Raw genomic sequence first — 108,819 nt, 5'->3', positions numbered from 1 at the left:
GCCCCCAGGGAGCTGCATTAATATTAATCTTGATGAATAATTAAAGCCCAGAGATTTATGCGGGCCCCAGCCCGGGAGGGCGCGAAGCGGGGCAGTGTTTCGGTTGTGCAGCGTGCGAGTTTGGGCAGTTGGAGTTCTGTGAGGCTCCATACCGCAGACGTGGGAGCATGAGGGTGGGTGTGCTCGCCGGTGGCGGGTGATTTGGGGTTGAGCGTGAGCTGGAACAGAGATGTATCAGGGAGTGAGGGTGAGCATCAAGGCTGCTCCAGGGATTGGGGACGGAGGGGCATCGCGGGTCTCTGTGCTGCCACCTGCGCTTTGCCCAGCTTGGGGTGACTTGGGGCCACGAGGACTTGAGGGGAAACAATAGCTACTCCTTAGATTCTGGGCTCCTGCCATGGGCTGCCCAAGCCTTCCGGATGACCGGCGGGCTTCTTTTCTTATTTGGCTAATTTATGACCAGAGGCTAAGGGGCAGAATGGCAGAGGAGGGGACCGCTTCTCGAGATGGGGGCTGGGGATGGCGGTTAAAGGAGTCGCTTGAGGCTGCGGCGCCGTGATGTCAGCTCTAGACGAAAATAGAGAGGGATCGCCTGTAAATCCTCAGCTCCGGCGGGGCTAAACCTTGCAATCCCTCCCCGGCAGGCACCGAGCCAGGGCGCAGAGGCCTCCACCACCTCCCCTGGCACGCACACACCGGCACACGCGCGCACGCACGCACACACTCCCCCGCACAGACATTCACTGTTCTCCCCCCTGCCACCACTCTCGGTGCCCGCCACTCCGCACGCCAGCCTGCCCTGCAGCAAAGCACAGGTGGCAGCGGCGGCGGCGGCGGCGGGGGCGCAGCGTTGTTGCGCGAGCTCCTGTAGCCCCCGGGACAGCGCTGTCTTTGGGAAACCATTCTCCGAACCCTCCAAACACCCCAGCGCCCAGCCAAACGCTACTGCAACCTGCGGCGGGGAGCGCGGGAGGCGCGCAGTGGAGAGCTAGGACGTGGATTAGCGCCCGCAGGAGCCTCCAGCGCGCGTTGAGGCTCTAAAGGGCTTACCAGGGAGGGGGCTGGAAGGGCGGAGAGAGGCTCCCCCTTAAATACCGCTCCCCCGCACACACGAGCTCACCCCAGCGCCGGCTCACTCCCTCGCTAGCTGCTGCCGACTGTGCTGAAGAGGAGGGGGCGTTCCCCAGACCAAGGCATCCACTGAAGGGTGAGAGGGCCTTTATCCTGGAAGGGAAGTGGGAGCCGCTAGCGGGGTGGTGCCCCCCTATCAGGGTTGGGGACCGAGAGATATCAGCGCCGGGCCTCTGAGATGGTGGCTGAGCCGTGGCTTGGCTGTAGGTGGGATGATGGGGAGGGGGTTGATTTTCTTTCGTGGAGCTTGCTGCTTAATAACGCTTTGAGGAAGCAGGGGACAGAGGGTTGTTTTAATTAACAGGGATAAGTTATGATGGAGTGTGAAAAAGTAAGAAGAAAAAAATCTCTTGGGGTTACTTTTGAGATTTAAAAACAATGAGTGGTCGGCCTCCGTGTGAGCAGACACTGGCTGGACAGGCAGCGGACGAACGCCACTGGGGAGCGCCACAGGGGCTGGAAGGTGGGGACCTGCCGGAATGAATGAGCTGGACTGGGACCAGGGCGGGGTGAGGATCAGCGCGCGGCCTTGAACTCCAGATTTGCAGTCTCGGTGGAGGTGCTGGGACCCCTCGGATCACTCCTTGTCTCTGGATACCGGAATCTCCCTGGCCAGCTCTAAGGAAGAGTGGAAAGATTTGGGTGATTCCCAGGGAAGGCGGGAAAACCTGTGGTTTGGGGCAGAGCAGGAGTCCCCAGACTCTCTCCGGATCAATGTTGGTTATTCTATTCTGCCTGCAGCCCTGGAGTCTCCCCTTGTCTCCTGAGGCTACATGTGCCTGGAGGAAGCTTCCAGTGATAAATAAGGGCAGTTGTCTTTCCTGTGAGATAGATGGGGCTGCAAGGGACAGAAAGGCCTGTTAACTACACGTCAAAGGAAGGGTCTTGAATCTTTATCTCCCAGGAAACTTTTGAGGTTTGCTGGAGTCCAAGTGGGAATAAACAGACTAGTTGGGGAACTCAGCCCTTGGATTAATTAAAAAAAATGGTACCAGCCACTTGCAAGAGATCACTGATTCCATATTATGTAAAAAGAAAATATCAGGGGCTCCTTTGGACCCAAGTAGAAAAGACATTGGTGCTGGTCCTTTTCAGAGTTTCTGTAATAAATCTAACCAACTTGACAATCTTATTTTGGGCAATGGATCTCTGAGCAGAAGTGAAAAGCTGGTGTCTGAAGACAGATCTCTAGACTCCAATGAAGAGAAAATATTTCTAAAACTGTCAGTCGGTGTCCAGGGGAAGGAATTCACCCTTTTTCAGTCCTTTGGAGTTCTTCCAAAGGGGTCTGGCATCTTGCATGGCATGGCATTTTTTTCTTTCTTTTTTATCAAAAGGTTTAACAGCATGGATGATTTCTCCTTCTCCTTCTCCTCCTCCTCCTCCTCATTATTATTATTATTGTTGTCATCATCATCATCATTATTATTTTGCTAAAAAGATGCTTTGGAAAGACACCTGTGTACAAGAAGGGTGGATCTTGTGCTAAAACATTTTTCTAGAATTAAATATTAAGAGCCTGTATCATTCAACATCAGTGCCTCCCCATGTTTAATTTAAAAGGTTTTCATATTAGAAAAGCTGTGAAGGCATTTCTGGCTGCCTCCAGGGCCCCTCTAGACTTACCCCTGCTTCTAAAGGTGAGGTTGGAAAATACCTGGAATGATATTGGTAGTAGGTGGGTGATGGTAGTCTTCTGAATCCTGTTCTCTTCTGGTTTTGATGGCCAGATAGAAGAGATAGAGGTTAAGATAACAACAAAACTCCCCAAACTAAGGGTGATTATCTCACCTATGTCTTAAATGAGAGCTGTCAAATGATTGTACATTAAATATAGAGAAGAAGAGATTTTTAGCCTTAAAAATGATATATAACAAATGTTATCTTTATGTGTTGTATATATTTAAGAAAAGATTCGCTAAAAGTACTTGTATGTAAGAAGTGAAAGAATTGAAATAAAAACGGAAAGGCTGGGAAACAAATGTAGAAAGATCTATGATCCATTGTTATTTAAGAGCAGTAACTGATGGGCAGGAGACATTCTCAAAGTCTTTCTGCTTTACTCTAGGAGCATTTCCTGAGTCCTTCATGTTAGAACATATACCCTAGGATCTCTGGGAGTGGGGGAGGGGGACACAGACATAAACAGACTGGGAGCTGGCTTATAGAAGGTTGGTTCCAGCAGAGAACTTTCAGTACTAAATTGTTCATGAGGAGTGATGCAATTCTTTCCTCCTCCTGATACATTTGGTTAATGTATTTGTAAAGGAAAATTCAGGAAGAATCCCTGGGCTGGTCTCCTTTGTTAGCTTTTGCACCCTAACAATATTAAAGCTGTTTCCTTGAAACACACATTGCTGAGAAGGATGCGAAAATAGCGATATAATTATACGCTTTCAATGTATGTATTTTCAGTTCAACTCTAACCCGGAATGCCTAGGGAATGGGGCAATATGGTAAGCCGACGTTTCTGGTTAATGCTTAGGCGTTGATGTAGTTGCCATCAACAACATATGTTGATTACTAAATTTTAAAGATTTATTAGAACCAGTGACATCTAATGTTTGTCACTCCACTTTCAAAGATCATTCTTGTACATCATCGGGTTTGATTCCTCTAATAATTCTATGAAGTAGGTAGTCCAAAGAAAATAGAATAAAAGTATAAGGAATATAATGCTATCTTTCCAGGAAGATTCTAGGATGTGGCAGAGCTTTGGAGTTATCATCTGGAATATTATCTTAAAATGTTTTCCTTAAGGAGTGTGTAGGCATGGCTGTGCTTATTATTGGCTTTCTATCAAATCTTTGGCATGCATGTCCTGTGAGTTGACTTTTAGAATGTTCTTTTTATAACTTGCACTTGTCTTTTGGGGAACATCCTCACCACTGTCTGGTAATTCAAGTTTTCTGATTATTTGGAATTGAGATTTTTTTTAGCATCTAGTGTCTATAAAAACTAACAGTGACTCTTTGATGGCACTAAGAAGTACTTTCCTACATAGCATGGTCTAATTTGATAGTTTAACTTTTTTTTTCTCCCTGGGTCCCCTGTCATGGTTAGAATTACTGAGATGGCTTTTAGGTCCCTGACCCAAATTGCAAAGAGATTACAAGTAGTTGGTGGCAGACAGGCTCAAGTCCTTTATTGACTGGGTCACGGTGGAGTGTTCAGATGCTGAAGAGAAAGGCATTTTAGAAATACATTCTTAGGAGTGGGGGACAGCTAGGTCACTACATATATCAGAGACTCAACGCGATCTGTCTTCTGATCAGCTCCCAGGAGCCAAGGGGTCAGGGCGAAAGACAGTCAGTCACGAGGGCTTGGGTTTCAGTTTGACTCAGAGAGCGAGTGAAACAGAAAACTGCTGATAGCAAAGACCCTGGTGGAAGAGACCCCTGAATTTGTTATTTGGAGCAAAAGAAAACAAAATGTAACAGTTGCTTTCTCCCTTTTTCCTTGGGGAATGAAGTTGAGGTCAGCTGGGGGAAGAGCCCATGGAGTGGGCTTATTTCGGGGGTGAGTAGAGGACATGGGGCTTCAGTTCTAGCGGGTTTCCATATTGTATGTCTCAGGCTGCACTGCCATTTCATTTCTCATTTTAGAAATATAGAAATTGGTCTCCTTAGGTAAAACAGATATTAGTAGAGCTATAAGAAAGCCATTTCATGTTTACCAAGACAGTCTCATGTGAGCAATCGAAAGCTTAATTATCAAGAAATAATTTCTAAATCCAAATGAAACTTGCAAAGTGTAAACACCAGGTTATTAAAAACCAAAACACATGTCTGCACATTAATATCAATGGTTGCTTCTTTTCCTCTTTTATGCAACACAATTAGATGTCTTCCTTTTGGCTTTAGCTTTGAGGGATGTGTAAGACAAGGAGAAGTCCTCTAGAGATGACACTTTGGCTGCAAAAATAAGCAACATTTAACATCTAAGTGTGAGATTTCTGGGTCAGTATGCCATTAATCCTACAGTTCCAGAATTGCAAATCTCTTTCACAGTCTGAAGCTCAACACAGGTTGATTTCAATGAAAATTCCCTTCTGACATTTCCCTCATGGCTGTACCCATACAATGCCCACATGTCTGTTTTCCTCCTTTTACAGGAAAACTAAATTGTTCTCTATATCAAATTTTCTTCCCCAATGGACTGGCTTGCCTCTCAGAATGAACCAAATCTCCTCTTTATTTCAGTAACCTGCTATAATTATTTTAATCTAATAAAGCACTAATAATTTAAAATCCTCTAGCAATTGTAGACATCATTCTCAAGGTAAAATTTTAGTTTTGTTTGCATTTTAAGAACATGTCCTCAAAGTCTGGAAAAATAATTAACAAAAGCCAGACATCATCTTCCTTGCAATTTTTGCTTTCATGCCCTTAACAGCTTGTTGGGGGCAGACAGGATGCTTCATAGAAAGCGTTTTAGAATCCAGATTATGGCAAATCTCTTTATTTACCAGGATTGTAAGCTTGCTCTCCCCTCCCTCTGTCCTCCCCTCACCCTGCAATACTCCAAACGCCAAGTCCTTGGCATGAATTAATTAATTTAAAAATATTAATTAATTCTAATTTAAAAATATCTCATTGCTCCATCTCCATGTGCCCCATCATTGATTGGAGGCAGATGGCTGCATATTCACTAGTAGAATAGAAAAGAACTGGCATTGCATTATAAACCTGTCTGTTTGACTTTAAGTAATGGCAGAAAAGACAATGGATCAACAGTATTAATGGAGAACGAAGGGTAGACATTTAGTCTTTTAAAGAGAAGAACTCGTTTTCTTAATGCTCTCTGTGTGTGTGGGGGGGTGCGTTTTCAAGGTGTTTTTCAACAATGTTGATATTTACTCATTTTTTCTTTCATTTTTTTATTTAAAGTCTCACTTAGATGGGCAGCTGTGACTGGTGCCTGCTGATCCAGTGTCTGGTGTCTCGGTAACCTTGCCAGCTGCTGTGGATTATAGACTTGTTGAGCAAGAACTGTCCTTCGAAAATGGAAGGAAGGAAATGAATGCCATTTTGGCATATAGACTTGATCTGTGTCAATATGGTTCCTGTCTAGGATGGATGAAGGCAAATGTTAAAAACCTTGAATGAAGTCCATGGGGACAGAGATGGAGACATTGTTCCCATACTCCATTGTATATTACGGACTTCATTTAAATTGTGGAGAGTGCTCTCTTCTGTTACATTTGGCCAGGAGGGCCATCTGTCACTGGCTGTTTGCAATTTGGCATTTCCATCAGGTTCTACTGCTACTCCTAATTCTCAGTCACTGTGCTCTAGGGATCCCATTGCTAGAGACAGAGTTGGAAGCCGGGGGGGGGGGCACAGAAACATTCTTTTTTAAACATTTTAATTTAATTTATTTTTTTGGCTTTCAGAGGATTTTGAAATGTTCAGATTTTTTACTAACTTAAAAATATTTTACCTAAAAAGAAATTCTGATTCTGAATTTTCTTAAAAATTGAGACAATTGATGACCAAGAACCTGCCTTTTTGTCTTAGTACCATTTATTGAGTAATTACACAGCCCAGGATCTTTAAAAGTACACTGCATGCATTAATTTATTTAGTCCCAGAAACAGTGTGAAACACTAAGTGCTATTATTAGTCCCATTTACAGGAATAGAAACCAAGGCACAGACTGATTAAGTAGCTTACCCAAGATTTCACAGCCAGTGAGTGGCAAAGTCTGGCCTTTAATTCTGGATGCTGACTGTTGGGGTTATGCTTCTAACCACTGGCTGTGCCTTTTAGTTCCATGGGGCAGCATGTAGCTGAGGCTAAGGAATGGCTGTGTCTGGGGGCAGGGCACATACTTTCCAGGTTGGGCACTGTCATTGGGACCATTCCAGTTGTGTTATTTATTTAACCCACTATTTCTCCAAGGCAGATGTTCTGAGAGCTTGGATTCCATGCTTAGGGTATGCCACTGCCTGGTGGTTTTAGATTGAAGACTTATTCAAAACCCCATTTCTATGTAATGAAAGGTAATTCATTGCAACTGTTTCTTTGTATCCTTGTAACCACTTCTTGTTGTTTCCTTTATCTTTGCTGTGGGTTGTTCTTAATAGAGAGTTCTTTCATAATTATTGATTGTCAGGAAGCTAATAGCATTGTCTCATCTTGATGTAGTGTTTTTAAACAGGCCAGGGCCTGACCACATGGGCCAGTCTTTGGAATATTGACTTGTGGGTATGTGTTCTTGGTGGCATATGTGGCTGGGAATACAGCCACCCCTGGAACTTATGCTTTTGCAGTCTTCAAGTGCAGTTCTTTAGGGTTGTGATTTAACTTACCCATCCTTCTGAAACAGCTACTCCTTCTGGGAGTTGGGCTGATATTGTTTGTTTTGTAACAGATGCAAACAGTGATGACCTAAGGATACCTTTTGAATGGAGGAAGAAATCTTTCAGAGGCCATATTTGTCTATTGAAGAGTAGCACAGTTTGCTGACCACCCAACAGGGGGCAGTAAAGGTGGGCACTGGTGGTCTGACATTTTTAGGGAATCCCAGGTTCCACAGCATTTTTTTAAATAATTTTTTTTGTTTTTTCACCAAATATGTAATTTGGAAATAGTAAGATAATTGCAGTACATCAACAGTGTTCATTAATATCACCATGCACAGATATAAATAGGACCATTTATTTGAACTTATGCCAAGGATATGTGACAATACATATGTGACATCACTCAATTCTTGGAAAACTCCTAGGGGATATTATGCTCATTTTATAGATGGAGAGACTGAAACTTAGAGTCTATGTTTGATTTTGTGCCATCACTGGGTTCTTTACTTTTCTGTGCCATCTAATCCTGTGGTCCTTCATTCATATTGTGTAAATTTTGCAATTTATCCTCATTTCCTGAAACTCTCACAGACCTTTCTTTTATTTTTGTTGTCTTTGCTCCAGTGAGTGCCTCCAATCATTTTGATCAGAGAAGGCAAGGTAGCCTGTCCTTGGTGAGAAAAGGGTATGAGGAATTGAAGAGGTGACATATAAGATGGAAAGCAATGGCTACAGAAGGAAGTTAATCTTTGAACAGAGATGGGCCATTGAAAAGAAAATACCACCAAAGAGAAAATAGAAGAAAAGAAAAAAAGGTGGAGTAAATTTAGGCAGCTGAGAGGGATTGTCATCGCTCAGTTTGTTGACTTCAAATCAGAGAACTTCAGATGGAAGGGTCAGCTGTGCATGAAGGAGAACAAGGAAAAAGAGGACAGATAAAACAAGAGATGCATTCTTCTCTATTAGTGTCAGGGAAAACCCACTGTTACAGACCAACCTGTTTTTTTTGTTTTCACCTTGGTCTTGACTTAAAAGGACAGTTGGAATCTGACGGCCAGCTTCATTGAGAGAGTAGATGGAACTTAACATGAACTTGCACAGCTGGATATACCTGTGAAATGGATGGGCATTGACTGACAGCACTCACCTTCACACCCCAAAGGGACTGATGGTCCCCAGGGGATTGGTTTAGCTGTTATTTTTTTATACTTATATGCAACCCATATGGCCTAGAAAAAGTGTCAAAAATAAATATTGGTCTAATTTCTAAGAATGGATTAGAGAGTAATGCAATCATAGATGGAATCTATTTCCCCAGTGTCTTTCTGGAAATCAGAGTCATCAATCAGCACAGATTTGTAAAATCATTATGGAATTATAGCACTGAAAGAATCATTGTGTTTTAGATCATGATTAATTGCTAACATTTCAAATGAAGAGCTAATCGTTTGTAGGAGTTTATCCATCTGAGAACACTCAGATTTGGATCCTTTTTTGTAGACATTAATACATTGGGCTTGGGGCATTATGGCTGGTTGGTCCCAGGAAACTTGATTCTGAAATGGAGACTTGTGTGTATGAAGTATCTTGACAGTTTATGCACTCGGCATAAAGTGCTGCGAAGGAGGGAAGGAAGCAGTGGTGGACAGTCGCAGCAAAGGTCACAATCCACCCACAGTAGGACCTGGAGCAAGGATGGTTCTTCAGATGGTGCCTGGTAGAGGAAAAGTGTGTGGCCTTTCTACCCTTGTGTTTACCAGCCATTGGATGCAGCTCTGCTCAGTCAGGGACCATGGCCCAAGTGAGTATAAGGCAAGGATTTGGAGAGAGTGTTCTTAAGAGCTGTCACTTACTAACACTCCCAGCCATGAAGCCAGTGATTCTTTCTGTCATAAGTGTGGAGGTTTGTGGTTCTAGGCAGCCTACCACACCATCCACAGACTCCAAATTCAATGTTTGCAAGACAACAAAATAAGGAATACAGTTGCCTTCCATATGAATAGGAGGCCGCCACAAAGTTACCATCTGTAACAAGTACTATACCTTATGATTTAGAGGATACAAAATTTCAGTTAGATGGCCTATTGTACAACCAGGGATTATAGTTAATAATAACATGTTATATATTTGAACATGCTAGAGAGTACATTTTAAGTGTTGTTTACACACACACACACACACAGTATTCAAGGTAATAAATATATTAATTATCTTGATTTGGCTATTCCACTGTATACATATATTGAAACATTGTGTTGTATATCAAAAATACATAGTTCTATACATTAATAATAAATAAGGCTATACCTTAAAATAATGGTGTTGTATGAAAAAAATAAAAAGGGAAGTAAGATTCTTGTAGGCAAGAGGGGAAGAATTAGGGATTACCATCTTCCTCCAGTTTAGTTGTGACTCAAAGAGCAAATAAGGACAGGTGACAGAAGCCCTTCTTTCTGCTTCAGTCCTTCTGAGGATGCCTGGTCTAAAAGAGAAGATGGTTTTAACCTTAGTGAGTAAAGTCAACTCTTGATTTCTATCTGGTGTGGTGAAATTAATGGGAGGGGTCAGAAAGTCCAGGAGATAAATACGAGGAAATCAGACCATAGCTATTATTGATATTTCTGGTGTCCAAAGCACCTGTTTTTGTATTCCAGCTGTATTTATATTCCACTATTATTTTCTGTGGAGTCCTTACCTGGGAGGAATGTGGGCAATGACTGGATGGCCCTTTCTGGAATATCCATTGTATTGTTCTATGATTCGAGAAGTCAGGCATTCTGTCAGCCTCTGGCCAACGGCGCTCTCGCATGTTGACATTTCTCTGCTCTATTTCATTGGTAAATATTAAGGTATGTTCAGAGATGAAAGAACACTTTTGTACCTAATCCAAGGCCTTGTAGATCATACTTCTATACGTTCTTTCACCTCATTTTCTCTTGTCACTTTAGTCTGCTTTCTGAGACCAGGTCACTAGTTACCGTTGTTTGTGTTTTTATTAGCACAATATAATTCAAGAGGCTCAGGTAGAGAAATAGAAGATAAAGCAAGCCAACCAAAGTTTCATTAAAATTTCTTTTATTTCCTTTCTTTACCAGTTTTTAATAATTGAAATCTGTTATTGTTTTGGCAGATGAATATTGTGCTTATTTCCAGTATTTGTATAATGATATTACTGATTATTTTCAATTGTATTTAGAAAATACATTTTGCACGTAGAATATAACTGTCAGCCAACTAAAAAACTCTAAAGGATTTGTTATTCACTGGAAAAAAAATTGTTAACAAAAGTTTTAACCTTATGTCTTTTAGACCAGTGACTCTTCCCATAACACAAAACATGGCATTTTTAAAAATAAAAATATAAACCTATTACATTATGGAATGGCAGAAAGAAGTAAAAGACTGTCTCCTGCCATACGTAGTAGTGCACACTTGTAATTCCAGTGACTGTGGAAGTGGAGGTGGGAGGATTGCCACCTCAAGGTCAACTCTGACAACTAAGCAAGACCCTGTCTCAAAATAAAAAATAAAAACATAGGCTGGAAGTGTAAATCAGTGGTAGAATGTGCCTGAGTTCCATCCCCAGTATCACAGGTACCATGCACACACACAGTCTCCTACCAGATCCTCTTCTGAAATCCTGTTCTTGTTTTGTCTGCACTGTGAAACATTTTGCTATGCACATGTAAACATTGTAATCTCAATATGCAAATTGCATCTTCCAATAGACTACCCTAACAATTTGCCTTTCACTTAATGCTTTTATGTATATAAGCATGTGGCATAAATATGTGCATAAATATTTAAACATATATATTTTATATGTAGAACTTGTAACACCTAAAACATATATGTATGGGTATATTATAATTGATTCAAAGAGTTCGTGATTGACTTAATTAGTCCTTGATTTAAGTTATCACCGAGTCTTCATTATTATAATGATGTTGGGTAGAATATGGATGGAGAGGGGGTGGGGTGCATATGTTCCAAAGATAGCAGCAATAATTTAACTGCAAATTAGTGGTATGAACTAGAGACAGTGACCAACATGCATTACCACATATCAGGGGTATTAGAAGGACTCAGGGCCCAAGAGCATGTGGGGTGAGGAAGAGGGAGGGAGTAGCACCATCTCACAGGTTGCTGGCTCAAGTAAATAGGGGGTGAGGTGAGTGCAGAAAACTAATTCAGGAGCAAAATGGCACCTTTGAAGAAGAAAGAGATAATGGATTTGGTCCAGTAGGCTGGGTTGGGATTTTTGTGTATGTGGGATAGGAGGTGGAGATGTTCATGTGAGAGGCTGGAATGTTGGTAGAATGGCAGTTATAATTGTAGAAGTAAATGAGCTCACTCAGACAAATCATGAAGGCTGGAAGAAAGAACTGGGCTGAGGGAAGGTTCCAGGGGAGCTCTGTGGCCATGAAGATGAGCAGAGGGAGGTGAGTCAGGATGTGTAGCCTGCGGAGACATAAGGAGAAGAGTCAGAACAGAGCAGGTGTCCTGGAGTGGCTGCCAGTACCACATGATATAGAGAGAGTAAAAAATGTCCCTGTTGCAAAATGATCATTGGATTCATCAATTTTAAGGCAATTATTGGCCTTTCTCAGAGCAGGGTCAGCAAAACCGATGGCTTCTGTCACCATGTTGGTATAGATTCAGAAGTGGGTGGAGAGAAAATGAAAATAATTTTTTAAAAAAAAATTAATTTTATTGGTGCATTATAATTGTACATAAAAGTGGGATGCATTATGTCATATTTGTACATGTGCATGTAACCTACATTTCAACTGCCCTCCCCCCAAATCTGAGCCTTAGTGACGGATCCTTGTCTCTTCTGACTGAGCAAGGGATACCCACCCTCTACTCCAGGGAAGCTCCTTGGTCATGATGAAGTTGTGTTATTGAATGCCTTCTCTTGCTCTGATGCTTGGCCACAAGAAGCCCAGAATTCCTTCAGGGAGAAGTCAGTCTCAGCCTGGCCAAAGTGCCCTCTCACTGAGACGGGAGCTTGAGCTGGCCCTACCAACAGGAAACAGGACATTCAGAAATGAAGTAAGTCTTTTCCTCACTGGAAAAGTCCCTTGGGGAGTCCTTAGTTCCCAGAGTTGCATGTACTCGTAGAGACCAATGTCATGAGAAAGGCCATTTCTGTGGAATGTGCCCAACCTAGCAGAACCATCCAGAACTCCCTTGGCCAGGTCTATTCCCAGCAGCTGCCTTACCCATCATAATGTGTGTCACCCACACATTATGTTTGCTTTCTCCCCAATAGTTCCAGGCAGAGATTGAGAGGAAACTTTTGAGACCTTTTTGATTGGGGGAGTTCATCCACAGCTATGCCAGGATCTTCTCAAAATGACAGCCCTCAATGGTTTTTAGCAACTTCATGTCACCCTCACAGTCTTAAGGGTCTGCTACTCTTTATTAATAGTAAAGTATCAATTGATCACCATATTAATAATAATAACATAGTTATTAATTGTCTTAAGTTGGGATTCCTAGAAGCATAGTCTGAGGCAGGATTCCAGTTCAAATAATTTTTTTGAGAGTGTATTTTTTAGGAAGACTTGTGAAGGTATGGGGAATCCGTGCATGGAATGGAGAACATTGAGCAAGCAATCAGCTTTAGAAGAAGTCTGTGCATTTCTCCTCTCAAGGAAACAAAGCTTTTCTCTGAGCACCATTATCAGTCAGACATGGGCTACCAATGGGAGGGAAGAGCTGTTAGTGATTAACTGTCAACACAGCAGTTAAGGGAGGAGCGCTCCAGCCTGGAAAGGGGACCCAGGCCGAGCACCAATGGCATCTCCTGATGCTTCATCCCCTACGTGCCTTCCACGTGGCAGGCTCACTCTCATGTACCTCAGTCATTTGGTTATGACCACAACTCTGTAAGGTAGATGCTATCACTTTCCCTATTTTATTCATAAGGAAATTGAGACTCAAAGGGGGAAATGTGCACACCTAGAAAGAAGCTGGCTCAGAGGTCTTTCTAGATTCAATGCTTCCTGGGATTTGTTCTGTTTCCCCAAACAACCTGGTGAGTATAGTGCCGATGCTACCCATTCCTTATAGTGTATGGACCTCTGTGCCGAGTGCAACCCACTTTGATGTCTAATTTGAAGTCCAGTTACACATGACTTCAGGACACTCAAGGAGGACTGGTCTTGCTGGTCATGCCATAGGGTCATATATCACCTATACAATTGCCTTCCGGAATCATGAAACCCAGGGTTGGTAAAGACGTTGTCTCAAAGGAACCTGGAGTCTCTAGGTGCACCTGTAATAGTTGCCTCCACTAATTCAAGCAAATAGTTCTCTTCCCTAAACCTCTGAAAGTCAATGGGCCAAAGAGTGTAAATCTTGAATATCAACTCTCATCTACTGAGAGTGAGGAGGATTCTCAGTCACTCTCCAGGATGTCCAGGAAAGAATCTAAATTGATTATCATTGACTGCAAAGGAAGAAGGAAAGAGGAATGATTGACATTTGTCTTACATCTGCCATATTTCATGGTATCAGGATGGGCTGAGTCGTGCTGTTGGTGAATGATACAGAAATCTCAGTGACGGCGACAAGATAAGTTTATTATCGGCTCACACCATGGTTCCACTGCAGGTCTGTAGATGGTTCCACTCACTGTCGTTGTTCAGAGACTTTATGTGACAAACTAGCCACTCTCTTTTCTTTTAATGCCTCTTATTTTTTATTAGTATTTATTTTTTATTAGCAAAGAAAAATAATTTGAACTTGCTTATTTAGCCATTTGCATTTTTGTGTTTTGTTCTTCCATGTTTTGATTGGTGCATAATAATTGTATATAATGGTGGGATTTGTTGTTAACTATTCATAGAACATATAACATAATTTGTCCAATATCATTCCCCAGTATTTCCCTTTTCCCTCTTCTCCCTCCCTCCGTCCCTTGACTCTATTGCTCTCCCTTCAAATTTCATGAGATATCCCCCTCACTTTTCTTTTCCTTTTTCCTGTCTACCTTCCACATTTGAGAGAAAACATATGACACTTGACCTCAGAAGAGTTTGGCTTATTTTGCTTAACCTGATGTTCTTGAGTTTCATCCATTTTTCTATAAATGATATATCATTTTTCTTTATGATTGAATAAAACTCCACTGTGCATATATACCACATTTTCTTTAGCCATTCACTCATTGATGGGCACCTGGACTTGTTCCGTAGTTTGTCTATTTTGAATCATGCTACTATAAACATGGGTATGCATGTACCACTATAATGGTGGTTCCATGACCCATCTTTTGAGGAACCTCCATACTGATTTCCATAGAGGTTGTACTAATTTACAATCCCATCAAGAGTGGAGAAGTGTTCGTTTTTCTCCACAACCTCTCTAGCATTTATTTGTTTGTATTCCTGATGGCTGCCATTCTGATGGGTGTGAGATGAAATCTCAGGGTAGTTTTGATTTGCATGTTTCTAATTGCTAATGATGGTGAACATTTTTTCATATATTTGTTGACTATTTGTATTTCTTCTTTTGAAAAGTATCTGTTTATTTCAGTTGCCACCTATTAATTGGGTTAAAGTATTTTAGTTTTTATATATTCTAGATATTAATCCTCTGTCAGAAGAGTAGTTGGCAAAGATTTTTTTTCCCATTCTGGAGATTCTCTCTTCACATTCTTAATTATTTCCTTTGCTGGGCAGAAGCTTTTATATTTGATGCCATTCCATTTATTAACTCTTGACATAATTTCCTGAGCTTTGGGGATCCTATTGAGAGAGTTGTTTCCGGTGCCTGTGTGTTGGAGTATTGACCCTATGTTTTCTTCTAGGAGTTACATAATTTCTTATCTAATTCCTACGTCTTTGATTTGTTTTGAGTTGATTTTCATGCAGGGTGAGAAATAAGGGTCTAGTCTCATTGTCTACATACAGATAAACAGTTTTTCCAGCTCCATTTGTTAAAAAGGACACTTTCTCCAATGTATGTTTTTGACTCCTTTGTCGAGGACCAGGTGACTATCTCTGTGTGTTTGTCTCTGTGTCTTCTACTCTGTATCATTAGTTTATGTGTCTGTTTTTAGGCCAGCACCATGCAGTTTTTGTTACTATAGCTCTGTAGTATAATTTGAAGTCAGGTAATGTCTCTAGGGTTGCTTTTTTGACCAGTCACTATCTTAAGCAGGCTTTTGTTGCCACACCAGTAGGGAAAAGAGCTCTAGGGAGATCCTCACATGGAGGTTAAATGTCACCCCATCTCATAACCTATTGGCCCAAACTAGCCACGTACTCCCATCTGGCTCCAAGAGAGAATGAAATGTCATACCACCATATTTTCAGAACAGGAAGGGGAGGGGAGATCCAGAAACATTTGGTAAACAGCATAAATACATAACCCTGTTCCACTTCTCTGGTCACCTCATATTTGATACACTCTGTTCCTCACATACAAAATACACTCAGCTCTTTCTGAAGGGAGATACACAAAAGTCTCATCCAGTCATGGCATCAGGTTCAGAATCCAGGATCTCAGTGTGCTGTGCGGAAGTTCCTAGGTATTGTCCAGATATAGATCCCAATGACAGTGGAATCATACAGATGTTCTGCAGCTCTTCCCGTCCGCTCCATCCTAAGCCCACACACTGCCATTTGGAACAGAGATAGCTCAGGCCCTGCAGACACTCCCATCTGTAAATGGACCACTGGAAGACTTACAAGTCACCGTGTTCTTTTCTTTTCAGATGCGGGGAGTTCTCTTTACCCAGTTTGGACTTAAACTCCTGGGCTGAGCCATCCCTTTTCAGAAATCCTGATGGGCAGACATTAGAGGGCCCCTGCACTATAGATAAGGACATTTCCTTGATTAGATCCTGATCTGGCTCCTTGAGAGGGCTTCTCCAGTCCGTTCCCCACCACCCACCCCAGAGCCCTTCATTCTACTTTCTAGAAAGTCATTTTCCACCGTACCAACTTGCTGTTGCTCCTTTAGCAACACCCTCTATTTTCTGCTCACCAAAAGTTAGAGTTTAGGGTTTCTTTTAAGTCTTGAACAGGACTGAGGGTATAGCTCTGTGATCGAATTCTTGCCTAACATACTCAAGGTCCTGGGTTTGATCCCTGGAATTGGGTTCAGGGGTGGAAATCTGAACAGTTAAGAATTTCATAAATAAAGTCTGTGGTTTCCTTGATATTACATCTCTTAAAAATCTCTGCTAGTGATAGTCTAATGCCAGCAGCCTCATATTCCAACAGCCATCGCCTCAGCACTTCAGAAGCAAGCCCCTGTCTCATTACTGTGGGAACTTTGAGCCCAGGCTTATGGCAGAGAACCACATCCTTGCATTTGTTTTTCCTAAGCTATTTTTTAAATGAAAGAATAAACTGGATGCCACATGAATCCATGCAGGGGATTCAGCAATAGAGAGGATGATCAGGCCCTGGAATTGCTTTTGCCAATGAAGCTAAAGTGGTTTTATTGCAAGAAGCATCTATCTTATCTCGGGCTGTTTGAGATTGAGAAGCAGTAGCGTCTTCCAATTCTGTGTTTTTGCACTTGTAGAATCTCCTTTTCCCTCTAGAAGGTAATAGAAACATTGGAGATGAAAACTGTGCCTTTTGTCAGTGTCTCTGAGCAACTAAGAAGACAGAGCCGGCCTGGGACCTGTGATGAGCATTCAGCACCAATGAGCAATAAACCTTGTGTTCCAGGCCACCGGGAGGCTGCAGTTGTGTGAAGTGCAAACAATTGCCTGGCAAATTTATCTTCTGTGGGGACTTTTCAGCTTAGATGTTTCCTCCCTGGTCCAGCCTCATTTGAAAACAAAATAAAATGCTTCTTTTGTACCAGTAGCAAATGATGCCTATGAAAATGATATGTGTTTAATTGTCCCTACTGCAAATTGGTGCAACCACTATGGAAAGCAGTATGGAGATTCCTCAGAAAACATGGAATGGAACTACTGTTTGACCCAGCTCTCCCACTCCTCGGTTTTTTCCCAAAGGACTTAAAATCAGCATACTACAGTGACCAGCCACACCAAAGTTTATAGAGCTCAACTCACAATAGCTAAACTATGGGACCAACCTAAGTGCCCTTCAACAGATGAGTAGATAAAATATATACACAATGGAATATCACTCAGCCTTAAATAAGAATGAAATTATGGCATTTGAAGGTAAATGGATGGAGCTGGAGAATATCACGCTAAGTAAAATAAGCCAATCCTCAAAAACCAAAGGCTGAATATTTTTCTCTGATCTAGTTTCAAATTTTTGTTGCTTTCGTCTCTTCTTCCTTCCAATCTCTGATTTGTTTTATCTTTTAGTCAGTATCTCTTCATTGTCTTTATTTAGAGGCCTGCTTAAGGGCATGGAGGTGAAAGCAATAGTCAATGGCAAAGAGGATATGTTCACCTTCCTCTCTTCAGTGCGGAGTCCAAGAATAGCTATTTGATTTTAAAGAATGAATACGTCACAGAATCTCACTTAGTTTGAAAAATGTAGGCTAAACACCTCCTATAAAAAAAATCAAACTTTCTTCAATAAAAGACTCTTGAGTGTTGGAAACCATGTAGTTTTTCCTTTTAGAAAAAAACACAAGATGAGTGTGAGGCTTCAACCACCTCAGAAACCTTTGACTTTGTGCTTCCATTTTACCCAGAGAGACAACCACAGCTCGTCCCTCCCAGCCTCCCATTTCCCTTGAATTAGAGACTTCTGAGTCCATTTCCTTTTGCCTTTTAATTTTAGCCTTTTAATATTTTCCAATAAGTGCTTTCAACCGGGCAGAATACATGTCATGCTTTCCTCATTATTATTGGTCCATCAATAAATATACAAAAACCAGAGGAAGGATATGCTCTGAAAAATCCAAGTAGCAACAGCAATGATCATTGTACCAACATGAACAATGGGCCGGTCTTTGCTAAATCCACACCGAGGACTTACAACAAGACACACCTAGGACAAAAGCAAATGAACCTGTTATTCTTGTTCTTAAGGATATTTCATTCTTCCAGAGAAGTTGGATATTTCCTCTCTTCTACTGCTCTGCTGTGACATCATTGAGTGAATGTCAACACAAAACTGATTCTTGATGTTATGGGTTTCAATGCAAAACCTTTTGAGAGGTTCTGCTGGAAGAATACAAGTTGACAGGCTAGAACCTGCAAAATGTGGACTTGGAGGTGTCTTTTGCCTCATTTGATTTTTCACCCAGAGCTAATTTAAGGAAAGCCCTTAGGAGACATAAAAGATTGACAATTGCAGGGAAAATTATGCCTTAAGTTCTTGGGTTGCTTTGTGATATAGTTAAATAGTAGCCCCTTACTTTTGTAACAAGGGCCCAGTTTAATGACTTAGTCCAGGCCACCTGGCATGTCATTGGTAGGAATGACATGTGGTCAAATTATGCTTTCAGAGTCATGGCCATTATGTCAAATCATTTCCTACCCCACCTATTTGTTGGAAAATGTCTAGAATGGGCAGGAAATCATCTGTAGCTGTGAGACTTGACTCTCCAATGTGCCCCCAAAAGAATCTGGGGGACAGGTGGAGCCTGGCAGGGCCCTCTTAAAGCTGATCCCAGAGTGGCTTGTTAAAGAGCCTGAGGGAGCCTGTCTGGGTGTGTGGCAGAGCCAAGAAATCCTTTAGAAAAAAGGGGAATTTTTAATACTAGTGGAAATAACAACCCAGAGAAACCTTATGTCGATTTGCTTTCAACTTGAAAAGGAAAATAAAAAAAGAAAACCAGGCATCTGAACATGCAAGTAGCCAAAAACATTCACAGAAGGAGAGAAAGGAGTTTTCATTTTTAAGATTGTAGCCAGAGCAGAGGGAGAAGGTCAGAGCGGGTAGGAAGAGCAACGGTCGGGAAGGAGTGGAAAGTTTGCATCTGTCCTTTAAATACATCCTTCCTGTCAACTCTTTGTACAAACCAGTCCTCATTTTTATGTAGGGAATTTTTTTCCCTCTTCTTCTCCTATTTTTGACTTGAAAAACATTGCCTGTGAAGCACAGCAGTTCAGGCAATGAGCGACTTTTCTGGAAGCCTAAAAAAGGAGAACCCTTACTTGAGAGCATCAACCTTATCGGTTATGAGTAGCCCTTGGAAGTTCCAGGACCAATGGCACATACTGAATGATGAAGAAGTGCCCCAAAGGACTTGCCAAGTTTGAAAAACACAGGACAGAGGATAAAGCCATTATTCTCTTGTTTAGCCATAAACCTGCTTTTCTGGTGATAAGATTCCAGTCGTGGGAAACCCTATAAACTTTTGAGGGATTCCCCAGGAACTTAACTCATCCTAGTCAGAAAATGCATGGAGGGGCAGACAAACAAACATGCCATAAAATAGTGGAATAAGATCTATACCACATATCCCCCTCACCAACCTATGCCAATCAGTTGGCCACTGACGATACTTTTTCGTTTATAATCATGAGAGGTCAAAAGGCATTATGATATGTTTTTTTGGAAATCACCACTATGAAATGGGACCCCACAAATGGCAGATGATAAAATGGAATATGATTTCTTAAAGCCCTTCAAGGGTACAGAAAAGTGGCCATTAAAACCCAAAAGCGGCTGAAGCTCTTCTGCTCACAATTCTGACTCCAGAATCTGAGACAAAGCTTCTGAACAGCCCCAGAAATCAAACAGTGCTGCCTTCCTTGATCTGTGAGGTTTGGCTGAGGGATCCTGAGTGGGAGTCCAGGGACTCTGTGATGAGTTTAAGGAGGACCATTCTCAGACTATCCCAATGAGCTCTAGAGACCCAGGTGTTGCTGGTTTTAGAGACAGAAGGATCACAGCACAAAGGGTTAAAATGGAAGAAGTACAGATATTTATTATGTATCAGCTGAAACCCTTTTATGCCTCTGACAAAGTAACCTAAAAAAAATCATACTGATCAAAGGACCGCCAGGCTTTAATATTTCAAAAACACAGATAAATAGCTTACTACAGATAAATAGCTTCACCCTTTGGGTGTCTCCCAGAAGCATCTGAAAAATTTCCAGGGGGGTCTGTTTGTTAAAAGGGATGTATAACCAGTATACCCCAAACCCCTAACCTCACTGGAGAACAATGCCCAGGGAAGGGCTGCCGGAGGGACAATATGGGCCCATTCAGATTTTCTCCCAGGGACCAATCCCTCTTAACCCCTGGGAATGTCCTTAGCTGGTGACTGTTAGCTGGGAGATAGGGTATGGAGAAGGTTGGGAATCAGACACATGTATTTGTGGTCTTTGTTAGAAGCCATCTTTAGCACACCCCTGCAGGGTTGAAGGCCTCTAGCGGGGAACTGGAACTGTCAGATTCTTGTGGATTATTAACTGAGTCCTAATGTCAGAAAGCAATGCTGTTTTTATAAATTTTGAACCTGACTTTTAAAAACAAAACAAAACAACAACAACAAAAAAAAAAAACACAAAAAAACACAAAAAAGTAGAAAATTTTATGCTAAAAAAAGTCCCCAATAAAACAATCAGTAGCACATTGCATCTGTGAAGTGTCCCAGCTCCCTGTAATGGTTATATTTCAAACTGTGGTTTCTTTTCAAGTTAATGGTGTAGATGTTACACCCCCATCTTCATGTCCACATTCTGCAGGTTCTGTGTCTCATCGGCTGTCATAAATTGGTCTGGGGTCTCCGATGACTCCTTGTTCAACAAAAGCACCATTTTCTGAGACTTGCTGGCTTCCCCGTTGAGTCCACTTGGCTTTCTGTCATCCATGGTCCCATTGCCATTGTTGATCACCAGCTTTTTCTTCTGCCCAAACCTAATCATTTGTAAAAAACATCGAGAGAAAGGGTAAAATGAGCATGGGTTCCTGGCCTTTTGACTAAGATAAAGTGGAGACAGGGTCAAATGACTCAATCACCATCTTCATGACCATCATCACTGTTCAGTCATGACCATGACCATCATCACAGTTTATAATGACCTAAAAGCACTGAGCTTGATACCTTATCTACTTTATCTTATCAATTCTTAACAACCAGCATTTCTCAAAGTGAGGTCCCTGGACCAACAGCAAAAGCATCATTTTGGAACTTGTTAGAAATGGAAATTCTCAGTGAATCAGAGAACTCTAGGATTGGGGCCCAGGACCTGAGGTATAACAGTCTGTGGGGGCTTCTGATGCACAGAAGGATTCACATTGGAGAATCCATGATCACCACTCTGGGAAGCCAGTGCTATTATTATCATCCTGTCACAGAAAGAATTGGAGATCTGAATATTTAGTATTTTTCCCAAAATATTCAACAAGCGGTAAAAGAGTCAGGATTCAAACCCTGGTCGGTCTGACTCCCAAGATCTAATTCTTCTCCCACCACACCATGCAATGGGACACTGCAGCAGTTCCTGAAGACTCAGGTGAACCGTCAACATGACGATTGTAAATCACTCTGATTTGTGTATTCAAGAAAGTCGCACCACTTCCTCTCCCCATCAACATTTTGTTGGCTTTGTCAGTGTTATTACTGCTTGCACAGAGAAGAATAAAACAACATTGTTCTAGAAATAGAGGCCATATTTTTGATTTTCCTAACATTGGTTCACTCACGTATAACCCTGAGTAGAAGATAAATTATTCGCTGTTACTTTAAGGTTTCTTCATAACCTTACTTAAGACTCAAATGCAGAAGAAGGTTTTCTACAAATGAGCATGAGACTGTCCTGCTATTGTCATAGCGTTGCCTCACCCTCCCGGCCTGGTGCAGGGCTTCCTCTTTCCTGTAACATGATCACAGCTACACACAGAGCAGTTAGAAAATGGTGATTAACGGAAGCAAAGTTGCACAGTTTCACAACTACCAGGAGGGCGGGGAAGAGGAGAGAAGGACTAGCATTTGTTAAATACTTTCTGAACTCCAGACTCTTTGCAAATAATTATCCATGACCCTTATAATAGTCCCACAAAGCAGCAATCGTCCCCATTACACAGCAGTGGAAACTGGGGCCCAGAGAAGTTTAATAACTTTCTTGAGGTCACCTAAGGGATAAGACTGACAAAGTCAATATTCAGATCTAGACTTTTATGACCAAAAGCCCAGCCCTGCTTGGCTCTTATCAGTGCTGCCAACCATCTGTATATCTGGAAACAGTATGAAGTCGGAATTGTTCACTTTGCCGCTGGATATTTGAGTTATAGAGACAAAGCCTCTATTATTCATGATCACAGGCCATTCCCTGTAGGACTGCCAAGGCTATAAACTTTAATCTCTTGTTTGGGGAAATAGAAATTATACCTCCTCCACAGGAGGTGGATCTTATATCCTCTGGCATGAGGCTTGGTGAAGGGTGGAGGGAAAGATGCTTTAACTACGGAGCACATTTACGAGGACAGGAAATGTGGATAAAGCCCACAGAGTAGGGTGCATGGTCAAGAGCAGGGTTTGGGAGGCTGGGCTGTGAGACCATGCACCTGTGTGACCTGGGGCTATTCAACCTCTCTGAGCTTCAGTTTTGGGTACTTGTGAAATGAGGCAATTGAGAGTTATCAGCCTCACATGAGAATGGAGAGACCTTGACATAGATCCTGGTACTCAATAAAAGAGTCTATTATGGATATTATTTATTGCTTTTATGAACAATGTGGGTTGAGGACACTAAGCACTTAGACGGGTATCCGGAATACAGGAAGCGATCAAGAAGTGGCTGGCTGTAATTGCTGGCATAATGAGAGCCATGTGAAATGGACTAGACTGATTTCCTCTGGCTGCCTCCTCCTACCATGTTTTGTGTACTATTAAAAGGGTTTAAAGGGCTACAACTAGACTGCCACTTGCATGATTCTAAATTCTCAGGTGTTCTTTGGAGGAAAGTTGCCTAATTAAAGTAATTTCTATTTGCCTGCCGGTGGATGGGTGAGCAGGGAAATGAAGTGGCAAAGTGCTTTGTAAGCATAAAAACCAAAAATCTGTCTCTGCACGCAGTGGAGGGGACGAACGTTATTAATCTAAATGAAGCTGATATTGGAAGTAAATAACACTTGACCTTAGAACACAGGAATTCTACACTTGACCTCTGGCTGGCTCCTCTCCTCTTTGGATTTATATAACTCCACTATCTGTCTGAGCTCTTGGAGGAGGGTAAGATGATTCTTGTTAATAACTCAGTCCAATATTGAGTGATCTAGGTGCTTAATAAATAGTTTCAAAAGATAAGGGCTAAATTTTCCATTTTCCTTAGTTATAGGAATGAAGGAAGAACAGCAGCTGAAGAGACCTTAGGGATCATCCAGCTCAACTCCTTTTTATGTAAACTGGACACTGAGTCTAGAGGTCACGGGTATTGTCTAGAGTCACATTGCCAGAGTCACAGCTTAGACCTTATGACTCCCAAGGCTGGGGATCCTTGCTGACTTGTGTTTTGCCTTTGTCTTCTCTCATGGAAATGTCCCGCTGTGACCGAGCACAGTGACCACCAGATGAAGGGCTCACCAGGAGGGGGCAGGGCAGGCTGGATGGGCTTTAAAATCCAGGTAACAAACTTTTAGGACATGGTGGAATTTATCTCAAAAGAGTTCTTCGGCAACTAACTTAACTGATTCACATCTCTTCTACCTGAAAATCTTTAAAAGATATTTAGGAATTTATTTCGCGTTGTTTAAGAACTGTACTATCTAACACAGTAGCCACCAGTCACAGGTGGCTATGTAAGTGTCAACTGAATTTAAATGAAAATGAGTAAAGTTTAAAATTATTATTTTATTTTTGGGAGGTACTGAGGATTGAACTCAGGGGCACTCGACAGGGTCTCACTGAGTTGCTTAGCACCTGGCTTTTGCTGAGGCTGGCTTTGAACTCACGATCCTCCTGCCTCAGTCGCCTGAGCCACTGGGATTAAAATTCACTACTTTGGTGGAACTAGCCATGTTTTAAGTGCTCATGAGCCACAGGTGGCTAGTGGCTATGGACAAACAGTACAGATGCAGCACGTGTCCATCACTCAGAAAGTGTTATTGAACAGCACTGTTGTAGACAGCAGGATCCCAGCAAGCTAGACAGTGGAAACAGACCGGGAAGACATTTCTAAATCACAGAGATTTATGGAGGGGACCTACCAAGAAGAGGGTGGGTAACTGCCTTCTGGGTTCACAGAAAATATGATTATTCCCATAAGAGCAGAGACCTGCGGAGGTCTTTTCTGCACAATCAGCCTAGAAATGTCCTTAAATCCCTCCTGTCTTGGAAAGTCTTCTCTGACAATGTCCTCGGTCTTTTTCCCCTCTTCAGACACATTGGAAAAATTCTTTAAGGGAAAGATGCCTGCAGGCTGCTTCTCTTGGACTTCATCCAATATCTCCCACCCCAATTGACTCCTGAAATGGTGTGCTCTTAGTGGGGGTGAATCAAGTCCATTTCCCCTTGGGGAGCTGTCATTCATCGAGGCTGGTCTCCTAAAGAACATCAATGAAAGCAATTTTGGAAGATGGCGGGGGGTGGGGAAAATTGAAGAAGTCATGGAACACCCTATGTCAGTGTCTCACAGAGTACTTTGTCATGGTCAATCCTGCACGTCAACATCAGCCACTAGCATCTTTCCTCTTTCAACCATAATCCCTATACAATGGCTGGCACTGATGGTGTTCTCCACAAATAAGAAGTGACTCAAATCTGACAGGCTTATACAGCCACTAAAACTCAAGATTCTTCTATGGAAGGAACAGCACTCTTCATTTTTTCTCTTCCTTCTCACCAGTGCTGATGGTCACGGGAGCCACCCAAAAGATATTTGCTGAGCTGGTCACGGTGGCACACACCTGTAATCTCAGCAGCTCAGGATGCTGAGGCAGGAGGATCGAGAGTTCAAAGCCAGCCTCAGCAACTTAGCAAGGCCCTAAGCAACTCAGCGAAACTTTGTCTCTAAATAAAATATAAAAAAGGGCTGGGGATGTGTAGCTCAGTGAGAAAGTGCCCCTGGGTTCAATGCCCGGTACCAAAATAAAATTAAAAAAGATGCTTGCTGAATGAATAAGTCTGTTTTGAGGTCCTATTTTCAACCAAACTTTCTTTGATGAAAATAGCATTCTGCATCACTCTTCAGTGTTAACACCCAAAGCAGAAAGGCCCCAGCCTTCTAACAGGATTAGAAATGGGCTGTTGGCTTTAGGAATGCAGTAAACATTCGGGGCCTGTGCAGCCGTTAACCATCCTTTAGCTGAGTGGCAAATCTGTTTTCAATTATCAAATCGGGACACAGTAATTTATGGCATTCACGCAGCTACTTTCCCAGTGAGATACTTGCTCTGCTGGGTTCTGTGTGTCCCTGTTTGCCTGTTGCTATGGTGACTGCTGGTCTTGGGAGGAGGGGACCCAGGACCATGAGGCCCTGTCCTCTCTGTTGCTGCTGACAAGACAGGGAGCTAACTCTCCAAGATGTACAGACCCCAGCTGCTCTTGGGGACAGCTGAGCTGCTTCTCGGAGGGCTCCCCATGTCGACAGCATGCAGGCCAAGGTCTCCTTGGTGACATGTGCAAAACTTATGGACTGTATATGTGAGCATTAGGGGTACATTCTAGGGCCTGGGACAAAAGGACTATTTTCAAACAATGGGAAATTCATATTTAATTGAGCAACAGTAATCCAAGGGAAGACAAGGAAGCTGGGGGGGAAGTATAAAGATTTTTTTTTTAATGGTTTCCCCAAGTCACATTATTTAGATTCATCTTTTTAAAAAATCCCTTTTTATTAATAGGAGCACATAGGTTTTTTAGACCCCTGGTTCTTGTTCTTTGTGTGACTATTTTTTTTTTATGCTCTCAAAGGTATAGCGAGCAACACAGCTATTGACTTTAATATAGTACTTTTTTTTTTTTCTTTTTGGTGCTGTGGATTGAACCCAGGGGCACCAAAATATACTACTTTTATTAACTTGTACCAGTATAAATTTGGTACTATTGATTTCCTCAGATAATTGGAGACTACAAAGGTTATGCACAACATGATATTAGTTGTTTATTGTTTTCTAAAAGTGAACAACCAAGAGTCTATAATTCCTCTCTAGGGCTTCTCCCAAACTAAGGGGCATTTTCTGGCCTGTGAGATGATTCAGAGGCACAATACAGGCAGCCCTACATGAAAATAAGATTCTCTTACTTTAGAAGCAATCCCGGGGGACATCTATGAACGGTTTAATGTTACAAAGGTTTCATAATGAGTCTTTAAAGAGTCTTGGGCAGAAAATTTCCACTTATATAAAAGTACAACTTTATTTTAAAGTCTGTCTGGTTAATGCTCATTTCCTCTGTTGTGAGAATTATTACTGTCCTTCTGTTCACCCTGGGTAGCGTTGTTTCTGGTCCAGCTTGTGGCTTAACTATGTGTATGTGCCATGCAAATAATCTTCAAACTGCTAAGCCCTGGTTGAGGTAAGAAGACAGGGGGGCCTCTAAGGACAGGCAAAGAGAACACTTGTCCATTCTCTCTAGGTCTTCTCTATCTTTATCCACTGGAGTGCTCTGTCTTTACCCACTCTCCTAAGGAAAGTTCTTTATTGTTCCATAGATCTCAATGTTAGCAAGTTTTCCTAGGCTATAACCTGAATTCTTGTAACTGCAGCTTCCAGAAAATAGAAAACATTATTACAAAAAAAAAAAAAAACACAATCCACACAAAACCCTTCAGGCAAGGGTTCTGGAAGGTTCCATGGGCCTCAGGCTAAAGATCCCTAAATCTTTCCATATTTTATGGATCCTCAAAGCACTTAATAAATGTTTATTTAACAAATCAATGAGTGAATCTATACTTCATTGTGCATTCCCTATGAGCTATTTCATAACTTTTATGAGAGAGAGTCTTCATTGGGTTTAACTCTGCAAAAATTAAGAACCATGAGATTCAACCACCATTTAAAAGTGGGGGTCCAACTAATCACAAATGCCTCCTTTCTCTAAAGAATGGGACAGGAGGGTTTCTTAAACTGTGCCATGCCCACCAAGCCCTGGGATCTTGTTAAAGCCCAAACTGTAAAACAGGTGGGATTGAGATTCTGCATTTCTAACAAGCTCCCAGGAAGCCAAGGCTGCTGGTCACAGGAACTACACTCCAAGCAGCAAGGACATAAAGCCTCAGTTTAAATGATGCCTCCCCCAAGTCGCAGGCCCCAAGGAGCAGCCTCTTAACTTCTCCGACTGTTGACAGCAATGCAGACTGCAAGAATCAAAGCCAGGGCCAAGAGGGAGGCAAAGATGATGAGCCACTCTGGTGTGAAGGAACCAAAGGACACGCGTGAGCTTTGGAAATGTACTTTGTAAAACCAAAAATGCAGTTTAAAAATCAACCTGTTTCAAGTAAGAACCACAGTCAGCACCAAGAGCCCTCCAACCAAAAGTCCAGCCACCAGGCACGTCATTGTAAAATAAGAATTTTTTTGTACTGCTGTCCAACAGGCCTCCTGAATGAATCTTTAATCATCAGTCAGCATTTTCAAGTCCTACCATGAGAAATCTCTTTCCAAAAAACACCTAGGGTGACTTGTTGAGACTTATAGATGCCTTTGGTGCAGTATTATTAAATAGGTTAAAGGAAATTTATGCTTCTTTTGAAAGAAACATTCTAAGCAAAATGAAGATCACATTCTAGTGAGTGTGGCAAAGGACCCTGCTAAGGAGGTAGAAAGTGGGTGAATCTGTGTACACGTAATGAAGGTCATTTGGCTCCATTTGCAAGAGTTTTCAAAATATTCATGCTTTCAATCCCATAGTTATACTTCCTGGAACTTATAGAATCTCAAAATTAGCTGTAAAGATGCACTTTACTGTGCTGTTTCTAATATTAAAAGTTGGGAACAACCCAATATCCAATGGTAGGGGATTGGTTAAATAAATTAGGATATATCCATTGTATATATCTAAAAAGAAAATAGTAAACTATGTGAAAAAGCTGTGGTCAACCACCAGGAATGGTTGACCAGACTGCACATACCATACAGTTCTATTTTTGTACATAAATTACATTGAAAGACAACAGGAAGAATACAGATGAAAATAGTAACCATGGAGCTTCTGAATGGTGAGATATTTTCATCCATTTGTTTAGTTATATTTTTGAAAACCTCTTTGATACTATGTATGACTGTGCCCTATTGAAATACTATACACTTGTTTTAAGATCAGTCTTTGATAGGATTAAGATAGGACTTGGAAAGTGGAAGTTTTATATGTTTGCAATGAACCAGGGTTTGAGAAAGAAGAAAGATGTAAAGTCATTCATTGTCCACTTTCTTGAGAAGTCTTGGTTTCCTCCTATTTCCTGCTGGGTATCACCTTTGGCTCATCTTAAGCAGTGGGGAGGTTGACGGGAGTGTACTATTTCTCCAGCCTACCCTGCACCTTGGCCCTGGTCTCCAGTCCTGAGATGTTCCACATTCACTCTCACTTGAGCTGGGAAGATGCCTACTGCCAATCACAGTTCCTGCATTTCCCTTCTCCTTCCCTTTCCTCCCTGGCAGCCCATCCCCTCTCTCCAGAGGCTCTGCCTTCAAGTGTGCTCAGACAAGCTGAGGCAGAGGAGCCAGGCATACACCACATTCTTCTCTTTCCCCATGGGTGGCTCAGTTTGGAGCCCTCCAAAGAGGGGAGAATTAAAAGGGTAATTTACTATGCTGGGAGAGCCCTTCCTTTCTGTAATCACCCTTTACCAATGGTCAGTTCTGATCCTGAGCCAAATAAAGAACTGGCTTCAGATGTCTCAAATCTTGACATTCTTAAAAGTCAGTGTTCACCCCCCTCACTACTTGCACATGGAATATTTTCTGAAAAGTTTTTTTTTTTTTTTGGACTGGATCAGTGGATTGACCCTCATGAAAAAAGTAATGAAGGGAAAAGATATTTTTTCTCCACCCAACACAGATGGTCTTTATGTCTCCTCCTTATTTGCAATGCAAAAAAAATCCAGCCCAAGAAATAAAGGGGACAGTGGGTGGTAATAGGAAGGTCCTAGGAGAGCTCAGGTAATCACTCATTTGTGAAGAAAACTTTAGTAAATAACATAGCACTTCTCTGAGACAGGCCAGGGGATCTGAATGTGAGCTCAGCCCACCTAGGTGACCCAGGGGACCAAGGAAACAAGAGTGTTCCATCCTTTTCTTCCAAGAAGCATGGTACTCTCATTCATTCTTAAACTTTCAAAGAGAAGCCATCAGGTTCAGGGGACCTTAATTTAGGAGAATGGGCATTTGATTGGGTTTCTTCTTCTTCCTGGAACATTCTGAGAAACTTTCTTTGAATTTTTTTTTTTGCTTCACAGTTTGAAACTCACCTGGAATGTGGGGTTTCCTTATAGGCCCAGAAGTCGTGGTTGCCCCACCTTCTTGACTCCCACTTGAATGTCCTACGGGGAAAAGCAACAAGATCTCTTAGCTCAAGTTTGGAATGCACAACCAGGAGTTCTTTCCAGAGCAACACGTGGGGCCAAGTTCCAAGGTCTGCATCACTAAGAAACTATTTATAGATTGAAGCCACAGACATTTATGGTGTTATATAAAAAACATTGCAAGACAATCCACCCCCCTCAAGAGTTCCATGCAATTAAGGGGAAGGCTCAGAAACGTTATTTTGTGTCAAGGAACGTGAAAATTCTTAGAAGCTGTGTGGTGCAGTGGTTAAGGCTTTGGGATCTAGCTGGGCAGCCTTGGATTCCAGTCCTACATCTGCCTCTTGCTAACAATGTGGGCTGGGTCAAATTACCCTCCTTAAGTCTTGGTTTTCTCACTTATGAAATGGGCATGATAATAATAGAATCTACTTAATCATCATTTCACAGAGACTTAAAGAACTATGCAGTCATGGTAGTTGTGTGTAATTATTAATCTCTATGTTTAATTTAGGACCTTGCTCCTCCAAGTTTGGCCCCTAGGCTGGCAGCATAGCCATCACTTGGGAGCTCACCAGGAATGCAGAATGTCAGGCCTTCCTACAAACCTACCGAAGCAGAGTCTTCATTTTAACAAGATCTCTAGGGGATGCAATGGTCAGTTCTGGTCCTGAGCCAAATAAAGAATTGGCTTCAGATGTCTCAAATCTTGACACTCTTAAAAGTCAGATGTCCACCCCTCTCACTGCTTACACATGTAATGTCCAAACTGAATCTAAAGATCACCTCTAATATCATCACAGAAGCCAAAACAAACACCAAATAATAAGGATTTGGGAGCAATGACATTTTCTGTCAATGAAAAATCACCCTAGTAGATTCCTTACCCATGTATTGGTGGAACATACCTTTGTTGGAAAAAATGAACATTTTCTACTACTAAATATTGTAATAATAAGGAAATGATCCCAAAGTCCCAAATGGGAGGGAAGCATTTGCAAGACATACAATCCACAAGTCAAAACAATAGGTGGCTTATCAAAATGAGAATGGTATCATATTAAAATTAAAACAACAACAACAACCAAACCCCTGTAAGACACCTTGCTAGGAGACTTACCTAAATTAAAGCTTCATGAATTTTGTGTGTTTGTTTTTGCCTTTTGATGCTTCCTATACTACCTGAGAGCAAAACTTGAAATGTCCTACTACAATGAGCTTTTTTCTCTAGCAAATGGGAACCTGCCATAGTCTACCGAAGGCCACTGGGGAGAGAAAACTCAGATGTTTAGCCAGTCAGCAGATTTAGACAGCAGGGGACTGCTGTCTTAGCTTTTCTTAGAGAGCCAGACTTTGGAATCTGCAGAACAGACCCTGAAATCTTGATTACAATGATTATTTGGGGTAGGAAGACTCCTGTTTATATAATTCGATGTTTTTGTTAAAACTCATAATAGAGCAAATTCTTACCAGATGTCTTACTGTTTCAACATACTCCAGCCCATTTTTGACAATGGCCTTTTACTCCACAAACCTCAAAAGTGTCCAAAGCACTTACCCTAAGTGCCTGCCAGGGTCCTTGGTCATTGGCAGGTCTTCACCTGCACAAGTCGTGGGATAGTGGCCATCTAAGTTGGAGATCTTTGGCCTTGGAAACCACCTAAGGTACAGTCACTCTCTCTGGTCATTTTTTTTTTTCTGACTCACAGCAGCCTTTGATATTTGAAAGGGAGACCATTAATAGATGATAATCTCTTTATTTTGATTTTCCAAAAAGTGCTCCCAGCAAGGAAAGATCTGGGTGTGTACACAACAACATGAAACCTCCTGTTTGAACAATAGACACCTGCACAGGAGCCAAACAAAAAGACCAGCTCCCGCCCACCAGATTCTCACTTTAGGCAAAAGCTGAAGAGGATGGACAAGAGACAGCAGGCTCTCCTGAGCTAGAGAGGTCCACAAATCCATCAAGGTTGGGACTGGCAGGGAGAGCAAGTTCTGCAAAGAGGGGCACCGGGCACCCTTGTTGGGAGGTGAGACCCAACCTGAGACATGGGCAGAGAGCATTCATTTGGCTTCAGCTGTGAGAAAGGCAGTGGAGGAGAGAGATTCTCAAACTTTGACTTCTACACAAACCACCTGGAGGGTATTAAAATGCAAATGCTAATCCAATCTGTCTGCATTGGCCAGAGATGCTGCATTTCTAGCCAGCTCCTCAGTGGTGTCTCTGCTGCGGGTCCAAGGACCACATTTCAGAGTAGCTGGAGTCTTTTGGTTTCAAAGAGCAGGACTTTTAATAATAACTCCCTACTGTTTCCAAAATACTTGCACATTCCTGACACCTTGTGCTCCTCATAAAAACTCTAGGGGGTAACCGAGGCTGGTTGGTCTGCTCTGCTCTTTACTAATAAGGATCTGAGGCTGGGAAAGGTCAAGGGCCCTACCCAAGAAACCTTCAACTTCTGTCTCTACTTCAGAAGTATTTCAAATGAGCCCTACATTCCCATGCTCTTCCATAAAGGGTTATCATCAAAGCCACCATGTAACTATCCATTTTCAGATTGGCTTTAAATCTGTAGGCAATCCTTGCCCCAACTTGGGCATGAAGGGGAGGATGATAATTTACATGGATTAACTGGTTTGTGTGAGGTCACCTGTATTTGCAGTGCTAACGGGGAACCACAGTAGGCAGCAATGGCAGAGCCTCTCACTAGCCCCAGCATGAGAGATCAGCTGCCCCATGTCAAACTTTTGCTGCCGGAAGTACTGTTTTCAGGGATGAGATCTGAGAGCAAACAGGAATCTATTTAATAATGTGTGCCTGGCAGTAACTATGGTCGTAATGGATTGCTTTCTCTAGATTGTGCTTATGAGAGGCAGTGCATCTCTGGGTTTTACACCTGACTCTGTCACTCAATGGACATGCCAATTTGGCCAGGTTACTTACTTACCTTCGTTTCCTCATCTGGAACATGGGAATAAAAAATGGTCCTTATATACGACAGGGTTTGCAGTCTAATTAAATGAATCAATATTAGAACTTTGAATTTGATAATTACTGATAATTATTGCCCTATAGAAATTGAAGAAATAGCAGTCGCATATGGTATAACCTCTGAAGTGTTTTGAACAACGCTGCTAACACTCAGTAAACTCTTAAATGCTAGCCATTGTATCATGTGACTTTAAATCAATGCCCTGTGACAAATTATCGAAAATTTATTAGTTAGGAAACTGAATCTCCAACCCTTTGTGTATCTTTCTTGGTTAATGTGTAGAGGAACTGGGATCAGGATATTCCTCTTTCAGACTCACACTCTTAGTCATTCTGGCAGATGGCAAATGTTAACAAGCAGCCCTGGTTGAATTCTCACTGATCCTTTCAGATGGAAGACTTGCCTCCAGAGCAGTAGTTCTCAAAGTGTGGTCCCTGTCCCAGAAGCATCAGCATTACCAGGGAATTTATTAGAAGTACAAATACTTGGGCTGCACCCCAGACCTACTGAATCAGAAACTTTCAGGGTGGGGCCCGAGCAATGTGACTTCATTCACCCTCCCCGCGATTGTAATGCATGCTTAAAATGTGTGAACAACTTCTCTGGAGACACTGACTCACACTTCATTGGTAATCTTCAGGTTCAATGATTATAACAGTAAATGACTACAGCAGTTTCAAACTCACCAGCCGATCCAGATCCATGTGTGGTATGGGACCTCCCACCTGCGTCTTGGTTTCCTGTCATGGGCAATGATGGAAGGTCAGTATGGAGTACTTGCATTTTCATACAACCCGTCACTTTTTGGCTTTAAATCTGTAGGCGATCCTTGCCCCAACATTGCAAATCCCAGAATTAAGGGAGCTGATGTAGCATAGGTCCTCATGGATGACCCTAGGAGATGTGCTTTTGGTAGAAATCCAAGAATGGTGGCAAAGAACTCTCCCACAAAAATACGATGCCCTCACAGGTCTGAGGTTGGAACTGGACATTGTGTATTTTAAATAAAGACAGTAAAAATTGGATTATGAGACTTCTGATCACTGTGTACTCTGGCTCAGGGCATGGAACACTTAAAGAGATTTCTTGAAGGCAGGAAATGAGTTAAAATTAAAAAATCTTGTGATGGAATGATTTAAAGATTCAAAAAGAAAAGTCAACCACCTATTTAGGGGAAAGGGGGTAAAAAAAAGTGAAAAAAGAAATTGTGAGATGATAACATGTGAACAATGTGTATCCAGGTATTAGAATTATTTCTTAATGATTTTCCAAAAATCAAGTCTATATTTTCAATACCAATAGTTGATATAATCCCATCTTCTCAAACATCCATTACTATGAAGCTTAATCTTAGACCAACTCAAGAATTGTTAAAATCTGTATCTACAGGTCGAATCCCGGATTTAGCCTATGGTAATTCACTGTCTTCTCCACCCCACAACAACACCACATTTCAAAAAAAAAAAAATACTAATCATACTAGAATCTTGTTTTTTAAAAAATCACAACATGGTTTCATAAAGTGGCTGTAGTCATCCATTGAGAAGGTACCTGGAAAGAAAACAGTAACCTGATCATCTTCATTTCTCTGATGAGGAAAGGTGATCACCCTCATAATTATATTAGAGAGATTGCTTTGCTCCTTGGTTGATGGTTAGAATAACAGACGGCAGCACTTGCTGAAATGCCCCATTGTAATCCCAGATACCAAAAGCACCACCACTATCACCAAAACCATCACCAGCACTGCCACCACGGTTCTGAATGTGTTAGTTCCTAGCCATAAACATAGAGACTGAGAAAAATGTATGGGCAGAAATACACTTGGATGAGTGTTTGAATGAAAACCAAGGATGGGAATCAGACTATTCACTAATCATTTACTCCACGGGGAACCATGAAAAGTCTGTCCGTATGGTTACACTTGTACACTCCACAGAAGGGATTAGTACCTGGAAATACAGATTGTATAGAAGGCCTTTTATCACCAAGGTTTTGTAAACCTTATAGGATACTGTAACTATTAAAATTGCTGTTTAAAATTTAAATCCATTAGGTTGCACAACAGGTCTTATTTTGCCAAGAGAAACTAAGCAGTACTATTTTTTTTGTACTAGGGATTATACTCAGGGGCACTCAACCACTGAGCCACATCCCCAGCCCTACTTTGTATTTTATTTAGAGACAGGGTCTCACTGAGTTGCTTAGTACCTCGCTTTTGCCAAGGCTGACTTTGAATTCATGATCCTCCTGTTTCGGCCTCCAGAGCTGCTGAGATTACAGGGGTACTCCCAGCTGGCAGTACTCATAACATTCACGTCTCCAGAAGAAATCCAACAATGGTTCTTGGAGTTTTTAGCAAGAAAGAATAGAACCATGCTAAATGAAAAAAAAAAAAAAAAAACAAGAAATGTGAGGGGGCTCTGTCCTGCCAATATTGCTGAGGTCAGTATTTTTTAAACTATTTTCTTTGAAATCCTGGCGTGGGCAGCCCAAAAGACAGGCCAAACAAGTGACCTTCTAGAATTTCTTTTCCTACATCAGGCATAGCATCACACAGCCACCTGTTTTATGTATTAGGTTTCATATTTTTTTTTCTTCTTTTGGGAGGAAGGGTTGTGGAGGGAGGGTCTCTGTTATTAAAAAAAAGTATATTTAAATTCACTAATTTTTAATGTGTTAATGAGCCGTAAGAAGTACTCAAATGGCTGATACTAGGAAGAGGGAATTTGTTTTTAGTTTCCTAGCTAGAGTGAATGTTTTCTAGTTCCCCCCTTTTTACTGTGAATTTCTTAATGCACAGTGAGAAACAAACAAAAGAATAATTAGAGAACTGCTTATTTGAGAAGAAGAGTCTCATTCCAAGTGCATATCAGACTTAATTGAATAAGTCATTTCTATGCCATTACAATAAAAGAAGTGGTTTCTCTTCATTAATAGTATATTGGATCATGAAGCTTTTAGTGCATCATAACTAGAAGAGATTAGCCACCAGCCCATCACCAAAGGTAAAATTGATCAATCCATCACCAATAAAAGATAATAAAGGAAATTACTCACACGTTTGGGTAAACTATACTAAATAGGCAGCATATATTAGTTGAATCAAATGAAATTGCCAATATTCAATTATTTCCACAAAACCATTAATTTCATATGGTTCAACTTGATAGATCACCAGATGAAGAAGAAGACAAAGAAAGAAATCTCACCATAACAACCAAGTCACACACACACACACACAAAAAAAAAAAATGGAAAGTGCACTGGCAAATGGAAGCATTATTTTTATCCTAAATAAACCTGAGTTTACTGATGGTAGAGTTGATGTTCCAGGATGAAAGTTACAAAGTTGCCTAATCACAGCCTACGCAGAAAATAGCCCTTTAATAGGAAAAAAGTGCATGTGATTTCTCTCTGTAAAGAAAGCAAACCAGATAACAAGTGACCAAATTACCTGGTAAAGAGCCATCAACATTAGAGGTGAAATCTCCAACAGGAACTTCAGTAACTCCAAAGACCCCAGGCTGAGCAGGGGTCACTGGGGTGCGGGTCCTGTTTTCCCTTGTGTCTGGGTAGTGGGAGGTTTTACCTTCCAATTAGGTAGTTGAGTCTTCAGGAGGATTTCCACCTCTTCTTCCACCTCTGCCATCATTCCTATCTGTGTGGAGGTGGAATCGATGAAAACCCCACATGGGTAAGATCACCACCCTCCACGTGCTTCTTTTCAGAGCATGCGATTGCTACAAAAGCCTTCCTCTTGTTATCCAAGAACAAAAGCAAAAGACAGGGAAGTTGGTCACACTCTTGAACAAAACTGATATTTCTCAATATATGCCACCTGGACGGCACTCAACAGAAGTGATTCTAATACCCAGAAGAAGCATTTGTTGAAACATCTGCCTGAGCTGTTAAGGTAAGGCTTAGGCTGAGACAGCTGTGGCCTTGAAGTCAGCTCAGGTACTAGAAAATTTTGCGCTCTTTCTCAGTGGAATCCACCTTCAAAGATCTAGAAGGAACACCGCATTGAAAAGCAAAGTGTGAAAGATAAAATTATGCTGCCTGCAAGTGAAATAGAAAATGCAAGGTTTCAAAGACCTAAGGCTACTAACTTAACTCTTCCTTCCCTTTCCAGGAGGGCACTGCTTCTTGGTCACCAGCACCACAGAGTTGCATTCCAGAGGTCAAATGGCAAAATAATGTTGTTAATGTAAAGAACATAAAGTGATAGAATCAGACTTTTACAGCAATCGCAAATAGTAAGGAAGCAATACATTGTTTTTAAACCAAGTCACCAACTCTAGAGCTTGAGAAGTATGGCCTTAGAGATTAAGCAACACAGTTTACATTTAATGTACAATGGCTTCTAAGAGGTCTACAGAGCAGAAAATGCAGAGACCACCACCAGATGCACCTTTTGATCAAAAGAAGCAGTGTAGCAACAGCCAGCTGAGGTCCCTCCACCAAAGACATTGAAAAAAGCACCCTTAAAATAGTGATTTTTATCAATAGCTGAAGCCAGCTGAGCTTTATAATCCTTACTGCTAGATGTGATAGTAGAAACGGTTGTTTGCTCTATATCTTCTTCCAGTTCTCCATGTGACGTAGAGAAGCTCTGGGAATGACTGTGCTGTTTCAATGAGGGATGAAGCCAGTGTTATTTTGAACCGTAATACAAGCCCTCTGAGATCTGCTAACAGGAAGGATCTATGCACAGGTACGAGGACGAGATGTGCCACACCGCATGGAGAAATATGCAGAAGAATTCCATTTTGTCTCTACCTTCTTCCCCTTTGTCTCTGGGTACAGTCCATCAAGGTCAAGTGCCAAGGTGAAGCCTGAACCAGAACTCTCCACCCACCATGGATCAGCCCAGTTCCCACTACAGCATGGCACCCAGACCCTCAAGAAAACCAGAGAACACGGAGACATGGAAAAGGAATATTTAAATTTTAGTGTTGCTATCAGTAGTCAAAAGCATCTAATTGAGGGTCAACAAACATGACTGTAGGAAAAAAATAACACTGTGTAGGATACCTGTAACCACAGAAGAGAAAAGATCCCATTTAGGATGACCTGCTTGAGTAACTCAAATCAAATTTATACAAGGAAATACATAACTCCCTTCTAAAAACCAGTAAGTGAAAGATACCATTTCATTCTATTATTGTTTTTTTGATCTCATCTGTGGACAGGGATTCTCATCACTGCACCAAGAAAATGGTTCCCTGGGCAAACACAGGACCCTCAGTGTTCTGAGGTTGAACCATTGCCCATAACTGAAATCACTTTGAGTGTTTTGAATTTATTTCATTTGCATTCTTCTAGGAAAGGTACTGACCTTTGAGTTGCAGGTGCAAGCACTCCATAAAACACACCCATCAGCCGTGACCACCACCAAATAAACATTACCAAAAGACAGACATCCACCAAATCCCAAACCCAACATCAGAACAAAAGCCAGAAGAAACATAAAATGGAAATACAAGCTCTTCATTGGCAGAAGCCAGTTCATAGGCTTATTTACCAGCTCCTTTGATGCTTCACACTGTGCTATTTATATAGCCGACAATCAAACACATGCTTGCGGATCTTTTGCTGGGTCTCAAGGGCTCATATAAAAGACTCTCCCCATTATGAGTAGCAAGCAGTAAAATGAGACCCTCTCAATTCTGGATTTCCTTCATATTCTGCCAAGAAATTATGAATGACTTCAGCCTGATCTCTAGGATTTGCCTGTACATATGGTGAAAAATAAGGCTACTTGAAGTTTAGTGCTGCTTCCTACCGAATGCTTAGTGATAAAAAAGGGGGCAATTGGCAAATGTTCCTTTCTTTTGTCCAGGTCCTCGGGGGACCCTGCCACCTTTGTCAATTGTCCACAATGTGCCTTGCCCTCCTCTGTGGATTAAAGTGATTCCCCGCCTCTCTCTGACGATCTGGTTCCCCAAAATGTCTTTTCACAACCATGAAAGCAATCTGTCTGCCTCTACTGAAGCAAGGCTGGGAGTTCAAGGAGGTGGTCAGTTAAAACAAAGAGAAACCTCTGTCCTCTCTGAGGTCTTGGGTGTCCCTAATATGAGTACTTAGAATGCATTTGGACATCCATTTTTATCTTCTTCCTTCCTTTCTGATCTTTCCTTTCTCCTTTGTTCTTTCTTCCTCCCTTTCTCTCCTTCCTTCTTATTTTCCCTCTTTCTTCCTCTTTTCCTTCCTTCCTTTATTCCCCCCCGCCTTCAGAAAGTCATTGAATCTGGAAGTCACCAAGAATGAAGGTAACGCCAGGTTTCAATGACCCACAAGAAATATAGACAATGAAGATAGCATAACACCCCGGGGAGAGCAGAGCCACGTAGCAAAAACAAAAAAACAAAAAATGCACGATTCCACCACCAAACACTGCATCTTGACCAACATGGGAAAGAGCCGAAGCAGGAAGAGAGGTCAACCAACAAGGCTGAGTGTCATCATCCTTACGAGTTGTCACTGAAATAGGTCCTGTCCCGTTGACGTCTTCCACCAAATCTGTGTTTGGATCGGCAGGAGGCTGAAGCATTGTACTATGACTGGAGTCCACATCTGAAGGAATTAAATCAGTGTTCTTGCTTTATTTCCTAAACCACCGCTTAAGGGTCATTTATGTTCTGTAGCCAAGTTCGTTTTATATTTGAAACCGGTTGGAGGAAAGAAAGCACATAACTGATTTCAGAGCTCCAGAGTGGAGACAATTGTTTCTCAGAATGTCACAAGAAGTAATCAGCTTTCACTGGAGGGTGGAGTGGTCTCAAAATCGTGATTTTGATTTGTTTTTGCTGAGTCTAGAAAGATGCTACATGAGCACAGGATGGGACTCCCGAGCCTTGCAGAGGCAGAAACATAACCCATGTTAGTCCCATTCCGTGCCCATGGCCTTTCTTAGACATGCAGAATCACCTCCCACCTAGTAGGCAAAATGACTTTTTAACACCCTTCTTCCCTCATTGAGTCCTTTTTTGTTTCACATAGTGAACATGTAAATAAAACTGAAAAAAACAAAACAAAACAATCATTATATAATACTACCTAGGCAGAGGCCACAGAAAGTAGCAGGGACAAGAAACAAGAAGCAGTGTATGTCACCGAGTCCCTCCCCAAGAAGCACAAATACGAGGTATCTTTGAAGTTTACTCTCTATAGTGATGAGTGGTGCAGAGACTTAGCACTAAAGTGTTTGAGATCCTATTTTTAATAGTTATCACAGGTCTATTCTGCTGAAGAAACAAATCCTGAGTGAAAGAGAGGCCAAAGGTTGAGTCAATCCACCCACACTATTGCCTCTGGGGAAATGTAATCAGTTCCAAATAGCTCCAGAGGAGAGTGCTGAAATATTGGGCTCCGACATCTGCAGGGAAGTCTTCACAATCTAAAAGAAAAGATCATCGAGATCTTTGCAGAATAGAAATGTATGGCGGACTCTACTCTCTCAGATTTCAAAGAAGAGGAAAGGCCAACTAACTCAAATTAAAATTACTAGTAGATATTCTGCCAGAAAAAAGCCACTCTTGTTCATTTTCATTTTATTCATAGACTCCTTCAAGAGGTAGTATGCTACTCCTCAGTTGAAGCCAGCTGTATTGTCCTTACCTGCTCACCATGTAATGGGATCCCTTTCTCTGCCTCAGTTTGAAGACCCTTTAGTTTGATTCTGAGGATCTCTTACTTCCTTTGTTTTCTGTTGGATGTCATCAGAGCCCCCAGGAGCCATGTTGAACTAAAATGTGTGCAGAGGCTGCATGAGGCACTACAGGAATTCAACGCAATGGCCCCAACCTAGCCATTCAACTCTTCTTCCCTATGACAAGGGATCCACCAATCTGACATAGTTGTTTCTTGGTTTTTCTTCCTTTGTGGTCTTCCTTATGTGAATCTCCTTTTGTTAAAAGAAAATATTTTACTTCCTTTCTCTAACTACCCAAGTTTTTTTTTTCCCATTTCCCCCAAAACAGATCCTATCCATCTTCCTCTAATGCTCTCTGGAGTGTGTGGGATGCTCTGAATTTATTGAGCAATTACTGTTGGCAATAGTGATTTCACATCTCTTTCTGCTTCACATTGCTAGGTCTATTTTGATGCTAAATGCTTTCTTTTGCCAGCTAATTTTGTTTCTTAAAGAGCATGGGCTATGGATTATTCAACTTATTTACTATTGATAAAAGAGGAGCACTACATACTATCAATTCTTGAAGTTTCTCCAAAGCAAACTGTCACCTGTTATGATGAAGAGAAATTCCTTTATACAAGTTGATAGGATCAATTCACAATATTCTAATCTTGCAGAACGATAACTACTGTCTTTTTCTCTCTCTTTTTGAATTGCTCATAGGTAAATAAGAAAGAAGGGTATCTAAGAAGTCAGGAATTCCATCTCATTTAAAAGTTGTTCACCCATTAAATTCATGAACTTTCACCAAAAGCCAAGAAGAGTCTAAATTTCAAATCACAAAATACCATATTATCTCTAAATGTGACAAGAATAATCAAGTTTTCTGAGCCTTTTAGTTACTTTTTTGGTATAACTACTCATCAACTCTTTAACCTCTCTGATTTTTCTGCCAAAGACAAGTTATTTCTTAGACTGCAATGGAAATAGTCACTGACTCCATAACCTTGTTCATTTGAAAACCTTGGGTTAGAAGTAAATAGAAGAGGGCTGGGATTGTGGCTCAGCGGTAGAGAGCTCGCCTAACCCGTGCGGGGCCCTGGGTTCGATCCTCAGCACCACTATTTTAAATAAATAAATAAAAGTATTGTATCCAACTACAACTAAAACTTAAAAAAAAAAAAAAGTAAATGGAAGAGAAATCTTGGAACTAACCCCTCCACATGGGAAAAGACTTCCATTTTCACAATATATAAGTAATAATCCTTTAATGCTCTTGCAAAATTATTTATTCTAATATCAGGACTTCATATTTGGATGAATGTGTCTATTTCTCCTACCAAGAAAACTGAGTTCTGAAGAAATTTCAAGTTCCCAGGGAAAGTAGATTGGCCTAAAAACCAGGACACATTGCTAAGAGAAATAACTGCATGATTTTAAAAACATAATATATTCATTAATGATGGTGGAATGTGACGATCATTATTATCTAAAGTACAGGTTTGAAGACATGAATTGGTGTGAATATACTATGTATACAACCAGAGATACGAAAAATTGTGCTCTATTTGTGTAACAAGAATTGTAATGCACTCTGCTGCTACATATATATATATATATATAAAAATTTCAAATGTTCAGAGACTATTACCCGTGGTTCTTTCTGTCTGATGACCTCATCCCATTGGATGTGAGATTGGGTCAAATAATCAGTCCAGAAATCGTCCTCTTGACCCTGTGTTGTCATTCTTTGATCTGGATGGCCGTCGTGGGCTGAAGCTTCTATGACCATGCAGTTCAAGCAATTGTCAAAGTGTTAATTGACATTGTCCAGGGACACACTGATATTTTTCAAAAGATTCTCTAGACCAAACATTACAACTCTCTTTCTAGTACACAGGGCAAAGAGATTTCATATACAGAATGTTTTAGCAGGTTTGGGTTCATTCATGCTCATTTTCTTGGCAACTGGCATGTGAACTAGAGGACACAAAGTATTAAAAATTTCTGCAGTGGAAGTGGATACAGAATGAGTTATAGGCATCAAGGGAAGATGAAGAAACAGCTCTTGATCTGTGCTGTGTCAATCCCCTTAAGGGGAAAGTACAAGTACCCAAGTGCATGATGTCATGCAGAGAAAACCACATTCCAGTGAAATACACAAAAGATTGTTAGTGATCTAGAGAAGGAATCAGGTAGATAACAGATTGCCATGGGCTAAGCATGAAAGTCAATACCATTCATCACCAAAGCATGAATGGAATCTATTAGAAACAACCTTTTAATAATGGGACTCATGGCACAAATGACATATAAAAATGTGCCTTATGCCTCTGCCTCATTCTTCACCTATGGAGAAGGACAGATTTAAAAAAAGCTCACAACAGTATCTCCCCAGCAACAACCTAACCACATAGCCAGTCACTGAATCCCTTGCTCTACTAGGAATTCATTCAAAAGTTGCCATGCACTGGAAAGATATTTTGCATTATATTCTATATTGCAAATGGAAACATGGGACTATTTCCCACTGATAGCAAGTAAGAATGTGAAATTCACATTCTTTACAAAGCAGGATGTATTTCAATACTTCAGTCACACAGACCAAAGAGTCATGCACAAGAGCTTGCAGAACTAAGTGATTTGGCATCACTTAGAGAGAATGATATGACTTGAGTCCAATTTCTACAGTCCCACGATTCAAGAATTAGAGGAGGTGACTTGGTTATAAATATGAGGAAAGCAATTGTACACTCAAGGAGAAATCACCAAACAGATATGCACAAAAGCCCAGATGATGTCAGGTAGGTGTCATTTTTCTCATAATATCAGGTTCTGCTTCTTTTTACTCTAGAGTTCTAACAACATTCTTTCTCAGAAGCCTAGTATTTCACACGGCCATATTATAAAGATGGGCCCACATTAGAGAGTAGATTTTTTTACAAAAGGAAGCATTTTATAAGCTTAGTGTCTCTCTTATAATCTCACTAGGGGATGCCCAAAGCTAGATCTGAAAGTGACATTCTCGAGGAAATATTCCCTGTGTTTCCTTTGTGTGCTTGTAGCTATTCCTGTTCAGGTGATTTTTAGGAGCCTTTAGGGTTTGCCTCTGTGTTCACCACAACATGACTTTTTCAGAAACCTAACAGGACCTTTTCTTCATTATTCTTTTGTCCCATGTCCTCAGTGCTCAGTATTTAATTCAAAAGGAAGTTCCCACTCAAGGTTGCTTATTAAACCATCCATTACCAATTGTCCCTGCTGTTGAATGAGATTCTTCTCTTGATGTTTGGTGATATCCGCCATGCCATCCATTCCCAAACCACTGTTCTCTCTGGGTGGCTGTTTCTTCTGTTGTACTACTAGAAGTTTCCCAGGCTGTGAGAAGATGTCAATTGTGAGCCATTGTGGTCCCATTTCCTCATCAATAGCTCTTATACTTTAAGGGCACAGACTCATGAGGAGAGACAGTAGAAAAGGAAGACAATGAGGAGATACACCACTAATATTCAGAAAGGAATATTAGAAATGAAATGGCCCCATCCTTTAATTCTTCAGCTGAGAAAACTAGGAACCAAAGAAATTTCAATTGGTTCAAAATCATGTGGCTGGATTGGTGCAAAGTTAAGACCAGGCCATAGCCTGTGAATTTCCAGTACTATTCTTATCTTACTGTGGTGAGTGGCCTCACATATCCTGCCTAAGAGAACTGTTCAAAGAATAAACTCTTTGCTGACTTTGGAGGAAGAGTATAACAACTTGTGACATAAGTATAGTCGGACAACTCACATGGGTCACGTTCCCTATAGCACACTCAACAAAAATGTACCAGCAATGGCTTTACCCATTGTGAAAGCTGTTACAATGTCTAGGGTGTTACAACACTGACCTATAACATGGTTACAACCCTATGGCAATGTCCCCAAACCACTACCTTCTGACATTAGGCTCATTAATTTCAGGTCTCTTAGGATGTGCTCTGCTTCAGTACAAAATGTTTAGAATAATTTCTAAGATACACTATTAGAGCCCAAAGGGGACTATAGACTTCCTCTCTCTTCCTTTTCCTATTAGAACACTTCTTTGTTAACCCAGCTCACAATCATTATGTTTATATCAAATATATTGGGCTAAGAAATCACATGTGGGCCTGCCTGTTGGACATATTCAGTACAATGTGCAGGACTTATTGAACAGTGTCCTAAATTTTTCTTTGGTTGTCTGGGATCCCTCAGATGAGTGATTCCCAAAAGCTCCTTTAGCTTCTAAGTCAGTGTTTAGTACCTGTTCCCTACAGGGGTATTCAAGGTTGTGAGAGTGATAGTTGAACCACAGTTTCAAAAATGCTACAAACTGTTATCTAAAAAAAAAGCTTACTTTATTCCAAATAAGGTAGGCATCTCTCAGAGCTACAAATCTGAAAGAAGAGAACATACTTTTTTACTTTTTCTCTTTTTGTTTTCATCCTATTTTGATAGTCAAGCGGTGAGCCTGGAGATTATTTTAGAAAACCTGAGGTGTTTGTGCATAAGGAGAATGACAGTGAGAGTATCAAAGTGTCCCTCAAGTTCCCCTGGGTTTGGAAACAGAAAAAGAGCAGTTGTAGAATTCAAATGCAGACCATGTATATTACTGACTTTTCTCCAAGAGTTCAAGGGATGCCATTTTATAACAGAGGAAGAGAACATGAAACAGAAAGTGGGTTTATCATACATCCTCACAGAAAGAAGAATTCCAAAGATCCTTCTGTTTGTCAAACTTTCCTTCCAGATCCTCCACTAAGCACTCAAAGAACGCACTCTTCAGCATACATTTCCATAAACCCACACAAATCACCCATATGGGACCTCTGGGAATCTTTAACACAGAATTCTCTCAGATATAGAATTTATCTCAGATAAACGTTTTGGCCTTTCGTGCAACCTGACAAGTTAGCATTTTTCTTCCAGTTTCTAAAAATTGTGTGCAGATTTGGCCCCTTTTCAGCCTCTGCAGAGATTAGGACTGTTCATAGACACAGAGTGTGGCCAGTGTCTAAAAATTGTCTTCCCTAGCCCCCGGAATGTCTTTACTCACTCCCGTAACCAAGAGCTGCCGACCGCCATCCTTACTTGTGCTTGTTGAATGTGGGGCCTCCTCTACATCCTGATGCTCATGGTGAATGAGAGGAGGCTGTGGTTCCTGGGTCCGGTTTTCTCCATGAACACTGGGGCCATTTCTGTCTATATCTGTTATGGTGAGGTTATACATGCTGTGATTTTTTTTTTTATCAATCAACTTTTATTGGTTTTCTTCTTCCATTTATGTACATGCTATCTAAAGGTGTTATGTCTGAACACTACTTCGGAGCAACCACTCTCAAAAATTTGAATGATTTCACTAATATGTCCCAAGAAAAAAATGAATGGGCATGAAATTTCTTCACGATTACTTGGTATTCCACTATAAACACTTTGTCAGAGATGCTGCCATAAACCATTCAAATGTATTCATTTTATAATAAGCTCCCCCCCCCAAAATACTTTGTGCCCAGATGATATGACTGATATCTGACTCCTAAATGGAATTGAGCATCCTTATGAAAGTTCACTGAGAATTTATAATGCGACATTAACTAAATTTTCCACTGTGTCCTAAGGGTTGACGATTGCAGCATCATAGACTTTGAAGGAAAAATATCTTTCGTTAATTACATATAACCCATTACCAGTTATTCTTGTGGTTGTCTCAAGTGGTGCTTCTGGGTTTGAATGGCTTGGCCTCCATTGGTTCCAGTGCTGGTTCTGTTCTGTGTGGTCAGAAACCCGTGGCGTGGTTGAAACTGTGATAATGATGATTGAAGCAATTAGGAAAATGTTATTTCTTGAGCCTTCACAAATTGTACTGCACATTTACTCCTTCTGTAGTCTATACAATGAGGCATCTATACCAGGTTGTATAGATGGTTGCATGGAAACAGAGAGAAAGTGGAGAGAGTCTTCAGCTTGATCCACCATATTGTGAAGCATCTCAATATCCTTTGCATTCTGTCATAGAATACGTTGGGGTTTAGAACATGAGATCTTCTTGGAGAAAGCAGCCAAAGAAACTGTGGTAGCAGGAAGAACAGCTTGGAATACACCAGCCCTCCACCGAGGATCACCAGAGATGACAGAGCTTTGCCCATCCATGCAGATTTGTAGGTGGCCCTCTGCACTTGAAAGGCCAAAGAATTGGTATCGCTGGCATGTTTGCTACCTCAGATGGAAGAGGCGGGTGTCTGAAAATTATACCACAATGATCACTATTTTGTTAGTTAATTTTACTGGAGAAACAAATACCCTGAGCATCCAGAACTTTCCTGTAGATGGTTCTGAGAAAGAACATCTACCTAGAATAGCAATATGGTTTAGCCACATAACTCTGAATGTTTCTCAGACACGCATGGTAATTCTCATCAAATACAAATATCATGAGCAAGCCATTCATAGCCAATGAAAGAAAAACAAGATGCATTACAGTCAATAGAAAAAGTTCAGAAGTAACCCATCACCATCAGAAAAGTGCGTTGAAAAAAAAAAAAGAGGTATATATCCATATAACAGTTCCCTGATATTGTCATACAAAAATATTTGGGTTAGAATAGCATAAACATCCAACAGAAGGATCATGATAAAATTAGAATGTCTTTTATGAAAAGGATATTTGCAAATCCATCTTCTTTCAAAGCTTATTTTTGATACCCAAATAACCCAAAACTATTTCACAAGTTAAGAGAATAATGTCTAGAATCATGAAACACATTCTCAATAGGCATGAAAAATGGTAGCTATCCTTCCCCTCCAAAAGGAAAAGGGTATCCTGTTGAATCACAGGCATAGACACTCAACAAAAAAGTGAATGGAAATTTAAAAATATGCTCTAGAGATGAAGAAATAGTGGAGGAAGTTTTCCCCTGGAGCCTGATCATACAGTTTATTTGCAGGTTGATCTTTTGGGGTCACCATCCAAGGGATTTTGGTTTCTCAAGTATCAAAATCATATTTTTTACAGATGGACCTACCCAAGACTGGGCCACATCCTGAACCCAGGAGACAGTGTACTCATAAAGCTCCAGTGATTTTGGTTACTTGGTTTTCTTTCTGAAGGTATTAAAAAGAGCATAGAGGGGCTGGGGTTGTAGCTCAGTGGTAGAGCGCTTGCTTAGCATGTGTGAGGCCCTGGGTTCGATCCTCAGCACCACATAAAGATAAATAAATTATATAAAGTTATTGTATCCATCTACAACTACAAAAAACAGTTTTAAAAAATTAAAAAAGAAAGAGTATAGACTAAGCTCTGTAGAGATGTCCAGGCTAAAGAATATATATTTTAAAGCTGTAAAATAAAGAATGGAGTTCATTTTGAGTATTTGTTGTGTGGCTGCCATATGCTCAGGTGCTTTCAAAATCTGGGCTATTCTTTTAGATCCCCTCCTCCCTGGGTGGTATTCATTTGGGGATGAAACTCTCATGTTTCAACAGGACAGACAGAAATTCAGTGACCTGGGAGAGCCCATGTAACACCCCAAGAGCCTTATCTCTAAGGAAAAGCAAAGCTGATATGGAGTTAATTTCAAGATTCTCATTCTGTCCAGCAAAACCATAGGTCATTACAGGTTCATGTGAGAAACTCAGTCATCTGGCAGAATATTTGGCCAAACTTGGTATATTTTAATTTTAAAAGAATATTTTTTTTTCAACTCAATTGAAAAAAAATTTCATGTCATAGTTCTCAAAAAGTTTTATAATGGTCACAAATTTGTATACTATTAAGCAGTTTCACTATTTGCTTTTAATAACTAGCACTGCCTTGTTTAAGTGAGCTAATATTTACCCTTCTTTTCAACATCTTTTACTTACATGTTTGTTAAAATTCTGGATTTGTTCCTTTGACTTCAACCAGGTTTTGATTAAGACAACTCTTGAGTTCTCACTCCCCTGTTTTAAGCCTTTCTAGGCCCTTCTAAAAGCCTTCAATTCAGGGTCATTGGCAATTTTGAATTAATACTCTCTTAATCACTCTTCAAATGCAAGGGCTTTTTTCATCCGTGTGCTCCCAGCACCCAGCAGAGCAGGTACACAATGAGCATTTGTTGTGTTGTTTTCACATGTCATTCTCTGACAAACCTCGATAACTCAAAGAGAATCTATAGTAGCCAATCTCACCGATAAACAAAATAGGAAGAACCTAAGGCATTTGGTTCACTTCTCCAAATATGTTTAGGTTGTCATTAAAAAAAAAGAAATTGCATCTTATTTCCTCCTCCACAATCATATGGGGATATAACTAAGGGATCATTATAAGTCCACCCATTTTTTACATTGACTGTTTTCCAAGAGAAATACTATCAGGTGTCACTTAGGTTAATTAGTAAAACTTGCAAAAGTGGTTCTACTGGAATTGATCATTCTTACTGGTGCTGGAGACAAAGTCTTCATCATCATCAATGCCTGATCCAGAAAAACTGACGTGTTTGTCTCTTTCATCTTCGTTCTCTTCATTTGGCTCCCAGCCTGTTGAGATGGTATTTGAATCCGTACCTGTTATGGTGACTTGCGTTAGTGGTGGAGCTGGATGCCAAGTAACCCATTCCACAGAGGAAGAAAGTCAGGCACAGCAGGTGGAATGGATTTCCCAAGATTTCAAGAGGAAAGGGAGAGGGTTCTTGCAGACTTGCATCTGGATCTAATCTATAGATCTCAAAGCAATTGCTATGATCCTTACATCAGAACCCTCACTTTAAGGAAGAATAAATATGGACACCGCTCCACTAAAGAAGTAAAAACAGAACACAGCAAACTAAAAACATCGAAAGGATAGTCAAAACTCCCCTGTGCTTTCAGATGCAGTTCTTAATAACTCACTATTCACATTCTTTAAAAGTTTGAGTTCCAAGAAAAGAGTGGAAAGGTTTCATATATGCCTATTTGCTTTATCAAGACACCTTCAAGAAAACTTTGAAATCATGTCAATCATTTCTAAAATGGTAGAGTGGCATTCATAATTTTCTAATTTATTTTTTTTTAATCTTTAGCATCAGATTATGGTATCTCTCTAAATGCAAATGGAAGTAATGCTGTAATTCCCAACAGTACTTTGGCAGACAGAGAGGGAAAAAAAAAGTCAGAGAAATAATGTCTGGCATTTTATTAGTCAATCAGAAGAGACGATGAAAGTGGATTCCAGTCTAAATTCTTAGAACTTTTCCTTCTTTTCTTTTGGAATTAATCATAGAAAATAGATGGAAACTTTCAGCTTCTCAGTGGTTACTGCAGCAGACCTCTTTTTTATTAAAAAGAGGTTTTCTGCATTCTGAATGAGGCTCAGGCTGTCTTATGAAATGACCATTTGCTTTGTATACCATTAGTGTCCACCCCAATAACGCAATTGATGGAGGTTTTCTATATTTTCCTATCTCAGCTAGGTTATTTCATTTTCTCATTAAAACAGTTACAAGCTTTTTATGACTTCAATAATTTTGGAGTAGGCATAAGCATTCTTTCAAAGTTATAATTTTGTTCTATCCTCAAGACAAACCTGACCCTGTTCATAGCTCCTCTACTATCCTCCTCCGAGGAGTTAGAAATCCCACAGAGTAGAAAAAAAAGAAAACTGCATATTAGTTCCATGTAATCAAAGATACTGATCTAAGAACTCATAGTCCTTCCAAAATCATCACAAATATTTGTGTGACCAGAATGGACTTTAGACTTGAACATTATCCCATATGGCAATGAAAATCATTAAAGATGGTCAAGAAAATGCATAAGATAACCATAACTCATTACCAGACATTGTTGTCGTAAGAAGATGATTCCTGGACTCTGATGGTTGAAACAACCATGAAAGCCAGTCCTGGGCCTCTTGCTTCTTGGTTGCTGTTTCAGGAGCCGTAGCACTAGTGCTCATCAAAACTGTGGTAACCATGACTGAACGGATTGTTGAAAAGTGAATTGTGAGTTCCAAAGAAATAGCATTGTGTATGCTTTCACTAATTTTTTTCCCCTAGTCAAGAGAATCATCTATACTCAATAGATGGAAAGGTGGAAAGAAAGGGGGAAAAGGCCAAGCAATTCCATTTCTTTCAGAGGCCCAGACTAGAATTCATAGAATGTCAGAAATGGAAGGATCTTGAATATAATCTGGCTCAAGCTCTTCATCTTAAAGATGAAAAAATAAAAGTGCTGGAAAAATTTGCCGACTTGTGTGAAGTCAGAAAGCTAATTAGCAACAGAGACACCTCAGAGCATGAGAGCTCTGAATTCTAAAAGTTTACAATGTGAAATGGGGAGGGAAATTTTGTCTCCTCTGCCATGATGCCAAACTAGGACCAGTGGTAAGAATTTCAGGGAGATGGGTGTTCTTCCAACACCCATGCTACAGCTTCCTTTAGATTTAATGGAATAATCTGAACTATCCAACATTGAACTTCGTCAAGGAGAGCTTTGTTTCCCATGATAAGGAAGATCACTTGGCAGGAAATTTGTGTAAGTAATTAAATGATTAGAAATGCTGATTGAACCAGACTATTTAAGATCCTCTCCAAATCTGAGCATTTATGATTCTACACCCCAGGTCTTTAGAGTCCTAGCCCCTTAATCTTCCATACACTCTATCTTGGCTAACCAATATCATTCTCCAAGAATTTAGGGTATGATATTTCTGCCAGATATAATCCCAGGAATCCAAAACACAGGAAAAGAGAACATGTAAAGTAGGAGACTAAAGAAGATGTCTTTCCACTTTCTCCATGGAGACTCCAAATCCCCTGGGAACCTTGCCCAGAGTCATTTATTTTATATCAACACTATTATTTTACAAAGCAGAATAGTCCATTTTTAATCCCGTTTGAGTTGAAAATAGTATAGCAACACAGGAAAAGAGACAAAGTGACCCACTGATAAAACCAGAAGCAAGAATCTTGACTTGAAAATTTCCAAAGACTGACATTTCTGCCACCATGACGTGCAATGGAAGAATATCGGATAAGAGGCAACAAAAAATTGAGAACAAGCTCAAGCAGAGAGGCTGAAACCATCATTAAAATCCCAATTACAAAAGACAAGTGAGATTTCTTTTTTCAGATTTCAAGAAAGCCCAGAAATGATCCCAAAAGAAACACAGCCAAAGAAGACCTTTTCCTTCACACTATTTTTTTTCTGCAATGGTCAACACTGTAAACATTTAAAAATGGCCTTTCAGTGTGCTGCAATCTCTCTCCCACCTGACCCCAACATATCCTAATCAGTGCGACATAGAACCATAACATGACATAGCACTGTTGTCATATGTGATTATTTATAGAAGTAAAGAATATAGTTTATTCTGTCTTAAAAGCAAATGTGAAGTATCAACTTTCTATTTTTATTTCTTCCCTTTTGCAGAAAGGATGCCTGCTTATTTTGAAATACGATCATATTCTCCATCAGCAAAAGCTAATAAATGGAGATATGCTTCTAAACCCCCGCCATTGTTATAGACAAAACCTTTCTCCCTGAAGCTTCCACTTTAAAATACTTTGCAGGAATTTAGAAATCATAGGCAAACCTCCAGGAACCTGTAGGCGACCTAGACTCTGATGTAGAACCACATCATTTTCTACCTTACAGTAAAGGTTTGAAGTATCCAAACAAGTGTCCAGGGCCTGCCCTTTCCAGGTGTAAATCATGGTTCCCTCTTTTACTACTAACTGTGATAACTGGGTCAGCAGGAAATAAAGGTGTGCATCTTCCAATAGACTTTTTTCCTAGAAGATATTTTTCTCAATGAATCGCATAATCAAAGCATCTGAAGGAAAAATAATTTTGATTCTACATACCTGTTGCCATAAAAAGAACAAATTAGGTATTTAGGGGATCTTGTCATATCCCCAGAGCTATTGGCTTCTGTGACAAGGGAAACAGCAGCAGATCCTGCTCTCACTAGCGATGCTGAGGGACCCTCAGTGGGACACTTGGGTGTGATAATGGATATTCTTTTTCTTATCATTAAAAGACCTGGCATTCAAGACTATCAATGAGCAAAAGACATAGCGATATACCTATGGCTGCTGTTGTTGTGAGATCCTGAGTCTTAGGCTGTGAATTACCAAACCAGGACCATATCCAATTACTTCTCTTCTGAGCTGATGCACGGCTGTTTGAGTGCACAGTGGAGGTAACTGGATCGATTATGAAAACATTGTTGAGTGAGATTCTCTCTGTCAGAGTTGGCTCTCCATTCTATGTCAAACATTTGTATCTCTTATAGAATGAAGATTAAAGAAGAGATATTGAGGTGTGTTTTTTAATTTTTATTTTTAATATTTCCACCCTTCATTCTAACATCTCCCAACATCTTAGAACAACATCAGAAATGCAAATTTGTATGGGTACAAATCCAGTGCTTCTAAATCTCCCAATTGAACCTCCTAAAATAATGATTAGAGCAAAAATTAAGCCACAGCTTAATACTGCAATGGAAGGAGATTTGTTTTTTTCTTGACTGGGTGACTGGACCATGCAATATGCAGCATGACATAAAGTTGCTTTCATTCATTCACCTTTGGAGTATCTTTGGAGATGCTTGCATATATCATTTGGATCTATCTAGCAACACACCCAGCTTGTAATAACAACTGGGACTTCAAAGCTCTACTCATACACATTAAACTCAGACCACACTTCATACCTGAGCAAGAATTTCATGAAGGGTGTGTGTTCTAAGTATTGAAATCAGATCAAACTTTCTCAAGTTCCACTCGTCACTTTGGATTCAATTCAGTCCGTGTTTCCAGACAAGAAGCAAAAATGTCAAAGTTAAAGATTTTGAACTCTACTCAAATTAGAAAGAGGACAACAGTAGCATTTTGTAATTTAAAAATCTCTCACTTGACTCTCAACTTGGACTTGAGTCCAAAATGTTTCTCAATAAAAACAGAAAGGTAAAAATCATCAGGACAAATACATAAACCAGCTGAGATTATGAAGACATACATTCCTGTGAAAATGTGATACAACTTATGGACTCTTCCTGCATTGTTTCTCATTATGAACTTTGGCGTTGTACATGCCAAATTCCTATAACAGGCACCACATGGTCCATGCTATAAAGGACATATTAGTTCAGAACAGAACTAACACCTCCAGGAGGGCTCTTCCAAAAATAACAATTATGATAAACAGCCCAGGGGAAGTCCAGAGCCATGTAAATGGTTGGTCTTTTTTTTTTTTTTAAATTGATGGTTGGTCTTGTTAGCTTTCCCTTTGCCACCCACTAAGGACCCTTAAGAAGGAATGAAGCAGTCAAGCCAAAGACAGGCAGCTTCCATGTCCCCAGCCAGTCCTCTTCTTGACCTCTGCCTCCCTGCATGCATTAGGGAGGATCTGCAGACACAGCCTCTGGCGATGGCCCAGCTCAGTCCAACCCTGATAAGGCCAGGGAATCTCCTTCCTGGACTCAGAAAATCTGATTCTACTTAGGAGCTCAGCATTGCTAACTCTTCCCAGTATGCCACAGGCTGCATTCAAGTTTCCACCCGGCTTTTGTTTGTTCTGTTTTCTTGTCTTTGTTTTGATATCCTTCTTTGCATGGATTAATCTCTTGGAGCTGCTGTTGGCCTTAGTGAATCCTAGAACACTTCAATAATTCTCCACTTAGCTCTGGACTCACCCATATGGACAAATTAGTTTTTCTCTTCTGTCCTTAACTATTAAAAGAAACAGCTAAGTGCTCTGTAAGGAGGAAAACATAATTATTCTCTTAAGTATGTTTTTCTTTTGCTTAATATCTGAACTAGCATGTTGCATCCATCAAGGAAGGACTAACATTGAGCCCCAGTAACCAAAGCAGTGTCTGGCACAGACTCCAAATCTTGGTTGAATAAATGAAAATCTCACTCAAACTTATTCTTTTCAATATTACTTTCTAGGGTTTTTACCATTGGATCCCAAGCATTAGAATAGACACTGCACATAGTAGGTCCTCAAAACACATTTGCTGACTGACTAACTTAGAAAAGATGCTAATAAAGATGTGATAATTGCCTTTTCTAAAGCTCAAGGGGGTGGGGGGCTCATCTCATCCCCACAAGATGTATTTTGTCAGGATTTTCTTCTTTGGTGGGAAATAAGACTTTAGAACTGTTCTACTTCCTGCTGACACCCCTAATTATTGTATTTGCCAGTGTCTAACAGAACTGTGCACCTTAACAACAAAGTGATGTTTAAAAGGCCGGCAACCAGCCTGGTGCTGGGCATGTGCCTGTGATCCCAGCTACTCCAGAAGCTGGAGCAGGAGGATCGCAAGTTCAAGGCCAGCCTCAGCAACTTAACAAGATCCTGTCTCAAAAGAAAAAAAAATTAAAAGAGGTGGGGGGTGTAGCTTGGTTGGTGTAGTGTCCGTGGGTTCAATCTCCAGTGCTAAAAAAATATTAAAATAAAGGCAAGGCACCCAGGAAGCAGCAGGCAGCCCATGGCACTATGGTTTCCAGATGTCTGTCCTGAGAAGTGTTTCCCATGGAATCACAAACAAAATGGGGGTGCCATCTTTAGAGAGCCCAGGCCCAGGAACACATGGGCAGTTTGAATAGATGCACTTTTTGAGATGCTTCAAAGAATCTGCCGGGAATTACCAGAACCCCAAACCTACTTGCATCACTCTCTCAGCAAGTTTCTAACATAAATTTAAAATGCCATTGAGCAAATAACCTTCAATTAAACCAGAGCCATGTGAAAACTTCCCTGGCCTCAGGGTGATAAGGGATAGAAAGGACCTCATCTCGAGTATTGACCAACAAGTATATTTCTGCCACACTGTCTGGAGGCTGGAGTGTCAACCCTCAAGAACTGAAGCCAGGAAAAGAGAAATCGGCACCATATTAAGAAATCTACCCAGGACCCAGGTGCACTACTTCAATATGAATAATCCCCACAGGAGCAGAGCCCATCTGGAAACCTGTTGAAAACAAACCACAGGGGGACAGAGGAAGATGACAAAGGAGAGGGAGGACATGCAATAGAAGTGCAGCCAGTGGCATGAGACCAGAGCCACCAAATGCAGCATTTGCATCTGTCCTCTCTTACAGTCTTAAGTAATGAATGAACCACACACCAGCTAAGCATTAAGGACCTTCCCCGCAGGCTGGCATCTAAACTCTGAAGCTGATATAATTTGATCATAAAACTCTTCCTTAAACCCAATTACAATATATAAAAATATACATTTAGGTTGATAAAGGAGCCTATGGAATGGTATTCGTATTCTGCACTCCCACCTTTGTGGAAACAATTGTATCTACAGTGAGTAAGAAGAATAAAGAAGCAAAACCAAAAATTGTTTCTGTATCAGGTTTGAACCCTAACTATATCCCCAGGGATCAGAGCATCAGGATGGGTGGTGTGGGGGTGTCTTCTAAAACACTTCCCGGGGCACTTCTTACTCCAAGGTAAGAAACACATAGTTGTAGACAGACAGACAATTGCAGGCTGTGGTGGTCGAGGCATATAGAGCACGGACCAGCACGGCCACCCACCGCCCCAATGATGTCACCACTGCCTCCATGCCTGAGACAAAAGAAAATCAAAACTCAAGGGAATGTGGCTCAGGAGATCCCAGGCATGTGGCCAAGGAATTGCTACTGGGTAGCAGAAGGGCTCCTTCTCCTTACTGGTGGTGGGGTTGTTCTCGGAGACCCCAGCGTCCTCTTGGTCTGTGGACGGCTGTGAAGTGGGCAGGTGGGTGTGGAAGATGGTGTAGCCCCCTGAAGTGCTCCTTTCGCTGGAGGAGCCGCTGCTCATGTCCTCGTCCATAGGTTGGCTCGGGTTGATGTCTTCCTCGTGCGTCCTGTATTCGCCTTTCTTGCTGCAGCGGGTCCCGTCGCAGTTGACAATGGCTTGGGAGAGAGAAGGACACTTTGAGAACTTCACAGCTGATATTTTTTGAGTCTTGAAGAAAGACTGAATTGTCATATAGCACAGTGGCTTTGAAACTCTTCTTTAGTAGGAAGGATACCTTTCTATCTAGTGAGGAGACATGGGGGGTGGCACTCAGAAAGTACATTCTTCTCTGCTCTCCCTGCACCCCATCCCACACAGCCTGGAAATGAGCAGGAGAAAGAAGAGGTTCTCGGGAACCCTCAGCTTCATGTAGCTCTGGATGAGGCACAATTGTGAGCTTAAGTCCTCATTTCAAAAGCAAGCGCCATGTCACCTTCTGGATAGAATAATCACGAGCCTTATGACATTGTGAGTAAAGCATTCAGCACAGTATTCAAAATAAATGAATGCTCTATAAATGATAATTCCCTACCTGGTTTCTGACTCTGCCTTCTGAAGGATGTGTAAAGTGTGTTGTTATTAACTCCATCCATTTCCAGAAAAGATTTGAAATAGCAGACCTCCACAAGGAAGGCATGGTTGCAAACCCATGAAGGAAAAGATTTTCTTTCTAAAGGGCAAATTTTGTCAGTTGAAGCAAACCTCCACTCTAAGCTAGGAAATCAGTGTGTCTAAATATTGACAGAGGCTCTGCCATCCTCTGTGAAATTTGACCTTGATGTTAAGAAACACGGATGTACATAGAGATCTAAATCTTTGGTTTAAACAAGTAAATGGCTAGAATGGACTAGAGGGGGGAAAAGTTCAGATGAATTTATTCATTGTTCTTGCTTAAAATATTTGCTGCCTTCAAGTCTGGGCCACTCACTACACGCATGTGCATTTAGCAGAAATTATTTTCTGCTGAATTGCATCAGTGAGACTGAAGTTTCCTTTTGTCCACTATCTAGCTTGCTCAAGTGGAACTATGAAAAAAAACACAAATGAAAAAAAAATTCCCAAATCTCAGTCTCCTTGATAATCTCTGTTGATGATCTGAGGAAATATGGAGACCATCTAAGGCCATTTTTTGTTACTGTAACAAGATATTTCAGAACAGGTAATTTGTAAAGAATAGAAGATTATTTCACTCACAGTTCTAGAGGCTAGGAAGTCCATGTTCATGAATATGAACATGGGTCACAGTATCTTGTGAGGGGCTTCTTCTTGTATCCTAATATGGCAGAGAGTATTACCCAGTAATGATTCAGAGCAAGTGTGCTAGCTTAGGTCTCTCTTCCTGTTCTTATAAAACTATTGAGGCCTCACCTTCATGGGGGCCTCCTTCTCTTGACCCCCTCCATCTAATCCTAATTATTTCTCAAAGACCCTATCTCCAAAAACCATTAAAATACAAATTTGGGGGTTGTTTTCCCCATGTAAACTTTTGACATATTCAAGTATACCACTGATCAAACGTGTACAAATCTGGGCTTTGAAAGGGATCTGTGGGAATCAAGGCATTTATTGAGCATTTACCATGGACCAGGCACACAATAAATGTATTTCTTAAGTTTTATGACAATTCTTACATGTCATTTGATTATACATAAGAGAAAATTGAGGCTCAGAAAAAGTAAGGCATTCCTCTATTGTCAGCCAGGTGGTTAAGGAAGTAAGATGTCAAACTGGCCCAACTGATCTAACACATCTCACATTGTACTATTGCTGTGTGAGGTCACCCTTCCGGCAGCTAGGCACAGGCCAAGGACAGATTCTTTACATAACAGGGGAGACTGAATTTGTATGGTCCAGGAAGATGCCCATCACCCACCACTACTACCACCAAGCCCAAGCACCGTGGTTCTGAGCAAGCAGAAAGCAGATTTCCTCAACAGTGTGCTACTTACCAAAGAAATGAATCCCAGGTACAGTATGATCAGGGTTAATAGGCTGAGATATTAAAAAGTTCTGCTTAAGATTTTTTTTGCTTTTAAAAGTCCCATATACATAATTCTGCAGATAATCAAAATGATTGGGAGTGGGCATGGTATAAATAATGCCATAACACATATCAGGAAGTTTTAACCCTTTATACTTATCTTTCAAAACTTAAGCGATAGCAAACATAAAATTTCCATTTGAAGCCCGAATGCTCCTGTCCCTGACACTTCTTAATCCTTCTTTATAAGAGAAGGATTCGGGTGTAAGCAGCAGGAACTTTAAAATATTATTTAATGTTACTTATGTTTAAATTTATTTTTAAGGTTATCTTCTATTTATGACAAGTAGTGTGGGTTTTCCATTTGCTATCTAGCTTTTATTCTTTTTCAATAAGTAAATTTATTTTTAAATAAATAAATACAAATATATTTTAAATAGAAGAGAATAGGTGAAAAAAATAAAAAAAAATATACCAGATAAAGTGACAGTGCTGTGTAGTATTTAGAGATATGCGTCCAGAATGTGAAAGTGGTTTCCAAATGACTGAAGATTGAGGAACACTGCTTCAGAATAAATCAAAAGGGGAAGGAACCCTGAATCAGAGCCAACCTTCCCCAGCCCTAGGGAAATGACTAATATTCTATTCAAATATAAACCATAGAGAACACACCGGATGCCCTTCCCAAGAAAGAGAAAACTCAAGATGAGAAGAGAGAGACTTACTTATGGTAACTATGCCATCAAAGGAATTGGGCAGGTCTGTGACTGATGTACAATCTTCTTCGTCGAGTGGAGCTGGGAGGTGGGGGGGAAAAAAGCATGAAAATTCTAAAAAGTCACTAGCAAAATTGACTCCATTTCTATAAGTTAGTAAGGATGGGATTTTTATTAAATTTATCCCAAGTAATTTTCTTTTCATGAAACTTGGTATTTTGCTAGAAAGTTCTCTGCCCTTTGTGGTGCACTTTCCATTTTTGTTTAATTTCATAAGGTCCTGGATACTTATTACCTCTCTCCAACAATTTTATTTATTAAAAAATCTGTGTTTTCTGTATCAGCCACTATGGAAGGCTGAGGGTTTAATTGTCAACAAGATAGATATGGGTCCTTCTCTAGTGATATATACACTAAAGAAGATTTTTAATTTTTTTCTACTGTAAAAGTAATTTAGGATCCTGTAAAAAAAAATTTAAAAAACAAAGAAACATATAAAGTATCGTGAGAAAATTATTTGTAATCCCAGGCACCAATAAAAATGATGGAAAAACATGGCAGACACACGGTTAGCATGAACACCACGTTGATCTGCAGATTAAAATAGTCACTAAGGAAAATGCCTGATCAAAATATCTTAAAACCAATTAATTTATAGTCATGGTATTCATTGTTATTAATATACTAATTACTTTATTAATTAAGTACTTTATTACTTCATTAATTTAACTGGTCTTTCTAAGTACCTAATCGGTATAGACTGTGTCTCAGCTGAGGTCGGCCATCTTGGACATAGGCACCCAGAACAACTCTTATGAACATTGTCTTGGCATAGCTCATCATGGGCAACCCTGGATTCTTTTTCTTTTGTTCTCCATTTATCTTCTCCTTTCCCAACCCTTCTTCAAGATTTCTGGGCTGTCTGATCATCCACAGATGTTGCTGGGAAACCCCCTGAACAGCACTGTCTGAAACCTTTGGAAAACAGGCATTGAAGTTCTGCCTGCATGCCTTCCCTGGAGTCCTATAAGCAGGCTGCAGAGAGCCTAACCCACCATCCCACTCAGGCATGCCATACCTTGTATTGGGCCCTAAAAATTCAGAGAGCTTTGAACTGGTTTTGCTGTTAAAGGAAGCTTGGATTTACTTGTGCATTACAGTTTTTGTAATGTGTGTGTGTGTGTGTGTGTGTGTGTGTTTGTGTGTGTGTGTGTGTGTTTGAGCATACATGCATTTGCTTAAATGTAATATGGCAGTATATCTGTATGGTTGGTTTCTTCCGGAGTTGCTTCTTGACAAACAAGAAGTAAAAGGGAGAGAGGGAGGGATGCATGCATGCATGCATGCATGCATTTGTGCATGGAGGAATGGAGGTAGACTGACTGCTGTCACAAGGAGAGCTGCTATCACAAGCATTGTAAGTATCTTGCCATAAGTTGTTGGATACTCAGCATTAGGCAAAACAAGAGTTGGACTATACAGGAGTTGGTTGCTTCCCAGTACCTCCCACATCTTTTTTCCCATAAGAAAAGGGAATATCTTTTACCTGACCATATCTTTGGTCTCATCGTGAAAATAACTAGCAAATTCTTCAAAGGGAAAGGTCACCTCCTTGGTAGGGTCATTCCCTACCAACTAATCTAAACCAGCCTTTTGTCACTTCCACACACCCCAATGTGTATCATCTTGCTTTAATTTATTCTTCTTGTTCACCATTGTCTAAAATTATCTCTCTCATTTTACCTGATGGCAGTCCATGGTAGATCTTACCATGACCCCATCTCCTTCTACCACTGCCCATAGCAATTTATAAGCTCCAAAAGATGACTAGTAAGTGTGGGGGTGGGGGGAGCGTCGCTGCAGATGGAACCCAGGGTCTCGTACATGTTAGGTAAGTACTTTACTACTGAGCCACACTCCCATCCTGAGGAGTGTCTTCGCCAAAATAGTTATGTGTGATGGGAACAGAAAAGCACTTAATAAATTTTTGATCAATTAATAAAAAAGGCAAAAAACACCAATATAATTTCCCAAAGGTCCATTCTCCCAGGAAGCATACCAAAGATTGTAACTCCCCCAAATGGTTTGCAAATATGAGCAGGTCAAGAAGCATGTAGATATACTCTGAATGGCATGCCATAAGAAATGTTAAAGGAAATTACAGGTACAGGTGTTCAATAATTATTTGTCAGTATTTGCTTGACACTTCTATGCCAAGTCATTTAAAAAAATATGGAGATAAAAGAACAAACACATTTCTGTCCCTTTTCCTGATCAATTCACAAGGTTATAGGAGAAGATAGTACTATTTCTTTAGCTCTTTACAATATTAAAAAAAATCCTCAAAAATTTTCTTATTTGAAAATACAATCATGTAGCCAACTTGGGCGATTTGTGGGGCTTCCATCCTGTTTATCTTGGAGATGCTGCTAGAGAATGGTTCCATCTTTGGTATGATATTGGTATTTATATGCTGCAGGTGCCCAGAAATGGGTTTTGGATTATGGATGTTTTATGCCAGGGATGCAGCATCCTCCCCTCAATTCAGACACAATGGCAGATGAGAAGAGCACACTGAGAATCTCCAAGAGATACATTGAAATGGGATGGGGCATGTCAAGAACACTAACCATTCTGTGAATGGTGACAGTGTGTGCTCACATAGACCCCCTTCATGCTCCATTTCACTTAAACTTTGATAAAGAACATCAACTCTAGCAAGTATAATGCGATGGATGGTGACCCAAATATCCAATTAATATATTCATGCTCCCATGTCAGATCATGGGACCTCATTAGACAGCTTTTAATTCTGGTTAATGAGCTCTGCTTGCCTGGGAGAGTTAGCCACTGAGGTGTCCCTGAACCCAGGGATTTGTTAGACACTAAGGTGGGCTTCCTGGTTGGCTGTGTTTTCAGAAACTTGAGCTCCATTGCATAAAAAGGGCCAAGAGAAACATGACAGAAATACAGCCTCTGGTTCTTCCTATCCCCACTCTCTCAAGCAGTACTGAGTACAGACAGCTGATAAATAAATATTCTCTTAAAACTTAGAAGCCTATCAACACTGAGTCAGTTGGGCTGTGGATGTAGCTCAGTGGTTGTGTGTTTCCTTGGCATGAGCCAAGGCCTGGGTTCAATCCCCAATACTGCAAAAAGCAAAACCACATTGAGTTAATTAGGAAAATAGAGAAAAAGAAAACCATTACTTCTAATTTTGCTCCTTTAATAGAGCCATTTGGGTATGAAATACATCTCTAGTATAAAGTTTTTCAAGTGAATTAACATCCCCCTCTCTAAGGAGAGAAAAGTTAATCAATGATATTGACCCTGGCTTTGGGAATGAACCCAACATCATGGGCAAAATTAAAGGCAAGGAGAAAAGCCTCATCCATCTCTGCCTACAGGGCTTTGATTCCAGACCCAGAAAACAGCATGAGCTTTTGCCTTTTTGAATGAAGAGTCTCAATACCTTAACAAGGCTACATGGACTTGTAAAAGAGGCAAGAGAAAATGAGAACACAACTACATACTTCACTGAATATATTTCCTGGTCACAGCAAGGAGAAGCAGCAAGCAGTGCCCAGAGGCTTGGAGTCTGCAGACCCATGCCAGCCCTTGCACCTGACTAGTCCCTTTATCTTACTTCTCATGCCAAGATGGATCAAGCAGTCCCCACGTTGGCTGGGCATGGAGCTCCTGTTTATCCCCATGTGGTTGTGTTCATTAGGATAGCCTTAAACATTCCAGGCATGGGCTACATACTGTCTAGCCTTCATTGGACTTTTCCCCTTTTGATCAAATTCTTTTTGGGTCCCCTATCCATGCAACAGAGAGGAGTCAATGTTCTACAGCTTTCTTCTCATTGTTTTGAGTGTCTCTCCATAGTTGTAGTAACCTATACTGTAGTTGTAATAACCTATATTGGCAGAATTCACCAACTTCACATACTCTGTTTATACTACCAACTCTGTATTTTTTCCTTTCCCCTAAATTCTAGATTTCCTCTCTGAATTCTCATGCAGATCCTTCAAGGACCTGCAATAATGGGTGGGTGGCACAGCCTGATTCCAGCCCCTGATGCAACTCCACAATGACTGCAATGTCCCTTAAAATTTCATGCAGATTTTATATTCTACTACCGTAGATGATATCACTTTAGAGCTAATTTAGCATCCCCTTCTCACCTTTAAGGAAAACTGACACTTCATGAAGATGTGTCATGTTTACCTCGAAGCTTCACCTTTCCCTTTAATGCAGCTTCAAACTTTCAGGTGGAACAGAAGGCTCAGTTTGAGAAGTCAGACTTCTGATTGTTGGCATTGAAATATTTGACATTTATGGAAATGATCCTTCTCAAAAGAACCTGAAGACTCATAGTACATAGAATTGTTTGATTTTTCTAAGGCTTGAATTAGATGTGTGAGCATGAATTTCTGGGCTAGGAGTTGGAAGAGTTGCATAGGTGGGGAGCCATCCAGCATCTACACCTTCATTTAACTTTCTTATTCTCTAGTTGTGTAGTTGTGTCAACTGTTGGTAAGTGACATTCAAGAAGGTGGATGGTCAATCATGCACTCTCTTAGCTTCCTCTCAATCCCATATATAATAAATATTCTCAGCGAAACCATTTGGCTTGTACCCCACTATTAGATCAATGACTTTCCCTTTACACTGAATGAATCACCCTTCGTGAGCTGGCCCCTGCCAACCCCTCTGACTGTATTCCCTGGCATTCACCCTTCCGATCACTGTACTTTAGCCACCTTGGCCTCCTCAATGTCCTTGGAACAGGACAAGATGCTCCTGCATTCCTGGCTTTTCACTGGCTGCCCCTTCTGCTAATGGCTTCATGCATTACTTTGATCAGGGATCCTAAATGCACCTACTCAGTTAAAAAAAATCCTATCACTTTTTAACCTTTTCTTTTACTTTGTTTTGTTTTTGAGCACTTACAGCATTCTGCGTTCATAGTAAGTATTTAATATTTATGAGTTAACACCTTCTCTCTGCTGTAGAGACACCTTCTCTCTGCTGTAGAGACACTCAGTGAGCACCTGCTATATGATAGAAGCTACATAAATCCCCACAGATGGTGACACTGAACTGCTGTCATCCAACCATGCTGCCACAGGCCACACAGAGACGGTGCACGTAGAACCAACCTGAAGCATTGAAGCAATACGTGTCATAGTGGGAGGTGTTGGAGGTAAGGATGTACACTCCTGTGTTGTTTGCTGCACAGATGGCATTGGGATGGATCCGGGGAATCACCACGTGGCCTTGTATGAACCCGTACCTGCCACGGAAAAGCAAGAGGTTACTGACCTGCATGGCTGCCGTGGAAATTTCATAATATCCCATCAAATGACATTTAATGCAGTGTAGCATTTCTTTCACTTCAACCCTAGGGATGTTAGAGGTTTCAACAACTGAGTTATTTAAATCCCATAATAACATCACAGGAGAGTAAAAGAGATCAACCAGACTAACAGAAACAAAGTTATCTTATTTACAGATCCATGAACAGCCTTTACTTTTTCTTTTTCTGTTTTCTTCCTTTCTTTATTTATTTTTTTTTTGGTACCAGGGATTGAACCCAGGGATGCTTTACCACTGAGCCACATCCCCAGCCCTTCTATAAATTTTATTTAAAGACAGGGTCTCACTGAGTTGCTTAGGGCCTTGCTAAGTTGCTGACACTGGCTTTGAACTCATAATCCTTCTGCCTCAGCCTCCTGAGCCTCTGAGATTACAGGCATGTGTGCCATCCCCAGCTATTTTTTCTTTCCAAATAAATAAAATTCATGAAAGAAAAAAAAACAGTAGTTCCAAACAAAACTTGTAGTCAACCATGTCAAGTTGGTTGGAACAAGCAGAAGGAAACTGAGTCCCAGAAAAGTGATGAGAGATTCACTCTGGCACTCGATGACCATTATATTTTCCAGAAAAGACCTAAAAAGACTACTCCTATGATACAGGAAGGGTTGGCTCTTCATTTCAGGGCACAGATTTCATATCTGCCTTATTTCCTCTCCACCACTCTTCTTTCCCAGCTTGACCTTATCCTGAGAGTCCCTCACTTCACACTCCATTATTCTGAACATAAACCCTTGTTCATATGCCAGTTGCATAGCATGTTTGGTCTCCTGAGGATCCTGTGCACAATTCCATTGCCAGTGGAAATAAATTGACCATCATTAAAATGAGAGAACGAGCAATTAAGGAAGTAGGTAGCAATGGCTAATTTAGTTAGAGAACATTTCAGACATAGCAAAGGGGTGGTGGTGGTAGGGGATGTTTAGCCCTTCTCCCTCTTCCAAGGTGTCTCTGGAAGCATGTTATGTGTCACTGGAGGCCCTTTCATTACAGCGTGCAGTGCCCAGCCTCTTCTAGCAACATGCTAGTGGCTACATACTCATGACAGAAGTTTTTTTTTTCCCCCAATTAGAAAATGACTCAAAAAATGAGAACATGCCATTTTCAAGGGAGGGGATGATGGCAGCGAGAGGGCAGAGAGGGAGAAGCTAAATCCAGCAGGTTTCTGAAAATGCAGCGCTGACTAAAAAAGGCTCTGTGCAGAGCCTTTAATCTTTCCTGCCAGGGGCAACAGGACAGAGTGCATGGCCCTGCAAGATCCATGGAAATGTGTGTGAGTTGGAAGTTTCTAAGCACACAGAGCTCATTATGTCTATGTTGCAACGATAGCTCGCATGACTAATCCTTCCTCTGAACCAAGAGACTGATTTTCCCAAAGTTTTCTTAGCTGGCAAGGGGGAGTGTCACAATTAAATGTTAATAGGTTTTCATGTTTCTGAGTGTTGCTACTGATCAGGGCAGGGCAAGTGAAAGAAGAGTAGCTGCTGAGGTTTTATTCTCACCCGTGAGATTCTGCTATCTATCCTGTGGCAGGTGTCTGATTCAGAGCTATCTGAGTGAAATTATGGAAAGGAGTTTTGCAACACTTAATACCAGTGACGGGTGAAATGATCTATTTCTTTGGCTTGGTTTTACTTTTTTCTTTTTGCTAAATAATACTCCTTGGTGAACCTACCTCCCCACCTTACATTACCACATCATGTCACATTGACAAGGAAGTACAACGCTAATGTTCTAGAACACACACACTTGCTTTGTAAATTATTACTGATATTATCTCATATCATGTTGTCTGTGATTTTTTTTTTTTGGTATTGGGGATTGAACTCAGTGGTGCTTAACCACTGAGTCACATCCCCAGCCCCTTTTGTATTTTATTTAGAAACAGGGTCTCACTAAATTGATTAAGTTGCTGATGCTGACTTTGAACTTGCAATCCTCCTTCTTCAGCCTCCTGAGCTGCTGGGATTACAGGCATGAACCACCATGCCTGGCTATCTGTGATTTTTACAAGCTGAGGATATTAAAATTGATGTGTGTGTGTGTGTGTGTGTGAGAGAGAGAGAGAGAGAGAGAGAGAGAGAGAGAGAGAGAGAGAGAGAAAGAGAGAGAGAGAGAGAGAGAGAGAGAGAGAGAGAGATGCACAAGGAGGAAAGAAATGTTCAGCAAATCAGTACAGCATGCTTAACTTCCCTCTTCCCCTCAGGAAAGCTTGATCACTAAAATCTTGTCCTGGACTCAGACTAAGCAGACCAAATCCTGACTCCTGTGCAAGCTGTGTGATTCAGGAAAAGCTGAGGAATTTACCTAAGCCTCAGTTCTTTATTCATAAAGCAGGGTAGTAAAATCAATCCACAGCATGGTTTAAAGACTAAGTGGAAGATGCAGCTAAGGGGCCAGAAGGGCTCTCAGCACCTCAGCACTCCCTGATGGCCCTGACAACAAGATCTCCTCTTGTTTTCAGCATATGAGACCACCTCTCCGTCTCTCAAAAGACTTGTCTGTATTTCACAGTCAAAATGCAACTTACTAAATCCACTTTCTTAGCCTAGTGGGCTAGTCAAGGCCAAATTTAAACAATTAACCTTGGGTATCCAATAAATTGATTTGCTAATGGGTCTTCTTTCATCTCAGTTTCTGTAGGTACAGGAGAAATCTTCCTCCCTCTGCTCCTTTTACACTCTCCAGACTTAGCTCTATATAGACACAGAGATGTCAAATACATCTGCTCTTTGTTTCAGAGTGTTACTGCTTGAGAGTACTTTCTTCCCTGATGCAAATGTTCTGCATATAATTTGTGTCATTCAATACAACAACCACTTGCCGTTTGTGGCTAGTTGAGCATTTGAAATGTAGCCAGAGTCACTCAAGTTTTCATTATTTTTAATTTTAATTAATATAAGTAGAAATCAGCACATGTGGTTAATGGCTACCATATGAGAACCATCATAGACTAAAGATTTTCCCCTTCCATTTTAGGAAAAGAATCTCAGCTACCTCTCATGAGGTAAATGCATGACTGTACCCAAGGGCAAGGGACAGCAGCATTTAACTTACACTTAGTAGTTTTCATAAAAAGTCCTGCAGCTTGACTTTGCAAAAGCAGCCTGTGTGTGTGTGTGTGTGTGTGTGTGTGTGTGTGTGTGTGCATTGAAGAGAAAGGAGACCCACTTTTCCAGAACCACAAGCTAGAGTGGAAACTTCAGAGGGTTTACTAACACTACTCTGACCTCTTGTAGTGAAATTAAACCAAAACCAGGCACTCCGCAGTGGTTGTCACCATGGCTTGCTCTTTGTGTACAACCTTGCCATAATAATTTAAAAAATAAGGCCCCTGACCATTGTGATTACCTTAGAACAAACAAACAAACTGATTTGAGGAAAGCTCTACCGAGCACTGGGGTCCCTGAGGCATATAATGATGTATCTTAATGGAACACATGCTAAACTATTTCATGGCTATTTATTGACTTCTTCAAACCAAAGCAACATAAACACACACACACACACACACACACACACACACGTTTGCAAAACATGCTTTGGGCCAAGTCTGCAGGGCCAAGACTCAACCAGCCACATATTTATTTTAAACACTGTTATTTGGTTTACGTTTTCTTGTGGTTCCGACAATGATATTGCATGCTTCTTCAAAGCCAGGAGAGCACTGTGGAAGCACATTACCCAAGAGGATTCCAACCAATATGACACTTTACGTCTTCCTCAGGCCTCCCTCTCTATGACTCACAAAAGTGTCTTTAGCTGACTTGAAATTCCAGTTGTCAGGCTGGTTTCACATGGACTTGGCCAAATTAATAGGGGCTGACTGGTTAGGTAATAATCCATTCAGCTGCCAGGGAGGAGCCTTCAGTTCTAAGTCCGGTCCCCTGGACCCAGACCACTGGCTTTCCCAGTGGTGGGTGCTGGTACCTTACCTGCAGGTCTCAAATCCCTTGGCTAGAGCCTGTTGCATCTGGGCCATGGTGGGCAGGGTACTGTTGAAAGCCTTGCAGAGGTCAGGCGCCTCCATCCGAGAGATGCTGTAGCGACCGTTTTTCTCCACATGGAATACACCTGCATAGCGGCAGGTTATATTCAGATCTGTAGGATGAAACAGAAACGTCAGCTCTTTTGCAGACAGACTTTGCATCATTTTAGGGAAGACTCAGGAAATATTCAAATAAACAACTCCACTGATCAGAGCCTTCAAGATTCACTCAGGCACATCAAAGGAACATTCCATAAGCTCAAATTTGAGATGAGACATGGTAAATAAAGCACATCATGCTTACGGTCCCCATGGGTTACTACACAAAAGAGTTTTTTTTTTTTTTTTTTAAGCATCTGATTTAAAGTAACACAAACTCATGGAAACCTTACAAAATTGAGGAAAATAATGAAGAAAAACAAGAGTACCACTGAGAAAGCCAGAGTCTTTTGCTGAATGTTCTTCCAGTTTGTTTACTGAATACACACCCCACATGGAACACCTATGCATATGTATATGTACACACATAGGGCTGCATAGTGGAAATAGTACTAGATACACAGTCCTATATTTGGGAATCTTGCTTCACCTTAACCTTCACAGCATTATTCCACACTCGAGTGTGATTGCCTCCTCACCCATAACCTCCAATACCTTCTGGCTGTACCCAGAACAAATGTCCTCATCATGGCAAGACCAACGCCCTCTGGCTCCTGTCTCCTTCTCCAGCCTCAACATGGTTTGCTGTGCTCTAAGCAAAAAGCTTTCCATCAATTCCCTCAGGTACTTTGGCTCCTTAGAACACACACCTGCTTTCCCTCTGCCCGGAATGTTCCATCCTCAGTGATTCACATGGGTGGCTCATGTTCATCATTCAGAATTTCAACTTTATGACCCCTTCCTTTGGAGTCCTTCCCTGATCACTCTTACCAGCCCCCAGCTTTTCCCTCTACTTCCGCCGGCTTTTGGGGTCTGCGTAAGAACATGTTCATCCATTTGGATATTTGGCTCTTTGTCTGCCTGAAGTGACAGTCTAAAAAGCAAAGGCCTTTCACTTGTTTTCACTCTAGCATCTATAACAGTGCCCAACAGAGAGCAGATGCTCCTCAGCTATCTGTCAAATGAATGAACGACTCCTTGAAATTTCCTCAAAAACACATTTTTAATATAGCGACAGATCCATGTCCTGCTATTTGTTCCCAAGAATTAATGGCATTGAAAAGGAAGCTGGGTAAATGACTATTTAACATGAAGAATTCTGTGAGTTTTTGTAGACATTACTCTGAAATCTCAGGAGCTGGAAATCATCCTGGTTCTGCATGATTCGGTGTGTAACAATCTCAAAAGACTTCAAAGGCCTTAATTGAAAACTCATTACTCTTTTGGAAGTCTATTATTCCCAGTCTGCACGTGAGTAAACTCCGCCCAGATAAATGAAGTAATTGGAATTGGCCTGGTGAGGTTCCATTCCTTCTGAGGGCTTCCTTGAGACTCAGGGCCTGTGGTTCTCTAGGAGACAATGGACAAACGCCCAGGTGCCACATGGGGCAGCATTCTGTTAGTTAAGACACAGAATGACAAGGTTGGCTTCAAGCCAGACTCCAGGCTTTTCCCTTGGGCAAGTCCAAAGAAAGTTGGGAAAATTCTACTTATTTATCAATAAGAAAATTGAGGTTCAGAGAAATGAGTTGCCTAACAAAATGAATATTTCCATCTAGAATCATAGGCTTCTCCTGAATCCCAGTTGCTTTATCCTGCCTTTCTGAGCTGACAGCTGTGGGAGAGATCTTTCACAGCAGTGTCCCTAGGTACCCAGTCCCTTTGGGGCTGTGTTGCCTCAAGTTCAGCAGAACTCCAAGGGGTGAGTTTTATGTATTATTTACAGGTGAAGAAACCAAAGCTCAGAAAAATTGAACAGCTTCCCCCAAATCACCCAGCTACTAAATGTTAGAGTTAGAAAACAATCCCAGGTGTGTTTAGCACCAAAGGCATGCTTTGAACTGCTTTGTGGGGGTCCTTTTATGTCACTAGACCAGCTATAGGATAGGGAGAGGCACATGTGAATGGTTGCTTCATGATGAGAAGGATAGGGTCATTCTTATGGAGTGCACAGGTGACAACCAACAGCTCTCCCCTGCTAGAGCCTAAAGGAGGTTCCAAACTCTAGAAATCAGTGTTCAGCAAATGAAAAACAGGAGAACTATTAAAATTCTACCTTATCTTCCCTTATTCTGAAAATAGTAAAAGAAATAAGAAGTGGCACTAGAAAAGACATAAGCCAACGTCAACTGTGTTTTCTTTTGTTTGTGTCATTAGGAAGTGGGTGCTTAAAGGAAAAAAAACATCAGGGCTGGAGTTGTGGCTCAGTGGTAGAGTGCTCACCTAGCAGGTGCGAGACCCTGAGTTCGATCCTTAGCACCACATAAAAAAATAAATGAATAAATAAAATAAAGATATTGTGTCCAACTACAACTAAAAAATAAGTATTTAAAAAAAATCAGAATCCGCGAAATACAAAATATGCTCTTGTGCAGAGTGTTCCTTATCAGGTCTGATGTGTCCTCCCAGACCACTCCTGCAACACTTGGCTCATGAGGCAATGAGAATCAGGAGGAAGAAAATGCACAGGCCCTTTTGAAATACTATTTGTTTTTACTGACATTTTCACCTTGAGTCTCAGTTGGCCAATCTCACAAAGGGAACCTGTCACTCTGTAACCTTTCCGGGGCCTTTCCTTGTCCAGCATGCAAAAGAAAAACAAAACATCCCAATCAGCTTTTGGAGGGGAGGCTGCCAGGTGAGGCCTCCCTCAGATGCCAGGAGAGACAAACTAGCTGCTCCTGGCCCAGGTGGCTGCTGTCACTCCCAGGTTAAAAATAAAGTCTGAGGCTAGACAGTGGTTTCGAGCCGAATGGCAATTTCTTGCTTATCAAAATCAATTCTAGCTTGCCACCTGGCAGACAGAAGATGTGAATGTAAGAGAAATCAATGCAGGCTGAGATTTTTGAGTAAAATCCCTTGAGTTCCATGTGCAGCACCCAATGTAACTTTATAGACAGTACCATCATGCATTGGGCGAGCATGCTGATATGTGTGTAAGTGAGTATGTAGGCTTGTGGCCAGCCCAGACAGGATGAAACAGAGAACCTCAACCTTCAATTCTGCAAGACTATGAGGCTTAAACAGGGCCTGATACATTGTAGGTATCCATAGAGAGCTACTGAATGGAGGAAGAAATTCTTGGTAAAGTAAAAATCCCACAGCTTGCATTTATATTAACTCACTCCTAACTCTGATGGCATTCAAGTTTCCACTCCTAACTCTGATGGCATTCAAACATTTAGGAATTGTAAAAATGAAGTCAACTGTCATGAACATTCACAGTCCCTTTCCTGTAAGTCCCTCTTGCCTTAAAAAGGGCCCAAGCCTTCGGGGCTGTGTATCACCCAAGCCCTGACAATTTATGAAGATGTTCCAACAGGCTTCTTTAACACTTATGAAAACCCAAATTATCACCCTAAAGGATGTTCACAATACCAACAGCAATAATCATAGCTAATACTTATTATTCACTTATTACATACATACTAGGCACTTTTGTGAGCATTTTACAAATACTAATTCATTTTATCCTTAAACAACCCTATGAGGTGGTCGATATTTTCATCATCACTTTTCAGATACAGAAACTAAGGCTCAGAGCAGGGAAGCTATTTTTTAAAAAAGAAAGAAAAAAAACCTTAAGTTCACAGAGGTAATAAGAGTGGAGCCAAGACCAAATCTAACCAGCCTGAGCTCCAGGTGCCCACAAACTTTGCCACTGCCCAGTCCTCTAACCTTGAGCTAGGCCATTTTTTTTTAACTTCTAACCTCATCAAGGCATAGCTGACAATAGTCCCAAGACTTAAGTAGCATTAAAGTAAGGGTAACATTTGAGCCTCATGGACCACAGAATATCTCTGCATAGCGTGGCAGTGGCCACGGCAATGGTGCTGGCCATGCTACCAACACGGCAGGAAGGACTCCTGAGATATTTTCATGTGTCTTCTGGGAAACCAAGAGTGGATTCAGAATCCACTCTGACTCAAGAAGTGAATGTTAAGTGGCTGATTGCATCTCTCCAACAAGCCTCTGCAACTGGAAATAAAGTTAGGTTTTCCATTGAACCCTCGAGTCTCCAATAAATCTCTTGTATCATGTAAGGAATAAACTGTCCTAACCCCCCTTCCCCCACACACATTCTGAGAGATGGAATAGGCCCAGTGGAAAACATTGACTCTTTGAGACCACTTTCAGATTCAGAGGGGAAGGCTCCCTAGGATGTCACCCAACCTGCAGAATGCTCATTACATGGAGTCTCATCCACCCAGGTGGGCTTGTGACCTGTCAGGAAGACCAAGGGAAGGAGCTCTTCCAGACTCCATAGCCTATAGAGCCCAATTCCAGCCCTGAACCCACTGAGGGTTCATGGTTCAGCTTACTTGGGGCCTGGCCAAAGCTGCTTTGGGCTCAGATCTTTCCTTAGCAGCTAGTTTATTACTTAATGCCTCAGATACTCAGCCTCCTCTTTGATGGGATGACAATACCAGCCTCTCAGTGTTTGAGGGACTATTTTGTGACACATGTCAAACACTTGATATGGGGCTTGGCACTTAATAAACAGAGCCAATGGTTATTGCAACTTATTATCTGCCTTAAGTAATTTAGCTAACTCAAATATAAAAATTCTATGAGGTAGGCACTACTCTCAAATCCGTTTTTAGGAAAGGAGAAAATTGAGCCCCAAAGTGGTAAAGTAAATCGTCCAAAGTCATCCAAGTGGGAGAGCTGGATCTCTATCCTGGCTCCTGTTTAAATTTATCATCACTTGATAAGCCACAGAAGACCAGTAACACCACTAATCTTATCCATAGCTTCCCCTAAGCTTCAGAACAAGAAAAATAAATCTCACTAATAAAGTCACCCACACACATTTCAAAACTTTGCCTACATTGTGGAGCCTGTGAGAAATAGCTTCTTGGTCCCGTCCATTCATTTTTCAAGTGGTAGAAAATCACAAGCAACATCTTCGAGGAGGAAATTACTGTGTAATTTTCACTCAGGTTGCTGTTATCTACATCTTTCCAAACTTGCTTAAGAGGCAAGTGGAAGTATTCACACAGCTGGAGAGTGACAGAGCTGGGTGACAAGAGGTGTTCCACCATGAATCCAGAGGCTGGTCTTCAAGGACTCTGTGAACCCGTGGGACTGTGTGTAAGACTGGGTGTGTGTGAACTCATGGGCACAGGTGATTTGATGGCGTACTGACCCTTGGTCTCAGGAGTTTCTCAAAAAAGTCTGTGACAGAACCCAGTAAAGAGTATAACAAATTGTTATCTTTGGTCATCAGGAATTCAAGGATTCTGTAATTTTGCAAATCCCTGTGGGCTTCATGACAGCTAGGACTATCTCTCTCTTTCTACCGTTATCTACCCAGTACTCCATATAGCTGTCTAGGGCAAGCAAATGAGAACAAATGAATGAATAGATGAGTGAGTGAATGAATGGATAAGAATGAATGCCCCCCCCACCACAAACACACAGGACAAGCAGACTCAGGAGGCACAAGAAGGCTATCTCTCTGATCCCTTCCCCACATATATCTAAACTCACTTGTGGGGCTTTGATAAGAATTGCCTATTGGGCCCTAAACATGTCTTTAGTCTGAAACATTTGCTCTTTTCCTTGAAAGCAAATGTTTCCAACACCCATTTTCAGTTCTGTAACTGGCTTTACCTGTCTGAACTTTCCAGCCATATTCTCCACAAAGGGTACAGCTCAAGTACCATTACAGGGCCGTTGCTGAGGCCAGACCTCCCAAAAAAGAGGATGTCAACAGTGCAGGCCCTATGAAGACCTCAGGAAGAAGACATGCCACCATACTGTGCCCAAAGAGAGAAGGTGACTTCTCCAAACCTCACCTCTCTTGGTAGCCCTAAATGAAGAATTTTTTTTCTCTAAGGAGTCAACCAAATGGGCCTGGTCCCTGTCTGTCATCTCCACAGGAGGGATGAGGTAGAATTAGGTATCTTCCTCCTAATTTGGTTGTGGAATCAGCTATGTGTGTGGAGATGAGGTGGTGCTTTATCTTGAAGGTGAGAGTCAGACCCGTTCTGGCGACTCAATGACTCGTCTAATTCCCACGCTCACTTATCACAGACCAGGAGTGATAACATCGGCAGGTGTAGACATTATCTATTCTGGTTTGAAAGTTTTCAACATTTTACACTAAATAACTCATTTTATTCCCATGAAGACGCAATGGGCACTTTTATTATCTCCATTTTTCTTTTGAGTTAACCTATTCATGGAGAAGTCACAAGTTAGGTCCCTGTGAGTCAGGTTTCAGACCAGGCTGGTCTGGCTGATCCCTTCACAGTGTTCAATGGCAGCTCATGCATGGGACAGATTCTAAAACTAGAAGAACCCCACCTATTCTCCACGTGGTTTTTAAAGTGTTGGGAGGTGATCATTAAAAGAGAGCTCAAGAGAGAACAACTTGAGCTTATTGAATATCATTTAAGAACAGACTTCCCTTGATTCTGGATCATAAGCCTTCAAGGGCAGGGCCCTCGCCCAAGGGCCTGGTGAGGCTTCAGTGGAAAACAACCTCACTAATGGAACATCCACTCTCTCCCAGGGGGAGAAGTTCTACAGTCCTAATGTTCACTGGCTTTCTGACAGTAAGTCAGCTACCTTGCTCTGTTCCTGCCCTTTGCCCTTCCCATGCTGTCTTTGGGAATTGAGAGTCCAATCCTAGCTACAGCCCTCAAGCCACTTGCCATTTACAGCCTAAGTGGGGAGAGGACCCTGGGATTCAGAGTGAGCCCAGGGCTGGGTTGCCACACCATGTTACCCTTGTGACATTTTGAGATGTCTACTCCCCAACCCAAAGGTCTAGACAGGTCAAATTTAGGCTCCAGGCTGATCGAGCTGGAACCTGGCACCCAACTTTAGGCTGACTGCATCCAACTTGATGGGACTCCTGGGAGTCAAGCCACACCAACCTCTTGGGCAGTGGCAGCCCAAGGCACTGGTGAGCTCACCACGTTTTTCACTTTTATAGGAGTGATCATTAAAAAGCCAGGATTCTGTTTCTGTCTTCTGATTTGTTGAGCTTGTGTCCAAAATGGAAGATGATGCAACTCAGAAACCTAAGTGAGCTGATTCTGACTGGACGTGGGGAGGGAAAGGGCCAAATATGTTTTAAAGCATTGTTGCTATTTAGATCTTCCATGTTTAGAGCCAGGAAGAACAATAGAGAGACAAGAGAAAATTAAATCAAGAATGACTGAGCATGGTTTCCCACACAGTTGTGAGAAAAGCAGAACCTCAGGGGACCATAGCTGCAGATTCCTGACTCCTCGTCCAGGACTCTTGCCACCAAAATCTCTGTTATAAGAGGTTCGAGCAAGCTGATCCCAATAAAGTCACAGCCCTGCTGTCTTAACAGGACATGAAGAAGTCTTTCTGTTCTTCATCTGTTTGATGTCTTCAAAGTCCAGAAGTCTCCCTCTGAGAATCTTTTGATTCTTTCAAGCTATTACAGCCTCTGCTGCCACCCAGGCCTGCCAGTCCAGGAGGCTGACAGCCTTTCTGCTGCCCCCATGTCACTTGCTCCCATTTCCTGACGCCCATGTGATGGGCACTTAGTGAAAGGAGATATTGTTCAGCATCTGTTTTTAAATGAGGCCAAAATCACACTTGGTGGCCGAGTCACCTTTGGCTGTCCAGACCATGACTCTTGAGTGACTCAGTCTCTCCCAGAATTGCCCTGGAGGTGGATGAGGGTTTAATGAGCAGAGAAAACAGTCATACACAATCATACCAGGGGAATTTCCTCCAGAATGTGTTCTGGGTTGCTTTCAACTGATCCATTCATCTCCTGGTACTTAGAGAAGAAAGTTGCCCCAACTTCTTGGCTAAAGCCCCAGGTCTCTTGGTCTCTTGTCTATGGAGCATGGAAACTGTCTTGGCAGCCAAATCTGAACCAGTAGAGCCCACCATATCTCCACTCTATCAATCAGAGAACTTTCCAAAGGGTTCTCTCAACTGTTTTCCTAGTGTTCCTCTAGCTCTTCAGCCAAGGTCTCCACATAACCAACCTAACACACAATCTAGAAAAATATTGGGTTGCTTTCCTCGCCTCAAGTGCATTTATGGGACTTGGATACTGAAAGCCTGCTGAGGCCCCCACTCCTGAGCCTGAGTCCACAGTCTTCCTGGCAAAGGATATTGCATGCCCTGAATGGTTGCCTCCGTGCATAAGAATTCTGTAAGGCTAAGTAGTCCATACAGAGCAAAGCTCCAGGAAGACAGATGATGGAAAGAAACCACAGTGTGTACCTTGTGTGTCTCCATGGCAATCAGGAAATCCACTGTTGTCAAAACCTTTGTTTTCTTCTTTTTTGGATCTTATTGATTTAGCAAATTGACTAGCACAAACCCAGGATGTGGTCAATAATCTCAGAAGGCATCTCAGGGACCACATAGGGGTTTTCCTGTTCTACATAGAAAAAGGATCGTTCCCCTTTTTTTATAATTATATATTTTTTTCTGGGTAGTTACAGTGACTGCCACATCATCTAATTTGTACCCAGTTTCTTTTCAGGTCTGCAGCCAGAACTTTGAAGAAATAGTTAGATGGAGAGAAGTACCTTGTGAGATTCGAGAAAAAGGAGAAACTATTACTCACAGGTAATAACTGCATTTCAGGGGTGATTAATAGGTCACCAACATGCTGATGAGCCAGGGGCTCTATCTGGAAGTAGGACGCACTGATTCTAGCCTAAATCCTGTTAATTATAAGCTACATGACCTCGAGTAACTCACAGTAGCTCCTCTGGGCACACCTAATCTTCCTGCCTCCCAGGATGAAATAAGAAGTTAGGAAATCCTTGGAGCTTGTAGAAAAAAATGGGGAGGGTAACTATGCATGCTTGGGACAGTATGAAAATCTCAGAAAGCCTCTCAAAAATCACATATGAATTGAGACCCATTAAAGTCTCACCCTCTGCTGAATGGAATGAATCAAAGTGTGGCAGATAGTCTTGCCATTTTGGAGTTTCCTTTGCCAATTATGAAGCACTTTCATACCCAAAAGAAGCCCTATAAAATCCAGAGAATAGAAGCAATGGTCTCATTTTACAAATGAAGAAACAGGATTAGGAGACTTAATATCTTACAGAGTTTGAAGAACCCAGGTGTCAATGCAGATTCCCCAGGTCCCCTGGGTTTCCCCATTACCTCCTGGGGCTACTGCCCTTTTGCCTTGATTTGTCCACAGGCTAAAGGGAGCAGTAACTGCACTTAGAGAGGACAGTGACAGTTTTCAGACTTTCTTCCCCTCCCCACCACGATGTATCTGGCAGAACTACATGATGTATCAGGCTGATCCACCAGCTGCTCATTCTCCCCCAGTGCCCACATTACCTACCGAGGTCTGGCTATTCCCTAGGATGCAACATGGACCAATCTAGAAATCAGTGCAGTAGGGACCAACCATAGCCATGATGATGATTATCAGGAAGTCCTGCAATGCACCAGGAGGGTCAGTCACCCATGTCATGGCTATGAAAGAGATGGTCAAGCAATTTGCACAGGGTTCTATGGTCAAAGGTAGCAGCTCACAGGAAATGCATCCTGCAAACATGCTGTGGGGGTGATGTAGGCTTAGCATTATTATTTTTATATTTTTCCTCACCATATCAGCATAAAAATACTTTGCAACTTACAATTATAAAGATAAAGATTATCCTCCGTTCACTGGGCAGAAAGGAGAGAGCCAAGTCTGAATTTCCAATCTACTCTATGGGGGCTGGACCTGGGTGAACAGTGGGCTTGACAAGATTTATAGAATCAGGAACTCAACTAAGCCATTTTGTCCTTTAAGACAGAGCCATGCCAGTGGAGGGGGAAAGGCCACCCCTAGTTCCCACGGGGCCTAGCTTTATCACACAGTCCACAGCATCTCCAATCTTGATTGTCTTTCCTCTTGCCTTTCTTTTAGTATCTTTTCCAGTGAGAAAGAGAGGATTCTGAAATGTATGGAGCTGCTCCTGTGTGGCAATGTGGTCCAGGCGGCTAACCAGATGTTATTCCACATAATTCTCAGAGCAGCCTTGAGAGGGCCAATTATCATTCCCACTTCACAGACGAACTGAGTGAGGTTCACAGCACAACTGGCCCAGGATCCCACTAGGAAAGTGGCCAAAGGCAGGAGTCAGACTCCAGAACGACACACGATCTCTGACAGGAGTCAGTCAAGACTTGGTTTATCAAAGCCACAGCTGTCTGCTTGGCAAGCACAGAAGCTCACACTAGGGACTTGAAATCCAAGAGAACTACAGGGCAAAAGGTATGGTTGGGACACTGGGGTCCTGACAGCTCCTACAGTGAGCCCCTGGCTGGGTTTCTCAGTCACGTTCATACTAACGGAGCATCAACTATACATCAGGCTCTCGGCAAGGGACACCTCATATTATCTAACTCAAATCCCATAATAGTGGCATGAGGTAAACACAATTCTGTCACTAAATCTTTTTACAGGTGACAAAACTGAGGCTGAAAGAAGCTGAGAAAATGTCCACAGTTGCACTGTAGGGGGTCAGGAGACTCCTCCCTTCCTTTTTAGCCACCACATGTCAACACCTCTATTAACTGCTGCAATTTGAACAGTGTTAATATTAAAATAATAGACAATACAAGTGATTACTACCTTCTTCTTCCAGTGGATAGCTAAGGGACCAAAAGAGATAGGGAGACTTTCCTAGAAAATGTCAGCCCTGCATTGGGACTTGAGGCCTGTGCCCAAATAGGGTTGACTCTCTAGGGACCTAGATAAGAGCTTGATGAATGGATTGGATTTCTGTCTGGCTGGGGTAGTGGACCAGTCAACGGCTCTGCTCTTCTCATGATAGATGGGATCTAGTTCAGATATTCCTCAGACTGATGCTTTTTAAGCCTCTACCCCCCACTTCCATCACTTCAACTCATAGGTAGGACAATGTCAGTCATTCTCCATTGGGTACTAGATGCCTATCATCCAAGTGGCCTCTTTGCCTGTCACTCAAAAAGGCTCATCCTAACACAAGTGAGTTGATACACTTTTATAGAAATAACCATGATTTCGTTTCAGGTTATAAGAAAACTAAGTCATTCATAAACCTTAACACTCGGTTGCCAATAGGACTTTATCTATAGTTTACTGATAACCAATTCTGAGCTACAGATGGGTTACAAAAGAACAAAATTCATGTTTTTGGGTTTTCCCTTTTCCTCTTCAGTTATGTCAATGGGGAAGTGATGTGTCTACAAAAATATTTTCTTGACTTGCAACAACAGAGCATTTCAAGTGGCTAAGTAGAGTTCTAGATTTTCATTGATTCTGAACTTGGAAGCTCAGAAAGTGCCAGGTGATATTTTAATAACCCAATCTCTCTCTTCTCATTTTCTGTCGAGTGCTTCAGTGAACAGGGATGTGTGTGTGTGTTTGTGTGTGTGTGTGCAGCACGTGTGTACATGTGTGCACACACATGAGAAGCAAGAGCTCTATTCCCAGTGCAATGACTCTGCTGTTGCTCATTGCTCAGATGCTTTTGAGAGATACACAAACATTTCAAAGCAGGAGAGCCTGTATTGTGGGAATAGTTCAAAAATCTGGGCCAAAAGATTTCCAGGATTAGTACAGTTCCAATTGCCCTGTGCATGAAGAGCATGTAATTCATACCTCTTCCTGAGCTTTCAATCTGGGACATCCTATCTGTAACAGCAGATGCCAGTCTCAAATGCCAAGCTTCAGAGAACTTGTTGCTGATAAGCTTTTAAATACAGCTCTAGCTGTGGGGTTTGGACCAAAGTCTTTACCGCTTATTGCATGCTCAGCTGGAGTAGGCAAAACATAACTTCCTGATTTTAAGGAATATGACTTCAAATGATACTTCTGTGAAGCTGTTGAAGAAAATAAGGTGTTGATTTGCCTTTAAATAAATGGGCATGGACATGACAAGGGACCACACCCAGTAATGGCTCATTCTTTCACCACACTGGAACTGAGTTCTAGAAATCTCTGGGTGAGAACAAATGGGCTTCTTCCTGTGAAATCTGTGCCTCTAGAAGCATCAGGAGCCCACTAGGCGTGACATAAGGTGTCAAGTCACAATATCTTCCATATGTGTGCTATGAGCCAGCTATGACCCTAGATGCTGGGGACACAGATACCATCCCTGCCCTCAAAGAGTGACGACATAGACGGTAAACAGACAAGTGGCCAATCTGTGAATGAGGTCATTTCTGGTACTGATGTAACAGAGAATGACAGGGACTGCATGGACAGGTGGTCAGTGTGGTCTGATGCTCACTCTTCTGGGAAATTGTGGGCATATTTTAATTTATTTATTATAGGGTTTGGGGTGGATCAGATATCTGGTAAAAGGAGCCCCGCCCCCATACACAGATCAAATGAGATTTGGAAGTCACCTTTACCTTGCACATAAAAAGATGTCCTTGGAGTTTGAACTCGGCAGGATACACAAGCAAGAATTGGAAGGAAAAGGCTATGACAACTAAATGGACTGACCTTGGGGACAAGAGTTTCATTTGAATCACATGCTGAGTACAGTGAGTGAAAGGAGGGCTGTGTCTGCCCCTTCTGGTCTTAGCCTGAAAGTCAAGGCTATTCCATTCAGGCACAGAGTTCCCAAAGAGCCCAACAGGGTGAACCTGTGATGTGTCACTCCTAAGCCCTCTAATGCCTTCCAAGGACCTCCTGGGCCCTAGGCATCTGTGCCATTCATTATTTCACAGTAACTGGCGACTGCAGTGTTATCCGCATGGTATTTATTGTAAGATCATAACGGCTGAGGTCTTCTTTGGAAAGATGTGTCCTAGACTCAGCTCTGGGATGTTAAGCATGCTGTGATTTCTTAGTCTTTAAGTTTCTTCATCAGGAAAGGGAAAGTAATGCTTTTCTCATGGGTTGCTTTTAAGGATTACATGAAGAAATGCATCTAAAGCCCTTGGCAAAGTATCTGAATCTTAGAAAAGCACTTGGTACTTGATAGCTATTAGCCAACCATCTCAAAGATTAAAGGGTACTCAAGGCAGCCTGGATGGGGAGTGCCTCTCAGGCTAACTTAATTCTTGATTAACTGGTCGGTTGCTTACTATATCCTTGGTCACAGCCCTTGGAGACCTCCAGCACTCCAGCTAATTAGGATTCAGTGCTGGGAGCCATCAGCCAAGTAGGTGTGACAATTTCCTTGCCAGCTACTCCCATGCTATCTAGTGGAAGGACTCTTGAAAGGTCACCTTGCTCAAGGACCAGGGCAGATCCATGTTTAGGGTGTCCCCGGTTTAGCATAATAGGAGATTAGGGTGTTCCCCCTTTAGAATAGGGCGGTTTAGCATAATAGGAGATTAGGGTGTTCCCCCTTTAGAATAGGGCGTATCCTGCTGCTGAGTTCCTCTTGAGTTCTTAGGGTCAGACAGTATATTTGGGAGACAGAAGCCCAGGAGTGGTGGATTGGGGCAGAGAACGTGGATTCCCCCAGAACGTGTTTGTAGACGGCCGGTGTGAGTTCGGGAATAAAGAATTGCTGTTTGAATCTACAAGCTGTGTGGAGACTCGTGATTTGTGCCCAGCCAGAGACTGCGGCAATTCAGGAGCCTAATTTTCCAGATGCAGTCTATATAGTATGTGAAAGAGACAGATTGATAGAGACAATATGACAATTTAGAGGGAGATGCATAAATAGTCTACCTATAAAACTCAAGGAAAGACCTGCCACAAGTGGTATTAACCCATGGAACTAAAGCAGGTCCCCTTGAGACAAAGGCTTATTCACCTTCACATCCTAGAGTCCCACACACAGTATGATACCCAATAAATGTCTTTTTTTTTAAAGTGGGAAAAATATTAATTTGAAATTCCAGTGACACGGGGTTTGGTGTCAAGCCGCTTACTGAGAAGCTTCAAGCACTTGGAGAAGTCACTTCGCCTCCCTGGGAATCAGTTTCTTCATCAGACAAGCAAGCGGTTGGATTTGATGGCCTCTAGGTCTCAACCTACCTCCCTGCCTCTGAGAGAAGCCTGTGTTTCCTCCTAACTTACCCTCCAAATACTACAGGAACCCAAATGGCTCCCTCTTACTTGTGGGACAGTGGCATTTCACTGTATCAAGGTGGCTATGGTGCACAGGATAGCCAGGCTGGGTATTCTGGCCAGTAAAAAGAAAGAATAGACAAAACTAGAGAGAGAGAGAGAGAGAGAGAGAGAGAGACAGCACCCTGCTCTCAGATGAGACCAAACAAAGCCTCTGAGCACAGAGGCCTACTGCTGGCCTCCTGGATGCTGGAGGGAATGAGTGGTTTCTATTAAGAGGTGGGCACACAGTGACTGATCTCCTTAGAGAGGCTCTTTCTCAATTACCGCAAACATCACCAGTGCTCCTTGTGGTGCATTTTAGCATTTTGGGCCAATTCAAAGCATTCTTCCTTCCTGAGACAGTCCTCCGGCGCTGCTGAGCAGACGGCCCCTCCAATGACTCCCTGATCTTTCGTGGTCTTGGAGGCCCCACAGCCCTGGGAAGAGTCTGGAGAGGGAAGTTCCCATCACCTCCTATCCCAAAGATGCTGGCCAGTTTACATTACGTCAAGTCTCTTAATACTCTAGGAGCCAAGAAAAAAAAAAAGAAATCAAAATTCTTAGAAAAATAGATCCTTGAATTTTCAAGGCCTCCAAGTTCTGGGATTGAAAGATGAGTTTTAACCCCATAAAGCTTAGTAGGAACTTGTAGTGTATTGTTAACAAGGAGAAGGTCACTCTGAATTCAATTCCAGGCCTGTACACAAGAGCTGAGCCATCTGAGGCAAGCACTTCCCCTCTATGAGCCTAAGTTGCTCAGCCTGTAAACGTGGTTTGTATGAAATTCAGTCACTCATTCATTTCAGATATATTTGCTCAAAAAACAAGTGAAAGGGAGTTAGATAATATATGTTAAGAATCAGTATGCAGTAGGTATCCTAACAGGTACTCCATAGATATCAATCTTTTCCTTCTTCCCCCAGAAGATAAAACTTTGAGCAACCAGCCTTAGCTCTCTCAAATACTGAGAGGACCCATAGGTTCTAAATTTATAATATATTTATGCCATCAAAAAATCACTTACACTTTGATTATCTGCTGTTTCGTGCCAAGCAACAGCCTAAAGCCACACTCATGAAATTAAAAGCAAGATGAGAACCTGCCTTAGATGCAAACACTCCCATGAAAAAGTGCAAAAGTCTTACTCACTTCTGAGGTGTGGCCTAGAGTGGTCGGACCCTCCTTCCTCTGGAGGGGAGCAGAACTAAGCAGTTAAAGAAAAATGAAGTGTTTTTGGAGATAAGAGAACTGAACAACCTAATGATTGACAGGACTTTTAGGTACTCTGAAGTTGCCCCCTCCCCGTGGGCAACCCACAGATTCCAAGCTGGGGCTGTAGGAGAGGAAGTAGGTTCTGGAAAAGTCCAGAATTCCCCATATGAGAAGGAAGCTACCAAGTTAAAACACCTCTGAGGGCTCTTCTGTCGTCTGAGACCAGGGAGAGCACTGTCAAGAAACACCTCCTCCCCAGAGGGAGGAAACTGCTATCTCCTCCTTCAGCCCCACCACCAACTGCCAAGACAGAAGGCAGGAAAGGCTTGATCCTGTTGAGACAAGCAGCCTGGGAAGTTGACTGTAATTGTGCAAGTAAAGACAGGACCTGGAGTGTGCGCCTTCATCTGCCTTCACCAGCTCCAGCAAAGCTTCCTGGAACATCCCAGCCTACCTTATCTGCTCTGCTGCAGCGGTTCCAGTAAGCACATGTGTGTGTCATCACGCTGGGGTGCCCACCCCACCAAATTAAAGGAGATTTTATTAGCAAATGTTATGCCCAGAAATGGAACGGAAATCTGTCAAAGGCAGCTGGAAGCCTTCTGGAGTGTGGCGGGAGCACAGTCAGGGGTGAATGGTGAAGGGAGAGGCCTATGATTGCTATGATCATAACAACCATCATAATTATTACTGTTGAGTGCTTACTCCGTGCCAGAAATTCTATCAAAGGGCTTCATGGACCCCCTCACATCAGTCCTAATACGATCCTAAGCTATAGGTACTATAATTCTGTTTTAAAGATGAGAAAATCAGGGCACTGAGCAGGTAAATGAATTGCTTAAAGAGACGTAATTGTTGAGTGACAGCACTCGAATGTGGCTGTCACTACAGGGTCCACAGTGCTTTCTGAGCACCCAGGACATCAGAGGATCCCCAATAGCCCAGAGACTCAACTATGTAGGCTGGAGTAATTGTGCTCAGTCTAGCCTTTAGAAGAAGATAGAGACCTGGTTTTGAAACACTGTTTCCTGTGCCTGTTTAAAGAGGGGCCTGTTTCTGACCATATCCCAGGAGGTCTGGGAAGCTCTTTTGGGGAAGAAACCAGATGGGTTTTTCAAAGTTTTTAACAATGCAAACAATGCAGAACACAAAAGTGGCTGTTGACTTTAACCATCCAAACAATATAAAAACAGAAAGCTCCAATAGGCTTCAAAAGGATGGAGGAGCCTGTGAGCTACCTGATGGTGCTTGTTGGAAGGGAGAAGGAGCTGCCACATGTCCCAGGAGGGACCTGCAGGGAGCTCCTCTCTCAGCCCCCAGTAAAGAAGGAGCCTGGTTTGCGTCCCCGAACCTTGTCCCAACTTTCTCCTTTTGGAAGAGATTTTCCCCCTTGTCCTTTACATTCATCCTACGTGATGAGATGTTGCATTTATTCAGCTTCCCACGCTACTCTTAGACAGTGCCACTTAACAAAGCTGGCGAGAGAAGTGGGGAGGCACACAGCCCGGAGGATGAAGGAGGAGAGAGAGGTGGCCTGCTGGCTGGCCCTCCCTCGCTCTTTACACACTTGTCTCTTATTGAAATGGGAATAAATAGAAGATAGATGATGGAGAAATGGGTAATAGAGATGATAGACAGAGATAGATAATAGATGATAGAAATTAATAGATATAAAGTTATTTATGGGGGGGGGCATACCAGGGACTGAACTCAGGGCACTCAACCACTGAGCCACATCCCCAGCCCTACTTTGTATTATTTAGAGACAGGGTCTCACTGAGTTGTTTAGTGCCTTGTTGTTGCTGAGGCTGGCTTTGAACTCGTGATCCTCCTGCCTCAGCCTCCCGAGCTGCTGGGATTACAGGTGAGTGCCACTGCACCTGGCCGATAAAGTTATTATTAAAAGTTGAATTTGGAAATCCTATCCTGAATCCATCATGGTAAAACACAATCTCATCCAAACCTCCCCAACACTAAAGTGGATACAGGCCTTCCAAAAGAGAACCCCAATTCCAACCAAGCAAGCAAGATTCTGTCCAGTGCCTTCAGATACTAGACATTGCTAGTAGGACCAGGGCTTCAGATAAGGCAGACAAGGTCACGGTAACATAAAGTTACAGTTCAGTGGGGAAGACAGATGTTAAACAATTCAACCCCATAGCACGACGAGTATTCTAGCAGAAATGCCTGCTGCAGTAGAAAGCTTCTTATAATTGGAAGCCTTTCCTCTCCAGGGCCCTTGCTGTCCCCATGGGAAGCCTTCCTTAGGAAATGCACTACAGCTTAGGACTGAGGGGTGGATTTATAACTAGCTGGCCAGGCTAATGCTCAACAAGGCTCCCAGTCTGGAAATTCAGCCTCAAAATAAAGCATAAGTCATTTTGGCTTAATAGAATTCATTTCTTCTAGCTCTTCATGGTTAGATACTAAGAAGAACTGGCTTCCTTCCTGTACAAGAAACAACCACATCTGTGAGAACCATCTATAAACACATGTGAATAGAGTCATCATAGATCCTTTAACTTTGTTTAAGTGTTAAAAAAAGTGAAAATCACACAAAAAATTCCTGAAGGCCTCCCCCAGGATGTTACATTCATGTGCTAAATGTATAGAGGCAGGGAACTGGCCCAGAAAACCCTCCTGTTCATTTTTGGGTGTGTTAAAAGGCCAAGATGTTGGGCCCTTGAGTTTTGAACTCAAAGAAACTATTAGGAAGGATTCTGCCTTTGAAAGACCAATTAATCCAAAATTCAATAGCCAATCCCAGACTCCTAAAACCAAGTAAGATCCATGGGGAGCCAGTGTTGTGTGGTGACATGAACATCAGCTCTGGTGTTCAGATCTCCATCCTGTCCTAATTAGCTATGACCTTGACTTGTAATGACCTTGGGAAAGTCATTAAGTTTCCCTCCCATACAAAAGGATGATAATGCCAACCACAAAATTAATGTAAAGACCAGATTAGATAATGGAGATGAAAACACTTCACACCCATTAAAACACTCCAGTAGAAAAGTGTAATAGAAAAAAGAAGCCAGCCATATCTCTTGGGGGTCGTCATTTCATAATTTACAGGATGAGATGCTCATCCAAGGCCATGGTGATTGGTTGTTAATGGATCATGATAGCAGTCCTGGGGTGTGGTGTTATTCCAACAGTGCTGAAATGGCCTATTAAATACTGAGTTTCTAATAATAAAGTTCTCAAGTATGCAAAAGATAGACTATTTTTTGGAATTATATCAAACTTAAGGTTATTACCTGAAGTTATTTCCTTTTATGGGAGAGAAGAAAGGATAAAGTTGTGACTACTATGACTGAGAATAAGCCAAAGACCATGTAAACCTCAAATTATATTGTGTCTCCATGTGGATTCTATCCATTAAGTGAGTCTTCTCAGAAAAAAAATGTGGAGGATGTGGCTCAGGAAAGCAAGAACTTAGTTGTACCTTTTTTCTTTGGCCCAGATAGAGTTTCAAACCACAACTCCACCAAGTGGCTCTTACTGACTCTAATGCACATTGTTATCACTGCAACATGGTTTTCTTCTGACTAACCCAACTTTTGTCTGGAAACCCTCAACTTGTGCTTTGGGGTGGGGGCAGAAGCCCAGACTCCTAGCTCCAGTGGACAGGTTATGATTGACCTTGTTGAAGCATTAAGGTCCAGTTTCTCCTCATCAGGGACTGGTTAGGGATGTGATCCCACTTGTCCAATGAGAAGTAAATAGAAGTCAATCAAGCACTCCTGGAAAAACCATTCCTCCAATATCAATATCAATATCACTGAACTCCTGGAATGGTCTCATCCCAGACTTCTTGTTGTGGAAGATAATACTTTAGGAGAGTTGATTGCTCTGTTACTTACACTGCACTGATAGCTACAAACCAAGACCCAATGGATAACAATCTCATAGTTTGATGCATAGATGGATTGCAGCTTCTCTTTAGTCATGGGAGTTATAACCCTCACTCTCCTATCCAAGAAAGTACATCTGACTCAATGTGGTGAGACAGATATTTGTGCCGTTAGTGGGGGATAACCTTGAATCTGTTCTCATTTACCAGACACAGCTGTTGACCACTGATCATTTGGATTAGTTGTTGCCTACACTCCACCAATTGTTACATATCTTTATCATTGACTGTGCATACATTTGATAGGATCTTAAATAATGCCACATTCGTATCACTGTTTTGAAAGAATCTGCCCTTGTCATCTCCCAAGAAGTCACCAGAAGCAAAGGAGATAAAACATGGAGGCCCTTTTAGCCAGAAGTCATTCTGCAACACCCTCCGCCTGCACACATATGCTAAGTAAACCTTGGTTCCAAGCTTCAGCTATAAGACCAAGAAAGGGTCAAGCAAATGGATGAGGTTTAATCCTAAACCAAAATTTAACACTCAAGATCCTAAGTCAGTTATAACACCCTCCCCTTTCCCTGCCTAAAATGACCTCCAAGCCACATGGTGCCCCCCTTTTTTTCTCTTTCTCTAGAATTTGGGTTCCTATGCTCTTCCACTATCTGCTTCTAAAATCCGGAGTCAGCTTGGAGGGTCCCATGGTTCTCAACCCATCGTTGTCTGTGGCAGAGCAGGTAGGGCAAACCAGTAGCTCTCAGAATTTTTGAGGAGTGAAACTATGTTTTTCTTGCTTTCTTACTCAGAGGACCCAATTGTGAGGCAGTCAGGAGAGGGGACAGTCTAGTTAGAGCTGCCGTGTGAAGCTTTGATCCCATCCTCAAACTGAGAGTAGGAAGGGTTCTGAGAAACCCAACAAGCGGGGTCCTCCAGGAACTGTGGGGACCCGGCAACCTGGAGGTTCTAAGAGGCCTAGATCGGATGGGAGCTCCCTGTTACACGCTTTCACAAGACCTTGGGCTTCTCCTTCATAACACTCACACGGTATAATTAAATAGGGGCTTATTAGCTGTTTACCATCTGTCTCGGCGATGGACTGTAAGCTTATCACGGAAGCGGCCGCGCCTCTCTGGTTTCAAGTTGTACCCCAATGCCTAGCACAGCAGAACACACACTGGTGTTCCATGCACACATGCTGAGTGAAAAACAGAATCATTTGAAAACCCCTGCTTGTTGATCCAACTCATAGAACTGCTCAGAGAGGCTGAGCAGAACCCAGGCCAGGTTGCTCTTGGGCCCTTTGGATCCAAAGGTTCATTAAGGCAAAAAAGGATCAAAACAGATACCAAATAAGGACATGCAAGATAGTCACAGGAAACCAGGTCCAGCACTGCGAGGGCTCCAGAAGAGGGGAATCACCTCACCGTTTCCCATTGTGTCACCAAAACACCGTTTATTTAGTCTTCCTCTGTTTTTGAACTTCAGGTCTCCTTGGGGAAATTTCAGCCCATTGTCCTCTTGCTCAATGCCTTCTCCTCTATCATTTCAGAGGACAAAATGGAAAGGTCCGGGAGTCAGATTGTTTTGCTACTAAATAGTTGTATGACCTCAAGCCAGTCCCTTGAAGTCCTTGAGGCTCTGTTTCCTTGTCTAGTCCAATAAAACTATTTTTACCACCCTTTCCACTCTGACATGCCATCATCTTTGACTTTTGGTCACCAGGCCAGGCTAACTTTGCACAGAGAGCCCTTTCTCTCTTTCTCTACTTCTGAGTGCTACTGTGTAGGCTCCATTCAACCTGAGCCTCCGAGCTGACCCATCAACCCTAGCAAAGCATCTAAGAAGCATCCCACCTTGTGCTTCTATGGAGTTACCACCGCAAATGCATTGAGACTCATCTTGGCAGAGTGCCTGGTCCCCTGCCAGCCTGAATGAATTTTCATGCCTCAGGAAATGGCCACAACCAAGATGTCTGAGCCAGGACTGGGCCCTCCTAGATAAGCAGGGGATGGCAGGCAGCTCCCAGAAGGTTGGTGAGCATTCCGAAGAATACAGTTTCAATGATTGGGGTCATCCAGCAACAGGAGCCATAGATAAAGGCAAAATTCACCTCAGGTAATAATAGCACCTTGTAATTTTACATCACGTGCTCCTGCCTACCAGCACAAAACACTTTCACACCAGGAGGCCAAGGTGGAGAGGTCTGGGGGAGGCAGAGGGATTATTATCCCCTGGTGGTTCACACAGTATATTGAAGCATTAGACTGGAGCCAATAGCCCAAGGTCACACAATTAGGCTTTCACAGGATGGGAACTAGAGCAGAGTGTCCTAAACTTACCCAGGGGCTATTTCTAGTAGACTCTTGATGGAGCCTTTTGTTTATACCTTGGTTCTATCTTATCTTACCTGTCCAGGTAGGGAGACTATTTTTTTTCCCCTTGGGGATGAGTAGTAGGAAACTTGAGTGGCCCAAAGCTGGCTGGCCAGCCTAAGTTCAGAATCCAGATTTCTTGACTTTGGATGCTACAAGCAGGACCCAGTGGGGCCCGTCCACGGGAAGCTGCTATTTTTTTGCATTTGGGAGGCACAGCAGAGCTCCCATGGCAGCTGAGAATGCAGAAGCTCCAGGGCTGATAAAAGTTGTAATTAACATGCAACGTACAACCCTTTCATCTTCAAAGGCTTTTTCCCCATTAGCTTGTTATTCCTCCTATCACCCCCATGGGTGAGGCGTCATTTTTTGTCTTCTCGGTTTGCAGATGGAGAAGGCGATGCAGAGATGGCACCCTTTGCCAGGAAGCCTGGCCCTTGTTCAGAGGAGATTCCTGACTCCCAGCAACTAACTGCACTTGGGGTGACGGGAAAACAGAATGGGGGTGAATCATAAGAGAAGGCCCAAGCAACTCTCAGTAAGACTGTTTTTAGACTACTCTGAAAGGAGGTGGAGCTGACAGTGTGGCTACTTGGCTACCTTCAGGAATGACTGAACTCCCAGAACATTCTATACTAACGATCAGAAGCATAAGCTGGAGAAAGCTGTTGCTCTACTATGGTGATAGCCCAGTGATATCACCTGGGGGTCAAATCTTTCATTTTTTTTTTTTTGTCCATGGCAGATATCACTAATGGATCACAGCACTCTCTGTAGCTGAGTCAAGGTTTGACTTCTTAGTACAGCACTTCAGAAAGCCTCTGGGAGTAAGTAGGAAATGTCACAAGAGCTGAATTCTACTTGCTATGGCTGCTGAGGACTGTTTGGGATTCACTTAAACTGCCACTTTCTAACCCAGGTCAAGTTGTCAGGGTTCTCTCTCGACCGATACTGAAGCTGTCTTGCTTTGAAACTCTGTTAGCACTGACAGATGAGTCATCAGACTTCTGCGCTAGGGAAGTTAGTAATGCAGTGCCACTATTAACCAATTACCTAGAATCAGTCCAACACTATCCCTCACTGTTCTTCAACGTGGACTCTTTTTTTTTTTAATATTTTTAGTTGTGGATGGACACAATACCTTTATTGTATTTATCTTTATGCAGTGCTGAGGATCGAACCCAATGCCTCATAAATGCTAAGTGAGTGCTCTACCACTCAGCCCCAGCCCCAGCCCCAGCCCCAACATGGACTTTCTTATCCAGGCAGACTGACCCCTCTTCTGTCCCTGATTCAGTCATATTAATTTCTCCTGCTTTAAACTTTTGGTCCATGCTCTATCCTGTCCTGGGGTTTCTCTCCTCTTCTGTATCCATCTTCTTTCCACATTCAACTCATCCTCAAATTCTTGAAGCCTTCCCATATAGTCCCAGCTCAGGAAGATGTCTGTTTTTTTTTTGTTTATTTGTTTGTTTGTTTTCTGATCTACCAACACTTGGTTATTTGCTCTTAGGTACAACTCTTTCACCTACTAAATTTCTCTTCTACTAAACTGTAAAATTCTGAGGAAACGAGCTCTTTTACCTCCCCCACTTCTTTCCAGAGTACCAATCACACCATACACTCTAATAAGCTAAAGGGGTCTGTTTGTCACCATTTTACAACTGGGGAAAGAGAAACAACCAATAAGGGAAGGACCTTGCCCTTGTCATCCTGTGTCTAAGGGAGAAATGCTAGACCTTGGCTGGGTATGTGTGGGTTCTCAATTCTCCTAAAATAATACTTGTGTCTGAATGATGAGCTGGAGATCCAGATGGCTGAACCACATTCAACCCTAATTGAGGGCATTGTATGTGACATGAGACCTGAACCCATCTGGAATTTAATTTCAACCCAAAACCATGGTCAAAGGATTCATGGTGGGTGTGAATTGGGAACAATCAGAATAGGCTGTAATCTGACCAGGATTTTCAGTGACTGATAGAAGACTGGAACCAGACAGAAGATTTAGCCTCTGACCCATTTAGACAAACTCCTCAGTAATAAAGTCTTTAGGCTCCTTTTTTTTTTCCTCTGCCCACTTAGAGCAAGAGTTTCTCTGGCTTCCTGGGAAAACAAACAAACTTAGAGGGAGTCTGGGAGACTCTCCGTAGAAGCAGCAGCTCACCAACACACAGACCTGTCTAACTCAGAGCCTTGACTAAATTTTATATGTAGGTAGTATATATGCACATACATGGGTTTGTACTTTTGTTTTTCTTTTCTGTTTTTTCTTTAAGATTCTCATATTGTTTTTCCATAAGATACTAAAGCTCATCCTCTAAGTTGAGCTTTGGCTGAGTGTTGTGGTTCATGTTGCAAGGTTCCTTTAGGGAAGCTGAGAATTCAAAGGTGTTCCTGGAGCTTTAAGAGTGAAGACACCATCTTTTCTTTTCTTTATGAGCTGGCTGTTCTGACTTGGAGCAATGTTTCGGAAGGACAGTTTAAAGGACCTTGCATTTAGAACCTACAGGTAACTCTAGGGCTGGATTCCTGGAGTGTCAGCTATGTGGGTAGGACATGTCAACTTTTCTGACCTGAGCTTCTTCAGCTGTCCACTCCCCAGGCAATGAGAGTGGAGGACTCCGGGCAACGTGCCTTCTCCCTCGGAGTCATTCTGGCTTATTGGCATTTATAGGGTAACTGGGTCCATATGCTTGTTTCTGGCATGGACCAATAATTCACTTCTGACACTTAATATAAACCAGACATCACATTTTTTGATACTGCATTATAATAGTGTTATTCTTTCCATTAAGTTTTATGAAACTGAGGTATTAGTGGGCCCACAGAATGGTGAATTTATAGAACACAAGGCCTGGAAAGAACTTGAGAGATCCATTAGAATCCAGCCCTCTCATTTTAAACATGAAAAAATGGTGGTAAAGTTGGGTTAAAAAAGATTTTCTGAACATCACATAATTAATCATATTCAGAACTAAAATAGCTCAATCATTTCTATTCTTTGGGTAATTTCTTTTATTTTTAGTTGTAAATGAACACAATATCTTTATTTTGTTTACTTATTTTTTTATGTGGTGCTGAGGATCAAACCCAGGGCCTCAGATGTGCAAGGCAAGCACTCTACCGCTGAGCCCAAACCACAGCCCTTTGGGGTACTTTCTATGAACTAGACACATAGCTTTAAAAATGATGAACAAAATATTTTTCTTGAAGCTTAACGGTGCGACTGCCTGAGCTCATATTGCTTCCATGTAGGAGAGAGAGGAATAAACTGAAGTCTGTCTTGTTTTATAACCCTAACACCTCCATGCACCCTCCCACAAGGCCCGGCCTCCTCCTTTGGGCTATGTGGTTATACGGAGGTGATCCTTGGTTTGGAAGATTTTTAAATCATGGATTGAAAGAACCAACACTTTTTATATTTTCCTTTAACGTAGTGACCAAAAAGCCAACATACTCTCTCTGAGCATATTGAGAATATGATTATGAGAGTCAGAGTTCATAATACATGAAACCAGACTAAAAAATAAAAACTGAGGCATATAAGGAGCCAGACTTAAAGGAAACGAATGAGCTCTAAACTTCCCCTATATTGCCTGATATGTCAAACCTCAAGAAGGATCCACTAAAACCTGAGACAGTGCTGAGAAAAGATATTTCAAGATTCAAGAGTCATTAGAAGAGGCATTAGAAAAAATATTTTTCCCCTGTAGAACATGAAAAAGAATTAGACCAAACCTATAAAAATCACAAATGGTAAATGATGGGGATTGCTTTCCTATTCAAATATAGAAATGTTATTCATTCAACCATCTAAGTATTTATTTAGCACTTACTACAATTGGGGGGATATGCCAACAGCTGGGAGCTCTAGTTGTACAAAAATGTACCCGAGGCAAGGGCTTTCCCCTAAGGGACTTTAGAGTCATTACACAGCTAAGATACATCCTTAGAACCTCTTTTTAACTGAAGGCATACCACAGAGTCTTTATAAATTATCAGGGGGAACAACTGGAAGATCATAAAGGAAAGTGAAAGTTACTTAAGTTGCCTAAAGGGATGAACCTGACCTCTAAGGCTGACATATGAAAACAGCTAGTACCAGCACAGAGGATCCAGTGCAAAGGCAGTCTCCTGGGCAAGAGATTTCTTCTTCAAACTCTTGTCTGCATCTGTATGTTCGGGGCTCCTGTCCTCCCTCCAAGGTGTGGAGCCTGCAGCTCCCTAGTGGCTACAGGGCTGGTCTTCTGAAGGCTGCCAGATGGGTGCTCAGGCCTGCTGGACTCTGGGTTTTGAACTGGGAACGTTCAGCATTGGCAACATTTGTGGCTGACATATAGGAGACACTCGTTTAATACTTTCATAGTTTACAAAGTGTGGGGCGAGAGGTATGGGTGAAAACAACACTCTAGGTCAGAGGCTGCATGGAACTGTTCATTAGTCCCTGGCACCTTAATTTGCATAGTGTGAACACCTGTGAAGAGGCATTACGGTCATCACCCATGTCTTCAAGGAGATGAAGTACAAAAAGGTGCTGCTTAACTCTCTGACTGGTGCATGGGTCCTCCCAGAAGGCACAAAGACCCGCTTGAGTGCACAAAAAACAAAACCGATGGGGAACCCTGGACACTTCCCTATTCCCAGGCTAACTGCCTGGACTCTGTCTTGCAAACTAAATCAGATGTCCCCAAGGGGTTTTGCCTCCTGCCTTCCTGGGTGGCTTGTTTTTCATCCAGGGGTATGCGGAGAAAATTCACTTGCTCCATGATGTGACTGATGTTCACCTACTGGGCCAAACTTGGCTTGGGCTGAGTTCTTTGTGCCCTGGATGTGGGAAGCCTGACTCCTGACAGCCCCCTCCCTACAGTTGTAAGTGATAGAAAGAAGACCTTCGAACCTGGGGCTTTTAAACAGGCCAACATTTTGCTGCTATTCAGTTGGTTCATTTCCATTTTGCCCAATCTTGAGTCATGGTCCTAGCTGATGGAGAAATACCAATCAAGAGCCTTCACTTTTCATCCTGGTGAGAAATACTGATGTAACAGTGAACTCAATTCACCATCTTCTCCAGTCCTACACCCTCCCCAACATCCCATCAGTAAAGGAGTGTAGAACTTCCATGCAGGGATTGGAATGAATGAGCCACTCATCGTATGAATGGGAAGAGTTTTCATGATGACTTCTCCCCCCTTCATTTTTGCAATTCAATTCTCTCCTCTGACATTGTGTTTGAAAAGGAAAAGCAAAACCAGCTCTGTGGGCATTATGATCCCACACACAACCAGATTCCCAAATAGTTTTTGGAAACAACCAGAATACTCCCAGGTAAAATCATCTAGGTTTGGGGGATGCCCTGAAATCTTAATATACCAGGAAAATCACCATCATTTTGACCGAGAGCATGAACTCTGTAGCCAGACCTGCTGGGTCTGAATCCCAGCTCCATCAAATCCCAATTGTGTGATCTTGGCCCAGTTACTTAAATTCCCCGTGCTCAGTTTCCTCATATGTATAAGAAGAATAACAACAGCATCACCTTCATGAGGCTGGTGTGTGGTGAGTTAGCATACAGGAAGCAACTGGTATGTGCTAGCACATCGTCAGCACCCCGTGTTTGCTATTATTACCAACGGTGATGATGGTATCTCAGAAACATAGAACCAACCACAAAAAAAGCAAGTGCAGAAGATACAAGAACTCTAAAACAACAACATGAAATTTCAGCCACCACCAGAAAAGACTTGCTGTGACACCATAGTAAATGCTCAAAATGACTGGTGATGAGCACACCCACACACACATACCAAAGTCTTGCAATTAACTTTTACTCTCAAAAGGTCGAGACCCTACTGAGGTCTGAATTAGAACAACATATATTCCATGTTTGTATAATTATGTCAAAATGGACTCTACTGCCATGCAGAACTAAAAAGAACCAATAGAAAATATTTTTAGTTAAAAAAAAAAAGAAAGAAAGAAAAATTTTAAAAAGGTGAAGCCCCAGGGCAGGTTTTAGGGATCTGAGTTTTGGAAAGTGGTTGGTGACTCAGCCCCTCCACACCCACCCGAGACCCATCTGCCCACACTTGCCCTTATGAAGGACACTTGCTTCAGGAGGACACACCCAGGCTGCCAGTGCACCCCAAACTCGGGGAGATCTGGTTCCATGAGTTTCTGTCCCCTGTAATACCCATGCACTCATTTTGTGCCTGAATTCCAGTCTGTGTCTCATGGGGCAGGGGACCCACGGGAAGGCAGGACTTGGCCCAGTTGTGGACAACTTCCCACTTGGCAAACTGGGAAGAGGAGGTCAGTGTGGCTCTCTGCCAGAGGTCAGGCTTCCCTGCACATGGGCCTCTTTCCTGCAGCACCATCATGTTGGAAGGCAGCTTGATAATTCTCTCTCCCAGAGAGCCCCACAGGAGTTTCTGTGAAGCCCTCCAGCTTCTCTCTCAGCCACCACCTTTCAGAAGCAGGCATGGTGGTTAGGTTGGCCTCTCACCTGTGGATTCCACCCTCAACATCGAGGCTCCCAAATGGCCAGACCTCCATACTGGGCACTGCTGGGGAGTGTTATATTTTGAGGCTTCAGTTTGGGATTGGTGTCATCCTCTCCCTTTCCCTTCTTGGCCTAACCATCTATACAACCCTGCCCTCCCCGGCCACAGCAAGCAGCCACTAAAGCCACAAGCAGATGAGTGAGCTCTCTGCTCGGGCTGACCAAACATGAGCCCTGTGGCAGGCAGTTGCCCCTCAGCCCTGCCCAGAGCCAAGCCAGCCAGCGCCCCCGATGGCACGTACATTCAGCACATGAATGCACTGGCCTCTTAAGCAGACCAGCCAGCCAGCTAGCATTCCTATGGAGAAGTAGGTCTATATTCTAGAACTTCAACTCAGTTCAACAAACAGTTTCTGGTCACAAAGGTGTACCAGCTCTAGGGTCTGGAACTCCAAAAAAATGAAGGAGATATGATCCCTGATATCAGGGGGCTCCACAGAGCTGTAGAAGACAGATAAGAGAAATACCCCTTCTATTCCTCTTGGCGGATGGGGCTGGCTTCTCAGACCCAGTTTGGGGGAGTGTTTTAAGAAAAAATTTCATCTGCTCCATGAGTGGAGAGTAGGGTTTAAATTTCAAATGGGAGGAACCAGTTCTCCCTAAAGAACACCCGTGTCCTCTTTTAAGTGGAGACACAACGGAAATTGAGTCATTGGCATCTCACTGTGCAAACCCCCAGAATTTCTCTCTGGGGTCCAAAAGATCCCCTTTGAAAACGACGCTGTGGGAGGCAGACTCCGCCACCTGCTTCAGCTCCTTCTTTCACAAGAATCACTTCCCTTTCAGGGTCTGGGTAGAGTTGACTAAAACAGAGGTGTTGGGGAAACAACCACAGCTAATCTCTCCCTCAGCCCCTGGCTGGGCTGCTGGGGAGGCCTCGCTCGCCTCCTGCAACCTCCGGACCATCAGCAGACTCCAGGCTGATTCACCATCTCTTGGGTGGCCCCATGTCACCTGGCATTCCACACTAGTTTTGGCTCAAAATCCTTGTCTTTTGCAGAGAACCATGTCAGCCCAAGGGGGAACCAAGACTTCCCCTTACCAGGGGCAGGTATAACCTGCTAATGAGCATGTGACCAAGGGCCCCTGCGGGTTGCTGCGTAAGAAGCGCCTGCAAGGTCAGTGTGAGAGGATCTGCAGGGCCTCTTTCTCAATTTCAGGAGAGGACTTTGCCCTGACTTTTCTCTTAAGGAGCAACCTCTCCATTTTTTCTAAGTTTGCAAATGAGAGCATGTCTAGAAGTGCAGCTGGACTCTGATAAGGGAATCGACTGAATTATTTTAGCAACAACTAAGAAGGCTGACATCTCTGACAGCTGCAGCCAGGCCTGCAGAGTGACGAGTCAGGACAGGGCAGGGCAGGGCAGGGTATTCAACAATCCACAACCAGCCCGAGGGTGGAGGGCAAAGCCATTCATGCCAGGCTGTGCTGGCCTCGGAAGACAGGAGGATGGGAGGACCACACACAGTTCCCAAAGTTCTCCAAAGGCAAGTAATGAATTGACGGAGCAGAGGCCCTGAGGTTCAACCTGGGGGGATTTGAGACTACGGGGAAAACATAACTCTACCACTGTATCCTTGGGCAAGTCAAATTAGGATATGTTAGAATGTACTCCAGGATGGGTGAAGTTGGAGCCTCAAATTCTTTATCAAGAAAATGGAGTGAAGAACACATTCATGCATAGGGCTGCTGTGAGGCTTACATAAGGACTCATGGCAACACCCAGCTCAATGTTTAGCATAGAATTGGTGCTTAGTGAGTGCTATTTTCCTAGAAACTTAGGACCCTGCTTTGCATAGAACCATCTGGTACAATAGCAAAGTGCCAGATTTTAAAACCGGCATCCACAGATGTCTCAGGAGGCAACAGAAGCCCCAGGACAAGGTGGAATTGTTCTGAATTGTTCTTGAGCATGAACTTGCTTTACCATAATGTGTGTGTGTGTGTGTGTGTGTGTGTATCATGGACTATATTATATACATATATTATGGAATAGGAACATATATATTCATTCCTATTTTTATTGGTGCATTATGATCATACATAATAATGGATTCAATTCTTTGTTACATATTTGTACATGTACATGTTGTGGCCATAAAATTTGGTCACTATTCTCCCCTAGTGTTTCCCCCCTCCTCCCCCAGCTTCCCTTCATATTATCATTCTTTATGAAGCTCAAACAGAACTACTGTGGGGGCAAACTACAGACTTGGGATGAGTGGTAAGACAGTATTTAAAGTGTTAAACAAGCGTTCGGCAGGGTTGGGGCAGCCTCCTACAGACCTCCAAGATAGAGGTATTTTAGAGACCAAATGTATGAAAGGTATCCTGCCCTAATCAGTCTCAGAGGGCAAGTCACTAGTCCCTCTCTTTCATGGTCTACTTCCTCCTTGGGAAAAAGAAGGGATTTTTTGATGTGAGTGTGTGTGTGTGTGTGTGTGTGTGTGTGTGTGTGTGTTATGTATGTGTTTCCCTAAATGATACTTAGAGTCCCCCGCTCTGAGTTTATGACAATGAATCAGGGAATATTTCTTGAATGAATGGAAGGGGATGTGTCATAAACTAGGAATTTCATGTGGTCCAGCATCACCTCCCACGTGGGAAGATTTGGAAGAAAATAGACCCTTCTCCTGCGGCTGCAACCTCCAACACACGTACTCACACCAAGCGTGTTCAGGATGCCACATGTGTGCCAGGGGAATCACTGAATTAATCAGTGCTAAACCCCGAGGGGATGCAGCTCTGCTTTCTGATTTCCTTTCATGGGAACACAGCCAAAGCCCTGGCTCCCAGAGATGGAGGCATCTCTAAGCCCCAGTGGGAGCAGAAAGGTACCGGCCATCCCCAGGCAGAAGGGTTCTCAGAAGCACCCCTCTTTCTCAAAACCAGGGGTACAGTTCCCTAGCACTGACCTTTCACCACAGAGGAAGGCGTTGGGTGTACAGAGGACTCCTCTGCCTCTAAGGCCACATTCTTCTCCCCACACCTCATTCAAGATACCTGTTCTCCAACTCTGAGTTTCTAGGTTCAAAGGTGCTTAAAGGAGCTTTGACTATTGCTATGCTTTCTGATTTCTGATACAGAGTTTGGACCTTTCTTTCCTCTGCTCAAAGCCTTGCCCCTTTCCATTTTCATGGTCTTCCAGAGTCTTCCACACCCAAGAATGGGCCATGGCGGTGCCTTTCCATTTCTCTCCCTTCCTTCTTCTTCCGCCTCTGCCTACCCAGCCCTGGGTCTGCCGTTAAGTCCTGTCTCCTTTTCAAGTCTCAGTTCCTTTTAAACAACTTCACAAGCACATGGAAGTCAGGACCCAGGTGCTCACTGCAGCTGGCCTGGCACTTCTCGTGCCTTCTGTGAATGATGCACCCAAAGAGACCAGGAAACCCGAGGCAGGAGTGAGCCTGCTGGTCTCTGGGAGAACCCCAAGGGTCAAGAGTATTTGAGGATGGGGCCCTTTAGAATGAGACAGGCTAAGAAGAATCAAGATACTCAGAGACAAAGCAGAAGACACCACCGGTGGGTAACATGCCAGCAACCTTCCCTGGAAGCCTCAGGGAAGCTCCCCGGCCTCTGTTCTCTAAGGCTGGGCCCAGGGCTCCTGCCAGTTCCCCTCCCATAAGAGCATTTCTGCCTTTCAAAGGCCCCTTGGAGCTCCAGTTCCCTGTGGCCTCTGGTCTAGTCCTGCCCCAAATCCTATCCAACTTCGCCCATCCTGGAGTACATTCTAACGTATTCTAAGCCTAGGCTTCAGAACTCAATGAACCTGAATTCATATTCAGTACCACCTGTGGCAGTGTAACCTCAGCAAGTCACCTAACCTCTCTGAGCCTCTGTTTTCCTCCTATTGCAAGGGCAAAATGAGATAACATATGTAAAGGATTTAACACAGTGAAAGTATACAACAGTGACTAGTGGTATCACAGCGCTATTATTGTTGTTATTGTTGTATTCATTATTTGCATTGCTTCTGTTCCAGGAATCAAAATTCTAGTTCCCACAGGTTGGGTTGTCTTTTGCTTTCCTGGTATTCCTAAGAACTGGGTTTAATAAGTATTTGCTGAGTAGAATTAACTGTAGGCTGAGCTGTCTCTGTGACCCAGCTGGCACTACTTGAAAGAAAAATTAATTTTGCTAGTGATAAGAAAATCCGTCAAGTAAAAATTATCTGTTCATATATAGACAAAGAGAGGGAACACTTGGAGTTGAGCCATGCTGGAATAAATACCCCAACCTCCTCTGGATGGGATACTGGAACCTTAGCTTCTGGGTCCCTGATGTTACCCTGATATCCAAGCTCCCTCCAGCTCCAAGGCTACCAGGCAGCCCTATCAGTGTTTGGATTTTCCCTGACTGATTGGCAGAACCAGGAGGTCGCAGCTGGCCCAGTCATTGCCTCTCCTATACAGTCTCCCTGCCGCTGCCCAGCTGCCGGGGCTGGTCCCTCATAGACATCCAACCTGGCCTCAGAGCTGGCTCAAGTTTCCACAAGAGTTATGGTGGTCAGTGACTGGAGGGGTGATAAAGGCTTGGGAAACCAGATTCAGTGGGGGAGCCACCCTTACTTTCTCAGTTGTCTTTCTGGAAAGCTCATTGCCAAGGGCTCTCAGGCTTCTAAGTGCGTGGCCACCTTACCCGGGCACCTACCCCTCCTGTCCCAGTGCCAGTACCTGCCTCAGCTCCTCTTGCCCGTGCCCTGCCTAGCTCTGCCCTGTCAACCACAGACTGCGGGGCTCAGAGAGCCCTTGGGCGCAGGAGCCTGCTAGTCCAGACACCAGCAAAGCATCCAGGAGTACAGTTAACTTGCGGCCACGTGCTCCAGCCCTAAGGACCTCACCCAGAACTGCGCGCGGGCAGCCTGCCCAGCGAAGCCTCCTCTCTCTTTCCCGGTTCTTCTCAACACAAGGGTGCTTCCCACCAGCAGAGTCTACTGGCAGTTCAGCGCCAATCCCAGCCCTGCTTTCCAGAATCCAACCCAAGTCGCTCGCCTTCCGCTGGACTACAGTCCCCTAGGGCCACTCTGCCAGCGGAGCTCCCGTGGCGCCGTCCTGGGTTCCCACTCCGCTGGCCCCGATGGCCGCAGTCACTCACCGATCTGCAACTGCGCCAGGCTCAGCTGCACGAGGCAGAGTCCCCAGGCTGCACGCCACCAGAGCTTGTCCATGGTGTGTGTGCGCGAACCGCGAGAGCAAGCAAGTGGAGCTGGGGGCTCCCGGGGCGCGGGGCGGGGTGCGGGCCGAGGACGCGGCTACAAGGGCGGACCGAACCTGTCAGAGGCTGGGGGCCGCTGGGCAATGAGGCCGCCTCGGAAATTGGCTGCAGTTTTTATTCCAGGGTTGAGAGAGTGACCTAAGAGGGAGGGAGCGAGTGAAGGACACACCCAAACGAGGGGCTGTGACTAAGCAGCCAGCAGCGGTTTAAAGATATACCAGCCCTCCTCGGCCCTGGCCCTCCGCCCCCGCCCGGTTCTTAATGGAAGTTGTAAATCCGAGCTTCCGGGAAGGGACCGTGTCAGCGCCTGGAGGCGCCCACCCACCGGACACACCGCCCGGTTCTCCCGCCAGTTCGCCCCCCGCCGGAGGATGACTGAGTCCTAAAACCTCTCCGCTGAGTTCTGCCTCTGGCCTCTCCTTTCCCGCTAAATTTCTCTGAGTCAGGCTGGGAAGGATTCTCTGGTTTTCCCCGGCGAAGGGCTGGAGATCCTGGGAGAGAAGCTGGGGCAATGGCGAAATCCTGCCCAGATGGCGCTTCCAGGGCCATAGTGGAGAGTGAGGGGTGGAGAGCTTGTGGGAGCGCTCGTCCTTCTTCCCCTAAGAGAGTAGTGAAGTCCGTGGTGCTCAGATGGGTCAGGGGCAGCTACTGATGGCCAGCCACAGGGCTGGAATTTGCCTCCCCAAATCCATGTGTTGTTCATCCTCAGGTCCCAGGATGATACCTCAGTCCTTCCACTCACTTACACACTCATTCATCTTCCCAAGTAGTTTTTCATCCACCCATCCACCAATCTACCATCTTTCTTTACATCCTCCCATCCATCCTTCTGTCCATCCAGTATCCACCCATGTTCATCCGTCTTCCCAACATCCACTAGATCAACCACACATCCAACCATCTATCCAACCACTAGTTCTTCCACTCATCCACCATACAACTTATCCATCATTCCATACATCTTTTTCCACATTTCTTCATGAAATTGCATCCCTCCACCATCCTCTTCTCCATCATCCACCCATGTATGAATTCCTCCACTCATCTGCCATCCATCAACATAACCACCCATCATTTTATCCATCCTCTCATTCATCCACCCATTCACCCATTCTTTCTTGCTTCTACATATCCTGCTTCTGCAAATCTTAATCCACTTTCCCCCCTTATCCTGGCCAATAAATCTCAAAGAGGGACAGAGATTATCATATTCTTCCCGGGAGGCATTTCAAGTTGGAAAACATGAAAAATCATATTTTTAATTCATACCTACCCATAATATACTATGAATTAATATTGGGAAAGCAAAAGCAGGAATTTTTGCCTGATGAGATACACAGAAAAATGCAAGTGATTATCAGTGGCTGTGTAAGACCCTGAAGGAACTTCTGAGGGAAGGTAAGATTTTGTAATTTATTAAAGGAAAATGAAAAATGGAGAGAAATGCACCTAATTATCCACCCGTCCACTCATTCATCATACATGCAGTGAGCACCCAAGGACTTCAAGATAAATAAGACCTGGCCTTGTGTTCAGAGGCCTCACACTCTAGTAGGGAGCCAGACTCAGCAGCCTGCCACCCACAATATGAAGTATCCTGCCAAATACAGTCGACTATCTGTATCTGTGGATTGAAGATATTCTCATTGTTCCTTAAACAATACATCCAGTACCATTTGCATAGCATTTACATTGTGTTAGTTTTTGTAAGTATCTAGAGATGATTTACAGCATATGGGAAGATAGTAGGATATATGCAGACATGACACCATTCTATATGAGGGACTTCAGCATCTAAGGAGTTTGCTATCCATGCGAGGGGAGTGTCATAAAAATAATCCCCTCTGAATACCAAGGGATGACTGTATGTATGTTCAGAGTGCCATCAGTCCTAGAGAAAGAAGTCACCCACTTTCCTAACTTCCCAGGGGAGGTGATATTTGAGCCAGGTCTAGAAGGAGGAAGAGAAATTCTTCTGAGAAAATTGTAGGGACAGGTCATCCACAGGCAGTAGTCTTGTAGTGAGGAATACTACAGGTTCAGGAACAGAACGTCCAGGTTCAAATCCCATCTGGGCTGCTTGACCTTGAATAAGGCAATGAGCCTGTATGGAGTTCAATTTCCTTAAGTATAAAGTGAGCTTCATAATAGTATCTACTTCATAGAATTGATGAGGATTAAATGACTCAAAATTCCTGCATCTATTAAGTACTAGATAAATGAATGTGTATATATAGTAAGCACCATGTATGTGGAATAACTTGAATATTAGATCAAATGAAGAGATGGGATGGGGGAACAGCAAGACCTGAAGCTAGAGAGATAGACAGGGTCCAGATTTTAAATTAGGTCAGTGAGTTTGAACTTGATCCTGTAGAAACTAAAGAGCAGTATATGTTGTAGGTGTTGTGTTTGATTTGAACTGCTGGCACCCACTAAAACATGTGAGATCTTTTCTGGTAAGAAGTGGGAGGGTCTGTATTTTCAGAGCATTCATTTCTAATTTAGGAACAGAGTGTTTCGTAGAGCATGTCAATAAGTTTGGCTTGTGCTTTGTGTTATTAATACACCACAGCAAACCTGCACTGCCTTACTCTGTACTGCGGTTGCAACTGTCTCTCTGTGTAGAGCTCTTGATTCTAAAGACAGCTGTAGAAGAGCCTGCTGAGGTAGAGAATTCTCCCAGGGAATTGTTCAAATATAGAAATGTAAATTTTAAGAGGCATCTTGGGGAACCTTGCCGGTCAGTTGAAGTAGGAGGTGATTTAAGGCCTACTCAGTGAGTCATTTAGGAGCAGATAGTCGGGCTAATAACTTAAGTCTCATTAAATCGCATGTAGCAAACATGGTGCATGGAATGAGAAAGCGAGGAAAATGGTGGTGGTTGTGCTCGACTCCAGTCTAGTATTTTAAGGGACCGTGGGTGGCCTTGATCATATGGTTGCTGCCTCCATGTGACAAGACTAGTAGGAGAAAGAAAGACACAAGTGGCACTGCTTGCAAATGTCAGTGTAGTCTGAGAACGCATCTACCAAAGACAGCCCTAGAAAAGAATACTCGAAGCCAGCTGTCTGTGCTCTGTCTCCAAAGCAGTGTGGAAAACAGGAGCAGCAGGGAGGGTCTTCTCCCTTTTTGAATTTAAGTTTGTATGTGCTAAAGAACGAGTCCCCAGGACTCTTGGGTAACAGGATGATTGTCAAAAATCCTGATGTTTTGTCTTTCAAAAATCCCTCTCCACCACCCGTCGCTATTCCTCAGCTTGTTGCACTGTGAGCCAATTAGTTTAATCATAAGAAACAGAAAAACAGAAATGACTGAAAATTAAAAATCTGGATGAGCACCTCTAGAGGACCGAGTTTCCTGGCTTTTCAGTGAATGTAGTCATCAGAAGACTGCGCCTTGGTGGGACTGACGCTTGCTCCCTCCCCTATGTTGACAGGTAGTCAGGTAAGGCAGTCCTCTCTCCCTGGAACCTGTCAGCAGGAGACTTGGCACAGTGGAGTCAACAATGAGCTGCTGCCTGCCTTCCACAGAGATCAGAGGAAGAGCAGCTGCCAGCAGCTGAGCCGTGTGCAGGCCATGCCATGTCAACTGTCTAGATCCTAACATGGGGGGGAAACTTTATCCTTTGCTGAAAATAATAAACCATCCTGGTAATGTTTTGTGGAGTGTTGATAATCCAGAGTGAAAACAAACAACTTTTGCAAAAATAACCAGACAGGATGGACCTATACAAGTATGATAGAAGTACTGCTCTTGATTTATCTGAGACTCTTTGATCTGCATTTCATCCTTCATATGAGGGTGAAATTCTATCAAAAGTCAATATATGTGTTCAAATTACTTTTATGGTCTAATCTAATGGGAATATACCAGTATTCATACCATCTCTTCTCCCTTTCCCCACCCCCAGTCACCACCAGCTGTGTGACTTATTCTGTCTCAGACATCATTTGTATATCTCCATGTAAATCAGGGTTAGTGTTTATTGTTTCATAGTGTATATGATGAAGCCCCCTCCCCATCCAAACAATCACCATGAAGGATAACATAAAGCTGTGTGTGTTTGTCACCTGGAACTGCTCCAGGACAGGGTCCCCCTTTCATTTCCTTGGTACACTTAGATATGCAAAAGATCTATTGGCCTACCTGCCCCTGCTCTCTCATTGAATTGTGTGGATTATGGTATCAATGCTTAAAAAAGTTGATCAAGAATTAAGGAAGAATTAGATGTGTGTTTGCTTTAACATAGTCTCTTTACTGATTCTACTTTAATCCACAATGCAGAACTGTTCTAATTTCTAGTCATTGTAAGACAATTGGCCAAACATGTTATTGATGCAGAAATGCATTAAAATATAATTTGAAGTTAATCAGATAGCTCACAACAATTGAGACTGGTGCTGAGGATGCAAAATAATTTATAATTTTAAACTAAGTATAACAGCGCTGAAGGTCACAACAAATTCACTGTGACACTAAAGATGAACCTACACCTCAGTGATGCCCAGAGAACTATGGAAATCCAGCTCTTTCTATGTGGTTGTATGTAGCATTCAAAAGTTGCCAGGCACACAGCCTTACTTCTTGGTAAAATGCTTTATTTTCAATTCTGAGTTTACTAATTTTAGGTTACAAACCCCTATTTTTGGTGTTGGGATTCTGAATAACAATCCCTGACCACTCAGGCTGTTAGAAATAAGGTATCCCCCTTGTAGGGCTGCAGGACAGCAAGTCAGTAGCAAAGAGAGCATGTGTTGGGGGTGGGAGTCAGTTCTTGTCCATGAGTCAGCTTATGGGTGGTGTAGTCTATGAAGGACATCATCCTTTGTCATGAATTCTTATTTTCCATAATTGAATCCTAGCTTTTAGCACAATCTTGGGAAAAATAGGCTCTTGATAACTTTTTATGAATAAATATGTAACCATAGCTACATATATTAAAATTGTATATATCTAAATGACATATATACAGTTGCAAAAGCTATGACAAAATGTTGCAATGCAGTCCATGTTTGTAAAACTATTTTGACCTAAATTCCTAACAGATTTTCTGCCAGTATACTTATCAGAGGTTTGGTTGTAAATCACATTCCTGCATATCCCATTCAAAGCTCAAAAAATAACCCAATCTTTTTTAGAACAGATAAAGGTATAGATTTTCTTTCCATGGGCATGCCTTGACCTACATAGTCCCACTGTATACTTATTCCTGCATAGTACTGGGGGCTCTGTTTGGTTATCCTTCCTCCCCTCTCCTGCTGACATAACAGCACAGGGGAGGAACACCCTCTTGCCATACTTTCCACCTCTACAAAGAGCACCATATTCTGCCTTTCAAATGCCCCAACCCATGTGCAATAGATGCCTCCATAAAAGAAGGAGTAAAGAAAGATGAACAAGAAAAGGAAAACCCAAGCCTTTCACCTGTCGGCAGCTTTCTGGTCCCACCTTGCTGTTGCTCCCCAGTGAACCAGTGCTAAAAATGCAGAAAAACTATTCACTTTTGACCACCCTTTACCCTTCCACTATAGTTCTTGCTCCTTCTCCCAAGTCTCAGTTCCCATTTTGGTCTTGGTCTTAAAGTCTCCATCCTAGCTTTTACAACCTGGAAGCCTCAGGCCAGCCTGTTTTTCCTTCTTTGGCTGGAGTTGATCCCCCAGGTCACAACATGGGGAAGAGAGACCAGGAGCCCTGTTCTGCTCCCTGTGCTGCCTCCATCTGGGGACTGTTGTAATTTCCAAGGTCAGTGCATTTTATCACAAATGCCAGGGTGGTTTGTCTCTGTTGTTCTTTTCAATTTACTATGAATTAATTGGTCTCTTGTGCATCAACCAGGAGACTCACTACTTGGTAGAGAAGTATAAAATTATATTGTTTTTGTTTCTTTGAAATATATTGTGAGTCTTACACAACTCTGAAACTGTTGGAACACAACTCCATTTTCAGCACCAGTAAGTTATATTTACACTGTGGAATTGTATCATGGTAATAGGTTAATAAAAACACTGATAAGCTTTCAAATTGCCATTTTTTCCCCTTCCTGTAACATGGGCATAAAACTATAAATACAAATGCCCATTATTAGGAAAGCAGATGAACTTTTCTATTCACATAATAGTTGCACAGGAATTTGGATGAATCTTAGCAGTATAATGTTAAATTTTTAAAAACCTTAAAAGATTAATGACATCATTATATCCAATACATAAAATTTAAAATAATTTTTTATCCTGTACACAAACATCAAAGTTATATATTTTATAGAATAATCAAGTTGTAAATGAAACATATAATTAACATAATTTTTTTTATAATTAATATAAAATATTAGATGATCTTCATAAGGACAAATAAAGTTAAATAAAAAAGAAGAGGCCAAAAATAATAAAAGTAAATCAAGATGGAACTTACTTCAAATTAGGGAGGGTAAGATTGGATATAAGTCCTCAGATGACCTAGCCCTTGTCTGGGATGGTGAACTCGTGAGTGCTAATTGAAATAAAATCCTGTGCACCAGGTCTGAAGAAGGAAAAGAATACGAAATGCATTCTTTTTCCTTTGGTTTAAGAGTCTCTTAACTTTTCCAGGGTCAAATAGTAATGAATTAGCCTGGTTTTCATAGGAGATAGCCATATGGTAGTGTCACTCCTTGACTTTGAAACTAAACAAGGAATGTCCAGGAGGTCAGCAGAAACACAGCAGCACCTGCTGGGAGGAAGAGAGTCACTTAGCTAGTGAGGTCACCTGGCTGACCAGTGAGCTTCATCTGAGTGCTGGTCTTGCATACATAAGCTGTTGTACAAGTCTACTGAGACGAATTACAGTCCTACTAATAATGTCTCACAGATCTGTCTGTGTGCTGAGGTGGGAAGGGCACAAGATGAGGGATTATAAATCCCAATGTTCTGGTTCTGTTCGTCTCTTCTACGGGACTTCAGCAGGGTCCCCTCTTTGCACTCACCATCATTGTCCTATTTCTTTGGGATGATGCACAACTCACGATATAGTAAGAATAAAATTGCAAACAGTAAAGTAGCTTATGTGAAGTTATCACTGCAAGGAGACATGCTTCCATAGCCTTTTCTGTTTGCTTCTTATGTTTTAGGTGTATAAATTACCCATTTTGAGTATCATTTCTACATAACATCTTATAAATGTTTATTTACTTCATAGACTAAATGTTGGCTCCCCAG

At 42.3% G+C, this 108,819-nt stretch overlaps 1 protein-coding gene across 1 annotated transcript; it reads right to left on the bottom strand.

Annotated features, from left to right (window-relative positions):
- Positions 1 to 21,002: 21,002 nt before the first annotated feature.
- On the bottom strand, positions 21,003 to 101,576 carry LOC143389161 (CD44 antigen-like). The gene is given in 21 exon segments (XM_077108129.1): positions 21,003 to 21,209; positions 27,562 to 27,638; positions 29,697 to 29,768; positions 33,433 to 33,486; positions 36,204 to 36,407; positions 37,289 to 37,371; positions 38,791 to 38,797; positions 39,224 to 39,325; positions 42,037 to 42,093; positions 42,096 to 42,164; positions 43,635 to 43,763; positions 45,497 to 45,613; positions 46,093 to 46,206; positions 48,821 to 48,946; positions 50,195 to 50,320; positions 52,447 to 52,566; positions 56,053 to 56,277; positions 58,868 to 58,939; positions 64,024 to 64,157; positions 68,173 to 68,338; positions 101,504 to 101,576. Coding segments are annotated over 21 exon segments (2,334 nt in total).
- Between the last annotated feature and the right edge of the window lie 7,243 nt (positions 101,577 to 108,819).

The sequence above is a fragment of the Callospermophilus lateralis genome, unplaced genomic scaffold (genome assembly GCF_048772815.1).
Source record: "Callospermophilus lateralis isolate mCalLat2 unplaced genomic scaffold, mCalLat2.hap1 Scaffold_161, whole genome shotgun sequence".
NCBI classification, from domain to species: Eukaryota; Metazoa; Chordata; class Mammalia; order Rodentia; family Sciuridae; genus Callospermophilus; species Callospermophilus lateralis.
Note: the sequence above shows the minus strand (reverse complement) of the source record. Positions and strands in the feature narration are given on the sequence as shown.